Source organism: Peromyscus californicus, unplaced genomic scaffold (genome assembly GCF_007827085.1).
Source record: "Peromyscus californicus insignis strain IS unplaced genomic scaffold, ASM782708v3 Scaffold_8__1_contigs__length_139910024, whole genome shotgun sequence".
Taxonomy (NCBI): Eukaryota; Metazoa; Chordata; class Mammalia; order Rodentia; family Cricetidae; genus Peromyscus; species Peromyscus californicus.
In genome coordinates, this window is record NW_026294606.1 from 866594 (window position 1) to 993796 (window position 127203).

The 127203-nt window shown below is 43.2% G+C and overlaps 4 protein-coding genes across 26 annotated transcripts in view; 3 read left to right on the top strand and 1 right to left on the bottom strand.

Moving 5' to 3' along the window:
* Cdc14b (cell division cycle 14B) overlaps window positions 1–25403 on the top strand; it is a 115045-nt gene extending 89642 nt beyond the window's left edge. For 7 of the 17 annotated variants that reach the window (XM_052728727.1, XM_052728723.1, XM_052728731.1 and 4 more), the window contains one exon: window positions 3084–6352. Coding sequence is in view for 13 of the 17 variants with exons in the window: in XM_052728723.1 (XP_052584683.1) it covers window positions 3084–3120 (37 nt within the window). In the remaining 4 variants the exon portion in view is untranslated. Of the gene's footprint in view, window positions 1–2740; window positions 2804–3083; window positions 6353–8364; window positions 8425–22857 lie in introns of those variants that run through there. The other 10 variants (XM_052728722.1, XM_052728718.1, XM_052728719.1 and 7 more) reach the window with 3 other exon arrangements.
* Habp4 (hyaluronan binding protein 4) lies at window positions 12377–42423 on the bottom strand. Its single transcript, XM_052728736.1, has 8 exons — window positions 41973–42423; window positions 34608–34767; window positions 31000–31161; window positions 30381–30449; window positions 28439–28522; window positions 20395–20566; window positions 15453–15638; window positions 12377–13867 (listed from the first exon to the last, which is right to left on the bottom strand). Exons 1-8 carry the CDS (start codon window positions 42310–42312, stop codon window positions 13811–13813), a joined length of 1230 nt encoding a protein of 409 aa, XP_052584696.1. The 5' UTR covers window positions 42313–42423; the 3' UTR covers window positions 12377–13810.
* A 16770-nt stretch (window positions 42424–59193) lies between these two features.
* On the top strand, window positions 59194–78770 carry Znf367 (zinc finger protein 367). 2 transcript variants are annotated; one of them, XM_052728465.1, is made up of 5 exons: window positions 59194–59751; window positions 66893–67043; window positions 70463–70582; window positions 71888–72026; window positions 76240–78770. In XM_052728465.1, the coding sequence occupies exons 1-5, from the start codon at window positions 59359–59361 to the stop codon at window positions 76460–76462; spliced, it is 1026 nt and encodes a 341-aa protein (XP_052584425.1). In that variant the 5' UTR covers window positions 59194–59358; the 3' UTR covers window positions 76463–78770. The 2 variants fall into 2 exon arrangements, with proteins under 2 accessions (XP_052584425.1, XP_052584426.1); XM_052728466.1 differs by lacking the exon at window positions 59194–59751 and adding an exon at window positions 59968–60061.
* Window positions 78771–80848: 2078 nt separating this feature from the next.
* Window positions 80849–118922, top strand: Slc35d2 (solute carrier family 35 member D2). Of its 6 annotated transcripts, none has more exons than XM_052728041.1 (13): window positions 81093–81169; window positions 88413–88446; window positions 89282–89389; window positions 90179–90265; window positions 92564–92631; window positions 96684–96755; window positions 98118–98186; window positions 103006–103108; window positions 104318–104410; window positions 107343–107410; window positions 116115–116193; window positions 117082–117164; window positions 117760–118922. In XM_052728041.1, exons 4-13 carry the CDS (start codon window positions 90179–90181, stop codon window positions 117860–117862), a joined length of 825 nt encoding a protein of 274 aa, XP_052584001.1. In that variant the 5' UTR covers window positions 81093–81169; window positions 88413–88446; window positions 89282–89389; the 3' UTR covers window positions 117863–118922. The 6 variants fall into 6 exon arrangements, with proteins under 6 accessions (XP_052584003.1, XP_052584005.1, XP_052583999.1 ...); XM_052728042.1 differs by lacking the exon at window positions 89282–89389 and adding an exon at window positions 89095–89201 and having other exon boundaries at window positions 81096–81169; XM_052728039.1 differs by lacking the exon at window positions 89282–89389 and having other exon boundaries at window positions 80850–81169.
* The last annotated feature ends 8281 nt before the right edge of the window (window positions 118923–127203 follow it).

A 127203-nucleotide genomic window follows, 5' to 3' on the forward strand; every position in this document is an offset into this window, starting at 1 on the left:
CATTATGCCATATATAGAGAAATGTATTGCCGTATAATTATTTACAGTATGCAAATTTTTTTTTGTTTTTTGTTTTTTTTTTTGTTTTTCGAGACAGGGTTTCTCTGTGTAGCTTTGCGCCTTTCCTGGGACTCACTTGGTAGCCCAGGTTGGCCTTGAACTCACAGAGATCCGCCTGGCTCTGCCTCCCGAGTGCTGGGATTAAAGGCGTGCGCCACCACAGCCCGGCCAGTATGCAAATTTTTAAGTATGCATACAAATGAAACACAAGCAAACTTCTGTGCTTCTTGATTCTGGTTGGTAGGACAATTAAGATCTTAGATTCCAACTTTCCCATTAAGTTGAGGAAATAGGCATATCTTTTATGTGAAGTCAGACTGTCTAAAGTGCCCTGGGAGTGCTGGCCTTTAATCCCAGCCCCCAGGAGGCAGGGAGCCTGATCTACAGAGCAAGGTCCAGCAGCCAGGGTTACACAGTGAGATCTTATCTCAAAACAAAACAATAACCAGTCAGAAGGCATGGTGTTGATGTTGGCATCATCAACACCTTCTTTAGGTCTAAGTGATCAAGCTTCCATTAACAGTCCAACAAGACTTGTTCATTTGATTCTGAGAAATAGAATTCTAGCCAAGCTTTGACTCGAATCATACCATATTCCACTGAGGAGGGTTGACTGTGTATCAGTCTTTCTGTCTAGGTTTCTTGACTTCACATACCCTTCCTGTGACCTCCACTTTTCCTCTCTGGAGAGTGGTTTCTGATTTTTTTAGTGAGCTGCTCCCAAGGGCCTGGACTGGATGCTTTGAGTATTCTAAGCAGACTTCAGACTAAATAAGCTGGGCTAAATGAACTGTCCCAAAGTGCCCTTCAGGAATTTGAGGTGGTATTGGAAACCAAAGAAATTGGGACTGGGGTTGCTGTGGCCTATATTCATATTACCTTAACTATTATCACCTCCAGCTTACAGAAGAAAGGCACACAACTGTGTATGGCATTCCACTAATTCTAAGAAATAAGGAGAATCAGAGATTTCCAGGCCTCTTGTGTCTGCTAAATAAAGTTCAGCTTTTGGTTGGAGGATATTAAAGGAATTAACATTGGTATATAATCTAACCCAGGAAAAACAGGCTCATAGTCCCCCCCCCCCAAAAAAAGAACCACATTCAAAATAAAGATTACGCTCTCTTTCAGTGTCCATCAGTCTTCCCTTGGGGTGTAGGCTCACCAGGTCTCCTGGCTCTTTTATGGGAGAGGCCCTGTCTGTTACAGGTCCACGTACTCATGCATCTCTGTGGTGGCCCATGGAAACTTCATTCCCACATCCCCATTTGTTTTCTGAGGCTTCCAGGATGGAGATTCTCCCAAACATCACTTTGTACTGAGTTGACTCATGAGTTTTGACATTTTACCAAGAGACACTTCAACTTCAGAGACTTTTCCCCAACAAATCCTCTTAAAAGAAGAGACTGAGAAAGGTGGACATGTTAGGATAGAGGTGTTTGTTTTTGGAAGAGAAAGACCACTGTGCTTCTCGTGTCAATGCCCTTATGTCATGTGTCCATTTGGACAGAAGCCACATCCAGACATCGTGGAGCACACAGCCTGTGTGGGATGGAAAGATTCGGCTCCTGCACTGATGATCCCTTGTGTGGCTCCTTTTCATTTGTCAGATTCAGAAGGAAGTCTGTGGGTTTCCACAATTTTCACTTCCTATCAGGACCATAAATCTATTAAAACAGCTCATAATTGACCAGTTAGCTTTTTTTCAGTGTTTCCACTAACTCTGAAGCATTCTCAGAATGAGTCTTGAACACCATCACACCTCCAAGTGGAAGACTTGCAGATGCCTCAGTTGGAGAGTTCACTTCATTCTACATGTTTCTAGAAGCTTCTAAAGTTTCTTTTGGACAATTTTCTTTTTCAGTTATTTCATCTCATTTTCTTAAAATCTGTCATGTCCAAGTGACCTTTATGTTTAAAGGTGTGTCTTTGGGAACCGTCACTCTTCTCCTGCCACCAAACCACCCTGATGCTTGTGGTTTTCCTGTTACGTGGTGTGATGCTCAGGGTCCTTCATCACTCATCCAAGCCTTTGTAAGTCCTTGCTGTGAAAGTCGTGGCTGTCTTCCTGCCTTTGCAGCTCTCAGGGTCTCAGCCGCTGGTTCCTGTTCCATTGCTTCTGGGATTTCTCATTTCATCTGCCATTATCTCTAGGAGTCCCAGGATGTTATCTCTCTTAAGTGCTGGTTCCCTCTGGACTTTAAAATAATGTTCGTTTGGAATTCCAGATGTATTTCCATTTGATTAGATTTGCCGATTGTCTTTGCACTCAGTACTCTCTGCTCGTGTCTGTAAAAAACTACACACCCAATTCAAATGAGTCTTCTGTTAGCCAAGTGAGGGTTACCTCCAGATCAGAAGTAGTTTTGTGAGTGGGTTTGTCTTTTCTTTTTCTTTTTCTTTTTCTCTGAAAGTTGCTGATGAGTTTAAAGCATAACAACACATTGTGGGAGGAAGGAAGAGAGGAGGGTCGAGTCAGGTTGATTTCTGATGAGCCCAGAGGGGCCCTTGGCTGTCCCTGCCCAGATCTCCTTACAGACAGGCCAAGCACTATGAGAAGGAGGGGCTACCAAAACTAGAAACTGCTTGAGACGCTGGAGCTTTTTCTGTAACCAAATTCTGACCTTGAAACCACTCAGTAACCCTCTTTATCTTTCCGTTCTTTCCTCTGTCCCCACAGCCTGGCTCCTTGGAGGGAAAGGAGGAGGAGTGCTTTGCAGCCAACGCCCGTGCTGGCGTTATGGTACCTTGCCTTGCTCTGCTGCCTGCGCCTGCTCCCGCTTGTTTTTGTTTATTTCTATTGCTTTTTTTTTTTTTTTTAATGAAATTTGGACTTCCTCTACCCTGCCTTCCTCTCGTGTTTGGTTGATGTTGTCCTGTCTCTGTAAGAATGTCAGAACTACACCAAGTACGCGCTTCTTCGCATGCCAGTACTCTCTTTATGTTGCCGTCCTCGTCTTTGGAAACTCCCTCTGGGACACTTTAAAATCTTCATGGTAAATCTTTCTCTTTTTTCTCCTCAGTCCAGCTGTTTCAAGGACTAAGAGTGTCTTGCGTTAAAGTAAAAACCCGGTGACCAGCACTCCAGGGAACAGAAAACCCCAACAGGATTTAGCCAATCATCCAAGAACAAAACAGACACTGCAAAAGCCTTAGTTTCTTTCCACATGAGAAGTTCATTCAATGAAGAAAACGTCACTGGCCTCTCAGCCACTCACTGACTTTGTGGCTGAGCCATTGGAGGGCCGGACTCTCCCTTCTGTAATCTCAAGTTGGATGAAAGCTGCTGTTAAAAGTTTAGTCTCAGGTGTCAATACCCAACCCTCTGCCACCAGAGAGCTGTCTGGTGAGTGTGGTATATGTGTGTTCTTGTGATGGCAATCGTGTTCGCTGCTGGCCTTCAGGAGAGTGGAGGGTGTGCTGGAGGTCTCTTGGTGTATTTATGTTTTGTTCAGCCTGTGACCCCATCCTGCAGTTTATAAACGTGAAAGGAGATGAGCATCTCTCCAGTGGTACCCTCCGTCTTAAGATATGATTTGGTACAATCAGTTTCACTTTACTCTTGTTAATACCGTTGTGATGTTCACTGTGTGAATTACCCAAGCTGCTTGTCTTTCACCAAAGAGTGCTTTAATAACAATCTGTGAAAACTGCATTTAAACACTGTTGTGTGTTGTTGTGGTTACTAAAACCTGCTAAAGAATGTTGATAGAATATTACATAAGTCCTTCCTGTGTCATTTAGGATGAAGATTTCAGGACTGAGACATTGGGTTGCTCAGTCACACAGAGAATTGTGTTTCCTCCAGTACATTAAAACCAAACAGTAGTGCTGCTTGTCTGTGGGAAAGCACCCTGAATAATGGTGGCTTTAAAAACAAAATTGCCAACCCTTTGTAGAGTCTTTCTCTGTAATGCTGTGGAGTTTTTTTTTCTTGTGATTCACAGTTTGATTTTAGCGACAATTGCTTGCTTCTGGAGTTAGGCTGTTTGTGTAAGAGAACTCACTGTTGCCTTTGGTTAGGGAATAGGACTAGAAACTGTAGTGTGCCTTCTCTCTTCACCCCTGCTGGAAGCCAGCTCTACCTGTGCCATGAAGCAATCGCAGAGCCAGACTTTATCTGCTGCCAAAAAGAAGACAGAGCTAATAATTAGAGAATACTTTATGGTTGTCTTAGTTACTTCCACAATAGAAGATAGTGGATTTTACTCTTCCCAGTTTGAAGACTGGAAAAATGCAATATTGAAAGCCATTGAGAGCCAATGCCTTCCTAAGACAGATGAATGTGTCAGGCGAGCAGGTATTCCCACTTGAAAAGCTGCCTGCCTTGTAGTTGTAATGAACAGGTTAAAGTCTGGTAAATGTTTAAAAAAAAAAAAAGAAAGACAGTGGGTCCCCATTTCAGTGTTTCTCTCCTCAAACTGTGGCATTGGCTGACATTGGGTTGGGGGCCTGGGAATGTCAATGTAGAATCCACACAAAGAGTTCCTCCCCAGTTAAACACTGGAGAAAGGCAGCTAAGACCTAGGTAGGAGGACAAACATTTCATTTACTGATAATGCTCAATCAGACTGTACCTGAGTCTAAAGTAGCAACTTCTTAGGATAGTTCTTCTTCCATCTGAACCAAGCTGGATTTGTCCTGTGTATCAGGATGAGTGAACGGGGCCTGCCCACTGTGGCTCATAGTGATTGAGTTTGGGAATAAACCACTTGGGCTTCAGTGATAACCATAGTGCTTTTTAGAAATCGCCCCTTTGTGTTGGCGACTCCATTCAGCTAGAATTGCTACTACTGTGGCTCTTGCTAAAATTCCCTCTCTTGCTGAAGTTACTTAGGAAACGCAAGTTGGTGAGGATGCATTCCTAGGAAAACCTACTCCAGATGCTGAGGTGATAACTCTGGGGATGGACAGTCACCAGCACTGACTGGTGACATCTAGGACCCAGGAAGTCTGGGTCTGACTAATGGAAAATCCTTCCTGCTGTGAATTAGTGCACAACTCCTCCCCAACTACAACTACCCAGAACCTGCTGGGTTAGAAGACCCTGCTGCTATAGGGCATGAATCAGTGAGTGTTGATTGCAGGGGCCCCTTTAATTTAAGAACTTTAAATAGCTTTGAAAGTGCATCAAAACCTCTTATAGCAGAATTAAAATTAGAAAGTACATGTATAGGTGCCCTTGAAGCTTTTGGGGGACTGAGACCACCCAGAGTTCAAGAGAGGAATGTCTGCAGAGCTGGATTTTAGGACTTAGAGATTAATACACTTCTGAGGCCCTACTAGAACTCTGTTGCCATGAGGCAAGAAGGATGGGCCCTGAGCAGCGCCACATTCAATGGTGGCAGTATTTGTCTAACATGGCCACGTGCTGCTCTTCCTCAGAACTTCCCAGCTGTAACTTGACCCCCAAGACCTAGCCCTATCCATTGTCCCATCCCATGCCCTATCACCTCACCCCACAGGTGGCTTCTACCTCTTGGCTTGGGCCCCCGACAGGTCATAGAGGCTTTCCCAAGTGTTCTCATGAGGCTCTTGGAGTATTTTTAGGTCTAACAGACCTTTCCAGCTTTCTGGGTAACTTGTGCCTGGAATTCCTTAGGCCTCTGTTAGCTTGAATCGCTGTCTATGACAAGTATTTGTTCATTTGGTGTGTGTCCTAGAAGCAACAGCTGCTTTTCTTCATATATTTTCTAAAAGTTCTTGCCACATTTTAGAAAGCAGTTGGCCAGAAACCTTAAAACCTATTTTCTTTAAGATTTTTCTTCCACTGAAAATGTCTTGCATCTCTCTTTAAATCTGAGTGTTCCTCATATCATTGAATGGAAATACTACAGGTGTGTTAAAAAGACTTGCCTATACTGTATAAGAAATTACCTCCTTAACGATCCAGTAGAACTCACTGTGGATAAGACATGTCCATCAGATTAGAGTACTGCAGTTTTACATCCATTGTTTGAAGACTTTATTGTACACTCATGTACAGATGATTAAGTGAAGTTTTAAGGTGTAACTGATGAATCAGTATTTGATCAATCATTGTCTTGATATTTTATTAAATTGTATATTTCTAATCATTTTTAAAGCTGAGAGAACTGGTTGGATGTTTATTCTCCTGAAGGTATTTTTAAGATAAAGCTTCACCCTAGCCTGTAAACTTGGCACATACATGTAGTTTTTGATACTTATTGTTGCATTTGAAAATCTTGTGTATTGTCAAATGGTTTTATACAAAATACTAAATGGTAGAAATTGTATAATTTACAATCATAATTAAAAATATTAAACAGTTTTTTGGTTTATTGCATTCACTTACTGAGCATGTCGAGTAGATAGTAATTTAAATATAAAGTGGATCTAATTCTTAGCTTGCAAGGGACATCATAACAAAGTACTACAGCCTGGGTGGGGCAAGTAGAGAAAAATATATTCCCTTAGTGCCAGAAGTGCGAAGCTCAAAAGACCAAAATGTCAGCAGGGTGGGTTTTTCTTGCACCTGCTGTTCTTGGCTTGCTGATAGACTCTTCTCATTAGAGTTCATGTAACCATTCCTCTGCACCTGCCCATCCCTGGTGTGTCTTGTAGGGTTACCAGTGAGAATGGATTAGGGCCATTGTAATGGCTTATCTTTGCCTCTTTAAAGGTCCTGCCTCTAGATGTAGCCAATTGTAAGGTACAGAGGGGTTAAGGCTTCAGGACTTAAATTTTAGGGGTCACAGGAGGTGAGTGAGTGAGGGGTACCTGCTATAAAATCACTCCACATGCACCTCTGTGCCAGCCTGGACAACTCGGAGATTAATGGCCTGGAGGACAAAACCCAGGAACAGTAGGCTGTGAGGCCTGTAGGCCATGGATCATGGCTTACAGCTTGGCCAGCCACATAGCTGGCAGGACTGGGAAAAGACAGGTGAACGCCCTTTACATCTGATGTCTCAGCTCCCTGGGTTATCTGCTTTCTGTGTGGCCCAGAGCCACACTGTCTCATCACCACACACATATTCGATCTATACTTGAAGTGTGGATTTGAAAAAAAAAAAAAATCTCTCCCTAGTTAGTGAACCAAATGAACAATTCTTACAAAGAATGGGACACAGATTTGCATAGGTTATTTTGTACCTTTTAGCACAGGTGAATGTCTAATAAAGACTGATTTTAGACTATGGCCCCGTTTCTGATACTTTTCATATGTAACCTCATGCACCTGAATGGTGTGATTAGTTCACATTATCTTTTCCTGAAGGTGGAAATATACCCAATGCAGGTAAGTCTGAGAAAGTGGCTTGTTCAGAGCCCCAGTGAAGGGATGTGAGTGGAAAGCTACGCAAAAGGGCTATCAAGATGGCTCAGCAAGTAAAGGCATTTACCACACAGGCCTGGTGACCCCAGATCTACCCTAGAACCCGTATGAAGGTAGAAGGAGACAGCTGACATGACAGGACTGTCCTCAGCCCTCCACAGGATGTGCATGCCCCCATCCCCAACACACACAGAAACATTTTCTTTTAAAGAAGCAAAGCCAGCTTTCATGCCTGTGTTAATATTCTGTATGGAGGAGCAGTTTGATAGAATCATCCAGAGCCCAGACTGAATATAAAACTTGGCTCTGACCACTTTTGATTGGGGCTGAGTCAGCCTACCTACATCTCTTTCTACTTCAATAAGATGGGGATGGTAATATTCTTGCTAGGGTATGAGATGAATTAATACCATGAGCCACTCAGTGCAAGTGCTTGCATGTACTAATCTGTATTATGTTCAATTAAAAAAATGAAAATAGCCGGGTGGTGGTGGCGCACACCTTTAGTCCCAGCACTCAGGAGTCAGAGCCAGGCGGATCTCTGTGAGCCCAGGGCCAGCCTGGTCTACAAAGTGAGTTCCAGGACAGGCACCAAAACTACACAAAGAAACCCTGTCTCGAAAAACCAAAAAAAAAAAGAAAAGAAAAGAAGAAGAAAAGAAAAGAAAAGAAAATATTGCTATAATGCTTTTCAAGTGGACAGTGACACCTCCTGTTAGCAGCTGTTGAGACATGGGTGAGCTGGTTAGTGAAATAGCAAGACATTGCCCTCCCCCCCAGCACTGAGGTCACGGGGTCTTTTCCTTCTTTTATCCAGATTTGAAGTGTTTTGTTCTTGGTGATTGGCACAGTATAACCCTGTTTCTGGGCAGTCTGCACAGTCTCCCCCCCAGCTCCCTTTTTGAGGGGATTGATTCATGTGTGTGTGGAAGTCCTAATGTGCCGCCCTGTACCACACCTGCAGTCTTTCCTTGTTTCTAACTGAGTCTCATCTCTTTGTCTGCAAGTGTGCATGGCGATGACGAGCTCCCCGATGACCAGTGTTCTGTCCAAGAGGAAATGTCCAGGTAAGGAAGCCTTTGGCCTGGAGGGCCAAATCTCATAGGGCTGCTTGCCACCAGTGTTCACCAGCGTCCCCACAGAGCAGCTCAGTTGTAAACAGAGGCTCTGGGTGGGAGAAGGCAGAGGAGGAGGTACAGCCTGGGTGCTGCCTTACTGGGAGCGTGCTTGTGGAACAAATCTTTTCAGACAGGACAGTTCTTCCTCGTGTAGGACTCTGGATAATGCAGGGTGTCTGGCAGCTCCATCCACACCTCAGTGCCAGCCAGGCTCCCAGCCATTGGACAGCCCCAGTCCCCTCCTCCATTTCTGCCAACTTCAGAGGGTTCTGCTGCCCGCCCCCCTCCCTCCCCGCCCCGCCCCAACCGGCTAAGTGCATACAGAGCTTTTGTTGGAAACATCAAAGAAGCTGCCCAAGCACTCCAGGGATCCTGCTGAAATAGGGCTTCCTTGCCCTTTCTACTCTGGCCCAAGACTAGGAGGAAGGGAAAAGACCTCACTTGGAGACAGTGAAGAAGTGAAGCTTCTAAGGGCCAAGATTCTAGGGTGGGCTTCAGGTTGTCTAGTCAGCTACCTTCCTGCCTGACCCTAGATGTCTTCACAGTAACCTGTGTCTGTTATGCCTTGAGGATGGGGAAAGTCTGCTGAGGTCCAGCTGGAGGACACAGGAAAGACCTTAGGCGAGCTTGGGATTGGCAGGACAGGATGGGAAGGGAAGGTGGCGGTTGGTGGCCACTGTGGGGTTTTACTCATCTGGAGTGACAGTTCTGCCTTGCCGTGAGTGCAGTGGCTGGGCCTGGGCCAGGGATAAGAACATTGAGAACAGCTTAACCATCTCCTCCTTTTCCAGTGATGGCTGGCTGTCTCGGGCTGTAACCTTTCTAGACCGGCTTTTGATGTGGCTCGGGGTCCGCAGGGCCTAGCCCTCTGGAAGTCTCTTCTGACTACAGTGCTGCTCTCCCTACTGGGAATCCTCTCCCTGTGCAATATAAGCCTGTTTTTTCAGGCTGGTGCCTCAGCAACCCAGCAAATGTGTCTGTCTTGTTCTTCCAGTATTTCCACTGGGTGTCCTATCAGCTCTGTTGGTGGGTGAGGAGGGGGCCAAATTGACAGCCCTGGGGTAGAGCTGCTCAATTCCAAGTCCAATAGGACTGTGCCACTTGAGCCCTCTCAATCGAATGCCTCCTGTGAGCAAAACACTCTCAACTGCCCCAGCAGCATGGCTGGTGCACAGCATGCCTGGGAGACACCATTGAGGTATGTATGTAACATCCACTTCCCTGTTACCTCAAGGCCTTATAGGGATGCTCAGGGAACATCCCCAACAGTGTGTTCACATCAGTCACTTCCCTCAGAGGCCACCTGGTATTCTTATTTCTTTTCTCCCCTTCCAAAAACCTCTCCATGGCCCCGCTGCCAATTTGCATTCCTGAGCACTTGGGACTTTATTCAAGGCCATCAGCTGGTGTCTCAGTGGGCCGGCCACCAGTGCAGTTTTGCAGCTCATCACGAATGAGTGCATTGGTGCCCTTGGTGCCTTTAGTATTTAACAATTCTCAGGAATGCCCCTCTTTTCTCCTTGATTTACAAATGCTTCTATGTCTCCAGCTAGTCAGCCATCAGGAACTGGGCATTCTTGCAAAGAAAGAATGCTTTGAAGGCATCTGTAACTCTGCCCTATTGACTAGACCTGCCAGGTCCACAAGGGTGGTTTTCTGGGTTGTAGGCAACTCTGTGTTTTGATTAGGGACATTTCTGTTGCCAAGTCACTAGCAGCCTGTGGCCTGAGCAAAAGTTATGGAGCAGGAGACAGGCAGAGATGGATGGGGCTTGATTAGGGACATTTCTGTTACCAAGTCACTAGCAGCCTGTGGCCTGAGCAGGTGGTTTTGGAGCAGGAGACTGGCAGAGATGGATGGGGCTGAGGCAGCAGGAGCTACTAGGACCTTGAGCCTGAGCTCTCCCTTAGCCCCTAGACTACCCTAGTACCTCTCTGGTGGTGGCCCTTGGGGTAGCTAAAAATATGCCACAAATACTCCATAGATTCCTATGTCCCAGTGAGGTACACATGGCTCTGTCTTTCAATTACAGTGCCTAGAAAGGACATTGGGCTCAGGGAACAGGGCCTTTATCTGCCTCGGGCTCCTCCCATCTCTGGTTAACCGACTGTGGGTAACCAGGCACCTACAGGGCACTGTCCTCCTTTAAGACAACCCACACTAATGGCACAAGCAGAAGGGCCATCCATCCTTCAGACTTCAGAGATGCCCAGGTGCCCAGGAGAAGGTACAGCTGGAGCATGGTGGTGGCCCCATGCCTGTGGGTCTGAGGTGTACTCAGTAGTGGTTCTGGTGGGTCAGGATATGATGCCTTGAGGGAGAAGGGACAGCACAGCTGAGGGAAGGTGTCTCGGTGTGGACTCTGGTCATCAAGAGTTCTGCATTTAAGGAAGGTTTCAGGTGACCTGGTTTATTCTTCTTAAAAACAAAGGTGACTACAGGGCAGTGCCCAGTCAAGCTGTCAGTGCTCAAGGTCTACTCAGGATTGTCCCTTGGGTTGTGCCTAGGGCCACAGTGAGATTAGATTGGACCCTGGGAGGTCGATCCTCCCAGGAAGCTGATTGGGAGGCAGCAGTAGCAGGAAGAGAAATGGGCAGACCTTGCCTCTCCTCACAGTACTGCATGGTAAGCCTGCAGTGGACAGCACATGTTCACAAGAGGGTATGGTCAGTTTGTCCACCTTGAGGCGGTCTGGCTCTTGCAGTCCTGTCTGCACCACATGAAGAACTAAGCCCTGTCAGGAGAGTGTGTGTCTGGCCAAGTGTCCAGGAAGGAAGCCCTTGCAGCAGACGTCCCTAGCACAGCCGCAGCTTCTGGTTCACAAGTGCCCTGTTGTTGGGGGTTTTGCTCTCTTCTGGGGGGCCCGCCACCCAGCTTCCAAATAAATCACACACGGAGGCTTATTATTACTTATGAATGCCCGGCCTTAGCTTGGCTTAGTTTCTAGCTAGCTTTTCTTAAATTATGCCATCTACCTTTTGTCTCTGAGCTTTTCCCGTTCTCTAACTTCTGTAAATCTTACTCTTAATCCATGGTTTGCTGTGTAGCTGGGTGGCTGGCCCCTGGAGTCCTCCTCTTTCTCTGGCTCCTAAATCTTAGAATCTTAGATCTCTCCTATCAGTTTTCTCCTATATATACTGTCTGCTCGCCAGCCCTGCCTGTCCTTTCTCCTGCCTTGCTATTGGCCAGGTTTTTTTTGTTTGTTTGTTTTGGTTTTTCGAGACAAGGTTTCTCTGTGTAGTTTTGGTGCCTGTCCCTGGATCTCACTCTGTAGACCAGGCTGTTTGACAGCTATGGGCCCTCAACTCAGATGCCTGAAACCACTTGCTTTCAGAAGTGACACACACAGGCCACCTCTGACTGGTCTCCCACTTCTAAGAGACGAGGTTTCTTTGGTGTGGTTAAATACCAGCCAGAAGCACCTGCCCACTTCATTACATATCTAGCACCCAGCCCCTCAAAGGAGTCTGGCAGGCAACTTTGAGCTTAGGGCCTACAGAATGATCTTGCTAATGGATTTCTCTGCCCTTGACTTGAGTCCTGCTATCTTCTCTGGAACACTCAGGCTGTGACCTGGACACAAGCAAAAATTATATCCACTTGCCCCATCAAATCAGCAAGGTGGCCTCTGTACAAAAATTTACAGCAAGCAGGGTTGCCTGTGGTCTAACCATATGACTCGAGGCAGCATGGCTACAAGCTTTCCCAGTGTCATTCACAACTCAAATGGGAATGTTCTTAACAGAAAGCCTTGCTTTGTCAACCTTCAAAGCCAAGGGAGGACTTCATGGGACCGTGCCCCAGCAATGATCATGACTAAAATCAATGCAGTCAGACCACAGTACTTGCAAGCAGTGTGCTAGCCCCAGGGAAAAGGAATGAACAAGGCAGTCAGTTAATATACCTTTGTACTCATTGATTTAATAAACATGGGATCAGAAGCAGGAGGGCACCCAAAGCAAACATCCTTGGTAGTAACATGTCTAGAGGTTCAACTTTGATGATTCAACCAAACCCCAAGAGTTCAGTTTTTATACAAAGTTCAGAGGGAACACCAACCTTCATTTATACCTGGGTTCCAGTTCAGTACTATCTAAGACTACGTGGCCCAGTGGGGAGAGCACAGGTCTTAGGAGCAAGGTTCCATCATAAGCAAACCAGGCCAGCCTCCCTCCCCATCTCTACAGCTATCCAATAAATAACTTGGCAGGTCCCTCCCCCACACAATGACTCTTCTTTGGTTTTGCCAGTGGATTCATAGCTTGGCCCTAGGTCTCAAGCTGTTGGGGTGGGACTCCAAGCTGAGTGACTGAGCCTCCAAGGTGATCCCTAACCTCCACCAGAGCAACACAGGACCTGGGGCACGGCCCAGGGGATGAGCCTGTCCATGGTGTTCGCAGTTGGTAAATGGGTTTGAGTTAAAAGTCAGTCTGCTCAGAGTAACAGTACTGAATTTTGATAGTAGTTCTCTTGTTTGTTTTTGTGATGGAGTCTCACTATGGAGTTCTGGCTGTCCTGGATCTTGCTCTGTAAACCAGGCTGGCCTCAAACTCACAGAAATCTGCCTGCCTCTGCCTGAGTACTGGGACTAAAGGTGTGCACTACCACTGCCTGGTGACACTAGTTTTAAGAAAGAAAAAAAAATACATGTACCAGGAAGCCTTTTCATTTGATTAGTGAGTTAAATAACACAATTTTAAATCATACTTAACAACCATCTGAGCACTAAGTATGCACACATACACTAAATAAGGATGTGCGCACAGACACGTACCACGAGGTAGTTTAGATCACCACTGAAAGCCAGTACTTCCTCTGCCTGACAGAGTGGCTGTTACTGGTGCACAATGACAGTTTAAAGTTGGAATCTTCAGCAAAACTGAACCATTATAGGGGAATGGTATGAACACTAGGCTGTGACTGCTTTGAGTGAACAGTTCCAGTTGTACCTGTGTCCTGAAATGCTAAAAGACTTGCCTAGATAACTCCCTAAGTCATCTCAATAGGTGGTGGTGGTTCTTTTTTGCTGAGTCTAAAGGCATGCACCACCGTGCCCAGCAGTTCTACTTTCTGATTTACTTTACTCTGAGCTTCTGTGGTGGAACTGTTAGAATCTATGTACACATTCTAAACATTATTCCTTACAAAAGTCTCCATTCATCTGTGGGAAGTGCCTGACCCTCATAGGAACCTGCACTCAACATCCCACAAAGTAAGAAAGTGCAACAAGTTCACACGACACAGGAAAAGCAACATCTACTGTTCTTAGAGTCTGACTCTTCTCCAGGCAAGGAAAGTCTCTTCATAGTGCTGCTCTGCTGCAGGGGAATGTCTGTTAGGCCAGGGCGGGGAAGTCCTCAGGGTCATCTGGGTTGGGAGCGACATCTTGTGTCTAAAGAAAAGAGAGGTTTTAAATTGACTGCCCTTCCCCCACCCAGCCATGGCCAGCATTAGATCCCTGACTGTGTGGCCCAGGTGGCCCCATCCCACCCCTCATAGCCCAGGGAGGAAATGATGGAGCCACAGTGGCTGTGACTGCTTTAAATGAACAGCTCCAGTTCTAGCTGTGTCCAGAAATGCTAAAGGGCTTGTCTAGATAACTCCCTAAGTCATCTCAATAGGGCCACTGTCAGGAGCTGTCTTCCTTTTTTCCCTCTGGAGCTGACACTTTCTTGTCCCAGTAAATAACTGTTTAGGGCTGGAGAGTTGGCTCAGTGGGTAAGAACACTGGCTGCTCTTCCAGAGGACCAGGGTTTGATCCTCAGCATTCACATGATAGCTCACAGTCATCTGTAACTCCAATTCCAGAGGATTCAATACCCTCTTCTGGCCTTCAAGGGCACCAAGCATACAGGTGGTGCACACACACATACATAAAGGCAAAATACTCATATACATACACATAAAATAAACCTAAAAAGTAACTGCTTACTACATGCTAGGTACCCAAAGTAAGCAAGAATGAATTCACGCAGTTTCCTACACAGAGCTCAAGTTCTGGGGAAAAACATGAAGTGGGGAACTTAAGTCACAGGCAGAAGTCCAATACCAAGCAAGGTCTTCTGAAAAGAGTTCTCCCTGAGATGAGCCTCAGCATAGGGCAGGGACGGATGTGACACCTGTGGCCTGCATGAGGGAGACTAGAGCAGCAGCATGGGTTTGCAGTGGGGTTACCAGGGCTGCACTGTGGCTTATGTTGCTCAGCAGGAGTGGATGTGTGTTGTTCAAAGGACATTTTTTTTTTTGTCCCTGACTTCAAGTGTCTATGGAAGAAAGTCATTTTTGTGTGTTAATAAGCTACAGGCCCTTAATCCCAGCACATGGGAGGTGGGCAGCAAAAGGACCCGAGACCAGCTGGGGCTGGGCTGGCTATAGCCTCCTGGTGGGTAAGAGATTATGTACATGCTCAGGAGCCAACACTAAGTGAGGTGTTCCTTCCGTCCAACGGAGAGTGCAGCACTGACGGGTGATCATGCAGTAGGAGACACAGCAGGAAGAAAGGACTCGGAGGAAGGAAAAGCCTCTGCTCAAAGACCTTGACTGCTCTGGGAGGGGTGCCATGGATAAAAGTGCAGACTTGAGATTGGCCGGTGGAAAAAACAAAAAAGGGGGCAAAGAAAGGCGCATAGTTGGGGGTCTGGGGTGTGGCCTGCTGTTCAAAGAGCAGCAGTAGCTGAGCAGTGTAAGGCAGGGGGGCAGCTGGTCACAAGGTCCCTAGGGTTGGAAAGACTATCCTGATGGTACTGTTCCAGCAGAGGGTACACAGATGGTTAATAAGCTGCTGTCTATGGCCTGAATCCACCTCAAGCCCAGGGATCTTGTTTTATGCAGATTTAGTCACTGGGGCCAGTACTACAGGAATTATGTGACTTATGTCAGATAAGGTGACACAGCTCCAAACGGCCCCAGACCAGACCACTGTAGAGCAGTCGCCCTGTCCTTCAGAAGCCATCAGGACTTAGAATGCAGCCACTTACCACCACTTCTGCTCTGGGGCCATAGTTCTCTGCTCTTCTGATCCTTCCTCGTCCTCCTCGGGTACTACCTCTGGCTCCCCGTCCAGGGCGAGGGAGGTTACCAAAGTTAATCTCCAGCTGGGAAGTGATGTCATTAGCGGCTTTCCGGAAGACATGGGACTCATCCTCATAATCATCCTTCACCATCTGAAACACAGTACCAGGTCAGACAGGCACATGCATGGGCATTTCCACAGTCCCACAGCCGGGGTCCTAGCAATGAACATTTTTAATGTGTTGCACTGGTGGCCTGTGTGACCCTGTGGACTAGGAAGACCCTGGATGTGTCCCAGCCCTGAGCAGCTGGGCTGGACACCAGATACTGGTCTAATACAAGCAAAACTGTGTACCTCAGGCTGACCTGGAACTTATGGTGATCCTCTTGCCCTCAGTCTCCCAAGTACTAGGAATATAAGCATGGGATCCTACTTCGTCTTCATCCAAACATCTTTAAATTTACTATTACTTCAAGTAAAACCAAAATCCTGTTGGGTGTGATGACTCATGTCTTTAATCCTGGCACTCAGGAAACAGAAGCAGTGGATCTCTGTGTTTGAGGCCATCCTGGTCTACATAGTGAGTTCTAGGACAACCAGAGCTACATAGTAAGACCCCGTCTCAAAATAAAAAACAACAACAAACCCCAGTCTAGGCAGGTTAAGATGTAAGATTTTACTAGCATGTTTCAAATGTGTTTGAGGTTAAAAAAAAGTTTTTTTTTTTTTTGTTTTTTTTTTTTTTCGAGACAGGGTTTCTCTGTGTAGCTTTGCGCCTCTCCTGGAACTCACTTGGTAGCCCAGGCTGGCCTCGAACTCACAGAGATTCTCCTGGCTCTGCCTCCTGAGTACTAGGATTAAAGGCGTGCGCCACCACCGCCCGGCTTAAAAAAAAAAGTTTTAATTTCTGCTTATCTTCTGTTTACGTAGACAGATATGAAAATATCGCCTTCCAGGAATTGAACTTGATGGGGAAATTCCTTTCTGTGTAGGTGTGGATGCTGCCATCCACATGCCATGTGTGGGAATTCCACAGAGCAGAACACAGTCATGTAAGCATCACTGCCATGCTGCACAGAGATCTCACGCCACTTTTTTGTTTTGTTTTCTGAGACAGGGATTCTCTGTGTAGCCATGGCTGTCCTGGAACTCACTATGGAGACCAAACTGGTCTCAACTCAGAGATTCGCACACCTTCAGTATGCTGGGATCAAAGGCATGTGCCACTATGGCTGGCTTTAGCTCAAACCACTTTCAGCAGTGGCTCTTCTTAAAATTCTTTGCATTTTAAGAAGCCCAAGTAAGTTCTTCCTATGATTAAAAAAAAATTACAATAAATAAGTCTTATGACTTCAACTCATAATCTTAGATAAACCAAAACCCCTCAAGTGAACGCTAAGCCTTCAGAAGTGAAAACGGGGTCAGTGATCAGATGGCTTGGGAAATGGGTCGGTCCCTAAAGCACTTGTGCAAACATGAGGACCTGTGGCATACACCGTGATCTAGCCCTGCAGGGTGAAGACAGGAGATCCAGAGCTCACTGTCCAGCCAGGCTAGCCAAACTGACAAGCTCCAGGTTCAGGGACAGATGCTGTTCGAAAGAAAAAAGAAAAGGTAGTGGGTAGAGAGTGAATGAGGAAGATACTCCACCCCCTGGCCTCCACACATTCTCATGAGGGCAAGTGCATCTGCACACAAATGTACACACCCATTCCCACACATGTATACACTGCCCACAGATGCACAAAAGCAGACAAGAGCGAAACATTCCTATGAACTGGCCAGAAAACAGAAAAACTTCCTTGGGCTGTATGTTCAATATAGGATCAAACACCCCTTCAGACTTACTAATTAAAAGCAGAAGTTTGAGGTCAATGGACCCTTGAACCTAAATTGGTGAAGGAAAGAACAAGTGGGACTCACGAAGACATAAGAGACAAAATAATGAACTGCCCGACTCAGAAAACATTTGGCTATCAGCATGTCCTAGAAGGAAGTGACTGCGGCCCAAGGCCACCCCACACACAGCAAGTGTGAGGCCTGGGCTCCTCTCAGCTACTGATCTAGTCAAAGTGCTCATTATTGAGCTGCTTGAGGTTGAATTTGCACACAAACAATACATATTATTGTGGTGATATTTTATTTGTGCTTTAATAAATCAAGTATGCCTGAAGATCAGAGGAAAGAGCAAGCCATTTTAAGTAAACAAAGAAGTCAGGCAGCACAGGCCCTTAATCCTCTCACTTAGCAGGCAGGATCTCTGTGTGTTCCAGGCCACACTAGGGAACACAGCCAAGCATGGTGACACATGCCTTTAATCCCAGTACCAACCATAGAGTTCTGGAGGCCTGTACAGATAGAAGTCACAGAGCTGGCCAGGAAGAGGAAGCGATGTAGCTAGACAGCAAATCAGATGGCAAAACAAGAAGACATATAAGCCTGGGTAGACAGGAAGTCGCTGTCTTTGGAAGCTGAGAAACTGGCGAGGTGAGGTTGGCTTGTTCTGTCTCTCTGATCTTCCAGCTTTCACTCCAATACCTGGCTCCTGAGTTTTTTATTAAGACCATTTAAGATTCATGTTACATATTATTCTAGGGCTTTTCTGGTGGGAGGTCTCTTAAGGCACCAAAAAACAAAGTAAATTAGCAACCCCAAGATTTGACTCATGTTGCTTTAAGAACAATCCCTGGCTAAATTCTGCAATGCCAGATTAACAAGGACCAAAGACATTTACTTTATTGAAACCAAACTAACCAAGCTCAATGACTCAGCTAACTTAGTTACATCAAATATTCCAACAGATCTCGGCAGCCAGGGAAGAGGAATCTGATGTGGTTTGAGGAATCAGCTTCTATTTTTAACTGTTCCCCAGCTTTACAGCACAGTGGATTCACAGGAAGCTTTATTTCTACTGTTCACAACAGAAAAGAACAACAAAAGACATGCTGCCTATTTAGCTATCTCCGGCCTCCCATATCTATCGAAACTTATTAGTAAAGTGTCTTAGACTTTGAGCTGACCAAAACAGGAGGCAGAGTGGATATACTATGTCATCAATAGCCTTCTAAATAAAGTATTCAAAGAACATAACTCACCAAAGTGCACATGCAAATTGCTATGACTTGGATTGCAAAGGACTTATAAATAAAGGCCTGTGTACCCACCTGTGTGGTCTTGGCAGGTGGTGGAATCTTGAGGAGGTGGGGCATGGTAAGAGGAAGTGGGTCATTGGGCTGTGTCCTGGATGGAGACATCATCAGGACTTCAGCTCCTTCCTGTCTGTTTTTCAGCCACAGTGAGGCAAGCAAATATGGTTTTCAGCCATCTGCTTGCATTTTGGGGCCACACAACCTGAGGCTGAACCAAAACTTTTCTCATTATAAGTGATCTCAGGCATATAAGTATCACAGCACTGGAAATCTGACTAACAGAGAAACGGACAAAACTACAGTGTTCTGAACTGACTGGAAGTCATCAAGTCATATCCAGCAGGGAGGATGATTTTGCTCATCACCACAATCTGCACTGTTTTTTGTGCTGTGACTGAACAACAGGAATTCTAAATTCTACACTTGGGCAATTCAGTGTTCCTTTAGGTTCAGAAACAAAAAGAAGGTAATAAGTGATCAGACTTGTCATTACAAACTGATATTTCCCTGGAGCATCTCTGTCCAGGCATCTGGTAAAAGCCCAATGCTGGGTTGGGAAGGCACAGCCACACTGTAAAGTACTTGCATGAGGACTTGAGTTTGGATCCCCAACACTCATGTAAAAAGCTGAGTGTGGCAGTGCACATCAATAAACCCAACACCGGGGAGACAGAGACAGGATTCTTGGAGCTTACTAGCCAGTCTAGTTGAATTGGTGAGTCCCAGGTTCACCGAGAGACCTTGTCTCAAAAAACAAAGTAGAGAGTTAGTAGAGAGTGATAGACTCATGAGCAAGTGTGCATACACATACACACACACACACACACACACACACACACACACACACACACACACACACACACACACGGACAGAGCTAGACAGAAAACATGAAGAATAAGGCCTGCACAACACATAAGTCCTTGATAATGCCCTCAGCACAGATGGCTGCAGCATGGTGCTGACCATGCCATCATCAATGTAGGAGTTTCTCAGCAGTTTCTAGAGCTAGACAGAGGGAGCAGTGCTGTTAAAATACTGTAACAAAGGGATCACAGAATATAGGTTCCCAGGTACGGCTTCAACTGATCAACTGACCCAATGCAATGCTCATCATGAATAAGAGTGGAAGATAAGGACTGTGGTGGTGCACACATCTAATCCTGGCCCTCAGGATGATGAAGGAGGAGGATGGAGAGTGTGAGGCCAGACCAGGCTACATACTAAAGACTTTGTCTAAAACAAAGGAACTGTAGAGGATGGCAATCTAATCATCAAAATACAAAGTCAGTAACCTTTGAAATGGCTGCTCTGTGCCTCTCACTAAGAGACTTTGGCACTTGTGTCTTCCTGGCTTACTTTCAAGGCTAGCAGAGAATGTACAGTATTCTGTCAACACACCAAGTTCTATTCCTTTTCATCATCCTTGATGATGCTTAAGCAGAAACAAGAATGCCACGTAGAAGGCTAGCAAGATGGCTAAGAGAGTACCAAGCCTGACGACTTCAGTTCTATTTCTGAGAACCGCAAGTTATCCTCTGACCTCCACATGCACACCACCCACATACAATGAATTTTTTTTTGCCAGGGTGTGTGTGTGTGTGTGTGTGTGTGTGTGTGTGTGTGTGTGTGTGTGTGTGTGTGTGTGTGTGTGTGATGGTGGTGGTGGTGGTGGTGGTGGTGGTGGTAGCAAGGTTCTGTTTTCACATCCACTGAGAGAGGAGTACTTTGGTGCAGATTCCCCCAAAACAGAGGCTTACATCGTCTCTGTATCTGGACTTGTGAATCACCACTGCCTTGGAAGGAACTGTGGACTCTGGCTTCCGGATGTTGAACTCAGGCTTTGGTCTGGTTTGCTCTTGAAGGTTTTTCCACTCATCTAAGGTCATCTCTTGGACTTGATTTTCCTCTTCTACCTCCAACTCAGGAACTCTGTAAAGGTACATTACAACAGAGAAATTTTTTGGCCAATGGGACCAAATGTCTACAAAAAAAAAGTTATACTTTTGTAGCACTGTGTCAGAAATACACGGTTAAAAGTAACCCAGACCCTTGGAGTCACCTCTCCTGAGTTTTATCTTTACCATCCTACTCTATCCTCACTACAAACAGTAGTCTGTGAAAACAACGTTACCACCCCATGCCATTTCCATCAGTTACACCATCGTGCACCTTTTCTGAAGGCAGATGGACAGACAATATGATATTTGAAATATATGAAAAGTAAGAGATGCTGTGGACACAAAGTCATAGGAAACCAGTCTTAAAGCAATGGGTCACAAATGTACATTTTGATAATATCCCCCTCAGTTGGTTCTAAAAGCAATCGAATATTTCAGACTCTCTCCAGGCCCATGCTCCAAACCCTCTTCCTCATTATGCCAAAACTATTTTTGGTCACATTATACGTATAGGTTTTCTTATGGACCTCATTATATTTCATGCTTATTTCCACATTTGTCTGATAACTTCATCATGAGAACCCGTTGAAAATTGTTCATATTTTACTCTCTTCTATGACTAAGCTTTGAGTAAGGTTTTTTATTGTAGACTTTTTTGGAGTGTTGTGGGTGGAGCTCAGGGGCTCACATGTGTTGAACAAGTGTTCTATCCCCATCCTAGTTAACAATTTAAAATGTTTAAAACAGGCTAGGAGGTAGCTTGCTCTGGAAGCACAAAGACCCAAGTCCAAATCCCCATCACCTACAGCACCAGTTCCAGGGCATCTTGTACCCTCTTCTGGCTTCCAAAGGAACTGCATGCACATACACGTGCAGGCAAAATAGACACATTATAAGACTTTCCAAATGTCCAGTATCATTAGTCATCAGAGAAGGCCGGCTCAGACCACAAGCAGTTACACCATTCCACGCCTAACAGGACAGCTAGTGTCAAAAAGGCACTTAGGGCTGGAGATGGTTCATCAGAGCACTTGGGGCTCTTGCAGAAGACCTGGTTGGGGTCTTAGCACCCACTTAGTGACTCACAACTAGCTGCAGCTTGATTCCAGGGGACCCAAAGCTCTTTTCTGGACCCCATGGGCACCAGGCACTTATGTAGTATACATACATACATTCATGCAGGCAGGCAAAGCACTCACACATATAAAAATAACTATTTTTCTTAAAAAGAAAAAAGGTGGGGGCTGGAGACATGGCTCTGAGGTTAAGAACACTGACTATTCTTAAGGAAGACTCAGGTTTAATTCCCAGCACCCACATGGTGGCTCACAACTGTTTGTAACTATAGTTCCAAGGGACTGGACACCCTCACACAGGCAAAATACCAATGCATATAAAATAAATAAAAATTTTAAAAAAGAAAAAAGGTGTCTTTAAAGGCATTTAACAAGTGTTGACAAGGATGTCAAAAATTGGAATCCAGGTATATTGCTGGGGGAATGTGGTGTGTCAATTTAGAAAACAGCCTGGTGGGTCTTCAAATTTGACAGTCAGGTGCGGTGGCTCACCCAGCACTGGGGGGCAGAGGCAAGCGGATCTCTTAAGTTTGAGGCCAGCCTGGTCTACATAGGGAGTTCCAAGACAGCTGAGGCTACACAGCAAGTTACAGGACAGCCTGCATAGAGAGATCTTGTCTCAAAAAAATTTTTTCTGACAGAGCTCTTATATGACCAAGTAATTTCACACCTGAGAGAAATAAGAACATGCATCCATATCAGAACACAGACATGAATGTTCACAGTGGTACTACACAGAGCAGTCTCAAACTAGAAACTACCTGTGTATCTATCATCTGACAAACAGATAAGCAAAATATGGGATTAAAAAAAATAATAAAGGGGCTGAAGGGATGGCTCAGAGGTTAAGAGCATTGACTGTTCTTCCAGAGGTCCTGAGTTCAATTCCCAGCAACCACATGATGGCTCACAGCCATCTATAATGGGATCTGATGCTCTCTTCTGGCCTGTAGGCAGAACACTATATACATAATAAATAAATCTTTAAAAAAATAAAAATAAAATAAAGGCTGGGCATGGTGGCACATGCCTTCAATCCCAGCACTCAGAAGGGAGAGGCAGGTGGATTTCTAAGTTTGAGGCCAGCCTGGTCTCTAGAGTGGGTTCCAGCACAGCCAGGGCTGTTACACAGAGAAACCGTGTCTTAAAAAAACAAAATTAATTAATACAGGTCATAACATGACAGAAATTTGGAAACGTGATGAAAAGTCAAATAAGCCAATGTGTTTTCTCTTTTCTGTGTAAGGTTCCACTTCTATGAGCTCTTCAAAAGCAGCAAACTCAGAGACAAGGCAGTCAGAGTGGCAGACGCCCTCAAACATCAGAGCACTGTGATGAGAAACACTTCAGCTGCTGCCATGAAGCAAGGCGAGGGAGGGTATAACACACCAGGAAACTGGCTCAGTTGGAAGAATAAGTATGTGTTTCAGGTTGTGCTCTAAAACACTGGTGTACAGGACTTTAAGCTCTTCCATCAAGAAGTTCTAAGCCTAAGAGGTGAACAGAAGGTCCACTATGGCTTAATCCTGAAAGCTCCCATGTCAGATCAGTCAGCCAGAGCTGCGAACGACACATTGCTATGAGGGATTTCTGTGGTCTTGAAGTCTGACAGGGCCAAAGAAACAAGAGCTTCTCAACACTGGCCAACACGGCTGCTCTGTGGGGCAGCACCTGCAATTCCCACAGCGGTTTCACATTCAGCCAGTCCACACAGAAAGGCATGGTGGGCAGCCTTGCTCAGCCGCCTCCAATGTTATAGTCCACCTTATTTTGTCTAATCTAGGAATGCCACAGTGTCTTCATTCTGTCAATGAGGATGATGAAGCTTGTTGGTTTTCAACCTTAGTGCACCCAAACATGCACAAACGTTTACTGCCTCAAACAATTTTTCCCTGAAGATTCCTACATAATTCACTTTCCCAGCTCATAGAAATTATGCGTCTATCTCTTTAGTTAACACACTGTCTAAATAGGCACATTAACTATGAATCCTATTTTAAAAACACATTCTTAATTGTTTTGAGCAGTAAATTCACAGCTGTCACAACTATCAGTCACTGTCACTCTTGTAAGAAGCCAAGATGATACTTGTAGATACTTACATAGCAACCAAGTTCTGGGCTCCACTCTAGGTGCCCCCTTCCTCTCTCTTCCACTTGTGGATATGAACATAGCTGTGCACACAACACAATCTTCACAACTCCATGCTGTGGGCAGCCTTTTATCTCCATTTTACAAATGAGGGTAGATTAAATAACTTGATCAAACTGGCTCAGTCTACTCTAGCAGCCGAAGGGTGTGTAAAGGAGAGCCAGCAGCAGGGTAGAGAGCAAGAATTCAGCAAACACACAAGCAAGCAAGCTTACAATTGCCAGTGAGGTGAGGATAAGGTATGTTCAGAAACATGAAGTAGGGGCCACAAAATGAATCCCGGGAAGGCAAAAGATTAGTCAAACTTGAGGGTCCCAGAGGGGCCAGGCCATGCAGGACTGTGCACATCAGGGTAAGAGCAGAGTAGGACCAGGAAGCCACTGGAGAGGGTCTTTAAGGGGTCAGAGGACATGATACTCGGCATGCTAGTGTAAGAGCCACTCTGGTGCAGATGAGAATACAGAGGCCATCAGGAGCTGCAGCAACAACTGGACAAAGGAAGCTCAGGCTGTGCTGGTGACAGAGATGGTGAACAGTTAGAGGCAGAGTGAAGCCTGCATTTGGGGGTGGGAGAGGACTGAAAACAGGACTTCCAAGGGAGACTTCTAAGCTTTCATTTGTGGAAGTTGATGGGTGATAATGCTGTTCCAGAAGACAGAGACACCTGGTGAGGCCAGACGTTTGTGCGGAAGCAAGCATTTCAGTCCTGCTGAACATGCAAAGCAAGGGGGATGCTGGGGAAGGTATGCAGGAGACAGATACACAGACCTCATATTGAAGGATGAAGCCAAAGATCTGTATTCTGGTGTCAACACATACATGACAATTTAAGCAGCAGGCTTAAAGATCCCATAAAGACTCAGAAAAAGAGAAGAGGCCTGAGGCAAAACCGTAATGAGTTGCAAAGGAGATGTTCAAGGCAGAGGGAAACCAGAGCACAGTGAGCCAATGAGCCAGAGACCCACCTGAGCTGAAATCAACATCGATCCAGAACGAAATGGCATGAAGCCTGGAGACACTGGAGAAGTACTCAGAGGGTAATGACAACAGGAGGCAGGTCCAGAGTTCAAACAACAGGAGCGGAAATGAACATGGCACAGTGCAGGGTCAAGAGGAGACAGACTTCAGTATGAGAGTGCACACATAAAATGTGCAGAAGACCAGAGTTGGGGAAGAAGAAAGGAACAAACTGACAGTTTGAGGAAATCAGTGGGAACAGACTCAAAACTGTGAGAGGTGGGAGAAGAGATGGCACTGTGTTCTGCCACGAGGAAAAGAGGCTCAGGGCATGTCTCTGAGAATGGGAAGACCACCGACTTCCCATCTAGGGCACTGCATTTCTCTGAGGTATGGCAGCTATTGGAAAGCACTGTCGAGGCTTTGAAGAATCCATGTCATTGAGATGCTGGACAGTACTGACTGCTCATCTCAGAGTTCTAGCAATCAGTGTTACAGAGGGCTGGAGAGAGGGCTCAGTGGGTACAGTGCTTGTTACACACGCCTAGTGACCTGGAATTGATCCCTGGAATTCACATAAAGGAGGGAGGAGAGAACCAACTCTACAGAGTTCTTCTCTGACCTCCACATGCACATACAATGCATGCACACACACACACACACACACACACACACACACACACAGTAATGGTAAAAATAAAACCAAACCAAACAAGAACAAAAACCTTTCAAAGGTTCCAGTTACCCTGCCTTGTGACTTGCTTGGCTGTGGATTCCGGTAGGGAGAAGGCTGAATGAGGAGTTGTCTAGGAGGAGACAGGAGGATCCTAAGAGTTCAGTGGCTAGCACCCTGGCTCATTCACAGGGAAAGGAGGCTTAAAGCTTCAGTGTGCTAGGTATGGACCAGAGACCCAGTCTTCATGGGAAAAAAGCAAGACAGAAGAGGTCAAGGGGCAGAGGCACCACACTTGAATTTCATCTATTCTCATTTTTTAAAAAACCTATCAGATTACTTAAAGTAACTAGTTTGATCATTATGCATTAACAAACAAGATCAACCCAGTATGATATGAGAAGTGGCTCAGCTTCTAAAACCATTAAGAGTGCTTGCTCCAGCTAGGTATGTGGTGTGCACCTTTCATCCCAGCACTAGGGGCAGAGGCAAGTGGAGCTCTGTAAGTTCAAGGCCAGCCTGGTCTGCATAGTGAGAGTTATAGGACACCAGGGCTACATAGAGAGATGCTGTGGGATGTTCTGTATGGCAAATGTGTTGCTAATTAGTCAATAAATAAAACACTGATTGGCCATTGGCTAGGCAGGAAGTGTAGGCGGGACAAGGAGGAGAATAAAGCTGGGAAGTGGAAGGCTGAGTCAGAGAGACACTGCCAGCCGCCATGATGACAAACAGCATGTGAAGATGCCGGTAAGCCACAAGCCATGTGGCAAGGTATAGATTAATGGAAATGGATTAATTTAAGCTGTAAGAGCAGTTAGCAAGAAGCCTGCCACGGCCATACAGTTTGTAAGCAATATAAGTCTCTGTGTTTACTTGGTTGGGTCTGAGGGGCTGTGGGACTGGCAGGTGATAGAGATTTGTCCTGACTGTGGGCCAGGCAGGAAAACTTAAGCTACATATGGCGTCCAACGTGGTGGCAAGAGTTTCCACCTAAAACCTGAAAAAAGATTCTAAAACAGAGCTAAAAACAGCTTCCTAATTCTCTCTCTCAAATGAGCAGCAGCTGCTGGTTTGAGCTACTGGTGGGTTCCTAGCTTGTATGCTGGACCTGCAGTATGGCGGGAATGAGGCCTCTGCAAGTGGCACATTAAGCTGCGTGGTGGATTTAGACTTTGCTAGTACAAAACAAAAAAAGAGGTTTCTGGACTACACGCTGCTTGGATAAAAGCATAGACCCACGATAGCTCCCAGAGCTGGTGGTAAATGTAGCCATGCTGGGAAGGTGAGGTGGGCGGAGCCAGCAGCCACAGCTGCTGCAGTTTAAGGCAATAGATTCACAATAAGACAGATTCAGATGTAATAGTTTACAATGTGTGTAAAAGATACGTAGACTTGAAAGAGACAAAAAAAGATGATATATAGAGTTATAGAAACAAATACATAGTTTTAAAAAATAAAGTCTTTAAAGAGACAGTAAAGGTAGTATAAAAAATAAGCCACGTAAAAATGGATATTACACAGAGAATCTGGATTGTGTTGTCTTTGGGACTTTTAACTGCAGAAAAACATTTGATTGTAAAAGCTGTTGAGTTATGTCAAAATGTATACTTTAAAGGTACCTTGACTTCAAAATTTGGATATAAGGATATGTTGCTTTGGAAAAGAGTCTCTTTTGTTTCCACAGAGAGCCAGAGGCTATGGATTTGTTCAAGATTAAGATACATCAGGTTTGACCAGCCAAGACCCCCTGAAAGTCTCCGATGACACCATGGCCCAGATGATCCAACATCCAGAATCGTTTGAAGGCAACTGGCTCAGACAATACAGCCTCATGGACTATTCCATAATCCTAAAATTTTCTTTGTTTCCCCATAAGATACAGCGCCCCCCTCCAGCAGGAAGTAGTAAGAGAAGCTACGCCCAAATTCCCAAATTATATGTAATTTTACTTTGTTAAGGTTAAAACCTTCCATTTGAAAAAAAAAAAAAAAAGGGAAGTGCTGTGGGATGTTCTGTATGGCAAATGTGTTGCTAATTAGTCAATAAATAAAACACTGATTGGCCATTGGCTAGGCAGGAAGTGTAGGCGGGACAAGGAGGAGAATAAAGCTGGGAAGTGGAAGGCTGAGTCAGAGAGACACTGCCAGCCGCCATGATGACAAATAGCATGTGAAGATGCCGGTAAGCCACGAGCCATGTGGCAAGGTATAGATTAATGGAAATGGATTAATTTAAGCTGTAAGAGCAGTTAGCAAGAAGCCTGCCACGGCCATACAGTTTGTAAGCAATATAAGTCTCTGTGTTTACTTGGTTGGGTCTGAGGGGCTGTGGGACTGGCAGGTGATAGAGATTTGTCCTGACTGTGGGCCAGGCAGGAAAACTTAAGCTACAGAGAGACACTGTCTTTTTTTTGAGAGTACTTGTACTGCAAACATGAAGACCAGAGTGTGAATGTCCAACACCCACATAAAAAGCCAGGCTTAGCTGGGTATGTATATAAATCCCAGCACTGTGGAGTGGAGACAGGAGGATCCTAAGAATTCCCTGGCTAGTCAACTTAGCTGAGATGGGGAGCTTTCATTTTTTGAGGGACCCTGCCTCAAGGCAATAAGGTACAAAACCACAGAGGAAGACATCTGGTACCCTGGTCTGGCCTCCATGTTCACACAAGCACCCCTATACACACACACACACACACACACACACACACACACACACACACACACACACACACACAAACCCACCGGCAGGACTTTGTGCTAAATAAACATAATGTCCAATCTTAGAGAAAGAAAAAGAGACAATGAATCATTAATAATCATTAGAGGCCGGGCGGTGGTGGTGCACGCCTGTAATCCCAGCACTCGGGAGGCAGAGGCAGGTGGATCTCTGTGAGTTCGAGGCCAGCCTGGTCTACAGAGCTAGTCCAGGATAGGCTCTAAAGCTACAGAGAAACCCTGTCTCGAAAAACAAAAAAAAAAAAAAAAAAATAATAATAATCATTAGAAAAGATAACCCATAGGCATAAGAAGCAGCTGCCTACTTGGCTAGAGACTCCTCATCCAGGGCGCCCTGGGACTCCTCCATCATTGAGATCTCTTCCATGGGTGCAGGTTGCTCTGTGTCACTGAAAAGCAGCAAGAACATCCATCACACAATCTGTCATGCTCACCAATGCCCTTGTCTAATTAAGGCCAAGGAAATACAATTTAGGCCTTGTTTCTTAAGGGTATGTCCTTGAAGGGACTACATCCACATCACAGTGAAAGAAAGTAGTATGGGTTGCTTAAAAATACATTATTTCCCACTTGAGAGGCAGAGGCAGGAGAATCTCTGTGAGTTCAAGGCCAGCCTGGTCTACAAAGCAAGTTCCAGGACAGCCAAGGCTACAAAGAGAAACCCTGTCTTGAAAACAAAAACAAAAAAGTTATTTCCGAAATGTCAAAGATAAATAGAAATGTCCATGAATGCTCTAAAATTAAGAACAGACAAAAAAAAAAAATCCGTGAAAGAGTAAAAAAAAAAAAAAAAAAATCCAAACTCTGGAGAATTCAGCTTTTTTTTTTTAAACACTTTTTATATTATTTTATTTTTGAGAAAAAGTCTGTGTATCCCTGAGTGGCTTAGAAATCACTATGTAGAACAGGTTATCCTCAAACTCACATATGAATCTACCTGCCTCTGCAATGCTTCCTCCCTCCAAGTGCTGAGATCAAAGGTATATGCTACTAAGTCTGGCAAGAATTCCAACTTTTGGGGGCTGAAGAGATGGTTCAGTGGTTAAGAGCATTGGCAGCTCTTCCAGAGGTCCTGATTTCAATACCTAGAAACCACATGGTGGCTCACAGCCATCTATAATGGGATCTGATGCCCTCTTCTGACATGCAGGTGTACATGCAGATAGAGCACAATACATAAAATAAATAAATCCCCAAAAATTATATTAAAAAAAAGGATTCCAACTTTCAACTTTTTTTAAGGCTTATTTTCTGTGTATGTGTGTGTGTCTGCATGCCTGTATATGTACCATGTGGGTGCAGTACCCACTGAAGCAGAAGAGGGATTCAAAGCTCCTGAAACTCAGGTCCCTTTTAAGAGCGGCAAGTACTCAATTTGAGACAAGGCTTCATGTTTACCAGGCTTTCCCTGAACTCATTATATTGCTGAAGATAACCTTGAACTTCAGAACCTGGGATTTCAGGCATTCACCACCACTCCCAGTTTAAACAGTGCTGGGGATTGAGCCCAGAGTGTTGTGCATACTGGGCAAGTACTCTTCTAACTGAGCCACATGTTCAGACCCTGCAAAGGACTATACCAAATAAAGATCTGTAAGAACTTTGGAAGCTCATAGAAAAATAAAGTATAGGTTGGGTGTAATGCATATGTCTATAACCCCAGCACTTGGGAAGCTGAGACAGAAGGATTAATGACAATCTGGACCAAATAGTGAGACCCTGTCTCAAATATTAAAAAAAAAAAAATGCATTCTGAGATGTACAAGTGTGCCACACCATATGCTTAAAATATATGAACATATATGTGGCCATCTGTCAAGTATAACTTAGCTAAAATAAGATAAAATAATAGACCTTTGGGGGTCAGGTATAGTGGCATATGCTTTTGATTGGGAGGCAGAGGTAGGAGAATCTCTGTGAATTCCAGACCAGCCTGGTCTATATAATGAGTTCCAGGCCATCCAGGGCTATATGGTGAGACTCTGTCTCAAATAAATAAAGTAAGTAAATAAACAGATCTTTAAAAACAGTTTTGAGTCTAAATAAACATAACAACTATGTTTTAAAAAGCTTTCTCCTGATTCAGTCAATCCCAGGCGTACACACACACACACACACACTCTAAACAACAATCCACATCAATCTCTACTTGACAAACAGAACCAGAGAGAACATAGTTTTTAAAAAGCCACGGTTCTGAGACTCCCATTCCTGCAGGCTCTCAGAGAACACATCCTTATACCTTACCTAGTGTCTTTACCTGATCCCCAGGGGCGGACACCATAGCCACCCATGCTGTCCTCCATTCTGTTTGCTCTGAAGAAACAAAGAATAGTCATATTAACTTGAGGTGGAGTCTGGTCCTCATCAGTCTCCCAATCAGAAAGCAGTGCCCCAGAGTCTGCAGAGATATCTCAGTGCATACTGCTCTTACAAAGGACCTGAGTTTAATTTCCAGTACCTACATCAGATAGCACCAGGGAACCTGAAACTGGTCTGTGGCCTCTGTCACAGTGTACTCATGAATGTGGCAGCCCACCCCCACAACACACACACAGATACACATATCTATTTTTTCCCCAAGACAGTGTTTCTCTATGTAACATTCCTGGCTATCCTGGAACTCACTTTGTGGACCAGGCTGGCCTCGAACTCACTGAGATCCGCCTGCCTCTGCCTCCAAGTGCTGGGATTAAAGGTGTGCACCACCACCGCCCAGCTAAGATACATATAATCTTTAAAAAAGTAAATCTTTAAAAGAATAAAATCCTGCCCCCACAGGAATGACAGATAGCACACTCATATCAAGCTGGTCATCAACAGACACACAATCTAAAGTGGAAATGGCACAGGCAAAGGAGCTTACACTTTATCATTGCTACTGTATCTTTCAAAATCTCGTTTCCCTCTTTGGTCAAAGGAGTCAAAAGCTCTGTTCCCAGGACCACCTCGGCCTCTGCTCCTCAGGCCTCCTCTGGGGCCTCCACGTCCTCTTAGTGGTCTGTCTCGATCAAACCTGTCAACTGGTCTAGGAAAAGACAGGTATAATGAAAAGTGATGAAATGGACTTAAAAGATCTGAAACCTTTTTGAGAAAAACACACAAACTCTAGAAGGCAGTTATGGTTATAGTATATCAGAAAGCATGGTGGCTTGACTAAACTGATAGTTAACCACTGAACACACCCTGGTACTGCTCTGAGCACTTACACATAGCATTTTAATTCTCACAACCAAGTCTAGTATACAGAGCTGCTGTTAAAGAGATGAGAACCCGGAGCAGCAGAGGAAGGGATTTGTCCAAGGTCACATGGGTATCAGGTAGGGAGCACAGGTTCTGGTTCTCAACTGGTGGGGGCATGGCTTTCGCTCTGTAGATCCAGTTTCCTCATTTATATACAATGACTGTGTTAATTAAATGTGAAGGTTCTTTCCTGTCTTGGTATTAAACACTTAATGAGGAATATTTTGTGTAAGAAAAATACTTCAGCTTTAAATATTGTCCCTCCAAATCTCTCTTCTAAACACACAGCCAGAAGGTGCTATTTGGAGCTGAAATCTTTAACATACTGAACCTTCTTCTACCCTGTGACCAAGACAGTCAAGACTTTGGTATGTCTTAAGATTTATTTTATTTATTTATTTTGAGACAAGGTTTCACTGTGTAACAGCCTTGGCTTTCCTGAAACTAGCTTTGTAGACCAGGCTGGCCTCAAACTCACAGAGATCCGCCTGCCTCTGCCTCCCAAGTGCTAGGATTAAAGGTGTGCACCACCACTGCACAGTGCTTATTTTATTTTTATTTATGTGTATGCCTGCGTGAATCTGTATCTATACAAACATCCCTGTGTGTGCTCTTGGAGGCCAGAACAGGGCATCAGATCCCCTAGAGCTGGAGTTACACTGCCTGGTAAGTGTGCTCACAAACTCAGTTCCTCTGGAAGAACAGCAAGTGCTCTTACCTGCCAAACCTAATAAGTCTATGTTCAGAGGGTTCAATTAAGTTCATTAAGAGGCCTAAGGAAAAGCTTCTGCTTCGCTGAAAGGAATATCTGCATCCCAGATCCACACACACCAACATGACTGTTCTCTGCATCTGATCCTGGTTCGGTCAACTCCTCACACATAGGATATCGCTTCTGAAGGAAAACATGTGTTCTGACTGTACAACATCCTTGTCAACTAGCTGAGACCAGAGTCACTCCAACTCTGGATATCTGTTTTCCATCTGTAAGTTGAAAGGGCTGAATTTAGACTCTTTTAAGATAAAAAATTTTTATAATTCTGGCTAGTAACATGAATCAAGAAACATGAATCAAGAAATTCAAAGTAAGTGTACTTTAATTCAAATAAGCAAAAATCAACCTGGATTACAGCCCAGTTTGCAGAATATGCCATGGGAGATGCTATCTATCACAGATAAGTGACAAAGCAAACTGATAGGTAGTTATGACAGTGGTTTGTCACCTGGCCCCAATTTTGTCTGTTTTTATACCATCTCTTTCCATCCAATTTTGTACTAAAAGCCGGAGGCAGATATAGGTCACCTGCCTGAGAGTCACAGCTTTACAACCTCAACTGGCACTCTAATTCCAGGACTCTACTGAGGAAATGCCTTACACAATCAAAAGCTGCTTCTGCTCCCAAGCATCATTATAAAGCCTAATGCTGAGCCAAGCACAGGCCTAGTAGCACTAAGCAAGTGGTAACATATGATTCACCCAAATAATGGGTCACAAGACAGCCACTGAGTACAGTGTGCAATAACACATCATGTGCAATTAACACACAACTAAAAACACTGAGCAAACACTGCTGATCACATGGGAAACCCTCATGTATGTCAAGAAGAAAAGAAAGGGTATGAAGTGGTCAGCATGTGTGCATCTGTGGTTGAATGAGAATGGCCCCCATAGGGTCATATGTTTGAATGTTTGGTTTTTAGTTGGTGGAACTGTTTGGGAAGGACTAGAGGTATGGGAAGAATTAGGTGTGGTTTTGTTGAAGGAGGTGTGTGTCATGGGGGGTGGGCTGTGAGTTTTCAAAAGCCCTCACTAGTCCATTGCTGCCTCAGTTAACTTGATCTCTGCCTTGTGGTTACAGATCAGATGTGAGCTCTCAGCTACTGCTCCAGAACCATGCCTACCTGCCTGCCTGCTGCCATGCTCCCTGACATGATGGTTAAAGACTCACACTCTGAAACTTTAAGACCCCAATTAAATGCTTCTTTTTTTCTTAAGTTGCCTTGATCATGATAACTCATCACAGCAATAGAAAAAAAACTAATGGGGCTAGAGAGATGGCTCAGTAGTTAAGAGCACTGACTGCTCTTACAGAGAACCTGGGTTCAATTCCCAGTATCCACATGGCAGCTCACAACTGTCTGTAACCCCTCTTCCAGGGGATCCAACACCCTCACACAAGCACAGATGCAGGCAAATCACCAATGTACATAAAATACAAATAAATAAAATTTTTTAAAAAAGAGTAAATTAAAAAAAAAAAAGAAAAATAACTAAGACACCACTTTACCACCTTGGTAGATTAACAGATGGGAAAATAGGCCAAAGCCTGCATCTCAGATGGCAAGGTGGGTGGGTATTTGCTGGTTTTGTTTTTTCACATTTATTGTTTGTTCGTTTGCACATGAACACACATGCACCACAGTGTACATGAGGAGGTCATGGGACAACTGCTAAACTCACTGTAATTATATCCCTAAGTCCAAAATTAGTTTCCTAATCTAACTTCAAAAGAATTTTTAACCTGTTCAGCATACTTTGTGTGTATGTGTGTGTGTGTTTTGTTGTTGTTGTTGTTGTTTTAACATGAGGGCTTTTCAGGGGTCGGAGAGATGGTTCAGTGGTTAAGAGCACTGGCTCCTCTTGCAAATGACCTGGGCTTGATTTCCAGTACCTACATGGTGGCTCACAACCATCTGTAACTCTAGATCCAGGGAATCTGATTCCAGAGTTCACATACATATACACAGGCCAAATCCACAAACATAAAATAAAAATTTTAAAAAGGCCTTTCATATGTACCCCAAATACTCCTTCTGTGCTCTGAACTTTGTGCACGGTAGTCAAGAGCTCAACCACTGAGCTATACCCCAAGCCCCCATTTTTTTTTTTTTCAAGACAGGGTTTCTCTATGTGGCCCTGGCTGTTCTGGAATTCTCTGGAATAGACCAGGCTGGCCTCGAACTCACAGAGATCCACCTGCCTCTGCCTCCCGAGTGCTGGGATTAAAGGTGTGCACCACCACCTGACCACAATTAATTGTTAATTGTACAATCATTTCCTGAACTAAGATATAGGTAAATGGAAGATCCTTCTACTGAAGGCAACATGACTTGAGACTTACCTTGGCAAATTATTCGCAGGACTGCCACCACAGAAATGTCACAAAGCCTAGTAGTTATCTGGGAATCTCTGGGGCCCCGGCCACCCTAACCGAGGACTGAGGTACATACTTTTCATCATTGAACTTCTCCGCTGTCAAGTCTGCCTGTCTCTCAGTGTCATAGAGTCGATGTTCCCTGTAGGACCTCCGCTCTGCTCTATCAAACACGTCTGTCCCCCGGCTGTCGTTCCATCCTTGCTGCTCCCCTCTTCTAGGAGTCCGCTTCTGGCCTGCCAGGAGAACCACAGCAAAGCTGGAACACAGCATCCACAGCAGCATGGTATGGGGTGGGCACGAGGTGTAGAGGTTTCTACCAGAAATCAGAGTCACTAGTGAGGGTTTCTGAGAGAAACAGTCTACCACTGCCTCATCTGCTAACTATCAATAAACTTCACCAAGTCCTAGAAGTGACAGGGTTAACCCATACAAACTACAAATTTACAGGATGTTACCATGGAGCCTAGGCCAGCCTTGAACTGACCCTCTTGCCTTAGGTGTGTGTCACCACGCTTGGCTAGTCTGACATTTTTTCAGTGCCTCTGTGACTGCTGTTAGGTTATCTTTTACTGGATGGATGGCATTTCACAAGCACAGCTTTTCCAAGTCATAGTGATAAAGACCCATCTAAGGAAATCAAAGGATAAAAACCCTGCACCTCAGACTACACTTTTAGAATCCATCTGCAGCTGGACTTGGTGGTGCATGCCTTTAATCCCATCACTCAGGAGGCAGAGGCAGGTGGATCTCTGAGAGAGTTCTAGGACAGCCAGGACTAAAAGAGAAATCCTGTCTTGAAAAACTAAACAAAAACAAAAAACAAAACCAAAACAAAACAAAAAAGAATCCTAGCTGCAAACAAACCACGGGCAACTAGGGTCTGTCTTCTGACATAAAGGTAGGTGTTTGCTTTTAACACAGAGGTGTGCATGATTATTTAGTTTCTTGCTTTTTGATAGGATTCTTATGTGACATTACTCATATCACACATATTCCCTAACCCATTTAAGAGGCAGCCAGTACTCAAACAGGGTGTCTTTTTGTTTACTAAGAATCCATCACCCAGCTGGAGCAGGGGCTGCCATTTTCTCTCCCCCTCCCTTTTGGTTTTTCAAGACAGGGTTTCTCTGTGTAGCCCTAGCTGTCCTGGAAGATGCTCTGTAGACCAGAGATCCGCCTGCCTCTGCCTTCCGAGTTCTAGGATTAAAGGTGTGCTCTACCACTGGCCAGCCCTGTTCTCTACATTTTATGCTTAGCTTTTTAAATCCATGAGTTTGAAGCTATCTAACTTCTAGTGATGTTATGCAGAGCTTCACCACTTCTTAGGTCCCCAAACAGTATGTGCAACTTCTATTCTAAAGGCTTTTACTTTTCTTAGTAGAAATTATTCTTCCCATTGATTGTATAGTTATAAAAAGTTTAATTTCTTCAAATAGGTACATTTTTAACTGTTAAATTTCTCTCATAGACAACATATATATGCATATTTGTATATATAGGTATATACACATATACTCTTAGGAAATATAGGCATATATGTATTTTCACAGTAGCATTTAGTACCTAAGCTTTAAAGTCCAGCACTTGTATATATTATCAGTTCTTAGTTTGAATCAAAAATTATGTCTGTGATATTCCTAACAAGAAACTGTAAAGTAGTTTTTGAGTGTGAAAAAACTACACCACAAACCTAAGCTCAATCTGTTTCTGTCTCTTTGAGACAGGGTTTCACTGTGTAACCCTGGCTGGCCTGGAACTTCCTATGTACACCAGGCTGGCCTCAAATTCACAAGCAATCTAGTTGCCTCATAGTACTGGGATTAAAGATGAGCACTATCATGTCAATGTCCCATGACCAGAAATATTTAAAAACAATTTGCATCACTCAGTGAGTTCACAATCTGAGTTTGTTATATACTTAGAACACTAAAACACATAATAGAGCTTTTATTGGAAAAATTTACATTACCAAGAAATCAAAATTGGGTGCTGGAGAGATGGCTCAGTGGGCAAAGTGCAAATATGAGGACCACAGTTCAGATACCCAGAACCTAGAGAAAAGCCAAGGGTGATGGAGTATGCCTGTAGCACCAATACTGGGGAGGCAGAGAAACTCCTTGGCCAGCTAGTACAGATACACAGTGACTTCTGGGTTTATTGAAAGGCTATGTCTCGGGCAGTGGTGGCACACGCCTTTACTCCCAGCACTTAGAAGGCAGAGGCAGGTGGATCTCTGTTAGCCTGGTCTACAAAGAGAGTCCCAGGACAGCCAAGGCTACACAGAGAAACCTGGGTTCAAAAAAAAAAAAAAAAAAAAGAAGGAAGGAACAAAGAAAGAAAGAAAAGAAAAGACCATGTTTTTAGGGGGCTGAAGAGATGGCTCAGCAGTTGGGAGCACTTAGCTCTTTCAGAGGACCTGGGTTCAATTCCCAGCACCTACATGGCAACTCAAAACTGTCTGTAACTCACACAGACATATATGCAAGCAAAACACCAATGCACATAAAGTCATTAAAAATTTTTTTTAGTCGGGCAGTGGTAGTGCACACCTTTAATCCCAGCACTTGGGAGGCAGAGCCAGGCAGATGTCTATGAGTTCGAGGCCAGCCTAGTCTACAGAGCAAGATCCAGGACAGGCACCAAAACTATACAGAGAAACCGTCTCAGAAAACAAAACAAACAAAAAATTAAAGACTCTGTTTCAAAAAAAATAAGGTGAAAAGTGACAAAAGATACCCAATATTGACCTCTTGCTTCCATATGAGCACTCACGTGGAAGAGATGACCCACTATCTCTAAGGCTAAGGGAACATTACAGAAGATTTGGAAAGATAAGCCAGAGGACCATGATATCTGCTGCAAGACAGTATCTTCTAGACATGATAGGGATGCTGTACCCATGAAATCTACACAGGAACTGCATAATGATACCAGTGCCAGTGTGGACGGGGAAATCTCATAAAGCCCCACTCCTAGATGAACAACTATAGGTACTCAACAGACTCTGAGACAGGAAGAATCTGTTTTCTCCAGGGACAAGCCGCCTTGATAGGTTATTCAATCCCAAGTGGCCAACCGTAAATACATGTACATTTGAGCAACTAGTAGAGTGTGCGCGCGCGCGCGTGTGTAGGAATGATATAGAAGAGGTCATGGATTTGAGATGGTTGTAGAGGCACAGGAAGAGTTGGGAGAAGAAGAAAGGAAAATATGTAAATATGGCACTCATATATGGAATTTTCAAAAATTTTAAATCTAAAAAATTGGAAGAGGTATTTGAAAGATATGGGATAAATTATCATCATTAAAACTAACAAGCTGAAAACTGTAGGTCTACCATGACACTCCATCATCAGCACTCATTCCTACCTCTCCTCAGTGTAAAAGTAACTATTAGAAAAACAACTCAGCAATTAAGAGGATTGGCTGTGCTCACAGAGGACCCGGTTTGCCTCCCAGCACACACAGAATAGCTCAGAAACGGTCTCCAACTCCAGTTCCAGGGGATTTGAAGCCCTCTTCTGGCCTCTGCAGCCATCAGACAGGCATGTGGTACACATACATACATGCAGGCAAACACTTGTACACATCAAATAAAAATGTATTTAAAAAAACAAAAAGAACTATTGGGGCTGGAGAAATGGTTCAGTAGTTAAACACACTTGTGGCTCTTGCCGAGGACCTGAGTTCAGTTCCTAGCACCCACATGGTGGCTCGGAGCTATTTGTAACTCCAGTTCTGGGAATCTGATACCCTCTTCTGGCCTCTGTGGGCACTGTATGCATGTAGACCATATATATACATACATGCAGGTAAACATGCTTACACATAAAAAAATCTTTCTCTTTAAGAAAAGAACTATTATTTTAGTCAGATTCTGATTTCCTACTTGCAACTCTTTTTTTTTTTTTAACTATGTATCTCTGTTCAGCTACAGAATTGCTGAAGTGCTTTTTCTCACTTCTTTCTGTTTCCTCTTAGTTATTTCTAATTGTATCAATTAAATAAAGTCTCTTCCAGGGTCCCTGTGTATAAACTGAAACTATTAAATGTAATTTATTATGATAATTATGAGTACCTTGCAAACACTGCATTTTTCTAAAACCCCAAAAAGAGTAATCAGAGATTTTTATTCCCCCCCAACTTGGTTCAAGGAGACCAAGATGCAACTGGACCTAGCTTGCTTCTCTGTGCTGAATCAGCAGCTCAGACTAGGCAATGCAGATGCTGCATTTCTCCAACCCTTTCCAATAAAGAGCTGGCTCATAGGGTCTGATCACTTGTCTAAACTAGAGCCTGGAGTAAACAGAATTTTTACAGTAAATTTTAAACAGTAAAATTTACAGTAAGACTTCCTGTAAGACAAAACTGAATGCTGGCTTATCCACCACAACCCTGAATGTCTATGAAAACAAGGATGAAACAACTGATGAGTCAAGAATGAATTTACTGGGCAAGGCTCACAGATAAGAGCACTAAGAATCTGTATTTCTGTGGGAAAACAATGACTGCCACATCTCTGAGGTCAGTAGCTGGTTCTATTGCTCAGCAAATGTGCATGGTGTCTGTCTTCAGTACACATGCACTCAGGACAGTCAACGTTTAAATTTTTTTCCTTTCCTTTTTTTTCCAAGACAGGGTTTCTTTGTGTAGCCTTGGCTGTCTCAGAACTAGTTCTGTAGACTAGGCTGGCCTGGAGCTCACAGAGATCTGCCTGCCTCTGCCTTCTGAGTGCTGGGATTAAATGCATGTGCCACCACTGCCTGGCTAAGTTTAATATTTTTTTTTTTTTGGTTGTGAGCCTAGCCTTTAACGGCTGAGCCATCTCTCCAGCCCTTAATATTTTTTTTTTTTTTTGAGTGCAGAAAAGCATGGTCTTTTATGTCAATTAGTGATAACAACACCTATAGCCACTCTCTGCAGCCCATCAGATACATTTAAACAGGAGCTACAGGCATGGAAATCATGCACACTTAAAAAGAATTCTCATTACAAAATTTCCATCCTAACAACATCAACTAGGTCTCAAAAGCCAGACTTCCTCGACTGTGAACTGACAGGAGAAATAAAGTTCTAAGTATACTAGCTTACAGCTCCCAAGGAGAGCAGGTTGCAAAAAAGAAACAGCAGTGTATCTGTGTGCATGCATGTATGCATGTATGTATGTATGTGTCAGTGTGCAGCTAGATCCAGAAGCCAGAGGTAAACCCTGGGTGTTCACACCTTACTTTCTGAGACCAGGCCTCTCTCTGGGGGTTGGGGATTCAGGTAGGGATGGAACATGAGGTCCTCATGTTTTCAAGACAAACATTTTGCAGATTGACCTATCTCCCCAAACCCACACTGTGTTTTCATTATATAAATATATGTGCATAAATGCATAGTGCTAGTCATAATAAAAGTAAGGGACCCTTTTGCTAACTTCATACATTTTTGAGATTGTTTGAAATTTTGTTTGAAATTTCTGTAACAAGAGCGGGGGGTGGGGGGTAGGGGGGTCGGAAAGTTGAGGGGGAGGTACAAGCTCTGTGGTAGATCACTTGCTCAACATGCATAAAACACTGGGTTCGTCATAACAAAAATATTTTTAATTTTAAAAAGGCTAAAAATCAACATTTTAGCTGGGTGTGGTGGTACATGCCTTTAATCTCAGTACTCAGGAGTCAGAGGGAGGCGTCATTCGAGACCAGACTGGTCTACAATGTGAGTTCCAGGACAGCAAGGGCTGTTACACAGAGAAATCCTGTCTTAAACAAACAAACAACATATCAACATTTTAACTGGTACTCTTCAGAGGCTAGTGTATTTTCACTTGATAAAAAAGTAAATAGATAAAACAGCCTTTCCCCCTTCCATTTTTCTAAATACGTTTAAGAGAAACACATGATACATACATAATGAACAGTATGATGCATTTCAATTATTTTTAAAGATTTATTTATTTATTATGCATACAGAAGAGGGTGTCAGATCTCATTACAGATGGTTGTGAGCCACCTTATAGTTATTGGGAATTGAACTCAGGACCTCTGGAAGAAAAGTCAGTGCTCTTAACCTCTGAGCCATCTCTCCAGCTCTGCATTTCAATTTTAAAAGGAGTCCTACACCCACTAAGGTATCCATCTTTATTGTAATAATTTTCTGATTCTCAAGCAATGTCTCAAATTAACTTTACAGATAAAGGTAAACATTACCTAGCTAAAGCCTCAAGCCTAAAGCTAGAGGTGGGACAGACAGTTTTTCCCAAGCAAGGACAATGCAATAATGCCCACATGAACACCTGCCTACTCTGTGGTCAAACTACACTCTAATTTCAATACCCCTTCTTGCCAACCTTACGGTCATAGTCTTATTATGGGAAAACAGGGTAAGCAGGAGGCGAGAGCTTAGCTGCAAAAGCCTTGACGCAGTTAGGGTGACAGCCACGAAGTCTGAAGCAGCCTCCCGTGCAGACAGCACACCCAGCGGAGGGTTGGCTCTTCTGCTAACCAAAAAGGGTAACTTTGAACATTCTGATTGCAAAGGTTAAAGCCGGTTCTCCGTTAAAAACAGTATTCAATCAATCATAGTTACACTCCCCACCTGTATACACCATTTGTTCCACCTGCAGTCGATGACATAGAAGCTACGATATGCAGATAGAGAAAAGGGATAAGGCACAGAGGAGCGGGACCCCAAGTCCACCCTACTCACCCTGGGCTCAGGTCTGCCGTCCAGCGGCTCCCGCACCCTCGAGTGCCCAGGCCTCCCTGAATCTCGAGGCCCAGAGTCTGGGATCCCTGAGGGTTTCAACTGTGCGTCGCCTACGGAGCTGAATCCTGCAGAGGCCCGCGGGGAGGATGAAGGAAGAATGCAGCCAGGGACAGGCTGTCAGTCCCCGGCCCCTCCAACGAACCAGGACCGCCAGGTCTTCCGTGCTCACCCCCGGGCCTTCTTGTCCATCAGGAACCTCCAGCTCGGCCCACTCCACCCCCGACCCGGAACGGGTCCATAGGGACAAGGAGCCTCCCATCCCTCCTCGTAGACAGGGACCCTGGGGTAGTGACCAAGGGCCCTCTGTCCATCAAGATTCACGGCTCTGCTTACTCTCCCCCAACTAGGATGAGACCACTGGGAGTAAGACCCTGGCCCTTATACCGAGACAGGGTGACCCAGGAAAGTGACCACCCAGGAGGGTGGCCCTGGAGGGTCATGATCCTGCAAGAGTGGCTCCCGGGAGGGTGAACCCGGGGAATTTGACTCTGAGAGGGTGACCCTGTAGGATAGCCCCTGGGAGGGTTATTAGGGTGATTACTCTGGAGGGGGGCTCCCGGAAGTGTGTCCTCGGGCCCTGAGCCCATCAGGACTCCCAGCTCTGACTTGACTCGCCCACGCGGGACCAGTCCCCGCGACCCGAGTCTAGCAGTGGGAGGGGGTGACCTGGGTGCCCACGGCGTACCTGGCGGCTGCGGGCCCCCAGGGCTGTCCGGCTGCTGTGCGCCCGACGCCGCGAGGCTCTTGCGCTCCTTCTGAGACTCCCTGCGGCCGGCCGCGCCGGGTCTGTATCCTGAGGCCACAGCCGGGCTCCGGCCGCCGCGGTGCCCGGCCCCGCTGGCCGCCGCCGCCTCGTCGCGCCGCTTGCGCTGCAGCTGGCGCCGGTGCTCGGCCTCGCGCAGGATGTCGAATGGGTCCGACTCGTCGTCCAGCAGCTGGTGGAAGCGGTTGGCCACGACGCAGCCGAACGTCTCCTGCATCGCGGCGCCCGCGGCGGCCACCGGGCTCCCCAGGGCCCCCTTCATGCCGCCGCCGCTGCGGGCGCCGCAGGCAGCCTACGCCAGCGAGGCTCAGCGAAGCCGCGGGCGAGGACCCATGCTGCAGCCGCCGCCGTGCTCCCGGCCCGCGGTCGGCTCCGCCCCGCCAGAGCGCGCCAGCCAATCAGCGCTCGCAGACACGCCCTCCGGCCCCGGCGCGCACGACGGCCCAATGGGCGGCCGCTGTCTGTGACGTCACGCCCCACCTTATCCTCCCCTCCCCCCATAGCCTGTGGGCGTGGTGGTATGGGACTGGGGCGGAGCTACCACGAGAGGCAGCAAGCGTTAGCGCATCTGTGTGTGCGCCTGTTGCTACATCGCTACATTTCACCTAGATGACCTAATACTAGCCCTTCAGTGGCCTGCGTGTTTTGGGGGAGCGCTGCAGACTGAGTGAAAGTGCCTAGGGGAGAGGCAGAGTTCTCAGCAGATGTAGGTATTTCAGGGAGCTGACCCAGTCAAGAAGCTTGGAGAGAGGTGCCAGGCAGACCAAAACAGCCCATTCAAGTGCCAAGAAACAGCCCTGAGACTCTCTGTGATGAGGTGATGAGTGCAGGCATGGACAGGGTGAGGTTTAGTGATTGTTTTCATTTGAGACATTCAGTTAAGGCCTGGTTTCTGGTAATCAAACTCCAAACTAGGTGTCAGGTTTGTTGGCAAGTGCCTTTACTTGCTGAGCTAGCTCTCTTGTCCTGAAAATTAACTTGTAAGTTATAATAAAAAGTAATGGTTCTGTGGCATATGTATGTGTTTATATATGTGTGTGTATATATATATATACATATACATATATATGTGCTGTAGCATGAAACTTAAAAGGTCTTATTAATAAAAACATACCAAGTGCCAGTTATTGGGGTGAATGCTAGAAGATCAGAGAAGCAGAACAAGCCACAGCTACCTCACCTTGCCAATTCCTCAGCTGATCTCGTTTACTCAAACTGGAAGCCTCTGTGTCCTCATCCAAATGGATCTCAGCTGACCTGCTGCTAAAAGCCTGCAAGCTTAACCAGGCTCTAGTTCCTGGTCCTCATGCCTTATATACCTTTCTGCTTCTTGCCATCACTTCCTGGGATTAAAGGCATGTGTCACCATGCCTGGCCGTTTTCCAGTGTTGCTTTGAACTCACAAAGATCCAGATGGATCTCTGCCTCCAGAATGCTAGGATTAAAGGTGTGTGTACCACCATTTTCTGGCCTCTATGTGGTGGTATTGTGTTCCCCAAAATATTGTGCACCCTAATAAACTTATCTGGGGTCAGAGACAGAACAGCCACTAGATACAAAGGCTAGAAAATGGTGGCACTCACACCTTTAATCCTAGCATTCCAGAGGTAGAAATCCCTCTGGATCTCTGTGAGTTCAAGGCCACATTGGAAACAGCCAGGCATGGTGACACACACCTTTAATCCCAGAAAGTGAGCCTTTAATCCCAGGAAGTAATGGCAAAAACAGAAAGATATATAAGGCGTGAAGACCAGAAACTAGAAGCATTTGGCTGGTTAAGCATTTGGCTGGCTAAGCTTTTAGGCTTTTGAGCTACAGTTCAGTTGAGACCCATTCTGGATGAGGACTGAGAGGCTTCCAGTCTGAGGAAACAGGATCAGCTGAGGAACTGGCAAGGTGAGGTAGCTGTGGCTTTTTCTGCTTCTCTGATAATCCAGTGTTTCCCCCAATACCTGGCTCCAGGTTTGATTTTATTAATAAGACCTGTTAAGATTCCTGCTACACCTCTATGTCTATCTAGTGGCTGTTCTGTCCTCTGACCCCAGCTAAGTTTATTAGAATGCACAATATATTGGGGAACATAATATCACCACAATATGCCATTACACTTTGTTCAAAATTGTACCCCTCCCTCACTTCTCCATACCCCACCACTACCTTCTGGTTCCCTTCCTCTCTCCTGAGTAGTTTTCATTTCATATCACATGTAAAAGGAATAGTTGAACCCCCATATTAAGAGGTCTGAGTTTTACTGCTATTCTACTTTGTACAAAGAAGTCAAAGGCAATTTTTGTCTCAAATTGTAATTACCCAGGCTTGCCACCAGGCAGCTGATAGGTTCTTGGTAAATATTTGTCGAATTGACTAGAGATTTTAAGATAGCTGGTCATTTCCTTCTTTGAATTAAAGATTAACGCCTGCATTTTCTATCAAAAAATTGAAAATAGTTATTCAAATGAAAACTTGTATTATTCTCAGAGGTGCCATTCACAATAACCAGAAGGTCGAAGTGACTCAAATGCTAATTAACTGGTTGATGGATAGATAAAGTGTGGTACAGCAACAGCTTGTTTTGGGGGCAGAAAAAGAGCAAGTGTTGGTACACACTGCAGCACAGATGAACCCTGGAGCATTGGGCAAAGGTTCAGATGATGTCAGTCCATATGGTTTAGTTTCCTTTGCATTGCTGCATCCACTATACCATACCAGACACAAACAACTTAAGGGGCAAAGATTTATTTTGGCTCCCAGTGTCAGAGGTATTCAGTTCATGTTGGAGGCCTGGGGTGGAGGCTGTCTTCATCATGATGGACCAAGAAGCAGAGAGCAAAAGAGGAATCAGGCAGGGGTAACTTATCTTCCAAGGACTCATCCATCGAGGTCCTCTCTTCTAAAGACCCCATAGTCTCCCCAGACAGCACTACCAGCAGAGGAACAAGTGTTTAAACCATGACCTCACAGGGGCATTTCAATATTCCAGCTGTAACACTTGAAACAGAAAGGAGGTTAGGAATTTAATTGGAAATCCTTCTTTCCTACTAACTAGTGTATTAAATGATTTGTTATGGGGTATAGATTCATGGCATTTAGTTTATACTGTGAATGCAATATGATGTACTACTTTTTATGGTTTTTTGAGACAGGGTTTCTCTGTGTAGCCCTGGCTATCTTTAGACCAAACTGGCCTCAAACTCATCGATCCACCTGCATCTGCCTCCGGAGTGCTGGAATTAAGGCGTGTGCCACCACTGCTGGCTTATATTACTCATTTTGTTGCTCATGTCAATGCAGCTTTAGACACAGGAACTTTTTCATCAGCTCCTGTGTTGCTTTGAGATACGCAATGATAGGCTCCCATACTTTCTGGAACTAAAGATGGTTATTAATCCTGGCAGCTCTTGTATATTTCCTGGACTGGTCTTGGCATCAGCCATTTCTTCAAAGAGACTTGGTTCCTATTACTGATGATTGGCTTTAGAGACCAGAAGCTGTGGGAAGTGATAACTTTGTAAATCTGACATCAAAGGCACAAGCAAGTCACACATCATCAAATTCACACTTCATCAAATTTAAAAGAAAAAACTATGAAGAAAGCCAAAGACAACCCATAGAGTAGAAGAAAATATTTGAAAATCTTATCTTTAATGTGATTAGTATTTAGAATACAGTATATTCAATTTAAAAAACCTAACTAAAACTAACTAGAGAATTTCAGTAATCATTTCCCCACAGGTTTACAAATGGATAAAATCATATGAAAAGGTGTTCAGTAGCATTCGCTGTAAAAAAAAAAAGAAAATGAAAGCTACGTGTGACAGCCTAGCACACTTTCTAGGATAATTGGCATTTCTATTTTTCCCATTTTCATGTGTGTGTGGTGTGCATGTTTACATGTGTTTGAGCACGCATGTATGGATGTGTGTGCACCTGTGTGCAAGTGCATGTGGAGGTCAGAGGTTGATGTCAGGAATTATTCTCAATTCCTCTCCCACCTTATTTATTGAAGTAGGGTATCTCAACCAAACCCAGAGCTTGCCGATATTGCTAGTCTCCCTAGCCAGCTTGGTTAGGGGATCCCTGGAATGACTATCATTTTTTTTTGTTTTGTTTTGTTTTTCGAGACAGGGTTTCTCTGTGTAGCTTTGCGCTTTTCCTGGGACTCACTTGGTAGCCCAGGCTGGCCTCGAACTCACAGAGATCCGCCTGGCTCTGCCTCCCGAGTGCTGGGATTAAAGGCGTGCGCCACCACCGCCCGGCTTGGAATGACTATCATTTTTAAAGGAAAGTAAAAAACATATTAGTGAGGATGTGAAGAAATTTGGACCAGCATGAATCACTGGTGGAGATATAAAGTGGTGTGAGCACTGGGGAAAAGAGCAGTGTAATTCCTCAAAAATTAAACTTCAGAGGTTCTATATGGCCTTCTGCTTCATGTAGACAATTTAGATTTAGAAATTTGGTAGAGTCAGAGAAAAGAATTCAGAAATGAAGACGTATGTAACTGAGACATGTATAAGTAGATTTGAAACACACACTCAAAAACTTATACACAAATGACAGTGGTATTATTTATAATAGCCCAAATTTGGAAGCCACCTAGTGCTCATCAACTGATGGCTGCAAGAACTTTTAGAATTTTAAAATGTTTCTCTGTCTGTCTGTCTGTCTGTCTGTCTCTCTCTCTCTCTCTCTGTGTGTGTGTGTGTGTGTGTGTGTGTGTGTGTGTGTGTGTGTGTGTGTGTCTGCAAAAGCCAGAAGAGAGTGTTGGATCCTTTGGAACTGGAATTACAGAATGTTGTGAGACACCTAGTGTGGGTACTGGAAATCAAGCTCTGGTCTTCTGCAAGAACAGTAAACACTCTTAATTACAGAGCTATTTCTCCAGCTGCATTTTTATAACATTATACTAAGTAAAAGAAGCCAGACACAATATGCCAAAGGCAATAGTATTCCACTTATGGGAAATTTCAATTATAAAGTTCATACAGACAGAAAGTAAAGTTGTTTCCAAGGGGTGGTATTATCTACATATTACAAAAGTCTTCTGTTAGCCGGGCGGTGGTGGCGCACGCCTTTAATCCCAGCACTCGGGAGGCAGAGCCAGGCGGATCTCTGTGAGTTCGAGGCCAGCCTGGGCTACCAAGTGAGTTCCAGGAGAGGCGCAAAGCTACACAGAGAAACCCTGTCTCGAAAAACCAAAAAAAAAAAAAAAAAAAAAAAAAAGTCTTCTGTTTAATTTTTTTAGATTTAAATTTTTTATGTGTATGAGTTTTTGCCTGCATGTATGTGAGTGGGTCATGTGAGTGCTTGGTATTGGTGGAGTCAGAAGAGGGTATAGGATCCCTTAGAATTAGAGTTGGATAATTGTGAGTCATTATGTGGGTGCTGAGCACCAAACCTGGGTCCTCTCTGCAAGGGCAACCAGTGCTCTTAACCTGAGTCACTTTCCAGCCCTCAAGTCTCCTGTTGTAAATTTAAAATTCGACTTAATAAACTTAAAAATTTGTGCACAATCTTTACAATCTCGTTTTTAAGCTTTTTCCTCCACTTCAGAAGATACCTCTGGCCAGCTAGTCAATCCCCTTTCTACCTTTAGCACAAGGCAACCACTAATTTATGTTCTAGCTCTATTGAGTTATAGTGTGTGATTTTGTTAAATATTTTTATTGCTTTTGTGGAGCCCTCAGTGTCTGTCTTAGTGTTCTATTGCTGTGAAGAGACACCATGACCACAGCAACTCGAAAAGAAAGCATTTTTAACTGGGGCTTGCTTACAGTTCCAAGAGGTTTATTTAATCTGGTGTTATCATGGTGGGGAGCATGGTGGCATACAAGCAGACATGGTGCTGGAAAAGTAGATAAGAGTTCTACATCTTGATCTACAGGCAGTAGGAAGAGAGAGCCACTGGCCCTAGCTTGGGCTTCTGAAAACCTCAAAGCCCTCCCCCCTCCCCCAGTGACACACTTGCTCCAACAAGGCTACACCTCCTAATCCTTTCAAGTAGTGCCATTCCCTGGTGACCAAGCATCCAAATCTATGAGCCTGTGGGGGTCATTCTCATTTAGATCACCACAGTGCCCTCACATATAAATAATATTATATATTTAACCTACATGAGAAAGATCACCTGATTTGAGCTTAGCAAAAAAGATGATTCACTCCCTAACCTATTTTTTCAACTATTGTACATGGACAATATTGTACATGCAAGTAATTTTAAGCATCTATCCCTCTATATAGTTCACATTTTTTTTTTTATATATTTTAGTGGGGGTGAGGCTTGCATGCCACAGTGAGAATGTGGTGTCAGAAAAACAAGTTGTAAGACTCAGTTCTTTCCTTCCCTGCTGAGACCAGGTATTGACCTCAGGTTGTCAGTCTTGGTGGCATAGGCGCTTACTGGCTGAGCCATCTTGCTGGCCCCATCTCTATACATTAATAGAGGTCAATGTGATCTTTAAATCTCTGAGTTGTTCAAATCAAGAATGCCTCCTGGGTCCTATTGCCTCTGTATATTTGTTTGCTTTGTTTTTCTTGCTGGCTATCATGTGGAACTTCTACAATTTCAGCCATACCAGCCCTGGGAAGGGGTAAACAAGAGCCCCCCCCCCCCCCAGTTTTCTATTGTGTCTTTATTTCTCACAGACTGTAGTAGAACACATTTGTCAGAGTGTACCAGACTCTCCTGTGGCGGTTTGAATAGGTATAGCCCCTGTGGACTCATGTATTTGAATGCTTGGCTATAGGGAGTAGTACTATTAGGAGGTGTGGCCTTTTTAGAGGAAGTATGTCACTGTGGAGGTAGGCTTTGAGGTCTAATATATGCTCAAGCCATGCCCAGTGAGACTGACTCCTTCTACTGCCTGCTGATCAAGATGTAGAACTCTCAGCTCCTTCTCCAGCACCATGTCTGCCTGTATGCCACCATGTGATAATGGACTAAACCTCTGAAACTGTAAGCCACCCCCAATTAAATGTCTTCCTTTATAAGAATTGCCATGGTTATGGTGTCTCTTCACAGCAATAGAAACCCTAAGACACCTCCACAGCAGTGGCTTTCTTTCTCTTCCTCTCTCCTCTGTCCCTTGTCCCTCTCCTTCACTCTTCCTTTCTTTAAAACAGGGCCTTATATAGCCCAGGGTGGCCTCAAACTCACTATGCAGTCAAAGATGGGCTCTTCAGATCCTCTTGCTTCCATTTTTGAGTGCTGGAATTACAGGTTTGTGTCACCATTCCTGAGTCAGGGACTCTTTTTTTCTTGCTCTAATCCTTTGCTTTCCTGTCATGGGCTACGCTTTACGATGAAAGGGCTTCATAATTAACCCTGCCATACAGGTGTCCTCTTTAAATAAGCCTGCTTCCTACACACAGGATTGTGATTTTTCAGGATCTAAGTTTTTCCTGGAGCCAATTAAATCTTCAAATATGAGTCAGACCATCTAAATTAGAATAATATCCCAAGGACTGGGACTGGGATACTGACTACAAGTTCTACAGAAGTTTACTGTATCATAATGTAAAAGCTGCTTCTTGGGGCTGGAGAGATGGCTCGGAGGTTAACAGCATTGGCTGTTCTTCCAAGAGGACCTGAGTTCCATTCCCAACATGGCAGCTCACAACTGTAACTCCAGTTCCAGAGGATCTGACACCCTCACACAGACATCATAAAAATGAATCTTTTTGTCATTGTTGTTTTTGTTTTGTTTTGGTTTTTGGTTTTTTGAGATAGGGCTTCTCTGTGTAACAGCTCTGGCTATCCTGGAACTCACTTTGTAGACCAGGCTGGTCTCGAATTCACAGAGATCTGCCTGCCTCTCTGCCTCCCAAGTGCTGGGATTAAAGGCCTGAGCCACCACTGCCTGGCAAAATAAACATTTTTTTTAAAGCTGCTTCTTGATCAATGGAATCTGCCTTTGACATTATTTACTAGATGTTGTAATATGAATAGTGTTTAAGATTCCTTCTTGTTATTGTGATGAAACACTCTGATAAAAAACAACTTAGGGGAGGCAAAGTTTGTTTCATCTTATACTCTCAGGCCACAGTCCATCATTAAGAGAACTAAGGGCATGAATTCAAGGAAGGAACCTGGGAGCAGGAACCATGGAGGAATGCTACTTGCTGGCTCACTCACAGACTCATGTTTTGCCAGCCGTTTTACACAGCCTGAGAACACCTGCCCAGGGAAGAGTTCTGCCCACAGTGGGCTGGGCCCTCCTACATCAGTTAACCTAGACAATCTCCCACAGAATTACCCCCAGGCAATCTGATCTGGACAATCTCTCAATTGAGACTGCCTTCACAGGTGAGGCTAGGCTGTGTCAAGTTGATAGTTAAAGCTACTTAAGGATAAATAGCATTAGTTCTTTTATCTCCCTTCTCCCACCTATCCTTTGCTTTCAAACTGTGACCTCTCAGGTCTTCTAAGAAAACAAAGTAATCCTGCTGTTGGCCTGTAACTCTTACTGGATGCTTCTTTAGCTGTATTGGACTAGACTATAAAATCAGTGCTTGCTTGTTTTTGTTCGTAGACTCTTGACTAAGATAAGTCATATAGTCTGTCTAGACAGAGGCCATGATTCTGTAGCTATAAGTTTATATCTTGTGCCTCATTGCACTTAATTTCCATTTGCCCATCTACTAAACAGCTCACAGATATGGTGGTACTTTGTTATCCTTTATTGAATGATGCCTCTAAATATCACCAACATGAACTGCTGATTACATGAACTATGCAGTGTTTGAAAGCAGAAGAAGGTAAATGTTGCAGGAATCTTAAAAGGTCTAATTAATAAAACCAAACCTGGAGCCAGGTATTGGGGTGAATGCTGGATCAGAGAAGCAGAACAAGCCACAGCCACCTCACCTTGCCAATTCCTCAGCTGATCCTGTTTTCTCAGACTGGAAGCCTCTGAGTCCTTATCCAGATGGATCTCAGCTGAACTGCCTCTTGAAAGCCTGAAAGCTTAACCAGGCCAAAAGCTTAACCAACCTAGTTCCTAGTTTTCACGCCTTATATACCTTTCTGCTTTCTTTCCTCCTTCCTGGGATTAAAGGCGTGTGTCACCATGCCTGGCTGTTTCCAATGTGGCCTTGAACTCACAGAGATCCAGAGGGATTTCTTCCTCTGGAATGCTAGGATTAAAGGCATGTGCTACCACTGCCTATCCTCTATGTTTAGTATTGTGGCTGTTCTGTTCTGTGACCCCAGATAAATTTATTAGCGTGCACAATATTTCGGGGAACATAATACCACCACAGGTAAGACTTATTGAAAACTAGAAAATTGCTTTAAAATAGGTCTTTTAATCTAGGGATTTAATTAGAATCTGGTAAGGATCAAATAAAATTGTTCAGGACTAATGAAAACAAGAGGAGTGTTTATAGACTGGGGACTAAATGAAACTAAAGCATATATGTAGCTGGAGTTTTCTCTAGTCCCACCCGGGCCCGCAGCCACTCAGATCCAAATAAACACACAGAGGCTTATATTAATTAAAATTGTATGCCCTATTGGCTCAGGCTTCTTTCTAGCTAGATCTTACATCTTAAATTAACCCATTTCTATAAATCTATACCTTGCCATGTAGCTTGTGGCTTACCATTATCTTTACATCTTGCTTCCTCTGTGTCTAGCTGGCAACTCCTCACTCAGCCTTCCTGTTCCCAGAATTTTCCTCTCTCTTTGTCCCACCTATACTTCCTGCCTGGCTACTGGCCAATCAGCACTTTATTTATTTATTTATTTATTTAATTTTTTGGTTTTTTTTGAGACAGGGTTTCTCTGTGTAGCTTTGCTCCTTTCCTGGATCTCACTCTGTAGACCAGGCTGACCTTGAACTCACAAAGATCCGCCTGCCTCTGCCTCCCAAGTGCTGGGATTAAAGGCGTGTGCCACCACCGCCTGGCATAGCACTTTATTTATTAAGCAATCAGAATAACACATTCACAGCATACAAAGCGATAACCACAGCACTTCCTCTTTTCTTTTTCTTTTTTTTAAAGGTTTTAACTTTAACATAGTAAAATTACATATAGCAAAACAATTATCAAGCAAGAATTATAGTTACAATATCTAGTCTATTTGTATTTGGCAAAATTAAAGAAGATATCCTATCTATCCTATATTTGTGAGTCTAAGGTTTCATATCTAACTTATCTTTTATCATAACTAAGGAAATTATAGCTATCTAGTCTTCAACTACATCAAAGACCTCAGAAGGATATAATATTACCTGAGAAATGGGAGAAGGACACAAGCAACTTTTGGGAGACTTGCGAGAGTAGACAGAGACAGCTGGCAGCCTGGACAGTCATCCAAAGTTCCTCTGTAAAGTTGGGGCATCTGTCTTCAGCCCATAGGTCTAGAGTCTCTCAGTTACTTCTCTCTGTGTCCTATAGAATGTCTGGCAGTTTCCTCTGTGAAGCAGGAGCCTGAAGGACCAATTTGCCAAGCAAAGTTCAGGGGTCACCTTCCTATGGGTCCTGCATGTCCAATCGATACATTTTGTCAAGCAGTCCAGGCAAGAACAGTTTCTTGCCCAAATGGCTATTTTTTCCAAGAAGAAGATAAACTCCATATGGAGTGTCTTTGATGCCCATCCTCTTCTCTGAAGTAAATTGGTGCTGCCAGGAACAGACATGTCTCACTGTCCAGAAAGTTATAATTTTTAAAACATTTTAAATGCTATATTCTGTAGGTCTTTGAAGTGTTTGAAGATTACCTACCTAATTGAATTATATCTATGTATATCTAGAAAACTTAACATGAGTATAATTTTGACTATCATAGAAGACTAATTAATCTGTATTTTTAATTATCCATTACAATCTAAATGAGTTACATAAACACAATACCTCAAACGAGAATAGAAATTATATACAGTATAACAAAATTAAGTTTAAACTTTTATCAATAAACTAAAATCCATAGCAATGTAAAACATTTCTAAACAAGTTGTTGCTCTTTAAAAGTAGGTTCATTAATCTACCCTTTCATCCTGACATATCTATACTATCCCCTTTTCTTCTTTAGAAAGAGATCGCATCTACAATCAACCTGTTTTAAATAAAAATATTGGTTTTACTCTGTCCCACATCAGAGGGCTCTTTTGATATGGGACAAAGAATCTCTCAATCTTTTTTTTTTTTTTAAAGCAATATGCATGGGTTTAGAGAAGGAGTGAGCCCATTCTATCTCCAAAGCCAACTTGGCATATTTGGGAATTTGAGCATAGCTTCACATACAACTTCCTGCTAGATGAGGGCACTGTATTGTTATGGGGACATAAAGAAAATTTTAGGATTATGGTCGAGTCCTGACTGGAGTAGTCTGTGAGGCTCTATTCTCTGAGTCATTTGCTTTGAAGCTGATTTTGGATGTTGGATCACATGGGCCATGGTATTGTTGGAGACCTTTCAGAGGGTCTTGGCTGGTCAAACCTGATGTATCTTAACCTGGAACAAATCCATAGCCTCTTGCTTCCTGTGGAAACAAAAGCAGAGCCTCCTTTCCAAAGCAACATATCCTTAGATCCAAATTTTGAAATCAAGATACCTTTAAAATATACATATTGGTTTAACTGAACAGCCTTTACAATCAAATGTCTTTCTGCAGTTAAAAATATCAAAGACAACACAATCCAGATTCTCTGTGTAATATCCATCATTACATGGCTTATTTTTTAATATTACTTTTACTTTCTCTTTAAATACTTTATTTTTTAAAACTATCTATTTCTTTATATAACTGTATATATTACTTTTTTTCTCTCTTCCAAGCCTACGCACATTTTTACACACATTGTAAACTATTCCATCTGAATCTGCCTTAGTGTGAATCTATTGCTTTAAACTGCAGCATTACTAGGAATGAAATGGCAGCTTTGACTGCTGGCTCTGCCCACCTCAGCTTTCCAACATGGCGGAACTATGTTTACCACCAGCTTTGGGGGATCCATGCTCACCACTAGACTCTGAGAGGCAGTGGGGCTATGTCTCTATCAAAGCAGCGTGTAGCTCAGAAACTCTTTTTTGGGGGGGGGGCGGGGTACTATCAAAAGCTGTATCTACCATGCAGCATACTGCAGGGCTTGGAAACTGCCATGCTGCAGGCCAAGCCCACACACCATGAACCCACCATAGAGTAAGTAGCTCAAGCCCACATGTTGCAGTGTCTCCTGCCCACATGAGATATAAACAGGAACCTGTTTTTGGCTCTGCTTAGAATTGCTTATTAAATATTCTCAGGTTTCAGGTGGAAACTGGAGCTGTTGAGTTGAGAGATTCTTGTGTCCCATATCAAAAGAGCCCTCTGGTGTGGGACAGAGGAAAACCAATATTTTTATTTAAAACAGGTTGATTATAAATGCGATCTCTTTCTAAAGAAGAAAAGGGGATAGTATAGATATGATAGGATAAATAATAACAACTTGTTTAAAAACATTTTAACTGCTATGGATTTTAGTTTATTGATACAAATTTAGAGTTGATTTTGTTATAATATATATATATATTCTTGTTTAAGGTATTATATTTATGTAAGTCATTATTGTAATGGATAATTAAGAAATACAGATTAATAACTAGTTTTCTATGATAGTCAAACTTATAGTCATGTTAAGTTTTCTAGACATACATAGATATAATTCAATTAGGTATACATAGATATAATTCAATTAGGTAGGTAATCTTCAAACACTTCAAAGACCTACAGAATATGGCATTTAAAATGTTTTAAAAATTTAAACTTTCTGGACAATGAGACGTATCTGCTCCTGGCAGCACTGATTTAATTCAGAGAGAAAGATGGGCATTGAAGATACTTCATATGGAGTTTATCTTTTTCTTGGCAAAAATAGCCATTTGGGCAAGAAACTGTTCTTGCCTGGACTGCTTGACAAAATGTTGTATTGACTGGACATGCAGGACCCATAGGAAGGTGACCACTGAACTTTGTAAGGCGAGATGGTCCTTCAGGTTCCTGCTTTGCAGAGGAGACTGCCAGACATTCTATAGGACACAGAGAGAAGTGACTGAGAGACTAGGCCTATGGGCTGAAGATGGATACCCCAACATTGCAGAGGAACTTTGGATGACTGTCCAGGCAGGCAGCTGTCTCTGTCATTCTAGATTTTTGGAAGTTGCTTACAATGCTCTTCTTGTTTACTTAGGTAATATTATATCCTTCAGGGATCTTTGATAAAGTTGAAGACTAGATAGTTATAATTAATTTTCCTTGCTTATGATAAAAGATAAATTAGACATGAAACTTTAGATTCACAAATATAGGATAAATAGAATATTTTCTTTGAATTTGCCAAATTAAATAGACTAGATATTGTAACTGTAATTCTTGCTTGATAACTGTTTTATTATATGTAATTTTTTTATTATATGCAATTTTACTATGTTAAAGTTAAAACTTTCCTTTTTAATTAAACAGAAAAGGAGAAATGCTGTGGGATAATGCTTTTGTACACTGGTTTAATAAAATGCTCATTGGCCAGTAGCCAGGCAGAAGTATAGGCGGGATAATCAGACAGAAAATACTGGGAAGTGGAAGGCTGAGTGGGGAGACACCAGCCCGCTGTCCAGGGAGCAACATGTAACGGCATATAGGTAAAGCCACGGAAAACGTGGCAACATATAGATTAACAGAAATGGGCTGAGTTTAAATGTAAGAGCTAGTCAGTGGTAGACCTCAGCTAATGGCCAAACAGTTTTAATTAATGTAAGCCTCTGTGTATTTACTCAGGATTGCGGGACCGCAGGAGCTGGGTGGGACCAGGAAAACTTCAGCTACACACACACACACACACACACACACTCACACACACATATTGTATATACTGGTGTGCCAGAGTCCAGAAGAGGATGTCAGATCCCCTGAAACTGGAGTTTCAGGTAGTTGTGAGCCACCAGACATGCATGTTAGGAATCAAACCAGGATCCTCTACAAGAGCAGCAAGTGTTGCTGAGCCATCTCTCCAGCCTCCCAGCATCCATTTTCAAAGCTGTTTCATGTACATTTTTAGATGACAATAAACAACTTTATGTATTTTTAGAAATTACTATGTAGCCAGTCGGTGGTGGTACATGCCTTTTCGTCCCAGCCCTCAGAAGGCAGAGGCAGATGGATCTCTGAGTTTGAGGCCAGCCTGAGCTCCACAGTGAGTTCCACAACAGCCAGGGCTACACAGAGAAACCCTGTCTTGAAAAAGACAAAACAAAAACAAAACCACCACCAACAAAGAACCCAGAAGTTTAGTGTCCCAAACTTAGTATAAAATTTTTTTTTATTAATAGCAATAAAGTAGATTTGTGCTTCTTGATGTAATATATATTACATTTTCAAGTTGAAAAACCTTTTTTACTTCCATTTTGAGACTTTCAGGTGTATTTTAAAAGACTTCTATCGAGAGACTTTTTTCTTTCCATAGTGGGTTCTGAGGATTGAGCCCAAAGCCTTACACATGTCTAGGTGTACCACTAAACCACACTCCCAGCCCCCTACTAGGGACTACATTTTTGAACAATGGGACTAACTGAAATAATGTAATCAGTATTCTGAGATTTTCTTTTTTTTTTGAGACAGGGTTTCTCTGTGCAGCCCTGGTTGTCCTGGAACTCACTGTGTAGCTCAGGCTGGCCTTGAACTTATCTGCCTCTGCCTCCAAAGTGCTGGGACTAAAGGCATGTGCTGCCACCACCCTGCCTGACATGGGTTTTGGTGTGTCTTCAGAGTTATTATACATCATTAGGCTGTTGGTTAATTATATCCAGGACATAGACACCAGGAATATAACCACACATTTCCTATAGCTCCCTGGTGGCATGAGAGTGGGACCAAAAGCAGCTCTGGAGTGATCTCAGTTCTCCAGAATCACTCAGGTGAATCCCCACATTCCTGGCATGTTCTTCATTCTCCTGTGGCTGGAAGCCAGCAGAGTTGCCCAGTCACCCTTGATCAAAGGTGATTTTTAGAAGCATTAAGTCAGTGTCCTGCTTGCTATGTGATTCATCTTGCATATGGGCATGTTGTGAATGCTGAGTACTAACTATTGGCCAGAGTTTACCCTGTTGGCTCTTGCCCAGCCCCCTAATTCAAGTATTCCTGATAGCCATATCACTTTTCCCTTTCACTATCAACTATCAAATAGATTTTAGTAGATTCCAACAATTGTAGTAAGGTTTTTTGTTGTTTTACAATTTTATTACATTAAGGGAAACAAAAGCTGAACTTTCAGTTCCCAGATTGACTATTAAAGTATCAAACTGAATTTGCCCCCACACATACAGTAGACACAGGCTATGGTGGCCAGCCTCTAGGAAAGAAAGAATACATATTATGTAAAATTTTAAATGTGTACGGGTGTTTTGCTGCCTCCTATGTATATCATGTGCATACATTGTCCTAGGAAACCAGAAGAGGGAATCAGATCCCCTCGGACAGGAGTCACATGCTGCCACCACTGGGTGCTGAGAACACAACTCAGGTTCCCTGGAAGAGCAGCTAGTGCTCTTAACCACGGAGCCATCTCTGTCTGCCCAGTTCTTTATTTTTTGAAAAGATATTTTCACTTTCCTACTTTAAAGATACAAATTATTCAGTGTATCCTCTTGAAATATTTTCACTTTTGTTCCCAAGTTACTTTCTCTCCATGAAATCAGATTTGTGTATCTTGCCATATATATTGTTTACCCAAAAATAAAATGTAATTTCTCCACTTAAAAAAATAAAATAAAGCAAAACATAAGACTCACAATATTGGCTGCTTTGATTTGTTAACTTGGGCAGTTTCCTTTAAAACAAAACAAAATTGTGGTTAAATTAACTTAGGCATAGCTTTGTATTAAAAGGTTTAGTTAAGTGTGTTATTTTGCACTTATGATGGAGTTTACTTACCAGTTCTATCGCTTGACCACTGGATATTCATTCAATATATAAAACAAAAAATCTTTACTGAACCGTTACTAGGATCAGGCTGCCTGGAAAACACAGCAAATAGGCCACAGTTACCAGTTCTATCCTTTAACCACTTAATTTATTCATCGATTCAAGTCTTTACTTTGAACTGCTACCAGCATCAGACTGCCTGGGAAACACTGGAAGCAAGTGAGCTGGAGCCCCGCTTGCACCTTCCAGTGAGAAGGTGGGCCTTTGATTTGCCTCGGTTCCAGTGATGGGTGCAGAGAGAGGAGGGGAGCGGGCGGCTCCACGAGCGCATGGCCGTTCGTGCCCCGACCACGGTCCTGAGCACAGCAGCAAGTTCCAGGAGACAAGGAACGCTGCAGGACTCATCTTTAGCGAGGCTGGTCACAGGACTCCACTAAAAATCCTACCCTTAGGCGGGCGTGATGGCGCACGCCTTAGTCTTAGTAATGGAGAGGCAGGGGAACGTGCGAGTTCGAGGTCAGCCTGGTCTACATAGTGAGTTCCAGGACAGCCAGTAGAGACTCGTCTCAAAACAAAACAAAAAACAAAAACAAAAACAAAACGGTGCCCTGCTGGCGCCGAGCTCAGGGGAGGGCGGAGGGCCCGGCACGGCCACGGCCCTTTAAACAGGCTCCGCGCGGGAACCACGGCCCAACAGTCACAGACAGGCTGCAGGCGGGCGGGGACCGGCTGAGAAGGGAGATGTGGAGCCCCTTCCTGCCCAGCAGCAACCCTTCCCGAAGCTTCTCCAATCAGCAGACTCCTGCCCCGACCTCTTCTGGTGGGGGCGGGGCCGAAGATGCTCTCCACCGCCCACCAACAGTCTCCACGCCCCTTCCCCGCAGCTTCTCCAATCAACAGCCTCCTTTCCTCCCCTCTTTTGCGGGACTCATCCGGGGGGCGGAGCTTCCGACGGGTGTGTCAGGAGGAGACGCGCGCTCCTACAGACTTTCGAACGCAGTTGGCCCTCAGGACAAAAAAAATATGAGAGCGGCGGCCAATGACGTGGCAGTAAGGACCCGCGCTCGGACTTGGTTCCGCCCCCTCCGGACGGAACATAGCCTGGACCCTGCTATTGGTCCGCGCGACCTGTCACTCGTTGCGGTGGCCAGCCGCAGGGTCCTCGCGGTGACTGGTTCCGCCCAGGCGCGAAATGTAACGCGGGAAAAGCCGGAGCAGGGACCGCGGCGGCAGGTTGTTATTCTCGGGGACTCAGCGCTGCGCGTTCCGTTTTCTGTCAGCGCCGCTGCTGCAGCCTGAGCGTCCAGAGCTGCCTGCCATGAGCCGGCGGCTGTGAGGCGCCGAGGCATAGCAGCGCGGGCGAGCAATCGAAGCTCGAGCGGAGAGCGCGAGGGCTGCAGACGAGCCAGCATGATCCGCGGCGCCCCGGCACCCATGGCGGAGCCGCCGCCGGTCATCTTCTGCCACGACTCCCCGAAGCGCGTGCTGGTGTCAGTCATCAGGACCACGCCGGCAACGCCTCCGTGCAGCGGCGTGGGGGAGCCCGAGCAGCCGCCGCCGCTCGTCCCCACCAGCCCCGGCTTCAGCGACTTCATGGTGTACCCGTGGCGCTGGGGCGAGAACGCGCATAACGTGACGCTCAGCCCGGGGGCGGCGGGCGGCGGCGTCGTTTCGGCTGGGCTGCCCGCGGCGGCTGAGCTCCCGACGTTGCGGGGTGCGCCACCATCCACCACCTCGGTGGCCGCCGCGTCGGGCGGGGAGGACGAGGAGGAGGCGAGCAGCCCCGACAGCGGCCACCTCAAGGTGAGCGGCGCAGGCGGCCCGGGCGCGGGTCAGCCTGGGGCCCGTTAACGGCGCGGCTCGGCAGTGGGGCGGGGCCGGGGAGGAAAAGCGGGGCGGCGGGGGCGGTGGCTGACAGGACGCTGACGTCACTGCCGCGCGCCAAAACCGGACGGCGGGCGGGGCGGTCACGTGACGGGGGCGGCTCTAAGACCGGGCTGAGGGTAGCAGGTGCAGCGGGGTGATGAAGGGGAGGCTGGCAGTGTCCGTGGTCCAGACGCCCCGCACTGTTTGTAATCTCGCAACCGTGGGCTTCTTAGATCTGGGAAAGGATGTGAGCATCTGGCTCCAGCTTACATGGGGGTAGAGGGCATGATATCACTATGTAGCCCTGGCTGGCCTGGGACTCAATAAGTAGACCGGGCTGACCTCGATCTCTCAGAGTTCCACCCTCCTTTACCTTCTGAGTGCTGAGATTCAAGGCTAGCGCCACCATGCCCCAATGTACACTTTACATCCGGAGCAGGGGTTTGTTAAAGCGTCTTCATTAAGATCGCATAGCTGGCTAGTGGGAGTGATTGATGGTCAAGATTTTGTGGCTGGGAGCCTTGCTTGAGTGTTGGTACGCGGTGACTGCTTGGATGGACCTGATACTATATCCGTGGGGCTAGACTTTAATACTTTCAGTCATCAGCGCTTTATAAAGGTGCCGGTAAATTTGTGTGTGGAATAAATGTTGCTAATACAGAATAAATATTCGAGTTCTGTTGGTTGGGTGCCTGAGTAACATAATTTGCTACAGATGTAGCGAGCAAATCACCTAGTGGATAAAGGGATACCTCGTTTATAAATTGAAACAAGTTTGGTCACATTATGGTCACCAGCTAGAACGTTGAAACTGTTTTGGCGAAGGAAACAGCCTTTACTAGTGGCATTATTATTATAGAGCAGTAAAGTTGTAAGACTGCTTTGACATACTTCAAGTATTGAAACTGCACTTCAGTGTATATTTGAAAGAACAGTAGGGATGTTGGTAGTAGTACCTGTGTTGGTGTAGGGAACAGCTGCTGTTGCTGACTTTAGGTAGCCCCTCCTAAGATGTCATCTTAGGTGCCTTAGGTATCTATAATTTTTGTATTAATTTAATGTTTTAGTCTTTCTTAGAAAATGCATTGTATAGTTAAGCGGGTTAAAGGCTTACATGCACAAATACTTGTGGAAGGTTTTGTGTTTGTGACTTCTTAATTTTTAATTTTATTACTCTGTGTATATATGTTTTTCTTGCATGTATGTGTATGTTTTTATTGCATGTATATATGTTTTTGTTGCACATGTGTATGCTTGGAACTGGAATCGTAGACAGTTACGAGCCACCATGTCGGTGCTGGAAATCTAGCTTTAGTCCTCTGGAAAAGTGCTCTTAACCACCGAGCCATCTCTTTACCTCCTCCTCTCATGACTTAATCTTAGTTTTAACTCAGTATTTTTGGATTATCAAAGAAAAATGATGTTGTAAATCACTGGTTCTCAACCCTCCTAATGATGCGACCCTTGAATATAGTTCCTCATGTTGTGGTGGCACCAACCATAAAATTATTTTGTTGCTACTTCATAGTTGTAATTTTGCTACTGTTATGAATTGTAATGTGAATATCTATGTTTTCTGATGGTCTTAGGCAAACCCTGTGAAAGGGTCGTTTGACCCCGAAAGGGTTCACTACATGGGCTGAGAACCCCTGTTGCAAATAAATAAAATCATAACTATGTTCTTTTGGCTTGAGTCAGACTTACCTTTACACAGATCTATGTAAATGTTCTTACAGTGCATAAGCTTAAGTTTTATTTCTCCATTTTCACCTCTTTTAGAGGAAAATATACCAGAAATAACGTGGAAATGAAAAGGCTGTTATATATATTTCTTCCCTTCTCACAGAATATTTGTGATTTTTCAGAAATGACTTGATAACAGATTCTAGTTCTTTTTTTTATTAATGAAGGGATCCAGGTGCAGCTCCAGAAATTCATTTAGGATTCTAAACTTAAGAGAGAGTGCTGGAATATGTTTTTACCTGAGAAAGGGACCTTGTTTGGTTTCTGGTCAGGATGTTGGTTTAAAGAGGGAGTCCAGTCTCCCTTATGCTGTTTTGCCTCTAAAGTTCTTACAGTGATGATCTCCCTCCCCAGGCTTTGAGAGAATGATGATGCTTGGCTGAGTCTGCTCACTTTCCAGGAAGATGGAGATGAGTTTGTAGTGTAGCTAGTGTTAGTAGTGCTTCTGCCGCCACCATTCATTATGCCACTCTGAGGCACTAACAGCTGTGAGTGAGAGCAGTGTTTATTTTCTGTTTGTTGCTATGACTCCCAGGGGAGGTGTTAACATCTGAGTTGTGCGTCCTGTGTCAGCTTTCTGTTGCTCTTTTGTTTGCCCCTACCCTACCTACTCTGTCTCTCTGAGTTGATAAAGAGTATCTGTCACATGCCAGCTTGTTTTGGTCCCTTATTTCAAGATCATTTATAACTATTGGTGCATAATTATCTTTTTTTTTTTTTTTTTTTTTTTTTTTTGATTTTTAGAGACAGGGTTTCTCTGTGTAGCTTTATGCCTTTCCTGGAACTCACTCTGTAGCCCAGGCTGGCCTCGAATTCACTGAGATCCACCTGGTTCTGCCTCCCGAGTGCTGGGATCAAAGGCATAATTATTAACATTATCTCCTGGTGGTTGCATTTTCGAGGGGAAAGAACAGGTATGGCATTCATGTTTTCCAGGATAGCATATCCCACAGTCAGTGCACCTGTGCTCCCTGTCAGACTGCATTCATGATGAATGCTGTGGTCTGCTTCTCTGATACCATTCACTTGTAACCTGCACTTCCCTGTCCTGTATTCACTTTTAATATCCAAACATTTAGAGTGTATGTAGTCTTGCACATAGTTGATTTGTATATAGTAATTTCTGATCATCATCATCATATAAAAACCTATTCTGTTAGCATGGTAGCTATCGTTTATTACCTGGCATGGAGTGGGCACTTTGTAATGTTAGAAGTAAACAACCAGGCCCTCTGTTGAGCACTCTGAATTTTTTCATTTATCTAATCTTGTTTACCTGCTGAAGAATGAGAAAAAGAGTCCCCAAGATTAAGGTCATATGATTGGTAGCGGAACTTTTGGTACCTAGCCAGAACTCTTATTTTTATTCTCTATACCATATTCTTCCTGTATGTATCACATATAAATGGACTTTTAGGGATTCTTTTAAAATATTAAGCTGATGTAAGCATACATAACTTATAGCTTATCAGTTGAGATGCTTTATGTAAGGGTACATAGTTTGACAGATGAATTGCAATGGAGATTTGGGAAGTTGTGCAGACAGATCTAAGTGGGAAGTAGAGTCAGGAAGCAGATCTGAGCATCATAGGAGTTTAGATCCAGACCCGAATGTGAGAAGGGATATATGATTCATTATATGCTCTCGTCAGGGCATACAAACATCTCTCAAGATCTGCTTTTCTTTCTTTCTGGGTTCTTATGCCTTGTCTTACATAGGTTTCTATTGCTGCTATTAAAACACCATGACCAAAAGCAACTTGGAAGGAACAACTCTGAGGTCATACTCCATCACTGAGGGAAGGCAGGACAGGAACCCGGGGGCAAAAGCTGATGAAGAGGCCAAGAGGAGTGCTGCTTACTGCCTTGATCCTTTGATTTATGGTGTTCTATTATTACACAATAGAAACACTAAGATAGGCCTTTTATTTGAACTTGTCTAAAACATTCAAGGACTTTTTAGGTCTTCTGTCTTCACATGACTATAAACACTTTGAGAATTACTCATCTGCCTCTTAGAAAGCAGGAGATTCTGTATGCAAAAGTTTTTAAGTGACGTAATCGTCCAGAATTTCAGGTTGGCATTGCATTTTCTTTGAGTCACCAATAGTTTTGACAAGATTTGTCCTTCAGGCTACAGACAAAATTGATTGCTGATAAACTTGCCTAGAAACATGGTGTTTCTTATTGTTAAGACTAAATTGAAAATGGCCTATTCAAGTAATACTGCTTATTAATATATATGGTTGGGGCTGGGGAGGTGGCTCAGGGTGCGAAATGCTTGCTGCATAAGCATAAGGGCCTGTGTTCAGATCCCTAACACCCACATAAAAGCTATGTGAAGCACAGCTATAACCACAGTGATGGATGTAGAAAGACAGGCAGATCCCAGGGCCTCTGGCTAACTAGCCTAGTAGAAATGGTGAGCTTCAGGTTCAGTGAGAGACCCTGTCTCAAAAAATAAGGTGGAGAGGGCTAGAGGAGGACATCTGACATTGACCTCTGGCTCCCAGATGTATGCACACATGTATGCAACACATGTACACAGATATGTGTGGCTAGTAAATGCTGCTCATTTATTTGGGACATTAGATGATTATTTCCTACCTTACCTCCTTAATTAAAAGAATACATTTATTGAACTATTACCTGTACATGGCAAGTATGTTGTATTTATGCACCCCTTACAACTGAACATGTTGTTTTATTTTTCTCTAGTAGTAAAGAAAATAGTAATGGGTTATTTAATTATGCTTTTTCTTTTTGGTTTTTCAAGACAGAGTTTCTCTGTGAGTCCTGGCTGCCTGGAACTCACTCTGTAGACCAGGCTGGCCTTGAACTCACAGATCTACAGTACTAGAATTAAAGGTGTGTGCCACCATGCCTGGCGTGAGTTTCTCTTTGAAAGTGAAAACTGACTGAAGGAAATTTGGTCAGAGCCAAATTATCATTCTAGGTTTGAGGCTAAGATTTAAGCTTTGGAAACCTGTAGGTTTTTACATGGAAAGCAGTGACAACATCTTTATATTGGGTGTAGCTTTGCATGATACTTGTAGCACTGTTTTTCATGTAACCTATGTATGTGACAACTTACCTGGAAAATAAAAGGAATTTTTAAAGAAAAACATGCTGTTTTAGTTTAGGAAAGATAGTACAGACTTCCCATGAACAATACTCAGTTTCCCCTTTTGCTGGTATGTTCCATTACTGGAATATATTTGTGACCATGTTGGTATGCTATCAGCTATTCAAGTTGTCTTGGAGTGTTTTGTTTGTTGGTTGGTTTTGAGATAGAGTCTCACTTTGTAACCCAGACAGGCCTCACTTGTAATCATCCTGCCTCAGCTCCTGAGTGCAGGGATTACAGGTATGTGCCATTATAGTTTCTTTATTTATTTTTTTTTAATTTTATTTTTCTCTTTTTGAGGCTTATGTAGTCTTGGCTGGCCTCCTTGAACTCAACAGTGATCCACCTGCCTCTGCCTCCCAAGTCTGGGATTAAAGGCTTGCACCTTTGTTTTTTTAATTAAGGTAAAATTATATGACATTAAATTATTAACATTATGAAGTGTACAATTCAGTGGCATTTAGGATATTGACTGTTGTACAGCTTTCAAAACTTTTCATCACTGTTTAAGTCCCTGTATTGAACAGTGATCCTAAAGCCCCATTTCCTAGCACATACAGGATGATCCTTTCCAGTTCTGCAAACCAAGCCACAGACTCTGGGAGCTTGTTTTGAGTTGTACTAATGTCTTCTTTAGACCTTCAAATTCCTGACTTATAAGTTGTAATCTGTTTTCAGTTATATAAAAGTATTTTCTCGTTTGTGTTGTATAGCTTTTGAGTGTTTAATTCTCATAGGTTTGTTCCAGTTTTCCATATGCTATTGACTTACAGGTTCATTCTGTGGCCAGAAAAGGTGCTTAGGATACATTATTGAGATGTATTTTACATTCTAAGGCGGGGTCTGTCCTCATTTCTTTGTGGTCCTTCTGCTTATTTGCCTAACGCATTATTGAAGTCTCTAGATCATTTTGAACTATTTCTCCCATTAATTATGCCATTTTTAGTTATGCATATGAGGGAGTCTATTTGGTGTGAATATATTTGTAATTATCTTTTATGTCCTTTCATTTTTAATATATTCATATTTTATCTAAATTAAATCTTGTGGATAGCATGTAGTTGTCATTTAAAATCTGTCAGTCCCAGCATTTTAATGGGACACTTTGCCCTCCTTACTTTTAAAGTAGTTACAGATGACAAATGACTTCTGGTGGTATTTTTTTTTTTTTTTTTACTGTTCATTCTACTTGGTCTGTTTCTCAATTTCTTTATTGATGCCTTGTATGTTGAGCTGACATTCCCTAGCACACCATTTTAATTTCTTTTTTTAAACTTTCTGGTGATTATCTTGAAGTTATTAATTCGCCTTTTAAACTTATAATTAATTTATTTTGAATTCACATTACTTTAGCTTCAGTAGCCTATTAAAACTACTTCTGTGTCATTTCCTTTTATAATGTCCCTTTCTAGTGCAGAGGATTGAGATCAAGCTCAAGGCCTCTGACATAGGCAAGTGCCTTGACACCCTGAGCTACATCCTCAGCTAGGGATACACTTTACTTACCCAGCTGTTTACAGCTCTGTTATAGCCTTCACTTTCTTGTGTGTTAAGCTTGATCAGCCCCAGGTAGAGTTTCTGACTATGTTCAGGATTTTCTGGGCGTATGCTCAGTTTTCTGTGCTTTTCGGTGTCCTAACTTTACAAAGAAACTTTCTCCCTGATTTTCTCTCCCAGGCTTTTCCTGTGTCTGCTTGCTTTAGCTGAAACCAATCTTTTGGTCCAGAGAACAGCAGGTTGTTTTACAAGGTTTGTGAACAATGCCCTCTGAATAGTTAGTCTTATGTCCTGAGAGATATACAAATTAGGTGAGGCAGAGACAAGTGCCTTATGTCAGTCCATCAAGTGCCCCATCCAGGTCACAGCAGACAGTTCATTCATAATAGGGTCTGGTCTGCTCTCTCTGCAAGTGGGGACAAGGGTCACACACTTAAGAATACAGACCTTTTGAAGGGTGCTACTGGGTAAAGAAAGAATGGGCAAGTGAAAATGCTGTGAGGGTGTTTGTTGATTCAGTATTTGATGAGTTAGTTGCTGGTAGTTTATTCTGAGTCTGTGACCGTTGATTTTAGTAGTTTTCTGTTATCTGTGGAGAGGTGGGCTATTGGAGCCACTTACTCTACTATTCTTGCTGATGCTGCTCAGTTTGTATCTTACACTGCTTTAATGATTATAGGAAATATTAAAGTTTATAAACAATGTTAACAGGATGGAATCCGACGTGGTAGACCTAGAGCAGATACTGTCCGGGATTTAATAAATGAAGGAGAGCATTCGTCCAGCAGGATCCGCTGTAACATCTGTAACAGGGTGTTTCCAAGGGAGAAATCACTCCAAGCTCACAAAAGGACTCATACAGGTAAGATGACAACATTGTAGATGTAATATTTGATTAAAAGTAATATTACAAGTAATATTTGATTAAAACTTGATTAGTTATTTAGGTTAATTAATGTTATTTAATTAGGTTAAATAATGTTCATATAAATTGCCTTATATTTTCTTATTGCCAACATTATTTGTGAAGTTTTAAAAATCAGCTACTGTTTACTCAGTTGCTTTTTGGTGGGGAATGGTGGTTTTAGGTTTTTTAAACTTAACATAGTCATTATAGATGTCAATTGTGTCATTATTACTGAATTTTTTTCACTTCCACCTACCTGAATTCTATTTGTTTGCTCTTAACACTTACATGTCATACATTTTTATTTGTATATATAGAAAAATATATAAATATAGACAAATATAGAAATCCTTGCATTTTAAATACCATGTAGAAAGCAAAATACTTTGTAGAAGGTCCACGTTCTTTCCATAAAGTTAACCCCAGGAGGAGGAACCTTACAGTAAATCTCATAGTTTGTAGATGAAAACCCATTGCAACTGTCTTGCAAATTGTGCTGCCCAACACAGCATCCACTTCCTAGCATGACCTGTGAACACTTGAGATGTGCTACTCTAAATTGTCAGTAAATAATTTCGTCAATAATTGTTAGTATATAATGAAATGATAGTGTTTTTAGATAAATATGATTTATTTGTACAGATTAGCTTTAACTATTTTTACTTTTTCTTTCTCTCTTTATTATTATTGGTTTGTAGTTTTTTGTTTTTGTTTTTTTGAGACAGGGTCTCACTATATGGCTCTGGCTATCCTGGAACTCAGGCTGGGTTCAAACCGCCTGCCTCTGCCTCTGCCTCCTGAGTGCTGGGATTAAAGGCATGCACCACCACTTCTGGCTTGTTTTCTTTTTCTTTTTTTGTTTTTAGATTTTATTTTATTATGTGTATGTATATTTTGTGTGCATGTATGTGTGTGCGCAGTATGTGTGCCTGGTGCCCAAGGAGACCAGAAGAAGGCATTTGATCCCCTGGAACTGTTAGGGATGGTTGTGAGCCACCACGTGGGTGCTAGGAAGTGAATCTGGGTCCTCTGAAAGTGCAGCAAGTACTCTTAACCGCTGAGCCATCTCTCCAGTGTCCACAGTATGTTTCAACTGAGCAGCACTCATCTAGAACTTGGGCTTTCCCCCCCCTCCCCCCCTCCCAGACAGGATTTCTCTGTGTAGCCCTGGCTGTCCTGGATCCCGCTTTGTAGACCAGGCTGGCCTTGAACTCACAGAGATCCACTTGACTCTGCCTCCCAAGTGCTGAATTTAAAGGCGTGCGCCACCACTGCCCGGCTTGAACTTGGACTCTTTTTTTTTTTTTTTTTTTTTTTTTGGTTTTTTGAGGCAGGGTTTCTCTGTGTAGCTTTGGAGCCTGTCCTGGAACTTGCTCTGTAGACCAGGCTGTCCTTGAACTCAGAGATCCACTTGCCTCTGCCTCCCAAGTGCTGGGTTTAAAGGCGTGCGCCACCACTGCCTGGCTGAGTCAAATTTTTTAAGTTAAAAATCACTGTAATCTAAGATAGAGGCTTTGACTTTAATCAGTAAAACTATTGCTTCATGAAATAATACAATTTTGAGGACTTTTGAAGGTCTTTTCAATCTTATTAGTCTGAATCCTCCCCAGTAACTGCTTTATAGGCTGCAGAGCTCTTGTTGCCAGTGTAAGAAAGAGTCAGTTAAGATCATGGGCCCCATGATAGCAGGAACTGTCTCTGACTCTGTTGCCCACTTCTGGGACCTATTCCTCCTACCAGATTGCCTCTTCATTCAGCCTTAAAGAAAAGTAGGTGCCTAGTCTCACTGCAATTTGATATACCATACCTGGCTGATATCCATGGGAGACCTGCCCTTATCTGAAGAGAAACAGAGGAAGAGGAGTGGATGTGGTGGAGGTGGAGGTGGGGGGAAGGAACTGGGAGGAGAGGTGGGAGGGGAAACTTTGGTTGGGATGTAAAAACAAATGAAAAACAAACAAAAAGATTATGGGCCCTAATGAAGAAAGTCCCATGTTTCTGTCCTAATCTGCTACTACTTTGCTGTATGTCCCCAGATGCTTCTGTACCTTGGTTTGCTACTGGGACACAAAAAAGCAGATGCTGAATTCAAGTTCCCCAAGAAACAGTTAAGTTCTGATAGCACAGACTTTGTGGAAAGCTGTGCACTGTCCAAATGGACATTGTGAAATGTCCAATTGTCTAGCTATTCATTGTGAAAACCAATGTCCCTGTAGCTCAGTATTTAAGTTATATGTAACTATCATGACTAAGTGTGCCTATTGATACTGTGATGTTAAGGGATGTGTCACTGTTTTGAGTCATATTGAAAGAATTGTAATTGGTTAAAAGTTTGTCACTTGTAATAAATAATATATTAATTATGATTGACAGTTTTGAGCACCTTATCTAGTTTAGCACTGTGTTGTATGTAGAAATTTAAATGAAGCAGAAAGTAGAAGAATTTCTGCAGGAGACGCCTATGGTAAATAAGCACCACAGGACACTTCATGAGGAGATACAAAGTGCAGCTGAAAGCCTATGTGACTGGATTTGAATGGGTAGGGAAAACGGTGTGGGTGTTTTGTTGTTTTGTTTTTGGAGACAGGATTTCTTTTTATAGCCTTGGCTGTCCTGGAACTAGCTCTGTAGACCACACTGGCCTCAAACTCACAGAGATCTGCCTATCTCTGCTTCCTGAGTGCTGGGATTAAAGGCATGCTCCACCATCACCAGTATTTTTAAGCATAAGAACCAGATAAAAAGGCATTGCCTCCTGGCTGAAATGTCTCTTCTGGAGGAAAATAAAGATCCTTCTCCAAGTAGCTAATGAATTTGGTGACACTGTATGCAGAGAAGATATTAGGAACCACTTAAAAATCAGCAAGCAACTTTCAGCTGTCCCAGGAGCTCAACAGGGCTTGGGATGGTTTGAGGAATTACTGGTATTACAAATACAAAAGCAGTGTTCTGTGCTGGTGCCTCCAGCTTGGAGTACAGTGTATGAAGGAGGCTAGCGACCAGCTAGCAGGCTATTAGAGAATCCCCTTTGGTTGAGTGAGACCAAGGAAATAACCATAGAAAGCAGGAGTTGGAGATAATTTGTAAATCAGGAAAGAGCTCATAGTTGGAGTGTTGAGGAGAAAAGTATACATAAGCTGAAGATGCTGATATCAAGGACTAGAACCTGGGTTTCTAAATCCTCAAGGCTAGAAGAAGTAGTGTGCTTTGCAGAGGAGAGCTGCTCTGGTGCCACTCTGTCCCCTGCCTGTGTGCACTGTGACGTGTGTGTCATTGCTCGCTGGAGTTCTGACTCATGTAAAGAGGATTTTTCTCCTGCCCCGTCCTCCTCTTGCCTTGCTGCCTCAGTTCTGATATGATGTCTATCTTCTTAGGTGAGAGACCGTATCTGTGTGACTATCCAGATTGTGGAAAAGCCTTTGTTCAGAGTGGACAGCTCAAAACACATCAGCGTCTTCACACTGGAGAGAAGCCTTTTGTCTGTTCAGAAAATGGTATGGTGTTAGAAGTGATATTTCAGGAGTAGTTAGAGTAAGTTTTACTTAGATTTTTAGTAATCAGCTCAGCTGGTAGTTTTACTTAGATTTTTTTGAGAAGAGAGAATTTTTGAAAAGATTTTATAAGCATCATAAGCCTCCCACCCCCATGCTATGAATTAAGCCCAGGTCTTTGCGCATGCTAGACAGGTATTTTATTACCTGGAGTAAGTGTATCTTTTCTTTTTCTGTTTTTAATTTTTTTTTTTTTTTTTTTTGGTTTTTCGAGACAGGGTTTCTCTGTGTAGCTTTGCGCCTCTCCTGGAACTCACTTGGTAGCCCAGGTCAGCCTCGAACTCACAGAGATCCACCTGGCTCTGCCTCCCGAGTGCTGGGATTAAAGGCGTGCGCCACCACCGCCCGGCCTCTGTTTTTAATTTTTATTTAAGTATTTTATGAGTATGAGTGCTCTATCTGCATGTATGCCTGCATGCCGGAAGAGGGCATTAGACCCTATTATAGATGGTTGTGAGCTGTCATGTGGTTGTGGAAATTGAACTCAGGACCTCTGGAAGAGCAGCCAGTGCTCTTAACCTCTGAGCCATCTCTCCAGCCCCATTGTGTATCTTTTCTTAAGGTCATCTATTAGTGCGTGTGGTCAGGGGACCACTTGGATTCTAGGGATCAAACTTTGGTTATCAGGCTTGGCTGCAAGTACCTTTCCCCATTGAGCCATCGAAGTGTTATTTTTTAAATCACAGTATCCAAAAAAATATTTTTAAAAATTATAATTTTCCAGTTATATTTCAGTATAGTTCTGTCCCTTTTTTTTGTAGTTTTCTTGATTATTTTTCTAAATCTTAATCTTATGTTTATAGGCTATTTATTTTTAGTTTCCACATACGAGAGGAAAATTTTTGTTTCTTTCTGAGACAGGTTCTCACTGTGTAGCATTGCAGGGCCTAGAACTCCCTATATAGACCAGGCTGGCTTCAAACTCAAATCCACCTGCCCCTGCCTCATGAGTGCTGGAATCAATGGTGTGCAACACCATGTCTGACTTGATAGAAAATTTTATTATTATTTAAAATTTATTTTATTTTATGAGCATGTGTTTACCTGCATGTCTACCATATGTGTTCTTGGTGCCTACAGAGGTCAGAAGAGGGCAATGGATCCCATAGATGTGACTATAAAAGCTTGTTTGGTTATAGAATTCAACGTCTCTGCCTTCCATTTACTTTATTATATACATTGAAGCTGGACATGTTTCGTATGTCTGAATGTCCAGATTCTAGTGAGCATTTCTTCTGTGTTTTAAAGGCTGCCTAAGCAGATTCACCCATGCAAACCGCCACTGTCCAAAGCACCCCTATGCCAGGCTGAAGAGAGAAGAGCCAACGGACACACTGAGCAAACATCAGTCTGCAGACAACAAGGCTGCTGCCGAGTGGCTGGCAAAGTAAGGCCTGTTGTGTGTCGTCTCCCAGAAAGATGCCTTTGGGGCTTGGGCCCGTGTTAAATTTTGAGAATTCTCTTATTTTAAATAAATTACTTTATACATCATAAAATAGTTCAGAATAACTCTTAATTTCCTATAGAGTTGTTAAGAGTGCTTGGGATTTGTTTGTGATAGAAATATAATTGTATGCCTCAAGCACAGAATATTTGGTTTTCTTTGTTTCACTGTTGAAAAATATGGAACACTCATGAATTTGCAAGTTATGGCAACAAGGAGATCAGTATAAAAATCTTTCTCTGAGGATATTTTGACTTAAAGACTCGTCTGTTGTAAACATCATTACAGATTCTCTGCAATGCTCCTGGGTCCCTTATTGTGCTGCTACAGCCCTACCTCCCCCTGGCCATGCCACAGGGGGCTGACATTTATTAACAACCATGCCGCTGTTGTTTTGATACCTCTGTGCTCTTGGCTGGAGGGCTCACTTCTTCCTTTAGCCATTCCACTCACCTTCATTTCTCACTCAAACTAACATCATTTCAGGAAAGGCTTACCTGGCCTACCAAGGAACATTTAGAACAAACAGGCTGGGACCCACTTTACAGGTACTTCTGAGTATGGAGCCCAATCCTTTTCTGTAGTACTCAGAGCCCCAGCGGCCTGTTGTCATTCTCTTGTTCTAGTCCTCAACTTGTACCGAACTAATAGTTCTTTCAGTACTGCCAATATTCCTAGTGTGAGGACATAGATTTCCTGAAATGATGGGGTTGTATTATTTTATTTATTTGTAAACAAGTCTAACAATGTAGTCCTAGCAAGTCTGGAACTTACTATGGAGACATGTAGACTAGGCTGCACTGGAACTCACAGAGGTTCATGTCTTTTTCTCCAGTGTGAAGAGATTAAAGGCATGTGTCACTACAGCCAGCTGTTTTTGTATATAATTTTAAAACAGTTTTATTGAGTATCATTGATGTATGATAGGTTGTATATATTAGGGTGTACAGTTGGATGCGTCTGATGTGTGTCTATACCATGGAACCACCATAGTCAAAGTAATGGATGCATCTGTCATATCCAAGTTTTCTCATGCTCCTTTGTAACCCCTCTTTCCCACACTTTTCCCCAGCTAGCACTGATCTGCTGGGACTGTAAACTAATTTATATTTTCTAGAGCTTTATAGAAATGTCATCAAATGACTACTTTCATTCAGCATCATTTGAGGTTCATCCATATTGAGTGTATCAACCCATTCCTTTTATTTCTGGATAGTAATTTATTGTGTAGCTCTATGTCAGCTTGTTTAATCAATCACCTTTTGATAGATGTTTGGGTTGCTTTTAGCTATTATAAATAAAGCTTGAGCATTAGTATACAGGGCTTCATATTGACACTTTTTTTGTGGTGGCACTATCATTTAAATATGCACTTTAGACATTTAGTGGACATTTACATTTTTTCTTTCGAGTTATCAGGTGGCTACAATAAGACCAGGCTAGAATTAAAACTAGTGTTAAGTTTTTGGATAAACTGTGTATTACTAACATTATTTACTTAATTATATTTCCTTTTTTATATTTTGGTTTTTTTGAAATAGGGTTTCTTTGTATAGCCCTAGTTGTCCTGGAACTTGCTCTATAGACCAGGCTGGCCTTGAACTGACAGAGCCTTTGCCTCACAAGTGCTGGGATTAAAGGCATGTGCCACCATGCCCAGCTGTTGGTCATATTTCATAGATTTAATGTTTAATCCTGCCAAGAGTTACCATTGTCGTGTCCCCCCCCCCCCCCCAAAAAAAAATGCTGAGCAGTTGTAGCACATGCCTTTAATCCTAGCACTCAGGAGGCAGAGGCAGGTAGATCTCTAAAGTTAAGAGGCCAGCCTGGACTACAGAGTAGAGAACAGCAGGACTACACAGAGAACCTTGTCTTGAAAAAACAAAACAACCCATAGTTTTGTTAAATAAATAGGCTTTTTTTTTCCCCTGTGGTTTTGAGACTACCGATGCCCATGGCCTTGTACATGTTAGGCAGATGTTCTATCACTGAGCTAGAGGATAAGATAGGTTGGCTCCTAAGGCTCATTCATATATAATCATAGAGGTAGGGGTTTTTGTTTGTTTTTTTTCCTGATGCTAGGGATTGAACTCAGGGCCTTGATACATGTTATGCAAATGTTCTACCACTGAGCTACATACCCAGGGCACCACATAGTGTAATGGCAAACACATGATTAGAGAATGGAGTGTAAGAACTGAAACAGCAAATTTTTGATTATAGATGCCTGAAGAAGTGTAATATGAATTGCTAAACAGTCTTATTAATAAAAAACCTGGAGCCAGATATTGGGGTGAAAGTTGAAAGATCGGAGGAATAGAATAAGCCAGCCACAAGTTCTTACCACTTGGAAATCCTCAGCCCAAGAGAGCTACTTCCTGTATACTCACGCCTTATATACCTTTCTGTATATACCTTTCTGTGCCCTGCCATCTTACTTCCTCTTTCCATCCAGCTATGTCACTTCCTCTTTCTGCCCAGCTCTATCACTTCCTGTTTGTCTGTACAGACCTGCAGACCTCTGTGGTTAACTAGTGCTAGGATTAAAGGCTTGCCTGGCTCTGTTCCCAGTGTGGCCTTGAACTCAGAGATCTGGATAAAAATCTCTGCCCTCTGAATGATGTGTGCTATCATTGCCTGACCTCTGTGTTTAATATAGTGGCTGGCTTTGTCCTCTGATCCCCAGGTAAGCTTTATTTGTTAGAGCACAAATAAAATATCACCACAAAGAGGAGTCTTCATTCCTGAATTCAAGTTCCCTATATAAATGGGTCTCCCATGTACTACCTCTGAATAGTCACAGAAAAACAATTACTAAAGAACTGCTTTGACAAAATTTCATTTTTATTACAGTATATTCATTGGATATTGTAATGGGCTTCATAAAATACATAAAAGTCTATTAGGTACTTTGATCACAGTAATTCCTCTATATCCTCCAGTTTCCTAGTCACCTTCATTCCCTGAGACACTCATGTTTCTACTCTCAGGACATGCAGATAAATGATTTAACGAGACTGTGTAAAGTCTGAGGTCCACAAATGAAAGAAAACATGATATTTGTCTTTCTCTGTCTAAATTTTGTTCTTTATGGCTGAATAAAATCCATTATGTATTATTTACTGTTGTAAAGGTGGTGGGACCTGGGAGAATGGAGCCAATAAATGAGCCTGACTAAAGTCTTATGCAATAACCAACTTAGTTAGAGCATTAGACAGTTCATACTCTGAGGGTTAAGAGGAGTCACATGAGTAAGCATACAGTCACAAGGTCAAGCTGTACATGGTGGGCAAGCCACACACTGCAGAAACATGTTTTTCCATAGAGGCATATAAACAAACAACAATAGCCAGTTGTAATGAATGATCCGAAGTAAATTCCTATCCACTACACCTGGGAGGGTCACAAAAGTACAATCCAAAAACAATTCGTGTTTTTTCCGAAACTGAGGTCACAAGACTCTGGTCTTGGTTTCTTGAAGTTTTCTCACAGGCACTCAGAATCTGTGCTCCATTCTTGGACCATGTTCCAATAATGTATATATACAACATTTTCTCATTTGTTCATTTGCTCAAACCTAGGCTGATCTATAACTTGGCTACTGTCAGTAGTGCTGAGCAAGCCTGTGTGTGCAAGTATCTTATGATCTGTTGACTCGGGTGTGGGACAGCTTGGTCATGTGGCAGTTGCATCTTGAGTATTTTGATGAACCTCCACAATATTTCAGAATTGGCTAAACTATTTATGTTCCTATCAGTATGTAATAGGTCTGATTGAGGCAAGATAGGATCTCAGTGTAATTTTAATTATCCTGATAGTTAAAGATGTTGAACTTTGTTTTTTACATGTTTGTTTACTGTTCATGCTTCATCTTTTGAGAATTACAAACTATTTTTTAAAAAGTATTTTATGTGTGTATGCCTGAGTGTATATGTGTGCAGGAGTTCATGGGGGCGTGAAAAGGGCATCAGATTCCCTGGAACTGGAGGTACAGACAGTTCCTGCAGACTGCCATATAGGTGCTGGGAACCTAACCCAGGTCTTCTGGGATAGAAGCTAGTGCTCTTAACTACTGAGCCATCTCTCCAGCCCCACTAAGAAAATATATGACAACCTGATATCTACCATATAAATAACCTGTCTGCCTTTCACACAGGTATTGGGAAATGAGAGAGCAACGCACCCCCACCCTGAAAGGCAAGCTAGTACAGAAGGCTGATCAGGAGCAGCAGGACCCAATGGAGTACCTCCAGTCTGATGAAGAGGACGATGAGAAGAGCGGCGCCCAGCGCCGGCTGCAGGAGCAGCGAGAGCGGCTGCATGGGGCCCTGGCACTCATTGAGCTGGCCAACCTGACAGGGGCACCACTCCGCCAGTAGCCCCAGCACTGACTCTTCACTGTACAAAAGTACTGCCCAGCATACTTACAAAGTAGATCCTTGGGCATAAGCTAAGCACCTTATTTGCTTATCATAGGCTGCTATTCTGTAGAAACTCATGAAGAATGTTGTTGCCTCAGACATGGGGTGAGAGAGAATTGCACTTTTTTTTTATACAGAAATGGATTTGATGTAAAGTTTAAAATATTTTGTAAATATGGACTGCAGTTACAGGGTAGAAGCTACATGTTGTGGGAAGCTAGGTTTTGCAAGTTTAATGCATTCATTGGAAGCAGTTCTCACAGGAAGCACTTTGTGAATAAGACATTTGTATGAAAAAACAGTTTGGTTCAAATAGCCAAAGAAGGTTGAAATAGATTATTTATAAGATCATTTTAAACAGTGTATGTTAGTATGTGTGACAGTACTATAAACACTGAAGCAGGGCAGTGTGAAACATATGTATAAAATACATATTTTTAAATTGCAAAATAGCATGCCCAATAGGGCTAGAGAAATGGAAGGCCAGCTATTTGGAAAGATGCTATAAGTTATGACTTGGAAGAAAATAGGTATTTGAGGATCTTGGTAAGGGGTAGTAGTTGAGTTTTTTTATATTGGTGTAAAATGAGTCTCATCGCATCTTTCTGGGCTTTTTAACTAACTGTAATGCTGACGCTTAGAAAGCTCGTCACCCAGCTTGTTGACTGGGGAGTTTTGCACATTGCTCAGCTGCTGGATCTGAGTGATTAATCTTGCAAAGTCTAGGTAACCCAGCAACTGGTGCACATGTATGTGTGTGTGTGTGTGTGTGTGTACACCAGTGAGATCTTTTATGGGCCCTGTAATGAGATTGGCACTTATGTTTATATTAATAAAAGGGACATCTGCAGGGTTGTTTTGTAGTGAAATGTTTTAGGTCTTTTGATAGTAAACACTAAATTTTAATTGTACTGCTTGTTTAGCATTATTAGCGGATGGAAGCCTCCATATTTATATTTTCAGTGCATATTGCCACCTTTCTGCTTCACTTCAGAATAACATGCCAAGCTATTTTGTGTTCACTAAATTTAGCTATCAGTTAAACACTTGAGTAAATATTAGCTACTCAAATATGCAGGCTTCTGAGATAGTTTTAACTGCAAGTGTGTTGTCTGGTGGTTCAAAACCATTTTCTCCAAATAGATGAAGTTATTGAACACACGTTGTGTACTTAGGCATGAACAGAATCCCAGGGCTGAGCAGCCATCTCTTTTATAGAGTCAGAAATCTCTGTTACTTGAGCTTTTATTAAAAGGTGAATGAAACTATATACAGAACATGGTGATTTATAGACTCCTTAATTGGAGACTTCAAAGTAATAGGAAGAAAATGGGTTCTTCAGTGCCTTTGAGTTGAGATAGCACCCTACAAGTTTAGATTACACATTATTGAGAATGTAGGCTTTGTTATCAAAAATCTCAGCAGTTGTAGTACACAGGTAGTTAAATTGTGTAGCCTTGGAGAGGGGAGGTAAGGAAATATCTTGAGAAGCACTAGTGTGAAACTGAAGAAGTGGTAGTTACAATAATGTGTATGACGAGGACATACTTTAAAAATGGAATTCCTCTGTATAGTCAATGACAGATCTTTAGGGGCTTTTTGTAATAACAGAATTTATATTTGTAATGGTCTAAGAATTTTATTTGTAGTTTGGTATGTAGAATTTTAACTTGGAGCACTTATAAGTATGGTAAGAGACCATAGCATCTGAATTTTCTTGGTTTGGAGTTCAACATTTTCTCTAGAATTTTTCCTCAGATGAATGGGAGTATATGGATCAAAGTGCAACACTCACCAGTATTGGGAAGTTTAAAATCTGATCAACTCACCTTAAGGACAGTAGTACAATTTGAAAAATGCAGTTAGCCAATTCACAGATGATAAAAAGTAAGGGCTTTGTTTGTTTCTCCAGCTGATTTTTGTCAACCATTGTAGTTTAGGTTCCCAAGTATTTTTTATTTGTATGATTGGATAGTTTAAGAAATTATTTCAACTGCTTACCATTGGCCATGTTTTAAAGCATTTTTTTCTTTTCTTTTTTTTTGATATAAGGTATGTACTTGGACAAAATACATTGGCATCTAAAATTTGAGGTGTGTTATGACTGCTTTTTGTTTTAAAAATGTGGTTACATTCAGATTTTTGAAGTGTTTTATGCTTCATATGGCTAAGTTGTAGTTTGGCAGAGTTAACAGCATATTAATAAACATGCTGTAATTTTAAAAGATGCTTTAAATAAAATTTTATTTTAATTTAAAACAAAGTACATGGGTCATTCTTGCAGTTTTTATAATTTCTCTATCAAAAATAAAATAGGTGATATTAAAAAAAAAACCCTAAAAAATAGAAACAACCCACACCTGACATCCTTTATCTTAGCAGTCTCAGACAGCTTTTTTAAGGTTGTGGGGACTGAATTCAGGGACTCAAAAAAACTAGGCAAGCATCGTACTACTGAGCTACATATACTGAAGTTAGGTCTTAGACCTGGGACAAATGGCTGACTGAGGTGCCTACTAACATATCAAAGTAGACTGTGGCCACCAAGTTCTCCCAGCATCCCTCAGTCCCTATCTGTTATAGGGTCCTCCTGGCTGGCATACCCCACTGCCTACCCTGAATTTTCCTACCTAGGGGCTGGGCTGCCCTTCCCCCAGCTTTCCCTATATAATACAACTATTTTGGCTATGCTGGTCCTTCTGACCTCTTGTCTCTTCCTTCCCCACTCTCCTCACATGGCCTGGCTCAGAGTTTTGTTTATTCTGGACTCCTCCGGATGCCTCTGCCTCTGACTATATTTTCCCTTTTTCCTACAATAAATCACCACCATACCTAGGAACAGTCATGTCCCCTTTTTTAATTTATTTTTCTCATTCAACTATATTGGTGTAGTTAATTTTTGGAAAAGAAAAACATAGGGGGTGACCATGTGCCAAGGCTTATGTGTGGAGGCCTGGGGATAACTTTTGGAGTTGGATCACTCTAACATGTAAGTTCTGGGGATCAGACTCAAGTTATCGGGCTTAGTAGCAAGTGTTTTTATCTGCTTTGCTATGTGGAAGGCTCTGGTGTAGTTAAGTATTAACTGTTGCCAGCCCTATCCCAGGCCTTAAATTAGCGTAAAAAGGAGTGTAGTGAGCCTGCCCTTTTGCTGGGGAATGGGGAACCCTTTGGACCTAACAGTGGTGTGTGCAGACTTCCCCGACAATGCTTGTCAGGCTGTGGAATGGTAGTTAATGCTAACTAAAAGTCCTACACATGAACATAAGAACAAATATGAAGACGGCTGAGTACCCAAGTGCAGGCTTCTGCTCAGATTAGTACCTTTGGCTTCATGCCTGCTAGGCTGTAAATGTGACTTTAAAATACTGTTTTGCAAAGTTTATGTATGTGGAGAGTGACCAGAAACAACAGCTCTTTTAGAGAAAATGAACCCAAGTGACCATATTGATTTTTGATTTATTTTATTGTTAATTCTGGCTATATTTATGTATAGAGGTCTTAACCCCTGCTCCTCTCCAGTCCATAATTCATATTTTAAAATCTTACATGTCTTTGTGTGCCTCCCCTTCCCAGGCCACTTCCCAAAAGTTCTGCTCAGCTTCCAATCCAGCTGTTGGCAGGCAGTTCTAGCCTTTATACAACTGGGCTTCAGCTTTATTTAAAAGAAAATCTTAAGCATTTCTAAAAGGCTAAAATTTCAGCTTTTTAAATTAATTATTTAGATTTTAAAATAGGAGACATTTTACTGGAAATACTACTACAGCTGTTCTGCAGTTCCGAGCCTTTATTCACAAGAACTAGGATCCTGCACTGCTGTCCTAGGGAGAAATGGGCCCTGGGTGAGGGAGGCCTGAACTTACCAAGCCGAAGAAGAGGAGCCGAATCTTGGCTCACCCTGCTCTGCTGCTCCAATCCTAGGCGTTTATGAACGCTAAACAGAAGTGCTCTGCACAAACGCTTGTCCTGCTATGTGCCTGGAAGTATTTTTAGTAATAGTTGTACATTGGGAATGACATCATTCCATCATTGTCGAATGGACAGATGAGTAATAAAGCAGTAGCTGGGAGCACTTCCGAGCACTGAAACATCTGAAGCAAAGTCTAGGCCAGCACCACAGCAGACACAGTTCCAAAGCACCGGAGGAGGGCCTGGGGAACTCTTACCCTTTGTGGGATGTTGAGCTTGGATTTGCGTGTTTGCTTGGGTATATTCATGTGTCAAAAACTCATCTCAAACTAGCGACGCAGGCGCGTCCTGTAGGATGTAAATTATACTTTTTTTAAACAAACCAAAAAAACGGAAGCAAACATCAGCCTTGCTGGGGGTGTGGCCTGAGAGCAGTCTAAGCAAGACGGCGGGCTAAGGCCGGCTTTTCAGCGGTACCTGGCAGTCTGCGCGGCGAGGAAGGGAGAGCGCACTAGGGGCGCGGGCTGAATCAGGGTTCGCGCCCCGGCTCTTCCTGTTCCTGCCGCACCCTCTTCCCGGGCGGCTAGGGGCGGGGACCGCGGGCTCAGTGGTGGCGGGGCGGAGGACAGCGGAGATGGAGGAGCCTGACGCGGCGCGGCCACCCTCTCGCCTAGTCAGGCTGCTGTCGGCGCTCTTCTACGGGACATGCTCCTTCCTCATCGTGCTGGTCAACAAGGCGCTGCTGACCACATACGGGTGAGGCTGGTTAGTGCGGGACGGCGCAGGGTGGCTGGGGCCTGGAACGCGAGTCTGTGCTTTGCCTTCACCAAGTCACCACACAACAAAGTCCACTTGCGATCAGGGGCACAGCACACACCAGCCGAACTTGCAAAGCCGGCGTCGCAGGCTTTAAAAAAAATACACCAACTGAGAAAAAAATTTGAGACAGGCATTCATCAGGTAGTTGTTGGCATTACAGGTGTGCAGCATCAGAAACGTGTATTTTGAGAAAACTACTAATTTTTAACCATTGTGGTGTTTTTGAGACAGGATTTCATGCGTCCCAGGCTAACTTCTGGACTCCCTAGTAGTTTTCCTGTCCCTACCTCTGGTGTATAACATCACACGTTTTATACAGTGCTGGGGAAGGACCCCAGACTTTTCACTCTAACGTCTCCAGCCAGCCCCTAGCAAAACAAAACAAAGCATATTCCACAGATTACGTCTGGACTTGTGGTCTGTTTTTATGGGTTGATCATCCATTCTCAACCATCATATTTCTGGAGAACCAGAACAAAGAAAAGTTTACAAGATGAGTTTTTTTGGATTAGAGTTGAGTGCATGAGCAACTCAATGCTTCTTTGAATTTATTTGTAAAGACTATAATGTCCTATTTAATTCTACTGTGTAGTAGCAACCCTGAGAGAACTGTGAGTTTAAATCCGGCCTCAGGGTGAATGCTCTGCCCCTGGCACTAGTCCATACTTACCATTTTCCTTAGATACAGAACCTAGCTGGCCACAAGCCTGGTATTGACCTTCCAGGGCCTTGCTCGAGTTGCCACAAGTGGGGGGGATCTTTGTAAATTCTACAGGACTGCCTTTTTTTCTTTTTTCTTTTTTTGGTTTTTTCGAGACAGGGTTTCTCTGTGTAGCTTTGCGCCTTTCCTGGAACTCACTTGGTAGCCCAGGCTGGCCTCAAACTCACAGAGATCCGCCTGGCTCTGCCTCCCAAGTGCTAGGATTAAAGGCGTGCGCCACCACCGCCCGGCATCTTTTTGTTTTATATCTGGGAAAATTCATACCCAGTTAGGTCCACAGGTTGTTAAGTACTACATCTACTATAGTGAACACTGGGGAAATGGTATGAACCATGTGAAATATCTTCAACGGTTAGAGAATAAGCAAACAGGTTCAAGAACAGATAAGATATATCCAATATTATCTGAGAGAAGTGAGAGGTCGGTGCCAGAACATCAGGCAGAAGAGAGCAGCAAGATCGTGACCTCCTGAAGGAGCAGAGAATGTCAACATGGCTGGATGACTGAAGGAAGTGAGCACGTGATAGGAGAACTCAGTAGAACTCTAGAGGGAGGGCAGGGGTCAGAGCATTCATTCATTCATTCACTCAGTGACACTGTGTGCCAGGATGTGCCAGCCATGGTCTCAAGCACATAGGTAACTAAAGTGAACAGAACAGATAAAAACCCTTAATCTCACATCCTGGTGTACCAATAATAAACTAGTAACATTTAAAGTGTGTGTGTGTGTGTAGGTCAGAAGACAACTTTCAGGAGTCAGTTTTCTTCTTCCACTATGTGGCAGCAGGCTCCTTTGTCCATCAAACTGTCTTGCCAGCCTAGCACTCACATGGTGTGGCTCACAACTACCTGTAACTTAAACTCCAGGGGTCTGACAACTCCAGGGGGTCTGGCCTCTCCAGACATCCACACATGATATACCCTCAGAAACACGTACATAAAAATAAATTAAAAAAAAAAACCATGGAAACCCTATGTTAAAAAAATGAAAATTAATATACAGTTAAGCCAGTTAATTCACATAGTACAAGGTAATAAAGGAAAAAGAAAATGTCAGGGTGGAGGATGAGGCTTGGTAGTGCTTGCCTAGAATGCAAAGAACTGAGTTCAGTCCCTAGCACTACATAATGGTAGACACCTGTAATCCCTTCACTTGGGAGGTGGAGGCAGCAAAATCAGAAGTTCAAGGTCAGCTTGAGCTATAAGAGACCTTGTCTCAAAGTACAATAAAGAAAATGTAAAGGGGCTGGAGAAATGGCTCAGCAGTTAAGAGCACTGACTACTCTTGCAGAGGACCCAGTTTGGTTCCCAGCACACACAGGTTGGTTTACAACCATCCATAATTCCCGTTCCAGGGGATCCAGTGCCCTCTTCAGGCCTTATTGGGTACATACATATATGCAGGCAAAACACCTAAATGTAACACAAATCTTAAAATGTCTTATAATAAAAACCCAGAGCCAGCCACTAGCTTACCTCTACGAAATCCTCAACCTCAAGAGAGTTCCTGTTTCCTCATGCCTTATATACCTTTCTGTGTCCTGCCATATTACTTCCTGGGATTAAAGGTTTATAACTACTACCTGGTTCTGTTTCTCTCATGTAGCCCAGTGTGGCCTTGAACTCACAGAGATCCAAAGGGATCTCTTCCTCCCAAGTGATAAGATTAAAGGTGTGTGCCACCACTGCCTGACCTCTATGTCTTATTTAGTGGCTGGCACTGTCCTCTGATCCCCAGGTAAACTTTATTGGGGTACAGAATATATCACCACACCTAAACACATAAAAGAAAATAAATCTAAAAAAACAAAACAAACAAACAAACAAACAAACAAACAAAAAATATTGCCAGGCAGTGGGGGTGCATACCTTTGATCTCAGCACTTGGGAGGCAGAGGCAGGTGTATCTCTGTGAGTTCGAGGCCAGCCTAGTTTACAGAGTTAGTTCCAGGACAGCCAGAGCTGTTAACAAAGAAACACTGTCTCAAAAATCCAATAAATAAATAAAACATCAAAATCTACAATTAAAAACATGAGGATGTCATGGGCATGTTTAGGAGTAACTTGTTATATCAGCCGAAGGCTGAAGATAAATCTCTTTTGCATTGGAGTTTGTGGGCTACTGACCGACTGCAACATTAATGCCTCTAAAAAACACATTCTTATACTCCTTATAAATATACATCCCCCCCCCATTTCTGTAGTGTAATATTATACATCTAGGCTCTGTTGAAATAACATTCATTCTCTCATTTCAAGATTCCTGAAACACACATTGTTAAGAAGGGGGGTGGGGTGATTTAGTTACAATGAACCATAGCAACCTGACCCCAGCAGTAGACATGCTGGAGGCCAGAAGGAAGAAGTATTTTTTGACAGTTCTCTGACAAGATTGTGGGCATGGATGGAGCTCAGGGGACTTCTTCTGTTCCATTTTGAACAGATTATTTCTGGTTGGGGTGCAAGCCTTGTGTGTGGTCTTAGCTTCTTGTTAATTTAAGTTCATGCTTGTCCTGGCTAGTTTATTGTCAACTTGACACAAGTTAGAAGTGTCATCTGAAAAGAGGAAACCACAATTGAGAAAATGCCTCTATAAGACTGGCCTCTAGGCAAGCCTGTGTGGCATTTTATTAATTAGTGATTGACGTGCGAGGGCCCAGCCCATGGCGGTGATGCCACTCCTGGGCAGGTGGTCCTGGGGTGTATAAGAAAGCAGGCTGAGCAAGCCATGGGGAGCAAACTACTAAGCAGTGTCCTTCCATGGCCTCTGCTTCAGTTCCTGCCATGACTTCAGTGTAGACTGTTACCTGGAGTGTGAGATGAAATAAACTCTTTCCTCCCCAAGTTGCTTTTGGTCATGGTGTTTTATCACAGCATAGAAACCTTAACTAAGACAGAAATTTGTATCAGGTCATAGGGTATTTCTGTGACAGACCTGACCATGTGTTTTGGAAAGGATTGTGGTAGCATTTGAACTTTGTGCTGGAAAAGCCATTGAATGCTCAGAGCTCAGTGAGCTGTTCTGTACAAGCTTGGAGGCTAAGATGATGGGAACCATGCAGTGTTGCTAGAGTTTTCCTGCCTGGCCCACAGTCAGGGCAAATCTCTCTCACCCGCCAGTCCCAAGCCGCTCAAACCCGATCAAGTAAACACAGAGACTTATATTGGTTACAAACTGTATGGCCGTGGCAGGCTTCTTGCTAACTGTTCTTACAGCTTAAATTAATCCATTTCTATTAATCTATACCTTGCCACGTGGCTTGTGGCTTACCGGTACTTTACATCTTCCTTGTCCTCATGGCGGCTGGCAGTGTCTCCCCTCCCAGCTTCCTGTTCTCTCAATTTTCCTCTCTGTTAGTCCTGCCTATACTTCCTGCCTGGCCACTGCCAATCAGTGATTTATTCATTGACCAATCAGCAACACATTTGACATACAGACCATCCCACAGCAATGCAGGCCATGGATATTTAGCTTGTGAAGTTTCAGAGAGAAGCAAAGACTCTGTCAGGGCCATTTATGTGATATTTTTAATTAATTCATTTTTTTTCCTGGTCAACTAGAGAAATCTAAACAATAGACCACAGCTACTAACTCGAAACCCTTGCTTTGCTGGGACAGTCAGTATTGGTCATCTGGGGCTGAAGAATCAGCTATGATTAAGCAGAGACCAGCATCATCGAGGAAAAACCTGAAAAGTATTTCCTCAAGTCAGCATGCAGAAACTGTGGTCCAGAGGTGCCCAAGGCAGTATTGTGCTAGAAGATGAACTTGGTAATATGTAAGAGTTTCCCAGGTGATAGACATGAAGTGTTTGTGTCGAGCATCTGTGGCTTGGCACCTAGAGAGGCCAGGACAATTCTAAGGCTAAATTTACCTGGCAGGAAAGAGATTCTGTGAGCCTGTGAACGCAGTGGTTTTCAAGGGCTAGACAAAAGTAGGACCGTCTAGGAGTTTGTGTTCTAGTAGTCTGTGGCCAACTGGCCACAGTTGTGATCATCAGGGTTGTACAGCAGACTTCTGCCGTGTTTCCCATTAATACTCTTCTCTATGACATGAAAATTTACTAATGACATTTAATTAAAATTATTGAATATTCTGTAATATCAGTACTCAGGAAGTGAGGCAGGAAAGTTGCTAAGTTTGAGGACCATCTCAGCTATATAATGTAGGGTGCCCTTGTCTTAAAAAAGTCAAATTTATTTTATCCAGTTCAACAAATATGTGCTCAGAACTTGCTGTATGTGTTTGCTTTGTGATTCACCAGAGACCTTGGACATATGTGCACATACACAATCGGGTATCTTCAGTCAATTTCCACCTTTTCAGACAGGATCTCATTGGAGATGGCTGATTGACTATTGTGGCTGGTCAGCAAGCTTCAGGAATCCTGTCTCTGCCTCAGTGCTGAGATTACAGGTGTGGGTGCAGTCCCTGACTTTTTACATGGGTACTGGCAATCCAAACTCAGGTCTTTATGTTTGCCCAGCAGGTGCTTAATCCACTGAGCCATCTCACCAGCTCAGTCAGACTCTTGGGCCCATGCCTTTGACCCCACAAAATTCAAATTGATGAACTGAATCTGATGGCACCTGTCTTTCTCAAGTCTGAGAGTTCAAGGGTAGCCTGGACAACACAGGGAAGCTGCTTCAATAACAAGCAGTTCCCTGAAACTAAAACCTTCAGAAATGAACAAAGTAAGAATGAGCCACAGACTGGCAACTGAGAGCATTTTTCTTAAATGTTTATTTTGTTGTTTTGGCTTTTTAGAAGGGGATTCTGTCATGATCATTTAAATAAAAGAATTCAAACGAAAGAAAACAATTAGACTGAAACCACTTTTAAAATTACCATAACTATCAGAATACTTTCAGATTTGAATGGAGGGATGAATAAACAGGTATAAATGTATTATAGATGGAGACAGACATATAGGTTAAATTACATCTTGCAAAAATGCATCTTATTAGTACTAATTCTTTTCTTATTTATTTCTAAATGTTCTTTAATCCAGAAAGAAATGGGGGGGCATCTTATTTAACTTTTTAAGGGTTACATGCTTATCTGCCTGCCTACTTTTTCTAAAGGTTTATTTTTCTTATTCTAAATATGTGTATATGTATGTGTCTGTATACATGAGTGCTGTGGCTCTGGAAATGGAATTGTAGGTGCCTGTGAGCTGCCCACATGGGTGCTGGGAACCGAACTTGGGTCCCTTGGAAGAGCAGAAAGGGCTTTTAATCACTGAGCTATGTCTCTAGCCCCTTGTTTTTCTTTCTTTGGAGCAGGGTCTCACTAACTTGCTTAGGCTGGCCTTGAACTTGGAACACTTCTGCCTAACTCTGCAGTTAGCCAAGGTAACAGGCCTGCCTGCATCAACAGACTTGTTTCTTCTTTAACTTAACTTCAGTTTGGTTTTCTATGTAGAGATGTCTTAGTCAGTGTTCCATTGCTGTGAAATGGCAACTCTTACACAGGAAAGCATTTATTTAATTGGGGCTGGCTTACAGTTTCAGAGGTTTAGTCCATTATCACATGGCGGCATACAGGCAGACATGGTGCTGGAGAAGGAGCTGAGAGTTCTACATCCTGATCCACAGGCAGAGAGAGACAGAAACTGGGCCTGGCATGGGCTTTTGAAACCTCAAAGCCCACCCCCAGTGACATACTTCCTTTAACAAGGGCACACCTCCTAATCCTTTTAATTCTTTCAAATAGTGCCACTCCCTGGTGACTTAAGCATTCAAATATATGACCCTGTGGGGTCCATTCTTATTCAAACTACCACAAGAGGTCATCTTGTTTATGGTATTTTAAATTTTATTTTTATTAACTTTAATTATTTATTATTCTGTTTTATTCCCTTGTATACACAATTATGCCTAATTTACCATCACAGAATGAAGGAAAACTGCCAATTTTAACAACCATCATTTGTTGTTGTTGTTTTTCAAGACAGGGTTTCTCTTTGTAGCAGCCGTGGCTGTTCTGGAACTTGCTCTGTAGACCAGGCTGGCCTCAAGCTTCACAGAGATCTGCCTGCCTCTGCCTTCTGAGAGCTGGGATTAAAGGCGTGCACCACCACTCTGCAGCAGCCATCAGATTTCTTGTTTTTGTTTTTGTTTTTTTTAAGATTTATTTATTTATATGTATACAGTGTTCTGCTAGCATGTGTCCCTGCAGGCCAGAAGATGGCAATAGATCTCATTATAGGTGGTTATGAGCCACCATGTGGTTGCTGGGAATTGAACTCAGGACCTCTGGAAGAGCAGTCAGTGCCCTTAACCTCTGAACCATCTCTCCAGCCCAGCCATCAGTTTTTTAAAAATGAAAAAGAAATGGACCTATTTTTGAAGTTCCATTTGTCTAATGTCGGTAATAGCTCTTTATGTCATTACATTTTACATATTCTCTTCAACTTTATGTTGCTAAACTGATTTGTTATTCTTTATTTCTTGCAGTTTTCCCTCACCAATTGTTCTTGGAATTGGGCAGGTGAGTTAAAAAAAAAAAATCAAAGTCTTAACTAGCTGTCAGTGTATAGGCTATTTTAAGAGCTTTTGTTTAAGACTATGGTTAGCACAAGTTGTTTTTGATCTGTGCACACATGCTGTGGCACACCAGCACCCCTTCACAAATAAATGAGAACCAAGGTTTAGGATACTATATTGGAGCAGTTCTTAAACTTTTGCGTTCTCATATGAAGAAAATTAAATAAGTTCTAAAATTTGCACAAGAGATGAAGACTTTATTTCAAAACAACATGATGGACTATTTCCAATATACCTATCATGTTCTAAATTTGTAAGAGTGTAAAGACTTATTTTTACTATTTTCAAATTGTGTGTGTGTCTGTGATCTGGGTGGGTATGTTCACATGAGTGCAGCTGTCCATGGAGTCTAGAAGAGGGCACTGGATTCCTTACAACTGGCTCCTGGTGGTTGTTAGCCACACGACATGGGTGATGGGAAACAAATTTAGGTTCTCTGCAAAAGCAGCAAGTGCTCTTAACTGCTGAGCCAGCTCTCAGGCTCCCACTTCTAGGGTTTAAATGAGACAATTTGGTTGTGCTGTCTACATTGAAAAGAAAATCTTTTTAAAGATTTAACTCATTTTATTTATTTATTATTTTTTGAGACAAGGTCTTACAATATAGCCCTGGCTGGTCTGGAACTCACTATATAGACCTGGCTGGCTTTGAACTCCCAGAGATCAGCCTGCCTCTGCCTCCAGAGTGCTGGAATTAAAGGTGCGTGCCACTATGACTGGCTGAGATTTATTTTATTTTTAATTCTGTATGTTTGTGTGTGTTTATGTGTGGATATATAGGTGTGAACACAAGTGCCAAAAGGCCAGAAGTTCCAGGGAGTTTTGAGCCACCTGAAGCGGGGACTTGGGTGCTGGGAACTAAACTCGGGTCCTCCAGAAGAGCAGCAGGTGCTGAACCATCTTTCCAGGCCCTGAGAAGAAAAATCTTAATGCTGGACTTCTCAAAAAATGCATGTTGACTTTTCTTAGGACATTTTTATTAGCTTGTATGTATTGTACAAAATAATGAGTCTCATGATATTTTCAGTGTGTATAATGAATTTTAATCTTATTCACTTTCAATACACCCTCTCCCCTTCTTCTTTCAAAAAGTCCCGGTCTGTTTTCATATCTTTAAATGTTATTGTGAGAAGAGTCAGTACCTTCTCACACCCTTTTGAGACAGGGTCTCTTTATGGAGCCATTGTTGTCCTGGAACTCACTATGTAGACCAGGCTAGCCTCAAACTCACAGAGAGCCACCTGCTTCTCCTGGGATTAAAGATGTGTGTTACCATGCCTGCTTAGGAGTTTTTCCTTTTTAAAAATTGTTTCCTCTCACTGGCCTTTAAGGGGAGAAGCTAACAGATCATACGCTCTGTGTGAAATGTCTGGGGTCATCTGGTCAGTCTGGTCTCTCTCAGGGGCACTCTTCATTTTCTCCATCACCATTTCTAGAGCCCCTGAGACAATGTATACATGTGAGTCCACTTGATTATACATTTTGCCTGTTCTGATTTGAACAACATCTCATCCAGTGGTGAGAGTTTTACCTTCCACGAAATCCCTCCCTCCAGCCTGGAAAGTGGATTGTTTGGGTTATCTTTCTGATAAATATGCTTCTGATTACATCATTACGTCAGGATACCTCATACTGTCTTTCCAGATGATATTTTGCTAAGTTTCTTTCTCCTTTTAGATGGCCACCACCATAATGATACTGTATGTGTCCAAGCTAAATAAAATAATCCACTTCCCTGATTTTGACAAGAAAATCCCTGGAAAGGTATGTGTTGAAAGATAAAAAACAGACAAATAGAAAAAAACCCTAAAAAACAAAAAGCAAGCAAGCAAACAAACAAACAAAAAAATCCAAAGCAGGGACCCGTTCCATACACTGCTTACCCTCAGTAGAAAGTTGTTTTTCTTTTCTTTTCTTCTTTGAGATTGGCTCTTATCATGTATCCCAGGTTGGCTTTGAACTCAAAATCCTTCTACTTCAGCCTCCTCAGTGCTGGAAGAAAAAGTTCTGTGTGTGTGTGTGTGTGTGTGTGTTTGAGCCTAAATTTCTCTGTGTAACAGCTCTGGCTGCCCTGGATCTCACTCTGTAGACCAAGCTGCCCTTAAACTCACAGAGATCCGCCTGCCTCTGCCGCCCAAGTGCTGGGATTGAAAGTGTGCACCACTCCCACCTGGATGAAAAAATTCTTAATAAATATTTTATAAATAAATAGTTATTTGTATAATGCAATGAAGATAAACCCCAACACCATGGCTGTGCTGTGCGTGTGAGATCTATAAGTGAGTAAAGTGCTTGCTGAGTAAGTGTGAGACCTGAACTTGGAGCCCTTGCACCTGTGTGAGGCCTGCCTCAGCACACGTGCATCGAGGTGGGAGGCAGAGAAAAGGGTGAATATAGGTTTTGTTTTGTTTTGTTTTTAAGATTCATTTATTTATTTTGTATACAGTGTTCTGCCTGCATGTATGCCTGCAGGCCAGAAGGGGGCACCAGATGTCATTACAGATGGTTGTGAGCCACCATGTGGTTGCTGGGAATTGAACTCAGGACCTCTGGAAGAGTAGTCAGTGTTCTTAACCTCTGAGCCATCTCTCCAGCTCCGAATATAGGTTTTTAACAGCACAAATACTCTGAGTTTTTAAGGCCAATGTTTTGTGAACTCTTTGGCTAAGGGCCTGGCTCTCTCTTTATTGTAACATGAAAGAAGCCCTGTGTGATACATAAATGAATCAGTGAAGTTATGTTACAATAAAACTTTATATAAACAAGCACAGGCCAGATGTGCCCTGGGTCCTAGTTTACTGATTTATGCTTTCAGATTTCATTTTTGTTTGTTTTTTGTTTTGGTTTTTTGACATAGGATTTCTCAGTGTAACAGAGCCCCGACTGTCCTGGAACTTGATTTGTAAACCAGGCTGGCCTTGAACTCACAGAGATCCAACCATCTCTGCCTCCCAAGTATTGGGATTAAAGGTGTTCGACAACACTCCCGGCTTTCATTTTTAGTTTAAATTGATAAAAGCTATGAGTAAAGAATTTGACTTGATATATTTGATACACATGGAAGCAGCATTGAAAGATCTATCTTCCTTGTGGGAATGTGGAGTGGAGGCAAAAAAAACAAATAGCTGCAGGGGGCCAGGCTTGTAGCAGACATTAAATTCTTAGAACAATCCTTTGACAGATTATATGAAATAGCTTACGGCAGTATTTGGATTAAGAGGTTTAGTTGGCATTTCTTAAGGGTGAGGCCCTTGAATAGCTTCTTCATATATATTTATAGTCGATAATCATAGGATATTGGGTCAGATACAGGGCTGGGTGGTAGATAGCTTTCAAAGGGACTAAAAATAGCCCAAGATAATTTGTCTCTTGTCTGCAATGTTTTAATTCTCCATAATCTTGAAGTTTCCCTACTTGGCCTTCTAGAACCTTCCACACAAAGGCAGCTTCTCCTACCTTCCTTTCCCACCTCCTTCCCTCCCCATCTCCCTGCCTTCCTCAACACTTTTGGGAACTTCAGTTCACAGTGTGCAAAATAAGGAGCTTTAACGATGCTTTATTAGCCATGTTTTTTTCTTTTTTTGTATGTAGACTCAAGTTATCCAATCAAAATTACTCCCCAACAACCTAATTTTCATATCTTTTACCTTCTTTGCTGTGTGGCACATGTTGATAGAAATGGCATCTTTGGTCTCAAAGTAAGGGTTTAAGTATTTCATCATGAAGTAGGGTTCCCTGGGCTTTTGGGGGTGTGCCATTTACTCTTTGCTGTATAACGTAATGGCTCAAAACAGTAAACTTTTTATTGTCTCTCATAGTGAGAGACAGATCGAGGAGTCTTAGCAAGGCTTGACCCAGCAGTTCTGGCTTCAGGCCCTCCTTTCCTTGCGGACCAAAGAGAGCTGTATTAGTTATGGGGTTGCTTAGTGCAGGTGGGAGATGGTCACTCATCTGTCTCTTGCTGTCTCAGAACACTTACACACCTAACATACATACATACATACATACATACAGAAAAGACACAAATACAGTTCTAACTGCATCTTTTCCCTTTTGTTGAAGCTGTTTCCTCTGCCCCTTCTCTACGTTGGAAACCATATAAGTGGCTTGTCAAGCACAAGTAAATTAAGGTACAGTTGAAGATGACAGTGGGGAGGGTGTATCCATCGCCTCCCGTGGTTCAAACACTGAGTTTGGTGTTCTGAGATTTTGCTTTGGTGGTGTCCTAGTTTGCTTTCTGTTTCTGTGATAAACACTATGGCAAAAACCAGCTTGGGCAGGAAAAGGTTTATTTTAGCTTTCAGGTTACCTTCTATTGAGGGAAGGCAGGGCATGAACTGAAGCAGAGATCTCAGAGTAATACTGCTTACTGGCATGCTTCCTCTGGCTTGCTCAGCTGCTTTTCTTCCTGGGCATTGCACTGCCCACACTTGACTGGGTCCTACACCAATTAACAATCAAGAAAATGCCACACAGACATGCCTTCAAGGCCATTCTGATGGAGGCGGTTCCTCTTCCCAGGTAGGTCAGTTTGACAGCAAGCTCTGACATCATAGGTGCCATGTAGGAAACAATAGTATTTAACAATTTGAGAAAGTATAGTTTAGAGTTTAATTTGAAATGTTTTTAGGAATGTTTAAAAGCTTATTCTTTTCTTGATAGTCATGTCTCAACATAAATATGAGGTTTGTGTTTGTCAGGTGGAGAAGATGTGATTGCCAGGATGGGTTTGTTCATATGATCATGCTAACTTCATTGTCGTTTAATAGAAACAGGAATATTCTGTCAGACTTATTGTAGATCATGTTTGGTGTAAGGAAAAAAGTGAATAACACAATAGTTATAGGTATGGACTATGCTTGACAAGTGTGCATCTGTATTTATTTCACCATACTTTGATTAATTTCATTAAAAGCTACTGTGAAAAATGAAAATCATTTATAGAAAGACCACACTATCCTACCAAACTACCAACTGGAAAGTGTGATCTGATATCTAAAGAAACAAGACTTGTGCAAAAGCTGAAAGATGGTGTGTGCGTGTGTGTGCATGTGTGCAGGCCAGAAGTTGCCCTTGGGAGTTGTGAGTAGTGTTGTCAACCTGACTGACATAAGAGACAAGCCTCAGGCACTGTGAGGGACTGTCTAGGTTAGGGTTAGCCTCTGAGAAGGTCTGGGGAGCAGTGCTGATTAGGTTACCATTCCCTGGGCTGGGGTCCTAGACTGTGTGACTGGGGAAGCTGAACTGAGCACCAGCATTCATGGTTCTGCCTCCTGGTTATCCTGTGATGTGCTGCCCAAGGCTCTGGCCATTTTGACTTCCCCCGCCATGATGGACTGTGCTCTTGAACTGTGAGCCAGAATCAACCCCTCATTCCTTAAGTTGCTTTTGTAAAGGTCTTTTTCACAGCAACAGGAAAAGAAACTACAGGAGAGACACGTTTTTCCTCTATTGCTCTCCATCTTACCTTTGGAGATAGGGTCTTTCCCTGAGCCTGGAGATCACAGATTGGCCAGACCAGCTGGCCAGCAAGTCCCAGGGATTCTCGTGTCCCTGTCCCCAGCACTCCGTTTACAGATGCCCATACCTGGGCATGCTAGAGAACCAGACTGGGGACCTCATGGTTTTGTGGCAGACACTCTACCTACTGAGCCATCTTCTAGCCCCTCTTTTTTTTTTTTATTTTCTTAACAATGTACTTTGAAGCATCAAAATTTTAAAGTCTGTCTAATTTAAGTCGTGTATATAATATAAAGTTTATCATGTGTCTGTTTTAAGTGTACAATTCAAGTGCATTAAGTATACTCACATCCATGTGCAATCCTAGCATTTGGGAGGCTGAAGCATGATTGCTGAGCCTTCAAGGCCAGACTACTACATAATGAGTTTGAGGCTAGACCCTATCTCTAAAAAAGTATATGTACAGTGTAGCATTACCATTATTTATTTCAGAAACTTTTCCATCATCCCAGAGTCTCTGAATCCATTAAACAGTAATCCTCTTAGCCTTTAGTTATTAATAATCTCAATTTCTCAGTCCCCCAACCTCTTCCTTTCACTTTCCTTCTCCCTCCCTCCACCTCTCCCTCACTTATGCGTTGCAGGCATGTGAGTTTGCATGTGGTGTGTGTGCCCATGAGGAGGCCAGAGTGGGATGTTGGGTTCCCTTCGTCATTCTCCATCTTATTCCTTTGAGACAGGGTCTTTCACTAAATTGGAAGCTCACCTTGTTGGTGAGGCTAGTTGGCAAGCAAGCTTCTGGCATCTACTGATCTCTCCTGCCCAATGCTGAGGTTAAGGCACATACAGCCATGCCTAACTTTATATGTAGATCCTGGGGATTTGAACTCAGCTCCTCCTGCTGGTACAGCAAGGGTTCTCTGACCCACTGAGCAATCCCCAGCTACTGGTAATCTCTGTTTTACGTTCTGCAGCTGTAGCTTTGCCTTCTCTAGGTAGATATAAAGAATTTTCCCTTTTTGGGGGGTGGGGATCTGAATTATTCCTATAGCATGGTATTTTCAGAGTTCACCTATGTTGTAGAATGCATCTGACTTCCATTTATTTTAAAGGCTTAATAATATTCCATTTTATGTGTATATCCTGTTTATCATTAATAAACATAAAACACCAAAGTTTTAAATTTTTATTATTTCTAATTTAGATATTGTTTCTTTTTTATTTTTGTAGTTCTGGGGATTGAACTCATGGCCTTGTATATGCTACAGAAGTATTCCACCACTGAGCTACATCCCTAGCCCGTCTTTTCTTTTGCTGACTATGTTGTTAGTATTGTATCTAAGAAGGCTTGCTTGATCTAGGATCATGATCTCTTTCTCATACAGTTATATTTCATGTCAGATAATAAATATATAAGGTTGATGTCCTCTCTCTCTCTCTCTCTCTCTCTCTCTCTCTCTCTCTCTCTCTCTGTGTGTGTGTGTGTGTGTAGAATAATGTGTGTAGGAATTCAGTTTCATTCTATTCATGGGAGTTCTAGATGTCCTACCACCATCCATTGAAAAGGTATTTCTTTCTTCCATTGTGCTATCTCATGACCCTTGGCAAAAATCAATCTATTGATCTGGGAGATGTTTCATGCCTGTAATTGTTCTATTTAGGAGGCAGAGTCAGGAGGACCACAAGTTCTATGCTAGCCTGGGCTGCACTTGTCTGCTTCACATGTCTAGAGTAGGCAAGTGTACAAAGATGGACCACAGAATAGATAACCAGTAGCTAGGAGCTAAGAGAAAAGGAATTACTGTTGAGCAGGTTCAAAGTTCCTGCTTGCGGGAATGGAGTTCCTGAAATAGATTATAGTGATGTAGGTATGCAGGAAAGAAAATAAAAGGAAACAAGATAAAAGAAAGACAACTGACCGTAATTGTAAGTCTTTATTTTCTGTCCTTCAATTCTGTTCCATTAATTACATGTATTAATTACATATATATTATTAACTCAACAATTAATTCCACTAATTACATATATGTTAATTACATATATATTATTACATCAATAACAGGTGGTCTTGGCTTCTGCAGCTTTGTAGCAAATTTTGAAGTTGGGAAATGTGAGTGCACCCACTTTGAAAAATTTTTTAAAAACATTAAAAAAATCTCTCTCTCTCTCTCTCTCTCTCTCTCTCTCTCTCTCTCTCTCTCTCTCTCTCTCTCTCTGCATGTGTTTGTGTGTGTGTGAGTTCAGTGCCCATGAAGACCAGAAGAGGGCGTCAGATCCCTGGAACTGGAGTTACAGGTGGTTGTGAGCCTCCATGTGGGAGCTGGGAACTGAACCTGTGTCCTCTGAAGAGCAGCCAGTGCTCTTGACCACTGAGCCGTCTCTTCAGCCCCTTGACTTTGTTATTCTTCAACACGGTTTTGGCTTTCTGGGGCCCTTGAATTTCTATATTAATGGAATTAACTTGCCAGTTTCTGCAGAGAAAAGGAAAGCCAGCTAAGATTTGACAGATTTTGTGCTGAATCAGTTTGTTAAAGTGGCAGGAAATTATTCAATCTCTATTTTATGACTCAATATGATTTGTTCATGGTAAATATTACAATGAATGTTAACTCATTATATTTAATTTGGAAAATGACCTTAATTAAAAATGTTTGCCATGTTTAAAATAAAAGTAGTAACTGACACTGTGTGTCTGATGTTAGAGTTGAATCTTTCTTGACAGCTTGCCAATGTTCACTGTGCTCAGGAAGTTTACAATTCCACTCACTTTACTCCTGGAAGCCATCATACTCGGGTGAGTTTGTTTTTTCTTCTTTCCTTCATTATGTTTCCGACATACTGTGTTTGTTTGTGTGGGTGGGTAATGTGTTCCTGTGTATTCCATGTGGGTGTGTGAGGCTGTGAATGTGCACATAGAAGACATGGGTTGATGTCCTGTATTTCTCGCAGTTGCTCTCCTCTATTGTTTCAGACAGGGCCTCTTACTGAACATGGAGTTCACCTTTTGGCTAGAAGGGGGCCAGCAAGCTCCGGGGTCTGCCTGTCTCTGCCTCCTCAGCTTGTGCCATTCTGCCCAGATTTTCATGAGTCCTGGAGTTCTGAACTCACATTGTCAGACTTGATGCTTGTTTCCCACTGAGCCGTGTCCCCAGTCCCTCTGTGTTATTTTTAACCAACAAATTCTCACCTTGAGGTCCTCTTTCTGAATAATTGATTGGAATTAATACTTGCAGCAACTTAAGGAACAATTATTTGTTCATTTAAAAGGAGTCAACTGTTTCCATGGTCTCCTAAAATATTAATGAGTACTATTTAAATGTTTATTTTTACAGCAGACAAATAGCATGCTTGTAGTAGAAAATTATAAAAGAAATAACAACCACCCTTAAACAGATATGAATCTGTGTGCTGAACTGGATGGAATGAATAGTGACAGAGAACTGCCCACAGACAGGGAAGGCAGACAGAAGAGCAAGGGGACAGAGTTCTGATGCTCCATGACATGATGTCAGAATAAATTAAAATTTTACAAATGTTGACATAGATTTTTCTCAGGATACACAGGCTGACCCCTGAAAATTCAAATTTTTATCTTGCAGCGAAGATTGTATGGCAGTGAAATTTAGTTACAGTGGTTTTTTTTTTTTTTTTTTTTGGTTTTTCGAGACAGGGTTTCTCTGTGTAGCTTTGCGCCTTTCCTGGAACTCGCTTTGGAGACCAGGCTGGCCTCGAACTCACAGAGATCCGCCTGGCTCTGCCTCCCGAGTGCTGGGATTAAAGGCGTGCGCCACCACCGCCCGGCTAGTTACAGTGTTTTAAGCCTTCATATTGGACTTAATCTTTGAATGTGCCGTAGAAGGCCCTGTAAACTAGACTGTGCAGCAGACCCTCTTCTGTATTTCATCTCAGCATTTTTCCAGGGAGAACAGAAAAATCACTTTATAATTAGGTTAAAGAAACAGCTTAAGAAATAAGTAAATTTGGCCTGACTTACACTTCCAGACCCTTCTCTATATGAAGATCTTAGAAGTTAAGTTTTAGTCATGAAGCCACTAATGTTTGTTTTCAGGTTTTTTTTTTTTTTTAAAAAAACATAAAATCCATATTTTAATTTTTTTTCTCCCCACCCCTTCCCTTTCTTTTTTCTTTACTACAGGAAACAATATTCCTTGAACATCGTCCTCAGTGTTTTGGCCATCATGCTTGGGGCTTTCATAGCAGCTGGGTGAGACTTGGCACTACCCTGCTGCTCAGTGGCTTCTCTGTGTCTTTGAGGGTTGGCAGTCCTGTCCTAGAGATGTTCTTTTTTCATCTGGCTGCAGCTGGATTGAGCAGCTAGGAGACAAATCTGTTGAGTTAGTGGCAACCCCATGTGTTCCTGTGAGCATCAAAAAGTAGGTTTCAGATTGACTGGAAATGCTTCTAAGAACACATGCAGGCATGTCTAACTGTGGCCCATGGGGATAAGGGTAGTTACCAAAGTGGCCCAACACAACTTAAACTATTATGAGATTTTTTTGGTGATTTTTTTTCCTTTGTAATTCAATTGTGTAGGTCTTGAGTATAAATTCTGTAAATGACAGTGTCCTGTTATAAGTAAGCATCACTGGGTATTAACATGACTACCGTTGACAAAAAGCAGTGACCTGTTTACTCTTTTTTTTTTTTTGGTTTTTCAAGACAAGGTTTCTCTGTGTAGCTTTGCGCCTTTCCTGGATCTCGCTCTGTAGACCAGGCTGGCCTCGAACTCACAGAGATCCGCCTGCCTCTTGCCTCCCAAGTGCTGGGATTAAAGGCGTGCACCACTACCGCCCGGCGACCTGTTTACTCTTGTGATTGAATGCCCTCAATTTAAAAGTTTTATTTGAAGTGTTCTTAGGCATCTGGGCTTGAGGTGTAGCTCAGTGGTAGAATGTGTACTTAGCATGCACTAAGGCCCGTGTTCACTCCACAGCATCCAATACACACACACACACACACACACACACACACACACACACACACACACACACACCTAAAACAAGCCAACAGGTTTATAAACCCAGTTATTGTTGTTTTATTGTTCTGTAATAACTGATAGAGTGGTCATTACAAATGCTGATATGTTCCGGAATAGGCTAATGCTAACTAGTTCAGATTTCCTACATCATTAATATGTAGAAGCAGAGCAGGAGGAAATGACTGTCTGTCCTTCTATGTATGTAACCCCACATCATGTTTAAAAAAAGGAGAGAAGCCAGGAATAGTAGCACATACTTGTACCCCCAGTACTGACTTGTGGAGACAAATAGGTCTCTAAGACTCACTTGGCCAGCTAGTGTATCCAAAATGGTGAGTCTAAGGTTCAGTGAAGAGACCCTGTTTCAAAAAATAAGGTGGATAGTGACCAAGGGAGACATGTGAGTGACATCAACCTCTGGCCTCCATGCACACCAGCATACATATGTGCATGCACGTCAGTACACACTTGTGCACACGTGAGTTTGTAAGTCTTTAGTGAGGAGTGCAGAACCCAAATGAGTTCAACTAATTTTGAGCACATTGATAATTGTTTCTAAAATCATCTTGCTTTTACCCAAGAACCAGCTTGGAGTAGCAATTCTGACTTTCCACTTCCTCCAGCATTCACCAGTTGGATCCCTTCCTGATGAGTGACATTCAGGATGCTGAGCCACAGGACACCTGTGACACCAACTGAAGCCCTCCTACTGAAGTTTCCTCTGCCCCCACATCAGCTCTGTGCATCATTGTGCTCCAGAAAGAGAATTAAATAGCATACAGTGGCAGGTCAAGCACTTAACAGTTTAATTAGAGCAAGTGAGGAATCAGGAGATACTCCTAGCAGGTCTACAGCTTCCCCTTCTCTTCCTGTACTTCCTTCCCTTGTGTCTACCCCAGGGTAAGCCCTTTCAAGAAGGGGCATGCTTTTTTGGAAGCCCAGTTTACCCAGAATTCAGTCTGTTACAAATAGATGTATAAGATTCAAGAGTAGGGATAGCCCAGTGGTCAAGAGGACCCAGGTTCAGTTCCTGGCACCTACATGGTGGCTCACAACTATCCATGACTCTAGTTCCAAGGGATCCGATGCTCTCTTCTGACCTCCTTGGGTACCAGGTACATACATGGTGCACATACATACATGCAAGTGAAATACACTTATAAAAATTTTAATAAAAAAAAAGATGCAAGAGTGTGTATGGGGTTTAATTACCCCCAAAGGTGAAAAGTTCTCTAGGGGAAAGGGTACCAGCACTCTGCACATGTTTCTTGGTAAGAAAGTTCCTGAAATAACTTTGACTTGACCAAGCTAGTTTGGCCTACTACCACCCATTGTTGTTTACATCCTGCTTTGGGAAGCCGAGCTGGCCTGTCTGAAGTATCTTCATATCATAACCATCAGCCAACCACCACATGCTGTTCCAGGGCCCTGAGCAGGCCCAACTACTGTTCTATGTGTCCTATTTTTGGTGCCTTTGATCAATCCCTTCAAGAGATAACTTCCTGTCTACCAAAGTTAGCCAACCCCTGTGCAAATAGTTGTTGATCAGATTTAGTTGGGATGAGCCAGGTTCACCTGCTATAATAAACAAGCCCAACGTTTCACTGTTTCTCTACATCATATATACACTTCCTTGACTGTAAACCTACAGCAGTTAGTGCTTATGAGTGAGTTCTATTTATTGAACCCAGGGACCCAGCCAAGAGGTCCTACCTCAGTTTTCCTCAGTGATCCAGGAAAGAAAAGGTGTTATGGGGATTTCTGCACTGACTCATAAAACTTTTGCCCAGAAGGGACATGTATCCCCCCTTCTTATATCTCATTCACCCAGGGAAGCCACATGGCTGGAAAGAGAATATCTAGGGATGCCCCAAATGACAGCCACACTGGCTGACCCTGAATATGCTCTATTTTGTATGGCATTTGTATTCTTCATACACTTCGTTCTCACTGCTGGTCCAGTGAATGATGGGTAAGAATGAAGCAGGCCATGCTTCAAGGAGTTCCCATGACACTATTGGGCATTCTTGGATCCTAGAGGAGGCAGGACTCTGGAATCTAAAGCTCTCCCAGGAAGTGCCTTTTTCCCATGCCTCTAGAAGCCTCAGTTTTCCTGCTCATTCAAAATTAGAGTTTAGTTGTTTTGCTAAAATATTTCATATGTATGTGCTGTATTCATGTGTATATGGAAGTATGTGTATGTGCACTTGTGTATGTGCAGGCCAGAGGTCAACATCATTCCTCAAGAGTTGTCCATTTCATTTCTTGAGACAGAGTTTCTCACTGACTTGGAATTTACTGATTTAGTTAGGCTGGCTGGCCAGAGAGTCCTAGGGATCCTTCTGTCTCCCCTTCTCTTTTTAAAGTTTTTTTCAAGACAGGGTTTCTCTGTGTAGCCCTAGCTGTCCTGGAACTAGCTCTGTAGACCAGGCTGATCTCCAACTCACAGAGATCCGCTTGCCTCTGCCTCCCGAGTGCTGGGATTAAAGGCGTGTGCCACTACCACCTGGCTCGGAAGTGTTTTTAATGTGGATTCTGAGGATTAGATTCAGATCCTTGTGTGTGTGTGACAAATGCCAATAGAACTACCTGTCCAGCCCCCAAAGGAAAACCATAGACAAGTTGAATTTAATAGTTCTGTTCAGTGAACATCATTTGCAAACCCAGTAGCCCACAGAACCAGTATAGACTCAGCTCCCTCCAGCATTTCCTGCAGGCAGCATTTATGAACAGGAAGCCTCCAAAATGACATAGATTGATTAACCAAAACATGCTGCTTTGGTATCAGGGTTGTTCTGAAGTTAAAGGTCACTGAGAACCGAGAGATGCAAGGAGGCTTTGCTGTCTTTGTGCCTGACAACAGCGCATAGCCTCTCTTTGTGCAAGTGACCAACAAGAGCGGCCACTTCTGCTGCTGGACACAGACAGTTGACACTGAGATGAGTCTGCATAATTCAACTCTAAAATAGCCTTTCCCTGCCGGTGCTTCCTCGTGTGTTTCCTGCTAGGTCCTAGTTTGGTTCTGGACACTTTTCTTTGCTAAAATGTTACGTAAATCTCAGTGTCCAACTGCTTTGAGTTTCATTTTTCTGTGAATTACTGTGCATGAAAAAATAGTGATACAATTTATATTCCTTTTTACTTGTTCATTAAATTAGCAGTCCACAACCAGTGATAAGCAACGTTACTTGCCTGTGGTATTATCTACTACAAGGGTAGATATCTACAAAGGAGTATTGTCTGAGTTGCAGATCCTCCTGGGCAAATGTAGTGAAACCTTGTTTCAGTAATAACCAAGTAACCAGCTAGCTAGTTAACTATATTCACAAGCCCCAAGTACTCATCCTAAGCGGATATATGAAAGGTTTGACTTCTGACAGTTTATATTATGAATTATAACCTGGGTCTGTGGTGAGCAGGAAGTGCAGATAGGTGAATCACATCACATATCAGTTATGGTTATCTGCCTCATCCCTGTCATATCCCCTCACATTTTTATGTTGGTGCTATTTATTTAGGATGGAAATTGCTGAGGTGCTTCAAAGTCCTGGAAGAAAGGAGCATTGGAAGGTTTGCGTAGGCACATAGGTCCTTGCTTCACCTTTTGACAGACAAGGGACTGTCTGGGCACCAGATGGAGGTGTCATTTCCCAGCTGTCTAACATGAGCTGTACCCTGGGGATGGCCATGCTTATAATAAGCAGGGATATTGGTGGGTGGGCAAAGCATGCCCTCAGGACAGTCACAGCTCACTACTTACTGTGCCAACCTGTCATTTAACAAATAAAGAATTTTGCAGTTAAGACAGTTCAGGTCCCTGGGTCCCTGAGCTAAGTGAGGTCACCTGATCATCTGTCTTGTTCTCTCCCGTCTGGGAGAAATCAGAGGCATTAACAACTCACTACTAGTGGGAGGATAATTTCCCCAGAAAAGATGGTACTAGCACTGCACACAGATTTGGCTAGACAAAGGACTAGCAAGCAGGCTCTAAGGCCACAGTGAGAGCGTCTTTATAATGGCCTCCCCTTCCTGTTCTCCCTGCCAGCTCTGACCTTGCATTCAATTTGGAAGGCTACATCTTTGTATTCTTGAATGATATCTTCACAGCAGCAAATGGAGTTTATACCAAACAGAAAATGGACCCAAAGGTACCTAGCTTCCCTCCTGCAACTTTTTGCCTGTGCCATCTGGCTCCTGAAATGACATGAAAAATGAAAACGAACGTGTTCAGTTGGCATGTAACTTGATGCATATCCTGCGATGTAGAAACTACTAATTTCTTCTTACTTATCTTGTGTGTATAAGACCCTGTTATTCTTGGTATTGTCAAAGTTTGATTGGAAGTTACTTAGGGAGGAAAAGATATCACTAGTTTAGATGTACAATCAGAATATATATATATATATATATATATATATATATATATATATATATATATATATATATATATATTTGGAAGAGCAAATTCATTTTTTAAAGCAGCATCATTAATGACCATGACAAATTCAGAAGGAGTGCTGGTGTCATGGTATTAGCTCCAAGAGCATTAGTCTGGGATGTAGGTTTCCAGGCACAAGCTTTGGTAACTCATAGGCCATTCCACCTTTAAACCTTCAATTCTCCAAACTTGTTTCCTCATCATGAAGTGAGATGGCTGGATGGTCATTTGTCATGTCCTCCAGTGGTAGCCACCTCTTCTGATTGCAAGCTGTTGGGGCTGCCTGGTGTGCTGCCCCCAGCCCTCACCCACCCCAGCTGTGACCAGAAGCTGTCTGGCGTGGCCCAGGCATATGGGTCTTTGTTCTGAGTTCTTTGTGCTTTGTGAGGGAGTTCTGCTTGACTGATGGGTGCTTTTTTGTGAGCTATTTTTAAAATCTGTATGCCCATTTGTTTCTTTGAATAGTGACAGTTTTACAACAACAGGTTCATTGCCTTCCTGAAAATACAATATGTCACCCTTTTTTGGCAGAGAAGTGGGTGGCCACTTTAGTGAAAGCAAACACAGAAGGCTGCTATTCTGTAATGGATGGAGCAGATGTTTGCAAAGAGTTGGTTAACATTTTAAATTTTCATTATCTCATTTCAGATTTCCTATTTTGAATAATGTGCTTAAGAGTGGAGTGTTAGAGATGGGTAGAACATCAGAGGCCTTCTGTTTCCATCCATTACATATGTAGTTGGTGTAGAACGAGTATTTGTTCTGAAGTTACAACACAGTAAAATGTTCTATTTTACAAGACATTGGCCAAAAGTCTTACAGCACAGAGCCAGCCTGATACACATAAATAGACAAATTGGCCCAGGAGACACAATGCCTTGTATCTCTAAAGTTGAACGCAGTTTTCTTATTCTCACAGGAGCTGGGGAAATACGGAGTGCTTTTCTACAATGCCTGTTTCATGATCATCCCAACTGTCATTATTAGTGTTTCTACTGGAGACTTTCAGAAGGTAAGTATGGCCTATGTAAAGAACATGGTTAAGGTAGGAGAGGCTGAGCTATGATGTCTGTCAGGGTGAGTGTGCTCAATGCATCTTTGACTTCAATGTATTTTCACTCTATAGGTTAATCGGGAGGTAGCCCTATTGTTGGTGGAGAGATATTTGTAATTTATTAAGTCCTTATAGTATAGGAGAATGTCGCCTCCTGATGTGGTGCTGGAATGCCCATTGTTTGCCCTGTCTGGACTCTTCAATTTGAAACTCTGGAGATTTGGACAGAGCTCTTTGAATTGAGTGATTGTCAGACACTGAAACTCCTGTCAGACCAAAGAGCTTTATAGAATTATTAAGAAGGAAATCATAATTAGAAAAATATACTTAAAGTCATAAGAACAATATCTAGGGTTGGGGATGTAGCTCAATGGTAGAAAATTGGCTAGCATGCACAAGCTGTGGGTTTGAGCTTCACTGCCACAAAGGGAGGGGGGACTGAGAGATTTTCTCTAAACTGATAAAATACTAAAGCTATAATGTTTAAAATACAACTCTTTTGGGCTGGTGAGATGGCTGAGCAGGTAAAGGCACTTGCTGCCAAGCCTGATACCCCGAGTTCCATCCACAGGACCCACATTACAAATGGAGAGAGCTGATTCCGGCCAGTTGTCCTCTGACTGCCATGTGTGTGCTGTGTGTCAGCCCTACACTTACACACATGCACAGACAACTGTAATAGAAAGCTTAAAATAAAATATGAGTACACCTTAAGTATTGTATGACAAGAGATGACCAGATACACGATCTACACTGTAATTGGTAATGAAAATGAGAGTGGCCCTAACAGGAAGAGATGACATGTTTTCACTCCATAGCTGTTGTATGTTCACTGAATTGTACCAAGATCTTTCAGCTGCTCACTTGGGGCCATGGCTGAATCAGTTTTAGAATTTGTACCAAATATGATAAAGAGGAATTCATGTACATCAGTATAAAGTTTGAGTTAAATACATTGGAAGCTGATGGATAACATGGAGTGAAATATTCACTCCCCTTTAAAGGAAGAAGAATGAGTGAGTAGACTGGAAGAGATGGAAAGGCCAAAGTTTTCGGTGACTCACTATTCTGGGAAGTGAGTTCTGGACTTTGGACTTATACAGTTAGTAGATTATTAACTATGCTTTGATTCTGCCTCTGGGAAATCAAGTCAGAGACATGTGATATATTGTGTACCCTGATAAAATTTGCCTGAAGATCAGAGAACAGAACAAGCCACTAGATTAAACATAGAGGCCAGGCAGTGTTGGCACACGCCTTTAATCCCAATACTTGGGAGTCACATGCCTTCAATCCCAGCACTTGAGATCTCACACCTTTCTCCCAGTATTTGGGAAGTACACACACCATTAATCCCAGCACTAGAAGGGAAGTGATGGCTGGGCAGAGAGAGGTATATAAGGCGTGAGGAGACAGGAACTGAAGCCTTTTCAGGCTGAGGAGTTCTAGAGGTAAGATGTAGCAGTGGCTTGTTCTTTTGTCTCTCTGATCTTTTAGTATTTACCCTAATAACTGGCTCCAGGTTTTTTATTACAAGACCTTTTAGAATTCCTGCTACAGAGATAAAATCCCTTGTGTTAATAAACCAGGTCTTCGGAAGATGTTCATTTGACCTTCCCTACAGCAGGGCCAAAATATATGTAATATGTTGTAACTGATAAAGAGGGATTTAAAGAGTGGATTCATAATCTAGAATGCTTTGTAGATGCTGTTTCTTCAAATGTTACCACTATCAATTCATCCTTAAAGAAATAATAGAAAACTTACATCTATTAAAGTGTAAGCTGGTGAAGAATCTATATATTAAAGAATATTACTAAATAACCTTCCCTGGGTTTGTGATGTCAGGAGTAAATAATTTTTATTCACTATTCACATAAATACTTCTAGCTCTTGGTTTTTAATTTATTACATTTATTATTATTTGTGGTGATATTGTGTTTCCCAAAATATTGTGCACCCTAATAAATTTATCTGGGGTCAGAGAACAGAACAGCCACAATATTAAACATAGAGGTTAGGCAGTGGTAGCACACACCTTTAATCTTATCACTTGGGAGACAGAGATCCATCTCTCTGTGAGTTTAAAGTCACACTGGAAACAGCCAGGCATGGTGACTCACGCCTTTAATCCCAGGAAGTGATGGCAGAAAGCAGAAAGGTATATAAGGCGTGAAGACCAGGAACTAGAAACATTTGGCTGGTTAAGCTTTTAGGCTTTTGAGCAACAGTTCAGCTGAGATTCATTCTGGATGAGGACTGAGAGGCTTCCAGTCTGAGGAAATAGGATCAGCAGAGGAACTGGCAAGGTGAGGTGGCCGTGGCTTGTTCTGTTTCTCTGATCATTCAGCGTTCATCCCAATACCTGGCCCCGAGTTGTTTTTTTTATTAATAAGACCTTCTAAGATTCGTGCTACACTTGTTATTATTGTGGGGGAGTGGGTGTACTCACGCCATGGTACACATAGGGAATCAGAGAACCACTTTTTAAGTAACAATAAAATCTTTTCATAATGGAAACTTTAAAACATACACCGAGCCAGTCGGTGGTGGCGCACGCCTTTAATCCCAGCACTCGGGAGACAGAGCCAGGCGGATCTCTGTGAGTTCGAGGCCAGCCTGGGCTACAGAGCGAGATCCAGGACAGCCACCAAAACTACACAGACAAACCCTGTCTCGAAAAAACCAAAAAAGAAAAAAAAATACACCAAAGTTTGGAGAGTAGTGTAATAAGCCCTTGTTTAAATAGTTATTGATATTTACTGTATATCTCTTTGATAGAAGCGGGTAATTATTATTAATACATCAACAGCACCGAAGCTGTAAGGCTGTGCCAACTGGTTTTAAACCAAACTGCCACTAACTTCACCTTGGATCTTTTTCATTCCAGGCCACTGAATTCAGTCACTGGAAGAACGTCTTATTTATCATTCAGTTTCTTCTTTCCTGTCTTTTGGGGTAAGACACTGTACATGAGCAGAAGAGTTGGTTGATAGTATTTCTTGACAAGTCAGATCTAAATATGCCCTCTGTCTGTCTGTCTGCTCTGTCAGAATCCTGTTTCCTATGTTTCTCTTGACTTTCTCTGGACAGTGTTCCCATCCCCACTACACATACATGGGTAGAAGATGTTTTTAAAAAATGTGTCTCTGCTGGAAGTACAGACTTTATATTTTTGTTGGTCTAAACATTTCAGATATTTATGGAGGTCGGAGAGAGTGCTGGGTCCCCTGGAACTGGAGTTATAGGTGTTTTGAGTCACAATGTGGGTGGTGAGACCTAAACCCAGGTCTTCTGCAAGAGTAGCAAGTGCTCTTAACTAGTCATCTATCTCTCTAGCTTCCATTAACTCTTTCTTTAGCTTTGTTGGATTTAATAGTTATCTTGTTGGAGTTCTTCATTTATTATTACTGTGTGTGTGTGTGTGTGTCTCCACCTATGTGCCACACACAGCACATGAGTGGAGGTTCAATCCTGGATTTGCCACTAATTAGCTCTGGGTTTGTGGATAAGCTGCTTAACTTCATCTTTTCATGAGGCTAGGATATGCATACTGAAGGATTTAATTATAAAGCAGACTTGGAACATATTAAACACATAGAAAGGGGTCAGTAGGAAATGCTAAGCTGTGCATTGTGGAACATGCCTATAGATCCATCACCCAAGAGGTTGAGGCAGGAGATTCTCAAAGTTTGTGTGTGTGTGTGTGTGTGTGTGTGTGTGTGTGTGTGTGTGTAGCATCCACATGCTGCCATAGTGTGAATGTGGAGTTTGTTCTTTTCTTTCACCATATCCATCCCAAGGATTGAGCATCGGTTGTCAGGCTTGGAGGCAAGGGCTTTTATGTGCTGAGCTGTCTCACTGGACTTTACTACATTTTGAATAAGCTTGTTACAAAGCCAATAGAATGTTGAAAGGGTAGGTGTTTATTTCCCTTTGAGTTATGGTAAGGTTACACTAATCCTCTGGAAACTTCAGTGTGTGATTAAGGGTTTGCAAATAGGCTATGGGGCCTGAGTGCTTCAGGAAGGCGAGATAGACCGCGGGAGCTCAAATATTCAGTGCATGCAAGGTAAAATGCAGACTGGCAGCCTCAACTTGAAAAAGGCCACTCTGTTAAGAGATTACAGGTTCCAGTTCATTCCTTTAGCAGCTGGTACCAGCTTCCTGTTGTCCAAGTGTGTAGAAGAATTTCTAAACATTCTTATTAAATAAGAAACACAGAGCCAAATACAGGGGTGCAAGCAGTAGAGATCAAAGCAATAGCCGCCAACTAACCTTAGCTTTCCACCTTGCCATAGCTTCCTAAGAGAACTTCTTCCTGTCTAACCTGTGCCTTTATTGTCTTCCTGTTCTGCCTTCTCATTGGCTCTAAGTCTAGCCACATCATGTAGCACGAATCTTAAAAGGTCTTATTAATAAAAACAAACCTGGGGCCAGGTGTTGAGGTGAACACTGGAAGATCAGAGAAGCAGAACAGGCCACAGCCACCTCACCTTGCCAATTCCTCAGCTGATCCTGTTTCCTCAGACTCGAAGCCTCTGAGTCCTCATCCAGAATGAATCTCAGCTGAACTGTTGCTCAAAAGCCTAAAAGCTTAACCAGCTCTAGTTCCTGGTCTTCACGCCTTATATACCTTTCTGCTTTCTGCCATTACTTCCTGGGATTAAAGGCGTGAGTCACCATGCCTGGCCATTTCCAGTGTGGCTTTGAACTCACAGAGATCCAGGTGGATCTCTGCCTCCAGAAGGCTAGGGTTAAAGGTGTGAGTGCCACCATTTTCTGGCCTCTATATCTAGTGGCTGTTCTGTTCTCTGACACCAGATAAGTTTATTAGGGTGCACAATATTTTGGGGAACACAATATCACCACAACATCACTTCCTCATCACTGCCTGTCTGTACAGACCTCCAGGTCTCTATGGTTGGTATTGGGATTAAAGGCGTGTGTCACCATGCTTGGCTGAGTCCTTGAACACACAGAGACTCTGCCTGCCATGTGATCGGATTAAGGGCATGTGCCACCACCACCTGACTTCTATTTTTGGCTGACTATGGCCTCTGATCTCCAGGCAAACTTTATTTATTAACATACAAATAAAATATCACATTTCAGCACAAATTAAATATCACCACACAAGTGGATTATCCTAATCTATTTCTAACCCGTCCCAGGACCTTTGATCTCCCCAAGGAAGCAGTATGCTCTTTAATAGAAACACAAGAACATCAGACTTCCCTACTCATAGTGCCCAGAGTTGTTTTGGCCTCTCTGTCTCTCTGTCTCTCTCTGTCTCTGTCTCTGTCTCTGTCTCTCTCTCTCTCTCTCTCTCTCTCTCTCACACACACACACACACACACACACACACACACACACACACACACACACTTCTGGTGGTTTTTGGATTTTCAACTTGTACTTCTAAAGAGGTGTCCCAGCAGAAGGATGGGCTCTGAGGAGAGGGAGAGCTTGCACACAGGATTTTTTATTCATTTTACATTACCAACCATAGATCCCCCTCTCATCCCTCCCCTGCTCCTCCCAGCCTTCTTCCCCATCCTCCCCCCCCCCCCCCCGCCCCCACACTGATCCACCCCCATCTCCTCCTCCAAAAGAGTAAAGGCTCCCAGAGGGAGTCAGCAAAGCCTGGCACATTCAGCTGAGGCAGGACCAAGCCCCTTGCCCTGCATCAAGGCTGAGCAAGGCGTCCCACCATAGGTAGTGGGCTCCAGAAAGCCAGCTCATGACCAAGGGATAGATCCTGATCCCACTGCCAGGGGTCCCTCAGACGACAGACCCAGCTACACAACTGTCTCCCGTATGCAGTGTTAGACCCCATAATCTAGGGTCTCAAGTGGGCGCCCCAAGAACCCAGACTCCAGTCCAGTTGATGCAACAGCAAGAGGTGTTTATTGAAGCGGCTGTACAGTCGGGCAAACTCAGCTCCAGAGAGCAAGAGTCACATTGCACTACAGTCACATAGGTGCTTTTAAAGGAAAAACCCACAAAAGCCATAAGATTACAATTCCCATACAATTTCATTTCACAAGATCATGGTCTGACACAGAGTGGGTACAGTCACCTCTGCATGTACATTCTTCCTGAACCCTCAAGGGGGGTATCAGGGCGTGAGTGGAGTTTACACAAAGGTCACAGTGGTCCTTCCTGGAACACTTGTAGCTATCCCAGTCACAGTTGAGCACATCTCTTAACAGAAATCTTTTTACATTGTTACATTGTTACAGGGGTGGTTGAATAATGATTGAGTCAGCTTGCCCTTGGAACTAGTTTTCTTTTTAGTTCCTTATTCTCCTGGGGCTTGGGGGGTGTAAGTCTAAAGGGTTAGGGTCTTTCAGCAGAGGACCTAGTCTGGTCCCATGCAGTTTCCACAGTTGTCGATCTAAAGTTTGTGAGTTCCTACGAGCTTGGTTCAGTTGTCTCTGTAGATTTCTCCATCATGATCTTGACCCCCCTTGCTCATATAATTCCTCTTCTCTCTCTTCGACTGGACTTCTGGAGGTCAGCTCACTCCTGGTGCTTGGCTGTGGATCTCTGCATCAGCTTCCATCAGTTACTGGATGAAGGCTCTATGATGACAGTTAGGATATTCACCAATTTGATTACCAGGGTAGGCCAGTTCAGGCACCCTCTCCACTATTGGCTAGTAGTCTAATCTGGGGTTGTCCTTGTGGATTCCTGGGAATTTCCCTAGCACCCGGTTTCTCTCTAACCCCATGTCTCCCTCTATCAAGATATCTCTTTCATTGCTCTCCCACTCCACCCCTCCCCCAGCTTGACCATCCCGTTCCCTCAAGTTCTCATCCCCCATCCCCTACCCTCTATTGCCACCCCCATCCCCAGTTTACTCATGGAGATCTCATCTATTTTCCCTTCCCAAGGTGACCCATGCATCCCTCTTAGGGTCCTCCTTCTAGCTTCTCTGGAGCTGTGGGTTGTAGACTGGTTATCCTTTGCTTTACATCTAGTATCCACTTATGAGTGAGTACATGCCATGTTTGTCTTTCTGAGTCTGGGTTACCTCACTCAGGATAATATTTTCTAGTTCCATCTATTTTTCTGAAAATTTCATGATGTCTTTTTTTTTACAGCTGAGTAATACTCCATTGTGTATATGTACCACATTTTCTTTCTCTCTTTCTTTCTCTTTTTTTCTTTCTTCCTTCCTTCCTTCCTTCCTCCCTTCCTTCCTTCCTCTCTCTCTCTCTCTCTCTCTCTCTCTCTCTCTCTCTCTCTCTCTCTCTCTTTTCTGAAGACAGGGTTTCTCTGTGTAGTTTTGGTGCTTGTCCTGGATCTTTCTCTGTAGACCAGGCAGTCCTCAAACTCACACAGATCCGCCTGGCTCTGCCTCCAAGTGCTGGGATTAAAGGCGTGCGCCACCACAGCCCAGCGTACCACATTTTCTTGATTCATTCTTCGGTTGAGGGGTATCTAGGTTGTTTTTAGGTTCTGACTATTATGAATAATGCTGCTATGAACTGTGGGAGTCTGCTGGAGTCCAGCTCTGACCTGTCGAAGGGTTCTTGTGGGGAGGAGAGAGGAATGAGGAAATGATAGATAGAAAGATAGAAAGAGACGATAAGAAAGACAGAGACACGGGATAGCTTCGGGAGGGCCCTGGGTCAATACCCAGTCACCCCGAGGTTTATTCCAAAGAACTTTTTATACAATGCCAAGGGGCAAGGCAAAAGACCTCCCCCTTTCAAGATCAAAGCACACTGTACAGCCAAGTGTAGACCCTTCCAAACATCTGATAACCACATCCGTGGCCAAATCATCCCATTATGCAGCCCTGCTGGGTAAAGCAAGCTCAGATTCTCTGACCCTGAGTAATTTGGGTTCCCACAATGAACATAGTTGAACAAGTGTCGATAAGGCAGATATTAACAGAGCATCAAAGCTTCAGAAAGGCACACCATGGTCAGCCTGTGCCCTTGTACATCTTCAGCACATTTCAGTCTTCCCAGAGCTGAAGAAGCTGGGATTATCTGAAATTCTTTGAACTGCAGAGAATAATGCACTTAGGCTTCGAGTAGAAAAGCCAAATTCAAACCCAGCTTTTCCCACTGTAGTCTCACTACACAGGTCAGTCACTTCTGCAGCTGAGGAAGCCCTAAGGATTTCTCCCCACAAGCATGTAAGTTGTTTTGCCAAGGATATTCAGCTGGTGTCTTCCAGTTCAATTCAGTTCTGACACATCTACCTGGAGGTAGTGCCAGATCCTGGCCCACTTTAGGACCACTTGGAGTCCAGAACATCTCTCTCTCTCTCTCTCCCTCTCCTCCTCCCACTCTCTCTTTCTCCTCCCTCTCCCTCTCTCCTCCCATTCTCTCTTCTGTCTCTCTCCTTCTTCCCACTCCCCCTGCACCCCACCTGTACCAAAACACAGAGGTCAAAACAATTCTGGGGTGTAAATTCTCCAAAGTTCTCTACCTTGTTTTTTAGAGACAGGGTCTCTTACTGCCCTGGAGGTCGCTGACTCGGCTGGATTGGTTGGCCATCAAGCCCTAGGGATCCACCTATCACAGTGCTGGGGTTATAAGTATGCCCAGCTCCCCCACCCTCCATGAGCTTTAGAGATAGAACTCAGGTCCTTATGTACTATACCAACTGAGTTATCTCTCCAGCCCACAAGTCCAGAACTTCCAGAGCATTAACTAAAACTGGGGTTCTCATAACACCTTCCTCGAGTCCAAGCCGTTTGCTAGAGCAGCTCGGAAAACTCATAAAGAAAACACCAGATACCCTGAATCTTGTTATAAAGGGTAGATAGTTTAAAGGATACAGATGAGCAGCTAGAGGGAAAAAATGCAGAGAGTCTTGGGAGGATCAACCTTGGAGGTGGGGTACACTGCTCTCTTGGTGAATGCAAGGTTCATTTTTGTTTCCCTTTTTTAAAAATCTCCAAGTGCTCAGTTGTCATGGCATAGACAGGATTGAAATGTGGACTGTGGTATGGAGATGCAATTGGACAGACAGGGTGTGTTCTCACTTTGATGGACAGTGTGGGGCAAGCCTGGGAAAGAAAGGAAAGCCTCTGTTTAGATGTTTCCCATTCTCTCTCTGTAGTTTCCTTTCTTCTAGATGTGGGACACCACCCTTTAGAAATGGGGTTCTGATGATCATTTGCCAGATGAGATAAGTCGGAGAGTTTCTTTATGGCCAACTCCAAGACAGAAGGAGGAGAAAGACAGAAGTATAAACCTCTTCCAAGGAGGAGAGGAGGAGAGATTCTTGCTTCTATGACCTGCCTGTGACTGTGGGTATGAGCCTGGAGTCAAAGATGAAAGCAACCTTTTCTCCTGCTGTGACTCACTGTTGGAGAGTACAGTCCATCTTGGCAGAGCAGGACGGTGGCAGGAGAGTGAGACGCTGTCACAGTGCATCTGTGGTAAAGCAGAGAGAGATGAATACTGATGTCAGCTCAAGTGCTCCTTTATATTCAGTTTGGGACTGAAGCCCTGGGATTGTGCTGCCCACATTTGGGGTGGGTTTTCCCTCCAGTTAAAGTTAAACTTTTCTGGAAATTCCCTCACAGAAATGCCAGGTAGTACTTTTCTGTGCTGATCCTAAGTCTAGTCATACTGACAAGATTGAGCACCATGGTACCATTACAGTCTGTAGGAGGTGTGTAAATTGGTTTTTATTGTCTAAACATATGCACTACACTCGTGTATATGCTGGCTTGTGTTGTATGGAACTCAAAAATAAGTAAGTAAGTAAATAAATAAATACAAACAGAAACCAAGTGATGTGATTTCCTATGTGTGCTGGATAGTTTTATCCAACTTGACACGAGCTACAGTTACCTGAATGGAGGGAACCTCAATTGAGAAAATGACTCCATAAGATCTGGCTGTGGGGCATTTTCTTAGTGATTCACTGTGGGTGGTGTCATTCCTGGGCTGCTGGTCCTGGGTCTTAGAAGAAAGCATGCTGGGCAGGCCAGTAAGCAGCCCTCCTCCATGGTGTCTGTGTCAGCTCCTGCCTCTGAGTTCCTGCCCTGTTTGAATTCCTGTCCTGACTTCCTCCAATGATGAACAGTGTTGTGGAAGTGTAAGCTGAATAAACCCTTCCTCCTCAAGTATCTTTGTCGTGGTGTTTCATCACAGCAATAGTGACCTTAGTAAAATACCATGTAAGGAATTAATGAAGGCTCTTTTTTATCAAGGTCTTGGTCTTATCCAGTGCCCTTTATAGGTAATTATCTGCATGTAGAAATGTTTCTTTAAAAATAATTTATTTCCTTAAAAATAATTTATAGTGTGTGTGTCCAGTTGTGTAGACATGCCCATGTGTGTACATGTGTCTGAAGGCCAGTGGTTGACATCATGTATCTCCTCTACCACTCTCCACCTTGGTTTTTGATAAAGGGTCTCCCACTGAACGTAGAGCTCCTTGATTTGGCTATATTGGGTGACCAGCAAGCCCAAAGACCTTCTCTCCTCTTTCTATCTCCTAGTCCTGGGATTGCATGTATGCACTATCCTACCTGGCTTTTTCTAAAAAAAACAAAAAAAACAAAAACAAAAAACAAACAAACAAAAAAACCCACATGTGAGCTCAGGATCTAAACACAGGTCCCCATCCTTGCCTACTGAACATATGACAAGCTGAGCCCCATTTAAAAATGATTTCTAAAACAAACAAAAAACCAAAACTGGGTGATGGTAGCACACACCTTCAATTCCAGCACCTGGGAGTCAGAGGCAGGTGGATCTCTGTGAGTTCAAGGCCAGCCTGGTCTACAGATTGAGTTCCAGGACAGCTAGTGCTACACACAGAAACCTGTCTTGAAAAACAAAAAACAAAAAACAAATTTCCTATATTTACCTTCTTTGAGGACATCTAGTGGACATATTGAGAAGTATAGCCTCTCTATCTTCAAACCCTCTGTTAAGAAGGACTGGGGTTCTTTCCTAGCAACTCCATTTTTTTAGCCAGTGATCCCCTCCTCTAGCTCAGTGCAGTGGTAAGTAAGTGTCCTGGCTGCCCATAGTCTGGCACATGGGTAATGGGATCTTGGGCCCCCATCTCCTGAGTCTGCAGGCAGGCCAAGGTGTTTTCCAGAGTGGCCTGACACAACTAATAACATTTCTACCAAAACAAGGACATTTTGACAGGCATGGTGTTGTATGCCCTTAATCCAAGCACTTGGAAAAGAGAGGCAGGTGGATCTCTCTGAATTCAAGGTCAGTCTTGTCTACACAGTGAGTTCCAGGCCAGCCAGGGCTACATAGAGAGACCAACTCTGTCTCAAACAAAAAACAAAAAAATGCGGTGGGTCACCAAAAACAAAGACAAAAGACTTCCCCCAACAAAAACAAAAGTCTCTTGAAAATAGGGGAATAACTGAGAAGGGGGTAGTGGGAGTTGGATGTGATCAAAATATACTGTATACTGTATGAAGATGTCATAATCAAACTTGTGGAATTAATACATGTTGATAAGAAATCCTTTTCTTTCCCTCACTTTGTGGACACACTAATGAGAAAGGCCGGACACCTAATCAGGTTTGGCTTATGCACAGCTGAGCCTATGTCTTGTAAAAAGCCAAATGATAAATGTCTAGATCCAGGTTCTAGAACTTTCATGACACCCAGAATAGGGTGGTGCTCATGCTCTCTTTGTCTCCCACCCTCAGGTTTCTGCTGATGTACTCCACAGTTCTTTGCAGCTATTACAACTCGGCTCTGACCACAGCAGTGGTTGGAGCTATCAAGGTAAGTGATGGAACCTTGTACTAAACATCTAGGTGGGAGCCAGATGGAAATTGTGTGCCAAAAGCTGCTTTTGCTGTGGACAGAGATGCAGTGTGTGTGGAGGCTTGTGACTCCCTCAGAGGGTCTGTGTGATCCCTCTTGCTTATCTAGTGTATGAGTGAGGTTGCTAACTCAAAAAGGAAAGAGATTACTACTTTAAAATTGGAAGCAGGTGAGGGCATAATTTGGGAAAACAAGTATCAACCTGAAAGAAAAATAATCCAACTATCTGTGATCACTTTGTTGTCTGGAATTTGGCTTGCTGGGAGAACCTGTCCTCCAAGAGGACAAACTCTTCTGAAGGAAGTTTTCAGTGACATTTATGCTCTGTGATAAAGCAATGAACTTGGATTGGTAGATTGGCACAAAGGTGTTTGTGTTTGCTTGTGTGCATTTGAAAACACACACATTTGAATAGAGAGTGGTCTGAATTCCAGTCTATACTTCTCTATTCACATAGGCTCCTAGAGTGAGTGAGCAAATCTTACCTACTCCACCCAGTGGCTTCCTCAAGGAGCTTGTATAGAGTTCTACTTAGAACTTAGCTGGCTGCTCTGTTCAGGCTGGGGTGATAGGGACAAAATGTCCTGTGCAGTGATGGTATAAAGATGGGAGCTGGCAAGCAAATTACAAGGCAGCTCTCCCACCTTTTGCCTGGAATGCAGAAGGAGTAAACAGTACAGTTTTCTGTTCCTCTATTTTAGTTGATGTCGTTTATTTATGAAGCCACATGTCATTAGGTATTCCATGCAAGCCTCTATGCAAAGTAACCCTATGTCTGGATTCAGGTTTCACATGTCTGCATTTTCCCTCAAGTTCCTATCAGTGATGCGCCCCCTCTCTTTGCAGAATGTATCGGTTGCCTACATTGGGATGTTGGTTGGTGGCGACTACATTTTCTCTCTCTTAAACTTTATAGGATTAAATATTTGGTAAGTGAACTCACAGTAAAGTAAGGGATGTAACACAATTACTAGATATATAATAAGTGAAAAGGCAAAGAGAAATGTTCTGTTTGTCATGCTGGGGATGGAACCAGGGCCATGTGCATGCCAGGCAAGTAGGTGCTCTACCACCAAGCCACATCCCCTGTTCCAGGCCCTTTGTGTTTGTAGACATCATTTTCACATGCTCTCTGGGGACATGTGTCATAAAGAATCTCAGGGCTGAGATCTAAATTCAATTCACACATCTTCCTCCTGCCATGAGGCTCTCATTACCTTGCAGCCTTTTGAAGTGCTGTGTCCCAAGGATGCTGTTGGGACTGTGATGCTTTTGAACACATTTTTGGGTTCTAGGCCTGGGTATCATTTGTAGAGTCATTGCGTATACTTTATTCAATAAAAACTGAGCACTCATTTCCTTTTCCTGTCCCAAACATTTGTAGAGAAGAAATTCTCAATCCACAGCCCTGTGAGGAAAAAAACCCCAGAGATCTTAATAGTTGTATTCAAATTAAGCTGACTGCAATTATAAAACATTAACAGTGCCTGTGGGGTGTTCATTCCCCCCCCCCTTTCTTTTCAGCATGGCAGGTGGTTTAAGATACTCCTTTTTAACAATGAACAGCCAGTTAAAATCTAAACAACCCATGGATGAAGAAAGCATCCCTCTGGATATGAAGAGCTAGACTGGAAGATGGAGTTACAGGCCTAGGCTGGAGAGGACAGATCCCACACCTGGGACAGTCACCTGCTTGGTCAGAGCAGGAACAGGAATGTCTGTGAAATACAAAGAAAGCTACCTCACACATCACTGCACATGAGCCACAAGGGACCCAAGACTGACAGCACAAAACCTTCCCTGACTAAGTGAATTTGCTCAAAGTCAGCCTTGTGCTGAGGGGATGTTTCAAGGGTGACTGCTTATCAGCACCTTGGCCTTAATTTCAAAGGTCCCAGCCAAAGCAAGTGCCAGGGAGAACTTTTTGTTGTTGAAACATCTCTTTATTTTCATAAAATCAGTCCGTTTTGATTTAAACTGTCTTGGTATGTTGTTTTCCAACTCATCAAAGTGAAATAGAAAGCCATTTCTATATGCCTCACAGGGTGGTATTGCAGTATGGTAGAAAACAGAGTCAGTTTTTCAGTGTCGAAGAATACTCCTGGGGCAGAGTGCTCACTATAGACGTGAGGCCCTAAGTTTGAATTCTTACACCCATATAAAAAGCCAGGCATGGTGCATGCCTGTGTCTGCCTTAGTTCTGGGCAGAGATATGCATATCCTGAGACTCTCTGGCCAGCCAGTATAGCTGAAATGGTAAGTGCCAGGTTCAGTGAGAGACACTGTCTCAAAATATAAGGTGGAGAATGACTGAGGAAGACACCCATCATCAGCCTCTGGCCTCTGCACACACATGTACACACACATTTATTTCTCCCCACATACACATTACTCCACCTTAAAGGAACAAGAAAATACCCTCTTTAGGACAAACATTGGAAAAACTTGGCAAAAAACCCCCCAAATCCTCAGTACACCCCCATGTTCTTGGACATTTGAATGTATGGTCCCCAGTGGGGTGGCCTTGCTGGAGGAAGCAGGTCACTAGGGTGGACTTTGAGGTTTCAAAGCCTCCAGCCATTTCCGGTTTGCTCTCTGGGCCACCGCGTCTGCTGCCTGCTGCCATGATGCTCTGCTGTGATGACCTCTCTGGAACCCTAGGCCCAAATAAACATTTTCTTCTATTAGCTGCTGTTACTCGAATCCTAAATGGTCTTATGATTAAAAAAACAAAACAAAGGCCGGGCGGTGGTGGCGCACGCCTTTAATCCCAGCACTCAGGAGGCAGAGGCAGGCGGATCTCTGTGAGTTCGAGGCCAGCCTGGGCTACCAAGTGAGTCCCAGGAAAGGCGCAAAGCTACACAGAGAAACCCTGTCTCGAAAAACCAAAAAAAAAAAAAAAAAACCAAAAAAAAAACAAAACCCGGAGCCAGGTATTGGGGTAAATGCTGAGGAACACCACAGCTACTTCTCACCTCACCAACTCCATGAATCCTCTGACTGAATGTCTCTGAGTCCTCAGCCAAAAGCTCTCCAGTGAAAAGCCTTCAACCAAAAAGGGCTCTAGCTGAAAAAGGGCTTCGGCCGAAAAGCCTTTAGTTCCTGTCTCTTCACCCCTTATATACTTTTTTCAGCCATATGACTTTCTTCTTAGTACTGGGATTAAAGATGTGTGTTCTTCCCAAATACTGGTAGCAAAGGCATGAGATTTCAAGTGCTGGAATTAAAGGCGTGTGATTCCCAAGGACTGAGATTAAAGGTGTGTGCCACCACTGCCTGGCTCTGTTTCTCTCCTAAGACTGAGTCAATCTCATGTAGTCCCGGGTGGCTTTGAACTCACAGAGATCCAGACAGATCTTTACCTCCTGATTGCTAGGATTAAAGGTGTGTGCCACCACTGTCTGGACTCTATGTTTAACCTAGTGGTTTGTTCTGTCCTCTGATCTTCAGGCAAATTTTATTAGGGTACACAATATGTCACCACAAGTTGCCTTGGTCATGTTTCTGTTGTTGCTGTTATGTGGGTTTTTTTTTGTTTTTGTTTGTTTTTCTTAATCACAGCAATAGAGAAGTAGCTAATACAAGTGGATCATCTGTCCTGTTCTGCTCAGCCCCTCAGGTTTGTTCAAGGGAATTTGAAAGTTACAATTTGTGTGACACGAACTTAACTGAATTAACTCCCCAGCCTCACCAGCAACAACTAAGCTTATAGAAGCAGAGCCAGAGGTAGTAGCAACTGAAGGAATTTGCTTCCAACTACTTAATATAATTATTGCATGTATGTGTGTATATACATGTGCCATGGCTGTGGCAGTCAGAAGACAACTTTGTGGAATTAGCTTTAAAATCTTTTCACTTTTCTGTGGGTTCTAAAGATTGAACTTGGGTCAAGTGCCTCCTCCTACTGCCTTCTTGTCAGCCGAATGACAGGATCTCACTGTGTAGTTTGGCTCCATTGGAGTGATAAAACACCCTGACAAAAGCAACTTAATGGAGAAAGGGTTTGTTTTGGCTTACAGGTGTAGGTATAGTCCCCTGTGACAAGGAAGTCATAATCACAAGAGTTGAGCTGGTCACGTACCCACAGTCAAGGATGGAGGTGCTCAGCTGGCTTTCTCTTTTTTACAAAGTTTGGCACTCCAGCCCATGGAATGGCACCACCCACATTCAGAGAGAGTCTTCCTATCTTAATTAACCTAATTTAGATGACCCCTCACAGGCATGCTCAGAGACTTGTCTCCCAGATGGTTCTAGATCTTGTCAAGTTGACAATGTTAACTGTCACGGTACCCAGTTTTGCCTATTCACTCACCCATTGGTCCCCTTAGGGTATTTCTTTCTTCACACTTTCATGAATGATGCCACTATAAATACAGAAGTATAAATACATCTTCAAAACTCTGATCTCAGGTGTGTTGCGGTAACGCCCGCGCTACCGCCACCCGTTCACCATGTCCGAGTGAGGGGCTGTGGATTAAAACATAGAGACAAGAAACAGCGAGTCAGTCACCACAGCAGAATGCCGAATGCCGTTTATTGAAGGAGGGAGGAAACCTTAAATACAGGCCTACAGCACAATGGAGGAACCCTGGAGGGCAGAAGTTCGCTACCCAATGTTCTACATTCTTGCATCTAAACTGTTTACATCAAATGCAGGATACACAAACAAAGAACCTCCTGTGAGCGTTCAGGAGGGTGGAAACCGGCAGGGAATCAGCATAGGGAGGACATCTGGTCAGGGTCGGCAAGCAGGCAACAGTTTACTCAATATGGGAAGGCCAGGGCCCACACAGGTGCACATCTATAATCATAGTGCTCAGGAGGTTGAGGCTAGCCTGGGTTGCACAGCAATACCCTGTCTCAAACAGTAGAAGACCATGTTTTCAATTATTTTTGGATTTATACACTGTAGTAGAATTCTAATTAAAATTTGTTTTCAAGACAAGAGTTTCTCTGTGTAGCCTTGGCTGTCCTGGAACTCATACTGTAGCCCAGGCTGGCCTCAAGCTCAGAGATCTGCCTGCCTCTACCTCCTGAGTCCTGGGATTAAAGGTGTGTGTCACCATACCCAGCTCTAGTTTTAAGTTTTTTGAGGACCTGATATACTGTACGTTTTTCATAGCTTCTGTCTCTTCATCTTTCACAGCACACATTTGGTTTTGTTTTTTGGTAGTAACCATCCTGATGGGTTTTTGGCTTGGACTTTCATTGCCCTGATTCATGGAGAACATTTGTCTTCATGTGCTGGCTGGTCATTTGTGCATCTTTATGTGTATGTGTGTGTACATGTTCGTGTGTGTGCAGTGTGTAGGCATGCACGTATGAGTATGCGGATGACAAAGGTTGATGTCTGGTGTCTTCCTCAATTGTTTTTCATCATCTCATTTGAGACTGGCTCTCTCACTGAGCCTGAAGCTCCCTCTCCAACCTTTTCCTCCTGCACTTCCCCTCTGCCCCACCCCTCCTAATCCACTCCTCTTCTGTTTCTGTTCAGAAAGGGGCAAGCCTCCCATGGGTATCAATAAAGCATGACATATCAAGTTGTGGTAAGACTCACCACTGCCCTTTGTATTAAGGCTGGGCAAGGCAATCCAGTATGAGAAATGGGTTCCCAAAAGCCAGCCAAAGCATAAGGACAGCTCCTGCTCCCACTGTTAGGAGTTCCACAAGTAGACCAAGCCACACAATGGTTACATATATGTAGAGGGCCTAGGTCAGTCCCATGCAGGCTCCCTGGTTGTTGGTTCAGACTCTGTGAGCTCCTGTGAGCCCAGGTTAGTTGTTTCTGTGGGTTTTCTTGTGATGTCCTTGACCCCTCTGGCTTGTACAGTCATTCCTCCCTCTCTTTAGCAGGCTTCCCCCAGCTCAGCCTAATGTTTGGCTGTGGGTCTCTGCATCTGTTTCCATCAGTTACTGGATGAATATGAAGTGTCTTTCTCCATCTCTTTTGATATTTTGGTTTGAAGTTTATTTTGTTGGATATTAGGATAGCTATACTAGCTTACTTCTTAGGTCCATTTGATGGGAAAATGTTTTTCCAACCTTTTACTCTGAGGTAATGTCTATGTTTGATGTTGAAATGTGTTTTTTTGTATGCAGCAGAAGGATGGATCCTGTTTTTATATCCATTCTGTTAGCCCGTCTTTTTCTATTGGTGAATTGAGTTCATTGAGATTGAGAAATTTTAATGACCAGTGATTGTTAATTCCTGTTAGTTTGTTGTTGTTGTTGGTGGTGGTGGTGGTTGTGTGTGTGTGTGTGTTTACCTTTTTTTGTTTTTGCTGGCCTGAGATTATCTATTGTCTATGTTTTCATGGGTGTAGCTAACTTCCTTGATTTGGAATTTTCCTTCTAGTACCTTCTGTAGGGCTGGATTTGTGATAGATATTGTTTAAATTTGACTTTGTCATGAAGTATCTTGTTTTCTCCATCCATAGTGATTGAAAGTTTTGCTGGGTATCATAGTCTGGGCTGGCATCTGTGGTCTCTTAGAGTCTGCAAGACGCCTGTCCAATACCTTTTGGCTTTTAGAGTCTCCATTGAGAAGTCGGGTGTAATTCTGATAGGTCTGCCTTTATATGTTACTTGGCCTTTTTCCTTTGTAGCTTTTTTTTTTTTTTTTTTTTTTTTTTGGTTTTTTCGAGACAGGGTTTCTCTGTGTAGCTTTGCGCCTTTCCTGGGACTCACTTGGTAGCCCAGGCTGGCCTCGAACTCACAGAGATCCGCCTGGCTCTGCCTCCCGAGTGCTGGGATTAAAGGCGTGCGCCACCACCGCCCGGCCTTTTGTAGCTTTTAATATTCTTTCTTTATTCTATGTTTAGTATTTTGATTATTATGTGACAGAGGACTTATTTATTTATTTATTATTTTTGTTCAGTCTATTTGGTTCTGTAAGCTTCTTGTACCTTCATAGGCATATCCTTCTTTAGATTGCAAAGTTTTCTTCTATGATTTTGTTGAATATATTTTCTGTGCCTTTGAACTGGGAATCTTCTCCTTCTTATTATTCTTAGGTTTGGTCTTTTCATGGTGTCCCAGATTTCCTGGATGTTTTTTGTTATGACTTTAGTGTTTTCTTTGACTGATGAATCTGTTTCCTCAGTTGTATCCTCAACACCTGAGATTCTCTCTTCCATCCCTTGTAGTCTGTTGGTTATGCTTGCATCTGTAGTTCCTGTTCGCTTACTCAGATTTTCTATTTCCAGAATTTCCTCAGTTTGTGTTTTTTTTTTTATTGCTTCTATTTTCAATTTTCCAGTCTTGAACTGTTTCCTTCACCTGTTTGATTTTTTTCTTGGCTTTCTTGGCTTTCTTTAAGGAATTTATTGATTTCTTCCAATTTTTTGTTTGTCTTTTCCTCAATTTCTTTAAGGAAAATCTTCATTTCCTCCTTAAGGGCCTCTGCTGTGGGATGTTCTGTATGGCAGATGTGTTGCTGATTAGTCAATAAATAAAACACTGATTGGCCATTGGCTAGGCAGGAAGTGTAGGCGGGACAAGGAGGAGAATAAAGCTGGGAAGTGGAAGGCTGAGTCAGAGAGACACTGCCAGCCGCCACGATGACAAACAGCATGTAAAGATGCCGGTAAGCCACGAGCCACGTGGCAAGGTATAGATTTATAGAAATGGATTAATTTAAGCTGTAAGAACAGTTAGCAAGAAGCCTGCCACGGCCATACAGTTTGTAACCAATATGAGTCTCTGTGTTTACTTGGACGGGTCTGAGCGGCTGTGGGACTGGCAGGTGAGAGAGACTTGTCCTGACTGTGGGCCAGGCAGGAAAACTCTAGCTACAGGCCTCTATCATTTTCATAAAGTTATTTTTAAGGTCGTTTCTTGTGCTTTAGCTGCATTGGAATGTTCAGATCTTGTTGTTGTCAGATCACTGGGTTCTGGTGGTGCCGTATTGCCCGTTTTGTTGTTGAATGTATTCTTACATTGGCGTTTACCAGTCTGGGTTTGGGATGATTATAGATAGGTATAGGTGTTGATTCTTGTGTTGTCTTTGTTGGATGAGTGTTTTGTTCCTTTATTATCTGTTCCCTTTATTGTGCCTATGGAGTCTGTTTTTCCAACTGGTGCAGGTTGTACCTGAGCCTATGGAGTCTGCTGGAGTTGTTGGGGAAGGCTGGCCTTGGGAAGGATGATGAGGTGGGTGGGATTGGGCAGTGGAGTGGGTCTAGGAGGAACAGAATCCAGTAGGTGGTGGATGCAGTGGTGGTATGGCCTGCAGGCAGGTCTCTCACCTGCTAGCCAGCTTCTGGGGACTGCACCAGAACAGTAGAGTTCCACCAGAGTTGGGGGCAGGGCCCAGCTGTCTTTCTGGGACTGAGATGAGGGGAGGGGCATGGGATGTGGGTCTGGAGGTTGGCAGTTCATCTGGGAGGTCAGTCACTCACCTGTTCTTCCAGCTGGTGTGGGTTGTGCCTGTGCCTATAGAGTCTACTGAAGTTTTGGAGGAGAGCTGGCCACAGGCAGGAGGATGAGATTGGTGGGATTGGGCGGCTGAGTGGGGTTTGGGGGAACAGAATCCAGTGGGTGACAGTGGTGGTGTAGCCTGCAGGCAGGCCTCTCACCTGCTGGTAGGCTGCTGGGGACTGCCTTCTTTTTATTTATTTATTTATTTATTTATTTATCTATCTATCTATCTATCTATCTATCTATCTATCTATCTATCTATCTATCTATTTATAGACAGGCTCTGCCTGTCTAGTCCTGGCTGGCCTGAAACTCCCTATGTGGACCAGGATGGTCTCAAACAAGAGATCTGTCTGTCTCTGGCTCCCTAATGCTGAGATTAAAGGCGTGTGTTAGCCAGGCACTCCTCCAACTGAACTGAACTCAGCCCTGCTTTTGCTTACTTTTTAAGGCTTTGAGAACATGATATTGGGGCTTCCAAACTGTTGTTAGAGCAACCTCTGGCATCTCTTCTGAAACCCAGAGACCAGAAATCACTCACTCAGCCAAACAAGTGAAAACAGTTTTTGCTGTGTTTCAAAGCTGTTTTCCTTATCTCTAAGTTTTAATTTTGGATTTTTTTCAGAAATGATTTTAAGACTTTTCTTCCTCTTCCATATATGGCCAGCAGAGGGCACCCTAAAACAGCATTTGTATCTGGATGGAAAGTAGCCCTTTTCACTCTAGGAAGGCCTGTAGCAGATGGGATCTGAATTAAGGTTAGGTTGGGTTGCTGTATGCATGAGGTGGTACTAATTTGACACACCTATGAAGATGAACCTCTGTTTGAGGAATTGCCTCTATCGGACTGACCTGTGGCCACTTCTGGAGGCATTTTCTTAATTTTGGGTAAAGGTGCTGAATTTGATCCCCAGAACCCATAGTAGAAGGAGCGAATGACTCCTGAAAGTGGTCTTCTGACCTCTGTGTGGGCATGTACATATCTCACTAGCCTCAGAGACACTTGGGCCCTTTCATTTGGCTATCAGGCTACTAAAACAATGATCTCCAAGGAATTGGAATTTCCCCAAGAATCACATGTTGGGGAAGGAAAAGACTGAAGCCTAGGGCCAGCCACAGAGGAATTTGTTTCCCAGGAAGATTTCAAACATATATATGATGCAGACTGCCTTGCCTGGGCAAGCTCTCTGAGAGATTATTCTGAGTGCTGGTGGCCTCTGACACTTAGCCTATCTTGCAGGAAAAATTAGACAAGATGGCTTGAGGATGAGCAGGACCACAGCTTGACCAGGGCTTCTTTCTTATGTGTAACTGTTGCTCTCTAAAATTAAACCTGCTGGGGATTGAAGTCAGCCCATGGACAGTCAGTGAAACCTGGTGTTGGACTCCAAAGGTACTGAGCACTGCGCTGGGGTTAGTTCCTGTCACTGGTGCCGTGCGTTGTCCCTGACTCCACATTGGGAAGACAACAGGTGATTTACATCTGATGTTCCTCTAGAGTTTGTTTTTGCCCTTCTCCCTTTGGCTGACTTTAATTTGTCTCTTTTACCTGTGATGCAATGTAACCACAAGTATAACAGCTTCCTGTGAAGTTTGTAAGTTCCCCTAGCAAACTATCAGCTAAGATTGGTTTGGGGACACTCCTTAAACTTACAGCTGATAGAAATGGGAGCAGCCTTGTGGTTTGAATGAGAAATATCTCCAGTAGGCTCATGCATTTGAATACTTGTAGCAGAAATTATCCTGTGTCCTGCAGCTGCTTGGTCCCAAGTAAACACATAAGGCTTACATTAATTACAAACTGTATGGCCGATGGCTCAGGCTTCTCGCTAGCCAGCTCTTACAACTTTAACTCAGCCCATTCCTATTAATCTATATTTTGCCACGTGGCTTCGTGGCATTACCTGCTCTCTCACATCTTGCTTCCCCTTGTGGTGGCTCGGAGCATCTCCTCCAACTCCGCTTTTCTTCTCCCTCTCTCTCTCTTGGATTTCCCGCCTGGCTCCATTCTGCCCTGCCATAGGTCAATGCAGCTTTATTTATTAACAAATGGGAGCAACACATATTCACAGCCTACAGAAAGACATCCCACAGCAAACACTTGGTTCCAAGCTGGTGGCACTGTTAAGGGAGATTATGGGGCCTGGCTGGAGCAGGCCCATCAAAGGGAGTAGAGGGCTTTGGGGTTTCCTAGCCTGGCCCCACTTCCTGTTCTCTCTGTCTCTCTAGTTCTCATCCAGTGTGTGGATAAATATGATTGCTCCACTACCTGACTGCCAGGCCAGCCTCACGCTCCTGCTGTCATGCCATCCCTGCCACGATGGACTGTGTCTCCTCTGGAACTGTAAGCCAGAACAAACTCTTTTTTCTCTAGGTTTCCTTTTGTCAGGGAATTTTATCACAGCACCAAAGAAGTAACTAACACAGGCCTCATGTGGGTTGCGTGTAGTGATGTATTTTGTACACTAATAAAATTTGCCTGAAGATCAGAACAAGCCACTAGATTAAACATAGAGGCCAGGCAGTGGTGGCACACACCTTAATCCCAGT

Excerpts from the sequence above, each read along its gene's own strand:
- Habp4 (XM_052728736.1), bottom strand. The coding sequence starts at position 42,312 with ATGAAGGGGGCCCTGGGGAGCCCGGTGGCCGCCGCGGGCGCCGCGATG. Across the intron at positions 30,450-30,999 it reads TACAGTAGCAATGATAAAGT|AGCAAACAGAATGGAGGACA; the intron begins GTAAGCTCCTTT and ends TTGTTTCTTCAG. Across the intron at positions 28,523-30,380 it reads GGATCAGGTAAAGACACTAG|TGACACAGAGCAACCTGCAC; the intron begins GTAAGGTATAAG and ends GCTGCTTTTCAG.
- Znf367 (XM_052728465.1), top strand. The coding sequence starts at position 59,359 with ATGATCCGCGGCGCCCCGGCACCCATGGCGGAGCCGCCGCCGGTCATC. Across the intron at positions 59,752-66,892 it reads CCGACAGCGGCCACCTCAAG|GATGGAATCCGACGTGGTAG; the intron begins GTGAGCGGCGCA and ends CAATGTTAACAG. Across the intron at positions 70,583-71,887 it reads TTTTGTCTGTTCAGAAAATG|GCTGCCTAAGCAGATTCACC; the intron begins GTATGGTGTTAG and ends TGTGTTTTAAAG.
- Slc35d2 (XM_052728039.1), top strand. The coding sequence starts at position 81,048 with ATGGAGGAGCCTGACGCGGCGCGGCCACCCTCTCGCCTAGTCAGGCTG. Across the intron at positions 88,447-90,178 it reads TTGTTCTTGGAATTGGGCAG|ATGGCCACCACCATAATGAT; the intron begins GTGAGTTAAAAA and ends TTCTCCTTTTAG. Across the intron at positions 104,411-107,342 it reads CTACTGGAGACTTTCAGAAG|GCCACTGAATTCAGTCACTG; the intron begins GTAAGTATGGCC and ends TTTTCATTCCAG.